This window comes from Temnothorax americanus, unplaced genomic scaffold (assembly GCF_048541705.1).
Source record: "Temnothorax americanus isolate GAGA-0224 unplaced genomic scaffold, ASM4854170v1 Scaffold58, whole genome shotgun sequence".
In the NCBI taxonomy this organism is placed as follows: domain Eukaryota; kingdom Metazoa; phylum Arthropoda; class Insecta; order Hymenoptera; family Formicidae; genus Temnothorax; species Temnothorax americanus.
The window spans coordinates 866,677-993,703 of NW_027509730.1; the positions used below are offsets into that span (position 1 = coordinate 866,677).

At 39.4% G+C, this 127,027-nt stretch overlaps 4 protein-coding genes, 2 long non-coding RNA genes and 1 pseudogene across 6 annotated transcripts; 2 read left to right on the plus strand and 5 right to left on the minus strand.

Moving 5' to 3' along the window:
* Positions 1-9,176: 9,176 nt before the first annotated feature.
* On the minus strand, positions 9,177-15,159 carry LOC143904793 (uncharacterized; annotated as a pseudogene).
* Positions 15,160-19,587: 4,428 nt separating this feature from the next.
* On the minus strand, positions 19,588-19,989 carry LOC143904794 (uncharacterized). The gene has a single exon (XM_077419726.1). The coding sequence runs from the start codon at positions 19,987-19,989 to the stop codon at positions 19,588-19,590; it is 402 nt and encodes a 133-aa protein (XP_077275852.1).
* Positions 19,990-67,463: 47,474 nt separating this feature from the next.
* LOC143904791 (uncharacterized) lies at positions 67,464-106,290 on the plus strand. The gene is made up of 4 exons (XM_077419725.1): positions 67,464-71,793; positions 73,351-73,508; positions 73,591-73,800; positions 106,167-106,290. Exon 1 carries the CDS (start codon positions 69,085-69,087, stop codon positions 70,099-70,101), a length of 1,017 nt encoding a protein of 338 aa, XP_077275851.1. The 5' UTR covers positions 67,464-69,084; the 3' UTR covers positions 70,102-71,793; positions 73,351-73,508; positions 73,591-73,800; positions 106,167-106,290.
* On the plus strand, positions 77,276-82,396 carry LOC143904795 (uncharacterized). Its single transcript, XM_077419727.1, has one exon. The coding sequence runs from the start codon at positions 77,276-77,278 to the stop codon at positions 82,394-82,396; it is 5,121 nt and encodes a 1,706-aa protein (XP_077275853.1).
* Positions 106,291-111,047: 4,757 nt separating the features above from the next.
* On the minus strand, positions 111,048-111,663 carry LOC143904799 (uncharacterized). The gene is made up of 3 exons (XR_013259044.1): positions 111,532-111,663; positions 111,310-111,472; positions 111,048-111,186 (listed from the first exon to the last, which is right to left on the minus strand). It is a non-coding gene; the product is annotated as an uncharacterized LOC143904799 (long non-coding RNA).
* Positions 111,664-112,126: 463 nt separating this feature from the next.
* On the minus strand, positions 112,127-113,070 carry LOC143904800 (uncharacterized). Its single transcript, XR_013259045.1, has 3 exons — positions 112,722-113,070; positions 112,359-112,448; positions 112,127-112,265 (listed from the first exon to the last, which is right to left on the minus strand). It is a non-coding gene; the product is annotated as an uncharacterized LOC143904800 (long non-coding RNA).
* Positions 113,071-118,812: 5,742 nt separating this feature from the next.
* Positions 118,813-120,339, minus strand: LOC143904796 (uncharacterized). Its single transcript, XM_077419728.1, has 2 exons — positions 120,086-120,339; positions 118,813-119,868 (listed from the first exon to the last, which is right to left on the minus strand). Exons 1-2 carry the CDS (start codon positions 120,182-120,184, stop codon positions 119,560-119,562), a joined length of 408 nt encoding a protein of 135 aa, XP_077275854.1. The 5' UTR covers positions 120,185-120,339; the 3' UTR covers positions 118,813-119,559.
* Between the last annotated feature and the right edge of the window lie 6,688 nt (positions 120,340-127,027).

Sequence of the window (127,027 nt, forward strand, 5' to 3'; positions counted from 1 at the left end):
AATTATATTTTTCTCTCTCTTTCTCACCTCACTCTCTTTCATTCTTTTTTCCCTCCCTTTTTTACTATCCAGTAGTTTTACATTAATTCATGTTTATTATGTTAATTATAATTCTTATATTTTTTATATAATGCAACAAACGATACGCGTTAATATCGAAAAATAAAATACAATACGACAAAAATTAGTCAAGATTACTTTTATTATACACATATGTTTACCGTATATATATCACGTACGATAAATAATATAGTAAATATTAATATTTGTTTACTTATTAACATAAATATATTCTAAAATTTTACAGTTAAGCATCTTTTATTATTTTTCTTATGCTCAAAATTTTATTCTCTGTTTTATCTTTCAAAAATTTTTTAAATTATCTTATTTTTATTTACATATATTATTTTTATATATTATTTTAATTTATGTAAAATGTTTAAAAATATTATATAATATATATGCATAAACTAACTTTTTAATTTAATAAAAATATCTATATTTAAATGTTGCATATTTTTAATATGCATTTATATTTATTTTCCATATCTTTCATTAAATTATCGTGTAAGTTACGATATTCGAAAGTATAACGTTAAAATACAAACACGAGTTGAACGATATAACTTATCTTAAGCCTCATAGGCAATGTACGATCAAAGTGCAATCTATTTTGCCGCCATATAATCTGGTTTGAACTTTAATCCGATATCGAATTGTGATAATGTGTCGGAAGGTCGACAGGACAAAATAGTGTGTCTTCTCGCAATGCCTTATTTATAATAAGGCATATCAATTCCAATGCACGATAACATTCCGCATCACGTTAACGAATGTCATCGCCTACATTGTCTTCCTAGAGAATTATTAAAAATCTGAAAAAAACTTTGTTCGTCATAGGTATTACAATTCTTTGTACCAAACCACCAAACACAATGCAACATATAACGTACAGGTTGTAATTTCCTACTCAACAATATAAATGCAATATAACACGTGTGCTATATTCGGGTCACCCGGATTGTCACACAAGATAGGTACTATATTTAACTTAGTGGACAAAGCTATCCTACTGTCTCACCCCATGTACCACACAAAAAATTTGGTAATAATCATCAACATTTTACTGAATAATGGGTATACCCTCTTAAATTAATCTTCAGGAAAGTCAGGCTAAGATTAAAGTATCTGCTTAACAGTAAACTTGGACACACAAATGAAATTGAATCATCAAGTCAACATAGCGACGACACGCTACAGAGTAAAAAATTTATAGTTATCCCGTTTATAAAAAAACATTCTAACAAAGTTGCCCATTTACTTAACAACGATGAACGCATATGATAGGATACAGGGTATTAAATAATCTTGGCAGGTTCGTTAAGGCACAAAAAGACAAAAATCCCGGAAGTTTAAACAATAATGTAATTTACAAAATATCGTGTAAAGATTGCAGTGCTTCTTACGTAGGACAGACAAAGCGAAAACTTAAAACTAGATTAAACAAACACAAAAATAACATAAAAACGGATCCATCGAGGCATTCTGTGCATGATTTCCGAGCACATTACAAAATTCAATCACACTTTCGATTGGGACAATACAGCGATACTCAATTCTGAATCAAATTTTTATAAGAGACTTGTATCAGAAATGCTACACATCAGGGAACAAAAAAACGGTATCAATTTTAATACAGACACAGAATTTCTCGATGACTCATATTTTAGTGTACTTGACGAGCTAGCCAATAATAAGAACTTCAACTAATTTTCGGTTTATGTATACAGTGTTTTGTTTATAACTCTGTTCGTCCCGACAATCTGCGCAGTCATTTGACATCCGTAACACGAGAAAGAGCATTACATCGCAAATTATACGTCCTGATCAGATACATGTAAGTTTTAACGGATTTCATACTTACGACAATTAATTCAGTTACACACGATCTCCTTTCAGACAATCCTTTTTATACTTTGACCACACAACCTGACAAAAACAACACTTCTTATGGACTGGACTTGATTTATTCTCGCCTCCGAACGAGGAATAAATTATGTAATTTCGCTGATTACATTTTATCTCCGGTTTTGACTTCGTAAATGCAACGACAAAAACTCAGTATGTATTCGTTAGGCTCTCAACGGTGATGTGGCTCTATAGGTTTAGAAATTTTATATTTTTGTAACTACGACGAATACCTATACACAATTTATGTTAACCTATAATATTTTATATTACGGCTAAAGAAGACTCAGTGAAGTCGAAACGTTCCGTTCTTTGTACATATATGTTAATTAATTATATGGTTTAACATCTACTAATGCTCGATTATTGGCCTTTTTCTTTTTAATTTTTGTATTTATATTGTTGAGTAGGAAATTACAACTAACCTGTACGTTACATGTTGCATTGTGTTTGCTGAAAAAAAAACTACAGTTAAATTTGTTAAAATTCAAACTGAAACGACAGCCACATACGTATAAAATCGTGTATTATTACATGGTAAAAGATAGATTTATTTTTAAGTAACTTAATGATAAATAAATTTAATAGACTATATAATTTGGCGTATAATTTAAATTTTGATTGTAATTAATCATATTATATTTTTCAAAAACATATCTAATAAATCTCTAATTAAAGTAGCGCAAATTAATAGTTTGGTGATATTTATACACAGATTTTATGTTATTAGTTTCAATGTAATTTAATTAAATCTAATTTAATGTAATTAATAATGTCAATAAATTTTCAAATCCAAACTAAAAATAACATTGTATAAGTGTGTTTTTTGAATACTCAATTTTATTATTTTAATAAAGTTACCAAAAGATTTAAACTTAAGTAATATACTTTACTACATTTTAAAAATAAGTTAGTTAAAATACATATTAGCCCTTGCGATTGATCGTGAAAATGTAAAATAATAGTAAAAACCGATAGAATCGTTCAAACTTTTGTGGTTAAAAGTTGAATGATACTCATAGAATATAACTTTTGCGATGGTGACCCATCAGCTGTATATATAATGTACTCGCAGACATGGAGATTTCTCGAAAAAAACGGAAAACTTAAAAGAAGTTATGCCTGACGTATTGTAATTTACATTCTTTACGCACGTACGCCTCACGGCTCAATGAAAATTCTATGAAGTTTCTTTTTCATTTTACGCAAAAATTCCCAGCTGAATATGTGACGTTAATAAAAGATATTTTTTCTGGCAATATCTTAACTTTAAATTCAACACATTTCGTCGACCAAATAACTCGGTTATCAACGCAACGGTACGATTGCGAAACATATTCTTCAAGCACACACACACAAAAGATTATTCAGTATAAACTACAACATCATAACATGTTTTTGTTTGTTCTTATTATACATTCAATACGCATATTAAAATACATATTAAAATAGAATATATTTCATTAAAAAATAGAATATATATTTTTTAAATAGAATGTTTTTTTAAGGTAATCTATGTATAAAAATATATACGCGTAAACTGAATATATTTCAAAGTTTCCTTAAAAAGTTTTCTTTCTTACAAGCAATTAAATACAAAAAACGCTATATTTGCATTAATTAATATAAAATTAAACCAAATAAAATAATTAATTTTACTACGCGTTATATATAAAATATATAATAATTAAATTACAAACAATTTAAATTATATAACATTTAAATTATAATTTAATTACAAAATTTATGCTATCCCTACAATTGTTATAACTTTCAAATCCTGCTGTCACTTTTTTAAATTTTTAATACTCGTACATTTTTTAATATCAGAACTTTGAACGCGTCTTTTTAAACAGCAATTACTTTTTGATTTAATTTATGTTACTAAAAAATTAATAACTTCTAGCCCAGTCGATAGAACCCGAAAAAGCCGCTAAAATAGAATTAATTCCGGGAAGCGATTTTATTTTTTTGACTGTTGCGGAAGGTCGTGGGTAATCTAAAACCGGATTTTTGGGATTCTAACCCTGGAGCGTTAGCCGCCATTTTGATTAAAAAGGTGATTTTGTAAATATCTCGCTTATTTTCAACTTTAGAGTAAAAGTGGTAATAACCAAACTTATAGAAAATTTAATACTCTACAATTTTGGTCCTTATCATTTTTTACCTAAGATCGATATTTTGGGTCTTAGACTCGAAAGTGGGGGTGAATTTTTTATTTATTTTATTTTTTTAATAAACGCGCCATAAACTTTACCCCCATGGTAGTGTAAAAAAGATGTTTTTTATTATACCAAGTAAATTTAAAAAATAAAAAAAAATGAAAAATTTCACCCCCTACTTTTGAGTCTAAGACCCAAAATATCGATCCTAGATAAAAAATGATAAGGACTAAAATTGTAGAGTATTAAATTTTCTACAAGTTTGGTTATTACGACTTTCACTCTAAAGTTGAAAATAAGCGAGATATTTACAAAATCACCCTTCTAATCAAAATGGCGGCGAACGCTCCAGAGTTAAAATCCCGAAAATCTGGTTTTAGACTACCCGTGACCCTCCGAAACAGTCAAAAAAATAAAATCGCTTCCCGGAATTAATTCCATTTAAAAGTCTTTATCGACTAGGCTATTCCGCAAAGTATCGCATAAAACAATGTTTCATTAAAATAAAATTACATAATTAATTCTTTTGTTTACTTGCAATATATTTTATTAATTTATGCATTTTAATATAAAATAATAAAGTGTTATTATTATATTAACAAATTATTATATGTGCATGTATTTTTTTATGGCGGTATTAATAATATTTTATTTATCAGTAGTTAATATATCAATTTTTAATAGAGAAGTTTGTTTGTTACTCTATTTTCCAGATTTTAAATAATTAAGCAAAAATTAAAATTAATTGTATTATATTCTATTAATTATAATCACGACTGATCATGAACTTTATTTGTCGTTCTAATAAAAAGTTTGCTGACCAAACTATCCATTAATGTTATTCGATTTTGTTACTAAAAAATTTAATTACACATACCATCTTTGTGTACGTAAGTGATTCTAGAAATGTCTCCATTTCTGTTCTAATTAATCAGAACTCGAACTACAAATAGTATCAATCAATGATGAACAGAATGTTTTTCAAGAATAATCGCGGAAAGGAATAAACTGTACTAAACAATTTAAGAATATTCTGCTGGTAAAATTGATCAGAATAGAACTCGAACACGAGCGCAATTCCATCGGACGCAACAACAATGTTTCTCCTTGAAATCATCGCCCGAGGTTTAATCGCTTGACCGCTTGGGAATCGATCTCTTTAAATAAGAACTGTCCTAGAGTTCCCCGACTCCGATAGTGTTCACGACTGATCGTAAATTTTGTGTACATTTATTGACGAAATTTCTTGCATTTCTTTTTCCAGACAAGTATTTTTATGCTCTTATTTAGAGTGTTAATTATGTTAAAATTGATTTACATTTAAAAATTTGTAATTATAGTCTTCTATTAAAAGATTTATTTTATCTATTCAAGATTATCTTATATTTTTTTTATTTATCTATTAAAATATAAGTAAATTTCATTAAAATGTGATCACTATCGTGATCAATGTATATCAGATATTTTAAATACTGAAATCGCCAAAGACTTAAAAACTGGAAAGACAGCGAAAGTAACATATAAAAGCAATATAATTTTTTAATAAAAAATTGGTAACCATTTTCTATTTTTAATTTGCTCTAATAAATTTTTCAATCTATTAAATACGCACATTCTTCAAACCATTTTTCAATAACGTGCGTATTCATATTTTGATGATGAACCTTTTCTTAAACGTCATAAAAATTCACAAAATGTCACAGTACGTGTATAAAAAACAAACACTATGATTCAAATCTACACCAGAATTAATTTTCTCCGCGTTCATTTCCACATCGCATAAACGTCAGAGATCCGACGAAAATTGTCATTGTAACGCAAATCAGAACACACGAAAGCTATCCCCGATCTCTCGATCCACGCAAAATTTCGTTCGAGCAATGAACGTCGCACGTGTCTCGGTACAATCGAAGTCCGACGCTCATCCGACGGAGTCTCACGCTTAAATGACGGCGTGACGCGCCGCCCTAACATCACCCACCCTCGTCGTGCCACCCATCCGCGGTGCACCTGCTTGTCTAACATAAGAATACAAAAACCGCTGGCGAAAACAAGTTCGCAACTATGTCCAATGGAAACAAGTTCATTATAGTTGTTTTCATATCCCTTCTCATCATTGTTATCTATTCCAGCCAATCTACGCAAACTTTTTTTATCACAATATTTTCACTTGAGTGTCAAAATAGTCTGCTTTATAATTTATCGTACCCATACTGTGTTTTTGCTTCATTAGCTACAGTATTCGCTTAAACATACAAACATCAATACTTGGATAAAATATATTGCTTACACTCCCCAAACTGATATATTGCAACGTGTGTTCTATTTTCGTGCGCTCAGACTGTGCAATAGTTTATAATTGAACCCCGCCTTTGCCATTAATTATGTCGTAATGTGATGTTCACGTGTCGTGTATTTCTTTTTTCTTTTTATTATTTTTCTTTTAAACTAGCATTCTTTTTAGCTTTTAACAATATCAATAAAATAATAATTATAATAATATAAAATCCAAAAGCAAACACTGTAACGAACCTAAACTTAAATTGTAGATATAATACATGTAAGTATATAATTTAAAATATAATCTAACATATAATTTAAAGTATAACTACAATAATTTAAAATAGATATAATTTAAATTGTCGATTACATAAAATTTCTTTAATTTGCATTTAAATTATTTGGTATTTATATTGGTATATTAAAACATTGAATCTTAATGTTTTACATTTTTTAGATTAATTTCTAATTTCTATAATTAAAAAAACAATAACAATGTTCTGAAATGCATACATTAGTTTATTTATGTTATTTATTTTAAAAACTATATTGAATATACTGTGACGTCCGTTGATACATTTCCCTTTTTTTTCTCTCTTTCTCTTTTGGACGCCCATGCGTTAATTCTCTCCTGTAGCGTGCGTCTTATTGTTAGTTGCCTCATCGTACACATTAGTTATTAAGAGTATTATTAATAATCGCTTGTCCTATATCGCGGAGATACTAGACCGGTAATAGGAAGAACGTGACTTCGGTAGGCAATGTTTTAATTCATTAGAACGGAATGATAACGGACATAACTCCCGTAGCGTTTGGCGGCCCTACCGCGCGGCGAGCGTTATCGGACCGCCTGATGTTATCTTGCCTATTCAATACCATCCTCTCAACGCGTACAGTACATCTTCGTTCCTTATATTTTCCGCCGTACACAACGCAAAAACGAATTAACTAAATATCGTTAACGACAAACCATTCGAGCCCACCGAACGCATTCGTTTCCTAGTATTGTTACTTATTGTTGCACTACGCGCTTGCCCACGCGCGCGCGTACTCTCGCAGTTCGCTATCTTATGTTTTGCCTTCGCTACGTAGCTGTAGATCGATCAATCCTTATTAGCGTAGATTAACGGGCGTAATTCCGAGCCAGCCGCTTCACGACAATACAGCCATGAAGTAAAGAAGCTACCACACGTATACGACGCTATCGCAGTTCAAGTTTCGGCACGCGCATCGCATATACCCCTTGAATAAGTTTCGTTAACTTCTCATTATTTTCATTCATAACCGGTGTAACGGTAACGATGGCCTCCTGTACGTATGAAGCCATAATAGACCACCACACACACCCGACAACACACACACGATTATCACCCCGTCTCAGGGATAGTTGTAATAAACAATTACACTGACCGTATTATGTAAGCTGGATGCCGCTTGCGATCCGCGTAGATACAACTTAAAGGGACAATAGCTAATAATTTTTTATAGCGGCTTGGCAATAGATTAATAATAATGTTAAGGAATGCATGTCGTTAACAGTTCCGAGAAGGCACACGGAGAGCCAGACGCTCTCACGCTCACCCGAGCCGGTTATCTCGATACGGATGCTGTCATCAGCACCTTCCCAGGGCGAATACGCCTCGCTTCTAACCGCTAAAAATAATTAATTACAAACTCTCTTCGAGTTACAGTAAAAGAATTTTGGAATCAATCACGAATTATTATCAGAAACAATACAGATGTGCACCAGCAACGACAGCGACAGCGCCGACGCTAACCGCTCGCCTTCTCCCGCGCTAGAGACTGCCTAGAAGTCTAGGATCATAAGCTAGATCGAAGTAGAAGCAACCCTGCGTAGTAGTTAAGTTATTTATTCAAATTTATCCGTGACAATATATAGGAAGCAAGGGAAAACTCCCGTACTGAGCGACGCTGGCACTTGATACGCACGGCCCGGGGGCCCTCCTCCTACCCCCGTACCGCGCCGCGCTCAGCAATATAAGTAGGTAAGCTAGGCCGGTTCCACTCCGGGGATCTGAGGGGGGTGAGGGGCGGGGGGAAACCGCGGGGGAGAAGACCGCGGTAGAGGGGGAGGGGGGAACCGCGTTTTTTCATGCGCCGCGGGGTGGGGGAGGGGGAACCGCGTTCTTGGGCGCCGCGGGGGAGGAAGAGGGGGAAACCGCGTTTTTCGGGCGCCGCAGGGAGGGAGAGGGGGAACCGCGTTCTTGGGCGCCGCGGGGGGGGTGGGGGAACCGCGTTTTTCGAGCGCCGCGGGGTGGAAAGTGAGAGGGAACAGCGTTTTTCGGGCGCCGTGTTTTCCGGCGCCGCGGGGCGAGGGGGTCCGTGTTTTTCGGCGCCGCGGGGCGAGGGGGTCCGCGTTTTTCGGTGCCGCGGGGCGAGGGGTCCGCGTTTTCCGGCGCCGCGGGGCGACCGCGTTTTCGCCGCGGAGCGGGGCGAGGGGGTCAGCGTTTCGCTGCGCCGCGGAGTCCGCGTGACGTCACATGCTCCCGCTCGCGTTGTCTCTCCATCGTAGATGTTTCCCCCGTCCCCCGGTCGCGCGCGTCTTTTCGTTCGCGCGGTCTCTCTCTCTCCCGTTCGCGCGTTCTCGCTCACGATTGAGTATCTTTTCGTCGCCAACAATATTTAATCGTTCAGATCTTAATATTTAATTTATAATTATACATTTAAGTAAACAATAAATGAAGACAGCTTAACAAAAGGGAACGGTAAATAAAAAAAAATTATTTTTAACCATATTATATACATTTATTTATCATGTAGCGCATTATATACAATAGTATCCAAAGCGTAGGCTTATAATTCGCAATCAATAATCGAATTTTTATCATAAATTTTACGCAAGATTGTAATTGCGTTACATTTATCGGTGATACAATTTTGACGTAAAGTTGTTACAAACTGTTTGAATTTTTCACTTACGCCGTGAACATTTTGACATAGTTAAAAATACACGTTCTCAACGCAATGTTCTAGTTCGAACAGAAAGAGTACTGTTGACGGTTTCATGTACAAGCTGGTGCCGCATGACGTCAATTTTACAATATCTGCGTCACGTATTTTAACAAGCTCCAGATCGCGAAACGTTAGCGATGATGGTGCCGATGACTGCACGAGTCGCTGTATATCTGCATGTTTTTCGATGAATGTCACCCACGTTGCATGTGGCAGAATTATCCGATTGCCTCGGTTATCACCAATAAGTATATCCACAGAGGACAAAGGTCCCGCGCTGATTCCGACATCCAAAAATTTATACGCTGTTGACGTCAAGGCAAATCTTCTTACCAAAATACGCGGCGTGTAGCGGGGTTTATCAAAACTGAAAAAATACAATTATATGTTCATAAAAGTTTTTTTGCACAAGTATATATGAAAATTAGCGATACTTACTCATTGTGCTGTTTCTCACACGTTTCGTCTTGAATCGGAACGTAGTAGTTCGCACCGTGAGTGTTCATCGTATCTGGAGGCTGTTTATTGCAAACTTACTCGAACCGTATCAAACTCTCGACTGCGCTCTAGAATCTTCGTAGACCATTTATACATACCCAAAACTGCAAATTTTGCAAAAATAGCGCCAAAGTACGGCTGCTGCATGGTGACCACCACCACAATCCACATATTCGTTAAATGTGATATCTTTGTCAAGAACATTCGTGATGAGATCACCTCATCGGGCATCAAATATGATTTTTTTTCAAGAGCATACGTGTCTCACGATGATTTCATCGAACACGTGCAAAACTGCAAAATTTGCAATTTCGCATAATTCAATGGAGCGTTATTGTTTTGAAGAACATGTCGCGACATGTCTCGCGATGATTTCATCGAACACGTGCAAAACTGCAAATTTCGCAAATAGCGTCGATGTACGGCTGCTGAGATGAAATTAGATACGATAAGCAAACGATGCATCATTAGTAGAATATAAAATGACGAATCTGGAGAATACGCTCAATAGTCGAGAACTGGAAGTCGCGAGTGCAACAAATGGCGTTAGCAAGAGGATCATGCAATAACATGGAGCAAGAGTTGTTGAAGCAATCCACCCTGTTAAATTCGAGGGAAGACTTTGCCGCGTGGGAGCAACGATGTGACGAGTTTATTGAATCATTGGAAGAACAAAGCCGAATTAAGCGGCCACGATTATCAATCGATCAGTCATCGATCGGTCTCAAACAATCATTGGTCGCATGTATCGCAAGACTCGAAGGTTTGAAAGACTTGGTACGTCAACGTTTCGTACATGTGGGTGCTGGATGCAGTGCGAGTGAGACAGGACTCAGATATCGCGAGATAGATCCGGCTTTTGAAAGCCGTATATTGACTGGTGCGGTGATAAATTCCAAACACATCGACCTTCGTCAATTTCTTATAAATGCGAGAGAAATTGTACTCAGTCATGTGCGGAACGTCATGCAACGATATGACAATGTAAAAATTAACACAGTGTTTGTTGTTAATATTAGCCGACGATACAGGCAGGATGGTGATGAGAGACGGTAGGTAGGTAGATAGAGCGACAAGTATAATATAACTCGTGCCTTTATTCAAAGAGCGAACGGAACGTCAGAGTCGTTCGAGAGCGTTACAGAGAGTGCGACCGGTGAAGCGGTATGTTCCCCACTTTCCCCAAAAGCACACGCATCTTGACGTGCTGATCAGTTATAGAGCACGTGACAAATACCTGAGTCCAACGAACGCGAAATATGAATTGCTTATTACAACACTCCCACTCAATTCATATTCTATTACAGCTTTCAATTTATTATTCATATACACACACAAAAAAAATAATTTTTATAAACAAAAGAAATTACGCATTTAATTTATATCCTTCATACCGCATTGATTCATGAGATTGACCAATTTTTGTTTACACAACGCTTTTGTGAGCGAATCAGCCAATTGCTGATCTGTTGGTTTATAAATTACATTGATTTCCTGTGATCTCTGTTTATCACATGTATAATAATATTGCGTTTCAATATGCTTTGATCGCCTTGATCCAGTAGGATTTTTGACTAAACTGATAGCAGCCTGGTTATCACAATAAACAGTAGTAGGTAATTTTTGTATACAGCCTAACTCGTTAAGCAATCTTCTTAACCAAGTAACCTCCTTGGTCACGGAGCACAAAGCTATAAATTCAGCCTCAGTGGCAGAAAGTGCGATACTGGACTGTTTTCGCGACAACCACGCTACTGGTGCTCCATTTAACAAACACAACCATCCAGTTGTACTTTTCCTAGTGTTCACATCGCCTGCCCAATCAGAGTCACTGTATGCCACAAGATTGTTATCTTTAAACTGACCGAAAACAATGCCATGATCAATTGTTCCTTTTAAGTACCGAAAGATACGCTTTACTCCATTCCAGTGGCTTTTATCAGGCATTTCTGAAAATTGGCTCAAAACACTTACAATATAGGCTAAATCAGGTCTAGTTGCAACCATTAAAAACATAAGTGAACCAATAGCTTTTCTATATGGAAAGTTATGCTTAATACTATTATTTACATCGATTTTAAGAAACTTAATACTAGGATCAGCTGGGATAGAGAGAGACATACAGTTTTCGTGATTGAACTTACTTAAGATTCTTTTGGTATACGCCGTTTGAAACATTTTCAAAGTTCTCAACTTTCTGTCTCTCTTTATCTGCATTCCAACAAAGAACTCAGCTTCAGAGATTTTAATCTTAAAAACTGCACTTAACTTACTAAGTAAGTCCTTCATTTTCGAGACATTGTTACTACAGATAATTCCATCATCTACATATAATATCACATACAGTCTAACGCCATCGATTATTATATAATATAGACACGCATCCGATTCAGACTGAATTAAACCGTAATCGAGGAGGAACTCATTTATCTTCTTATTCCACTGTCTCGGTGCCTGTTTGAGTCCATAAAGACTTTTCTTCAACATGCAGACTCGATCATCAACTTCAAACCCAAATGGTTGTTCTATAAAGATTGTCTCTTCAAGATCTCCGTAAAGAAAGGCAGTCCTTACGTCAAATTGTATTATTTCTAGATCATCAACAGCAACCATAGACAGAACTGTTCTTACTGTATTGTACTTTACAACTGGTGCAAAAATTTCTTTATAATCTATTCCTTCTTTCTGAGAGAATCCTCTTATGACCAGGCGAGCCTTGTATTTATCTATTTCGCCATTCGCAGTGTATTTTCTCTTGAATATCCAACGATTCGAGATTACAGTCCGGTCTTCAGGCCTTTTAACAAGCTCCCATGTCTCGTTTTCTTCGAGTGAATTCAACTTTTCATGCATAGCCCTTATCCATTCAGCCGCATCCTCAGCTTCTACAGCTTCTTTCAGAGTCTGTGGCTCACAGGTTGTGAACAGAGCTTCGGCAATTTTCAACTCAGCATCTGACGTAGAAGGTATTCTTGGTCCAAGTGGATAGGGATCCCTTGGGATAGGAGCTCTTGGATTTCTCTTCAATGACTCTTTCAGCTCGTCATACTCGGAATCACCTTGTTTCACGTTATCGACATCGTTTTTATCAGTGCCGACAACTACCACATTATCTGAGGGAGGTCGTTCATCAAACACCACATCTCTTCTTACATAGCATTTTCGAAGGGCTGGATCATACACCTTATAGGCTTTATTTCCATCACTATAGCCTATCAGCATCATCTTCGTAGAGTTCATCTCCCACTTACTTCTTTGGTCCTTGGGAATGTGAACGTAGCATGTACTGCCGAAAATTTTCAGGTGACTAACAGAAGGTTTTTCTCCAAACCACATTTCATATGGTGTTTTGCCATTCAGAGTATTTGTTGCAGTTCTATTTTTAACGTACACTGCAGTAGCAGTAGCCTCAGCCCATAAGTATAGCGGTAGTTTTCTTGCATGTAACATGCTTTTAGCTGATTCAACTATGGTTCTATTTTGTCTCTCAATATACCCATTTTGTTCAGGAGCGCGAGGTGTGGTCAGTTCGTGTTTTATCCCTTTAGACAGCAGAAACTTTTTGACATCTTTGTTACAAAATTCCTTACCACAATCAGTTCTAATTTTCATTAAACTTACATTACAATTATCGGCTCTAACATCAGCATAGAATTTTTGCAAAGCTTCCAAAACATGAGATTTTTCTTTAACAAAGTAAACAAAACCGTATTTAGAAAAATCATCCTTTAACAAAAAAAAATAATTTGCTCCGCCAATAGAACTCTGACTCATTTTTCCGCAGAGATCAGCATGAAACAATTCTCCCGGCTTTTTCGCTCTAACAGCCTCATTTTTTGGAAAAGAATTTCTATGCTGTTTGCCTAGAACACATCCTTCGCAAAACGGATCCTTTTTATCTAAATTAAAAACCTTCAAATCATTCACTGAACAGTTTGAAATCATTTGTCTTAGAGTGGCCTAATTTTTCATGCCACTCCATCAGTGAACTGCTAGTACTAACATTTGCTTCACTATATTTACAGGCAGGCCAGAAATTGAGTTTATACAGTTTTTCATCTTCTCTAAAGCCATTTACAATAAACTTATTGCCTTTATAAAATATAACTCTTTTTCCGCCTTCTTCAAAAACTACTCTCATACCTTTTTCCGACGTACGGCCAATCAAAAGTAAATTTTTCTTTATTTCAGGCACGTACCACACATCAGAAATAGTATGTGTATTAAATGTACCATCGGAACGTTTAACCTTAACATCAATGTCACCTACACCTACAGCAGCAACAAGGTTACCATTACCAACGCGAACTTTATGCTCATGGTTTTGAAACGAATTTAATTTCTTAAACCAATCTCGCCTCATACACAAATGTTCCGTTGCAGCCAAATCCGCGTACCACATGTCACGTGCATTTAATTCATTTACAGTTAAACATTCGATATTAAACAGTTCAGCATTGTCGCTTTTATCTGTATGTACTTTTTCACTAACATGAGAGTAATTTTTGTTTTTACCCTTTTTCTCTAAATGCTTTCTTTTTTCAAAACAATCACGAGCCCAATGACCCGGTTTCTTACAGAAATGACAACTTCCACGCTTTGCATCATTCGCAGAACTCATGCCGGACGACATTCTATTTACATTGCTCCGTTTACCGCGCGCAGAATACACTTCTTGTTCGTTGCTCGTGTTTACACCTCGACTACGCATATTTAACAGCGACTCTTCGTTTATCAAATGATCGGTTAACTTATCTAATTTTTGATCGTTACGCGGAACCGCATACCGCGCCGTGCGAACATTATCGTATTTTTCGGATAGACTAGAAATAATTTTCGCAATGACGACCGCCTCTTTTTGCTCCATATCCATGTCCTTTAGACGTTGAGCGAGCGAAACAATCTTCGCGATGTAATCCGCCATCTTTTTATCCGGATCCATCTTCGCGTTTATAAATTGATTTAACAATACCTGAACCGACTGGTCACTCTTCTCTGCATGGATAGTTTTGAGACGCCCCCACATTTCAGCAGCCGTTCTGCAGTCCGTCAGGTAACGGAGTTGATCCAGTTCAAGGCCACGCATGAGGAAGGCCTGTGCTTCTGCATCCTTCTGTTCCCATGCGGCAATGTCCGTGGTGGCTGTCGGCCGCGGCGTCAATCCATCAATATACTTTCGGAGTTTGTTCTCCAGCATGTATATCTCCATTTGACGTTTCCAGAGTTGAAAATTCTGTCCATTGAAGCGGTGAATGTGATACAGCTTGGTCTCAGCCATATTTCAGCACCAGCGTCACGTTCAGCAGCTTACACAGAGTCTTCACTCACAGTTTTCGTTTTCACTACCTCTCACCCTTTTCTTTCTCTTCTCTATAGCCTCCTAAACGCGTCGTCAGGGTCTGGGCCCATAACCTGTTGTTAATATTAGCCGACGATACAGGCAGGATGGGGATGAGAGACGGTAGGTAGGTAGATAGAGCGACAAGTATAATATAACTCGTGCCTTTATTCAATGAGCGAACGGAACGTCAGAGTCGTTCGAGAGCGTTACAGAGAGTGCGACCGGTGAAGCGGTATGTTCCCCACTTTCCCCAAAAGCACACGCATCTTGACGAGCTGATCAGTTATAGAGCACGTGACAAATACCTGAGTCCAACGAACGCGAAATATGAATTGCTTATTACAACAGTGTTTAATGGTGAATTTGTTGCGGGTGACAAACGCGCAAATAAAAGTATCGCAACGAGAAACTATGAACTCTTTCGCGAGTCCGATCTGCATGAGTGGTACAAGAGACACGTCATCGAGCCTACTTTAGCTAAGCTGGAGGAATTCCAGGAACGTGATAGCGGATGGGCGTTGTCGCGTATACTCAATTTAATGGTAAACGTGAACAAATATAATCCATTGCACGCGGGGTGTTTTGTGGAAATACCGCAAGAAATTAAAATAAAGAATGCGGTGATAAACGTGCAATCAAGAGACAATGCATGTTTCGCATGGTCAGTGATGGCTGCTCTGTATCCAGCCAAGAGACATGCAGAACGGGAATCGTCGTACCCTCATTACACGTCGGTGCTAAATCTTACGGACATTAAGTTTCCAATGACGTTGAATCAAATTAAACGGTTTGAAAATTACAACAACATCTCCATCAACGTGTACAGCATCGAGAAAAAAAACAAAAAACTTGCTATCTTGCCAATACGGGTTACTAATCGTAAGATGGACAGACATGTAAATCTCTTGTACGTGCATGTCGACAACGTGGGTCATTTTGCATGGATCAAGAACCTATCCCGTCTCGTAAGCTCGCAAATCAGTAAAAAAGAACACAGGAAACACTTTTGCGATCGGTATGTACCTATAGTTTTTTTAATAATATATAAAATATTTTTGTGTATAAAAATTTATATTTGCGTTTATTTTTACAGATGTTTGCACTACTTCAGCTCCAACGAGAAATTGGTTGCCCACACCGTCGACTGTCGGGAGATGAACGACTGCGCGATCAAGTTACCGAGCGATAACGACAAGTGGTTGGCATTTAAAAATCACAACAGGAAGGAACGAGTTCCGTTTGTCGTATACGCCGACCTGGAATGTACCCTGGAGAAGATGGAAGCGGATCCGGAAACGTCCAGGTACACATATCACCATCATCGCGTGTTTAGCATAGAGTACTACGTGCGTTGCTCGTACGACGAGTCGTTATCTATGTATCGGTTTCGTCGCGATAAGGATTGCGTCGCGTGGTTCGCCGAGGAGCTAAAACGTTTAGTTCACGACGTACAGACCATTTTGTCCACTAATATACCCATGGCAGATTTCACACGAGACGAGTGGGAAAAGTTTAACAGCGCAACGCACTGTCACGTGTGCGAAGAACCGTTCGAGCCAGACGACGTGCGAGTACGCGACCATTGTCACCTGACCGGTCGATACAGAGGTCCCGCGCATTCGAATTGTAACTTAAATTATAAAGATTCGCATTGCATTCCTGTAGTGTTTCATAATTTATCGGGCTATGACGCACATTTTATTATAACTGAAATAGCAACAGCGTACGAAGGACATGTAGAAGATTTACTCCCGATCACAAAAGAAAAATATATTTCGTTTACTAAAAACGTTCAAAGCACCGAAAATAAAGATAAGAAAACGTGCGTCAAATTGCGATTTATTGATTCGTACAAGTTTCTCACCTCTAGTCTCGACAAATTGGCATCTTATCTCAGCAAGGATAAACTGCGAATATTGCAACGCGAATTTTGTGAATTATCCGCAAAAAATTTTGGTTTGCTGACACGAAAAGGCGTATTTCCATATGAATACATTGACTGCGTCGAAAAATTGGAGGACTTGTGTTTACCACCGCGCGACTCATTTTACAGTTCATTGACAGGTGACACCGTATCCGAGAGCGATTACGCGCACGCCGTCGACGTCTGGCAGCGGTTCTCCATTCGAACGCTCGGTGATTACAGCGATTTATATCTCAAGACCGATGTCTTGCTGTTGGCCGACATCTTTGAAAATTTTCGAGATAGTTGCGTCGCGAGTTATGGACTCGATCCGGCGTATTATTATACTCTACTGGGTTTTACGTGGGATGCTATGTTGAAGCATACACACATCAATTTCGAATTGCTCACCGATATTGACATGGTCATGTTTATCGAACGCGGTATACGCGGCGGTTTGAGTCAATGTTCAAACAGATACACACTGGCCAACAACAAGTACATGCAATCGTACAATCCATCGAAACCGTCGTCGTACCTCATGTATTTTGATGTATATAACTTATACGGCTGGGCAATGTGTCAACCATTGCCATACGCAGATTTTAAATGGGTCGACAACGTAACCGATTTTAATGTTATGGATGTCGCGTTGGATTCCTCGATAGGCTACATACTCGAAGTCGACTTGGAGTATCCGCAACATCTTCACGACGCGCACACTGACCTACCGTTCTGTCCGACGCGCGACAAACCACCCGGCAAGGGGCAGGACAAGCTCCTCGCAACATTATACGATAAGAAACGTTATGTAATACATTATCGCTACCTGCAGCAGTGTACTCGTCACGGTCTCCGTATATCAAAAATTCACCGTATACTGAAATTCGCGCAATCTCTATGGCTTCGCGATTATATAGAACTTAATACGAAATTTAGGACATTGGCCAAGAATGATTTCGAAAAAAATTTATACAAATTGATGAACAATGCAGTGTTTGGCAAAACCATGGAGAATGTGCGCAATCACGTTGACGTGCGCCTCGTGACTCATTGGGAGGGTAGATACGGCGCGGAGGCAATGATTGCAAAACTAAATTTTCATAGCCGAAGCGTCTTTTCGGAGAATTTAGTAGCAATAGAAATGCGAAAACTCGAGGTGAAGTTCGACAAACAAATCTATGTGGGTATGTGCATCCTTGATATATCCAAGACATGTTTGTACGAATTTCATCACGAGTACATGTTACCATTGTATCGCGACAAGTGTAAAGTCACGTACACCGATACTGACAGTCTTATTGCTTCCTCATAGAGGAAGCTTTGTTTTCGTGAAATCGTTTACGGATTTTTGTTTACGTATAAAGTTAGATCTAGTCATCCAAATTTAAATTAATTATATATGAAATAGGGGTAGAAGAAACCAAAGAAGAGATCGGTTTTGGAGTTTTTTATGCCAATATGTTCATATTGTTGTAAAAGGTCAAAATATCGCATTAAAAAAATGTCCGTATGTATGTATGTGTGTATGTACAGATTTGATGTCCGTGGTTGCTCTAACTTTCGCAAATATTGAGATCACAAAGCTTCTTCTATGAGGAAGCCAAAACAATAAAATACTAATAATTATACATCGAATAAAATACAGGCTTCGTTATAGAGGAGCTTAGTGAGCGAAGCCTTCTACTTGCACACTTAAAAACTATAAGGAAGCAATATGGAGGTTTCTATTTGGACACTTAAAAACTAAAAGGAAGCAATGTGCAGGTTTCTACTTGCACACCTAAAAACTATGAGAAAACAATGTGCAAATTTCTACTTACACACTTCAAAACTATGAGGAAGCAATGTGCAAGTTTCTACTTGCACACTTTTTTTATCACATCGAGTGCGACAATGTGTATGATATCATGAAGCGTCACATTCATTATAGATTTGACACTAGCGATTATGCGATTGATAATGCGTACGGTATCCCACTCGTCAATAAAAAAGTTCCGGGCTTAATGAAAGACGAAAATAACGGTGCGATAATGACCGAATTCGTCGGGCTTAGAGCAAAGATGTACGCCTTGCGAGTGGACGGTAAGAAAGATACGAAAAAGGCTAAAGGTGTTAAGAGTAACGTCATAGCCAGGTCGATAACGTTCGACGATTACACGCGGTGTCTGCGCGACGAAATTGAAATGACGCGACAGCAAACCTGCATAAGATCCAAAAAACACGAGGTATACACCGTGTCCGAAACGAAAATAGCTCAAAGTCCGTACGACGATAAGCGATACATTATACCCGGTTCTACCGAAACGCTGCCATGGGGACATTATAAAATACCATTGTAAATATATTGTAAATATATTGTAAATACCGCTGTAAATATATTGTAAATACATTTAGATATTTAGGAAAATAAATGACTCATATGTATATACATATGTATATTTTTATACTGTAATAAATTTTTACAATACATTATTTTTGTGTATCCATGAATTGTGTGAATTATCAAATCCTAACCACTTTACATAAACCTCATTCCCTCTTTTGCGCAAAACTTTTTCAACGAGATACACGTCGGGATTAGCAACGCGATGTAACTCGTATTCGTAGAAGCCGCCGGCGACGGGTTTTTCGCAGGAATCTTCCAACAAATACGTCACAGGATTAGTTTTCTGCACTTTGACGATTCTAAACACCTCCGTGGTCCAATTTGGCGTGTATCCTTTTTCGATGATTGTCTTGAATTTACTCACGCGTACCGAATCGCCCACTTTGAATCGCGCTGGAGCAGCAATCTTTACGTGGCTGTACACCGTTGTTAGGAGCTTGTCGGCGATCGCGGGGGTAACATCGATGGGTTGCATGCCGATAGTTCGATGCTTTCGCGCGTTGTAATCCGATACGAGACCTGGCAGCAAGTCGATCCATTTGTAATTTCCATTGCGCGTAAACATTTTCCACATGTTGTTCTTGAGCGTGCGATTGAATCGTTCGACGACCGATGCCTTCATTACGGAATATGTCGAATAGTGATTGACATTATGTTTCTTCAAGAGTTTCTGCACGTTTGTGTTGTAAAATTCTTCCCCCTTATCAGTCTGCAGATTTTTCGGACATCTGCCGCCGTCTCGAATTATTTTTGCAATTGCCGTGGTAACCTCGGGTCCACTCTTGGTCTTGAGCGGTACGGCCTATGCGTGCTTGCTCAGCACGTCGATAACGGTGAGTATGTAGTGGTAGCCTCTGTTAAATCGCGTGTATGGTCGCATCTCGACCACATCCGCCTGCCACAGGTCATCGTATCCGCGTACTATGACGCGTCTTCGAGAAAAATTTCTTCTCGCAGGAGCGTGTAATTCTTCCACCAGCCGCCGTTTCTCAGCTGATTGCTTCTTACCAGTCATGACGATGACGCGCAACTGACGCAGATATCAGATGTACATTCTTATCTATTCGCGATGATTCGCAATTACATCTTGAATCATCTTTTGAAGTTCGTTTAGGGTAATTTGCATATTATTCTGGAATACAGCAATCTTTCTCTCCATTTCATCCTGTCGATCTTCCAAAATTTGCACGCTCTGCTGCACGTAGCGTTTGTTGGCTGCATCGCCATCATCTACGGGCGGCGCTATCCGTCGAATCTTGCGCGATTTTGCATCAAAGTCGGTGGCGACTGGCGACCATGCAAAGAGCGTTATCTCGCACGTAATTTCTGATTAATCCTCTCCATTGATAGTACGGTTCCGCACCGCCTCTTCCGAGCGATATACCAAACTTGTTAATCGGCATTTTGATGTTGATTGAATGACTCGCTGTCGCGCCACTTAATTTATAATAAGTCCAGCCTCGCGAAGTTCCTCGATAATCGACAGGATTTTGTTATCGTGACCGGTGTGACCCGCTAGGCGCGAAGCTTCGAGCAATCGGAGACGATCTACAAGCTCGTTGGAATCGTCCCAATGAACATAGTCGATCTTGTTGTCGTTTAATGTCATGGCACGCGGTATTACAAAAAAGTATTACTAGCTGGTTAGTAATAAATACTTATTTTGTGTATTAATAATACTAAAATTAAGTATTTATTAGTACTTGAATCACTGTGATCCAAGTATTGCACAGTATTTTATTACTGGTCAGTAATTTATGAAAGTAGTATTCAATACAGGACGAGTATTGAATACTTAGTATTAAATTTCTGATAAGAATGCATTTAATACTAAGTGATAAATACTTGTGTAATAAATACTTGTGTTGAATTACTGATGAGTATTTCAATGTTAGTACTGAAGTACTGGACCGAAAATTCCGTGTGTAATAAATCACTGGCCAGTATTTTAATGTTAATACTCAAGTACTGAACGGAATATTCCATATGAAATTAATCATTGACCAGTACTACAATTTGTATAGAAACATTATAATGAGTAATTCCTGATAATATTAAGGAAGAGAGATAAAAGTAATGCACAAATACATTTTATATGAAGATCTGTACTAATTCGTCGTGATAAAAGTGTACAAGTTTTGAAATAATATTGCGGATATCATTCTTATATCCAATTTAAAATTTTATTACTCTTTTTAAACTGAATTTGTTTCTTAAGATGCTTTTTGAAAAATTATATATTTGCGCTGGTTATGACACATGTAGACTATATATAACACTTACATCAAATTAAGAAATAGTCTTCCACGTAAAGCAGTTAGCTCACGATCCAGAGGTCCCGAGTTCGATCCCACCAAGGTAAGTGTGTTATTCAAATACGAGAAAATATTTATAATTATAGACTGCATCTTAAGAAACAAATTTAGTTATAAAATAGTAATAAAATTTCAAAAAAAAATAATTTTTTTTATGCCGGGTAAATATCGGAAATCGAAATATTGGTGAGTAATTCAATACTAAGCACCAGTAGTTCTGTGTAGTATTAATCACTACCTATAATATTTATCACTACCAGTATTTTCCCAGTATTTCCCAAATAAATATTGACAGTATTAAATTACTGAGATTTTAAGTATTTAGTCAGTAATACTTTTCTGTAAGGGTACCTTCTTCGGCTTTTTTACCCGAAATCGACTGTGCAATTATATGGTCGATCTTGTTGCCTGTCATGGCACGCGGTATACCTTTTCCAGCTTTTTTACCTGAAATCAGCGGCCCGATTATATGTGTGTACTTGTATCGCCCATTGCCCTTTATTTGAGCGTGAGCATCATAATTGCGTTTATGAACACTCGTCATCAACAGAATGCTCTTGTACGTTTGCATATCGTCCTCCGTGTAGATATCGTCATCGGGATATTTCTTAAAGATTAATTCGAAAAGACCGCGTGTGCCATTGTATCGTATGCCGTCGATAATTATGTTGTCCGCATGGTTCACATCAAAACGTTTATTACCGAGCATCATTCCATCGTTGGTGAATTTAACACCGTACGCGATGTCCATACCGCTTTCTTCATCGCCGCTCAGAACTGCCCCGATGTACTTTTGGCTCAATGGACCCAATTGATCTCGCAACGTTTCTTGACCCTCAGATGTTTGCAACTGCTGTCGAACAGACATCACGAGTGGGTCATTCGTGGTTTCAAAAACATCTTCGTTTGCGAGCACTGTGTGTTGTACGGAAGACGCAGAGGTTATCGGTGGTTCATTCAATGAACCTTTTGATCGTTTCGGTTTACGCGGTTGTAAAGTTTTTGTTATTTCGCTCAAATTAGATGGCACATTTATCGAGCGTTTCAACGTAAAACCGAAGTTGAAGCCATTACAGAGTCGTTAAACGAGGCGTTTGGTCGTTGTCGTTTGAGCTTCGGCTCTTCGTCTTCCCACGCCGTTTCATTCTCAATCTTTGACACGTCAGATTCTTTGCCAGCAACGGTGTTTTCGGCAATCTGCCTTAAAGGTTCGAATACGGGCTTAAAGTGTCTCTCCAACGCAATATCTTCCTCCATTTTACCAGTTTTTAAGGCGTGATATTTTTTGCGAATCGAATTGCTCGTTTTCGCAATACCTTTCACGATCCTCTCGCGCTCTTTAATTTCCTCGCTGCTGTCCATGTTGCGCTAACGTTGTTCAATCGACGCGTCGACAACAACTAACCACGTTTTGGTATCGCAGAGTCGTTAAATCTTTTTCTGTATCGACCATTCGAAATCGCGCTGTCCTTGTCTATCACCACGAATCTGTACTTTTGTTGCCAACACGTATGACACAATTTACTAAAATCATCGTAAGACATATCTGTGTTTACGTGATCGCTGTATATGTGTTTCAGATTGGTACCATTCTGTTTAAACAGAATCAATAAATTCGCGTTGTCGCGTATAAGATGCTTCGGTATCTTCGTATACGTCTGACAAAAAAAGAAAGAGTCGATGTCCGCGTGCCGGCCCATTGCAAAGTATTCTCTTATCGTATCCTGCTTGTCGCATGCCACGTCATCAAAGATAAAAATAGAATTCGGGAGCGCCTCGCTCGGCGGAATGACGTCACTGTTATTCGAGAACGTAAAGTAGCCAATCTCTTCTATCGGTGTTAGTATATTCTCCAAATATCGATATTTTGGTTGTTGCAACGATTTCGAGTACACATGCACGTTCTCGAAACGTACACCGTGCGGACTTTCCAGCAAGCTTATCAAAACGTTTGTCTTGCCGCAATTCGACGGACCGCAGATGATACCGCGTATAGAAATCGGTAGCATGCCTCCATGTTTGCGTACCTCTTTTGTTAACGGCATCCTATCGTCAAAGTTTGTCACTTTGATTGTCCGCGATTGTCGTACGAACCGCATTTTACCTCCCCTCCACAACGAATGAATAATATTATCAAGAAAGCTGGCCTATTTATAGAGACGCGTAGAGCTGAGCTGCTCAGTCGTTAAAATGTTTTTGCTCGTGTCGGATAACAGCGATATATACGATTTAACCGCCGAGCAGTTAAAGTATATACCAAAGGTCATTCTACTGCGACAGTTTTATAATCACATAGATTATTTGTGGGATATACTTCCCGAACATATCAAGACAGATTCGGAGGTTCAGCAATATCGGCGCTGTTTAATACATTATAATTTGCCGTGTCAGCAAACGCACATCGACGGTCCGCCGCCGTTGATAAAAAACTGCGGCGAATGCCGCCGAAGATAGGTCAAGGTCTGATGCTGAATCGCGCGATAAACGCGCTTCCGATCGAATTACATATCCCCGGCTATCAATTTTGCGGACCGGGAACTCGCTTAGAAACACGATTGGCAAGAGGTGATCGGGGTATTAATCCATTGGACGCGGCGTGTCGCGAGCACGACATAGCTTACTCGCGTAGCAGCGATCTCGCAGAACGACACGTGGCAGACAATATACTCGCCGCGGAAGCGCGAAAATGTATCATCGCGAACGATTCGACTCTCGGAGAGAGAGCTGCGGCTACAGCCGTCTGGGCGGCCATGAAGGCTAAAACGAAACTCGGTATGGGTTTGAAAACGAAGAAAAAGAAGAAGACCAAGCGAATACTTCCGGTAGCGAAACGCGGCGGTATCCTACCGATCTTGCCGTTATTAGGGGTTCTCGGCTCGTTGGTCGGCGGAGCGGCAGGAGTCGCAAAGGCCGTTAATGACAACAAAGCCGCGCGACGTCAGCTGGAAGAAATGCAACGTTTCAAACGCGCCATGGAAAGTCACGGACTTTATCTCGCTCCGTACAAACGCGGACGGGGAGTCTCGAGAAAAAAAACGTCGAAGGGACGCTAAAAATTCCCAAGGGTGTAACTACCAATGTGCAACTGCAACAATTGGCAAAACGTATGCGCATTCCATATTTTAGAGGTGTTTTCATACGCGACTCGTTACCGATCGGCGGCATACGTCGAAACGAGAGCGGTATCGTGAATTTGGATAATACTGATGGACCGGGTACTCACTGGGTGGCGTATGCGAAGAAGGGAGATCGTGCCATATATTTCGACAGTTTTGGCAATCTTCGACCACCGAGAGAATTGGCGCAGTATCTAGAGAACAATGTAATAGAGTACAATCGCACGCCTTATCAGCGATACGATCAGAGCAATTGCGGACAATTGTGTCTGCGTTTTCTACAGTCGGTTGACAATCAATTTAAAGACCGGCGTTACGCTGTTTAATCTCAGTATTCATTCAAACATGTCACTGACATTTACGCTCACCGGCAAGAGCAGCATCCTCGCGGTAAGCTACTTTCCCGCCATGGATTTGAGCGATGGCGATTACGAGCTCGGTCTAACAGATTTTGAAACCTATCACACGATACTGAATGTAAATTCGTCGAACAATAAATTCTACTATGACGACGACGACAAGGAGATTACCATTCCCGAAGGATCGTACGAACTGCGTGATATAGACATGTATCTGAAACGCGCTCTTTTATGGGACCCATCCAATAATGTCTCGACAAACGAAGATGAACCGCACCCATTGATTATTATTCATGCTAATAGCAATACGATGAAGAGCGAGATCAAGTGCGCTTATCGGATAAATTTCACAAAACCGAACAACATTTGATCGCTGCTGGAATTTTCAGCGAATCGCGTGCTGGATGTTCCGCTAAATATCATCAACGTAAACATCATTCGCATAGAGTGTAACGTGACAGCGGGTGCGTACAGCAACGACAAGTACGTGCACACGATACACGAGTTTTCACCGAGCGTGCCACCAGGATATAAGATATCGGAAACGCCGGCACAGATCATTTACCTTCCGATCATTGTACGGAGCATTTCGGACTTGACGCTTCGCGTCGTGGATCAGGACGGTCAATTGATTGATTTTCGCGGAGAAGAGATCACCGTTAGACTGCATGTACGAAGACGACAGCGATAACGTGAGATGCTTGTACTGAACAAAGCTGAGCAGGTGCGACAGACGAGAAACAAAAAGACAATCCGATTGCCAAAGAAGAAACTCACTGCGTCAAACATTGAATTTTTGAAATCATTGGGTTTCGTCGTACGAAATGGCTAATATCTTAAACATTGGAGATGAACCGATCTTTGACGACAGCGTCGTCAAGATTGAGACACACACGTACAATCCATACGCTAACACAACGTTTGGACATAACGATGAGATAAGAATACTCATACAACAACAGGATTTATACACGTTGAAGGACGATTGGTAATAAAGAGAAGGAATGACGAGTCTGTGACAACGCTTGCGAATAATTGCGTGGCGTTCATGTTCGATGAGATTCGATACGAGCTCAACGGTGTGGAGATTGATCGCAACAGAAACGTTGGCATAACCAGTACCATCAAGAACTACGTATCGCTATCGTATAATGATTCTCAACTCATGCGGAATGCTGGCTGGGACGTTACATCGAGCATACCGGAAGGATACTTTAACTTTTGCGTACCGCTCAAGTTGTTGCTGGGCTTTTGCGAGGATTACAAACGCGTCGTTGTTAATGCTCGTCACGAATTAATTTTGATACGTGCGCGTAGCGATAACAATTGCATTGTAAGAAATCCTGCGACGGAGCCGGAAATCGAATTGTTTAAAATACAGTGGCGAATGCCTCACGTTACGTTAAACGAGGTCAATAAGTTATCTATGCTACGGGCCTTGAAAAGCGGGCAATATCTTAGTGTCAGTTTCCGTTCGTGGGATCTGTACGAGTATCCCATGTTGCAGAGCACGACCAAGCATTCGTGGGCCGTCAAAACAGCGACTCAGCTGGAGAAGCCGCGGTACGTTATCTTTGCGCTGCAGACCGGCCGCAAGAATATCATGTCTCAAAATGTTAGCGTATTCGATGCCTGTAATTTGACCAACGTGAAACTTTATCTAAACTCCGAATTTTATCCGTACGACGACATGAATCTGGATTTTACTAAAAATCGATACGCCGTTCTTTTCGATATGTATGCGCGTTTTCGTAAAACTTATTACGGATACGATTCCTTCGATACGCTTTGCAGCTTATATACATTCCTGATGGAAGGACCTTTTGTTGTCATTGATTGCTCGCGACAAAACGAATCTGTCAAGAGCGCCACCGTAAATGTGCGAATAGAATTTGATTGTAAAGAAAATGTACCTGCAAATACTACCACATATTGTCTCATCTTGCATGATCGTGTAATCGAATACTGTCCGTTGTCGAACGTAGTGCGCAAACTCATGTAAATTGCAATATAAGCATATATTGCAATATACGCAGATATTACAATATAAGAGACACTGATGTACCGCGATAAGATACAGATTGCTCCGCCGTTTCGTTATGATCGTACCGACGTTTGTCGATCTGCAGGGATTCACCGTCGGGATGAAATTTGTCGTAAAGGAGGTGGCGGTTCTGAGAAACGGGACAGTTTTGGCACATTACATTTTTACATGTCCCATGCCATGGAGTCTCCTCGCGAAATCCGACAGATCATGCGCTTCCTGGTTGATTGCGAATTACCATGGACTATGATGAAAGGACGGAAACGTGTGCTACAGCATGGCGAAACATCTAATTACATCGGCCGTACTTGGAGAGGGCGACGAGACGTCGATTCTTGTGTACGTCAAGGGATGCCAGAAACGAGAATGGCTGGTGGATCTGCTAGAGAATAAAGCGAGAAAACATCTAAAAATTGAGACTTTGGATGCAGATTACGAAGATATCGAATCTTTAAATAATCTAGATGTTACTAATACTGTAAGATGCGGAAAACATGTTAAGAATTGCGCATTACAAAATGTATTAAAAATATTTAACTGGTGGTCGCAACACCTGAAAGAACTATGATTTTTTTTAAATAAACTATATATGTATATATAAACGTTTTATTTCCTTTTTCCACCTACTTTGTAGTATAATATAGATGTTTTAGCTGTTCAAGAGCTGTTTTTAATTGTTTAAAAAAAGTTTGATAGCGGTTCAATAGCAGTTATACAGATCGCAGTTATACAGATAGCTGTTTTAGTTGTTTGATAGCTGTTTAAAAGCTGTTATTAGTTGTTTAAAAGAAGTTTGATAGCGGTTCAATAGCAGTTATACAGATCGCAGTTATACAAATCGCTGTTATACAGATAGCTGTTATAAAGATAGTTGTTTTAATTGTTTGATAGCTGTTTAAAAGTTGTTTTTAGTTGTTTAAAAGAAGTTTGATAGCGGTTCAATAGCAGTTATACAGATCGCAGTTATACAGATCGCTGTTATACAGATCGCTGTTATACAGATAGCTGTTTTAGCTGTTTGATAGCTGTTCAAGAGCTGTTTGATAGCTGTTTTTAGCTGTTCAAGAGCTGTTATTAGCTGTTTTTTAGTTGTTTTTAGTTGTTTGATGGTTGTTTTTAGCTGTTTTTAGCTCTTTCATAGCGGTTCAAGAGCTGTTTTAGTTGTTTGATAGCTGTTTAAGAGCTGTTTCATAGCTGTTTAAGAGCGGTTCAATACCTGTTTGATAGCTGTTTGATCGCGGTTCAATAGCAGTTTTACAGATTAAATCACCGAAAGTCAATGGCGCGATATCGTTTTTGAAAACATACGTGTCTCGCGGTGACATCATTGCACACGTGCAAAACTGCACATTGCAGATTTTTTGGAAGGCGCAATTGTATGGATGCTGAGATGAAATTAGATATGATAAACAAACGATGTGACAATTGTGAGATGTAGAAGGATGAATTTGAAGGTACGCTCAGTAGTCGAGGACTGGAAGTGACAGTCGGTTGGTGTTCTTGATCGTGCGGTTTATACAACAATTGGTTTGCCATCTTAAAATTGTGAAAATTAGCGAACCGCATATGAGAAACTGTAGCAGATTGTATAAGAAGAGAGTCGACGTAGTGCGATATCTATTCCGTCGCGAGATCGGAATCGCCGATCTCCGATCGCATCAAAATTTTCTCGATCTCCAAATAAATTGGTTTATCCTCGTAAGAGAAACTTTCTCTTTTTATCAAGATGGAAATATATGTGCCTGAAAAAATGGAAGTGTCTGGAGAAATATTTTAAGTGTATATTGTCTAAAATTAAGAAACCTATACTGCTAAGAGATTAACAATAGATGTAACAATAAGTGTAACAATAAAAAAACAATCAATGTTGTGTCACACACACAGTGCGGAAGATGACTCAAGAGCCGGGGGTTTCAGGTTGAAATCAAGCGGTAGTAAAAATTTTACTATTTGTAGTTTTTGGGGAGAGAGACTGCGCAAACGAAAAGACGCGCGCGAACGGGGGCCGGCAGCGAGCGAGAACGCGCGAGGGAGAGATAACGCGAACGGGAGCGAGAAAGACCGCGCGAACGAGAAGACGCGCAACCGGGGGACGGGGGAGAGATAACGCGAGCGGGAGCGTGCCGTGTAACGTCACGCAGACTCCGCGGCGCGGCGAAAACGCAGTCGCCCCGCGGCGCCGGAAAACGCGGACCTCCTCGCCCCGCGGCGCCGAAAAACGCGAACCCCCTCGTCCCGCGGCGCCGGAAAACGCGGACCTCTTCGCCCCGCGGCGCCGGAAAACGCGGTCGCTCAGCGGCGCTGGAAAACGCGGTTTCCCCCTCCTTCTCCCCGCGGTTCCCCTCCGCCTGCGGTTTCCTCCCCGCCCGCGGTTCTCCCCCGCCTTCGATTCCACCTTGCCCGCGGTTCCCCCCGCCCGCGGTTTCCCCCCGCCCGCGGTTTCCCCCGCACGTGGTTCCCCCCCGCCGGCGGTTCCCCCCGTCCTTCACCCACCTTCAGATCCCCGGAGCAGAACAAACGTAGCTTACCTACTAATAAGTGTAACAATAAAAAGACAATCAATGTTGTGTCACACACACAATGCGGAAGGTGATTTAAGAGCCGGGGGTTTCAGGTTGAAATAATGCGGTGGTAAGCAATTTTTCTATTTGTAGTTTGTGCATAATTTCTGAACGAGAACGCGAACGGGGGAGAGAGACCGCGCGAACGAGAAGACGCGCGTGAACGGGGGCCGGGAGCGAGCGAGAACGCGCGAGGGAGAGATAACGCAAACGGGAGCGAGGGAGACCGCGCGAACAAGAAGACGCGCGCGAACGGGGGCCGGGAGCGAGCGCACGAGGGAGAGATAACGCGAGCGGGAGCATGCCGTGTGACGTCACGCGGACTCCGCGGCGCGGCGAAACGCAGACTCCCTCGCCCCGCTCCGCGGCAAAAACGCGGTCGCCCCGCGGCGCCAGAAAACGTGGACCCTCTCCCCTCCCCGCGGCGCCCAAGAACGCGGTTTCCCCTTCCCCTTTCCCGCGGTTCCCCCTCCCCCCCGCCCGCGGTTCCTTCCGCCCGCGGTTCCCCCCCGCCCGCGGTTCCCCCCCCCCGCCCGCGGTTTCCCCCGCCCTTTACCCCCCCTCAGATCCCCGGAGCAGAACAAACGTAGCTTACCTACTGCTAAAGGGAGTAAAAGAATAAACAAATCAGGTAAGTTTCAGACACGTGTTACAGGTGTCCATCTGTAATTATCCAAAATATTGATACCTGAAGATATCGGTACATATACAGTAGCGAACAACATTCAGTAAGACTCGCAAATAAAAATAAATAAAGCATTTTACAGTTAATGACTTATTAACGTTAATCATGCTATATTGCGATTACGTTTCATGTTGAAATTGAAAAATATATACAAGGTGTACAACTAAAAAAGCTACAGATTATTATTTTTAAAAAACTAAGCAAAATATATTAAATTGTTGTTTTCTTTAGAAATAATAGTCCGTAACACTTTTAGCTTCATACCTTGTATATACTGTTTATAAGATTATAAGATATATAATTTGTAAGATTAAGATGCGTAACACTACAAAAAAGCGTGATATCCGTACAAAAGTACCTTTTTAAAAAAAAGGTAAAAAAAAGCGCCAAGTACACGTATAGTAGTGTATATGTTGTTACCTAAAAAAAAAAGAAAGTGGTAGTATTATACCTCGCAAAAACCTAAGTAACAAGTGGTAGACGTAATCTTTATATCTCGAAAAATCTCGAAAAAATCTAAGCAGTACTATTTTTATTTCCGAAAAATTATAACCCAAGTGATACACATCACAAAATTATGTTACCTTACCAAAAAGAAGAGTCGCGCTTCAAGTGATCTATTACAATTACAAAAAAGAAATATCTCTTTAAATTACAGCGCCAATTACACAGAGAGAACATATATATATATTGCCTAAAAAAATAATTGTTGCACTACTTTGAAAAATCTTTACATTGTGTCAATTAGAAAAGAATGTATGATAACAATTTTATAAGATTAAAAAGTTTTATTTAAATTTAACAAAGGAATACAAGATATTTAAATACAAAGTTTACATGTGTATTTTTTAGTGGCCACAAAGAATTACAAAGGTAACAGTACAAAATAAAAATATTTTATTAAAATACATAAATTTTTCTTGTAAAAAAAATATATATGAAGCAGGGGTAGAATTTCCTGACGAGTGCTATAAAGTGTATAGTTTTTCGTTGCCGATTTTTTTGAGAACCGGTATCTTTTTGGAAATTGGTTACAAATAATTTCCAATTTTTTAGGAAATAATTGAGTGAATCTCAAAGAATTGTATACGACGTAATTGAACTTTAGTAGATAAGAAAGTAGTATTTTTCAATTTACAGCATTTTAGAGATTGATTGATTGATTGATTAGTTTAATATGCCCGAACATCGGCTATAGGGCAAAATACAGAAAATCGAAAAACATAAAATGCAAATCTTAAAGAATTATATATGAAGTAAGGGTAGAATTTTACGGGGATCGCCATGATGTGTATAGTTTTTGTTATCGATCTTTCTGGAAACCGGTTTTTTTATGTTTCCAATTTTTCGGGAAATAATTGATTGAATCTCAAAAAATTGTATATAAAACAGGGGTAAAATTTCCCGGGGAGTGCTATAAACTGTATAGTTTTTCGTTGCCGATTTTTTTGGGAACCGGTATCTTTTTGGAAATTGGTTACAAAATATTTCCAATTTTTTAGGAAATAATTGAGTGAATCTCAAAGAATTGTATACGACGGAATTGAACTTTAGTAGATAAGAAAGTAGTATTTTTCAATTTACAGCATTTTAGAGATTGATTGATTGATTGATTAGTTTAATATGCCCGAACATCGGCTATAGGGCAAAATACAGAAAATCGAAAAACATAAAATGCAATATAATATTAGAAGCTGCAGCCGGTAGATAATAGAAAGAAAAGCTGGCAATCATATTGCAATTCCACTGTATAACTATATAACTTAAACATAACTAAATGCTAACAATATACATATAAAAACTAAAAAAAAACGCATAGACAAAAGCATAATGTCTATGCTAACTTGTGTACAACTTAAAACTAGATGAAAGTACGCAATACATTACAAGATAATAAATTGTGCAACGTAACAAACTAGAATTATTTGACTAGATAGTATAAACATAGCACAAGCGATTCATGCAGAGAGCTAAAAGTAAAAGTATCAGACAAATTCAGATGCAAGTAAAAACGAACGGAGCAGGTTCTTGAAGGATGCAAGAGACGATGCTGAAGTAATGTTATGGGGAAGAGAATGCCAAAACCGTATTGCTGACAAGCGGAAGGAGTGCATGTACGTCGTAGTTCTGCAAGACGGGATGTGAAACACTTGTAATGAAACTGCCAGGCGCTCAGATCGCCTTAGCGATGGATCAGTAAGCACGAAAAGCTCACTTAGGTAAAATAGAGAATTCAAGAAAAGGATACGATACGTCAGACAACCAAGAAAAAACAACCGTCTATTCTCGACAGAGAGCCATCCCAGTCTACGCCTGTACGGCGTGATATGTTCGTCGCGTTTAAGGTCAAAAATAAAGCGAATGCAGCAGTTCACTAATCTCTGCAGTTTAGTATTCAGCTCATTGCTCAGGCTGTGATAGACGAGACAACAGTAGTCGATGTGAGCGATTATCAGGGTAGTGACTAATTTGGCTTTTAATTCAGTTGAAAGAGAGTTCCTATTAAATTTTAGTTTATGCAGCGCGTAATGAACCTTTTGCGAAACATGCAAAATATGCTTTTTCCATGACAAAATCGACGTGAAAATAACGCCTAAATTCTTGACCTCACTCACAAAAGGAAGAGGTACTTGGTTTACAATAATAGGCGGTAAAAGATTAAAATCTATGTTTCTAACGTGAGCTTGACTGCCAAAGATAAGGACCTTTGATTTGGCGGGATTCAGTTTGAGTCCGTTAGACTGAGCGTAGTTAAAAATTGCATTAGCATCTTTAGAGATTAATTCCAATCCTTCACGAATATTGGCAGGTGAGCACTTGAGATAAATTTGAATGTCATCAGCAAACAACATATGAAGTGCATAGAGCAAGACACTACCAATATCATTGATAAAGAGCAAGAACAAAAGCGGGCCTAGGACGGAACCCTGAGGGACGCCAGACGACATAGACAGCCACTCAGAAAAGTTACCAGCATCATCTACCACTGCCTGAGAACGGCCAATTAAATAAGAAAATATCCAAGTAAGAACGGCATCAGAAAAACCAATCTCTCTGAGTTTAATGAGCAAGCGAAGATGTGAGACGGTATCAAACGCCTTGCTGAAATAAAAAAGGATCATGATTGTAATAAGCCCATTGTCAATCCCTTCTTTAATATCGTCACACACCCGTAATAGTGCTGACTGAGTGTTGTAACCAGGTCGATATGCAGACTGCCTGGGGTTAATGAGATCGCGGGTCTATCAGGTAGTCCGTGATTTGCGAAGCAACAATCCTTTCAAGTAATTTTGACAGCTCAGATAGATTGGCAATCGGTCTCGTATCAAATGGGGACAGAGGTGTACGAATCTTAGAGAGAGGGCAAATGAGCGCTCGCTTCCACTGAGACGGAAAAGAAGAAGATTCAAGCGACATATTGAATAAAGCAGTAATACACGACAAAATAATGGGCCATGCGATACGCAAAATAAAAAGCGGTATACCGTCCGAGCCTGACGCATAGGAATGGAGTGGTTCAATGAAAATGAGTCTGAGGATAGTACAAGGTGATATGGTAGAGAAAACAAATTCTGGACGTAGAGAAGGGCGAGTAACCGGAGCGATGGCAGAAGCAAAATCAGCATACAAACAAGGCAACTGAGCATTAGAAACCGACACATAAAAAGAATTTAGTTGATCAAGTGTAAAGTAATGTAGAGGAGAAACTGAGGCTAATTTTACGAGACCCAGTCGAGCGAGTTCCTTCCATAGTTTTGCCGGGTCATTTATGTTTTTAATAGAATTAAGTTGAAACTCATTTTTGGCAAGTTTAATATCAGTGTTAAGCTGATTGCGATAGAGTCTATAGGTAGCATAGCCAAGTAAGCTCTTGGAACGTTTTGCCTGCTTGTATAACCGATTTCGAATACGGATCCAAGCCTTAAGCTCATCAGTGAACCATCGTAAGGGAGGCTTCCTAATGGTAAATGTACGCTCAGGAGCAAATACATCAAGAGTTCCAAGTAAGGTTTCGGATAGTTCAGTACAAAGCCCATCAACTCCGGAGACTCGAGTCGGGTCGTCAAGACCGACACAACTACAATTCGTACCAGTCCGAATACGCACCAGCACCTCAGGACTCTCCATGCAGGATTGAAGACAATCCCGGAACGCATCGCGATACTCCGATAACTACGTCTCAAGATAGTTTGTTCAAAATCTAAGTTCGTGCCGAGTGAGAGCAACAATTCTATAAGATCGTGACCTGCTATAAACGGACATTCGGATTTAGTGAACGCTAGGATTTTTTCACTGTCATCCACTGCAAGAATATCCAGCCAGGAGTCTGCAGTAGCTGTATGATACGTTGCATTCGAGTGTAGAATATGCATAGATAAACTTGACATAAGTTCTCGCAAGTGGGTTTTTCGAAGTTGTTTGACAAGAGATTGCAATTTAAATCACCGCCTATGACAATATTTTTATACAAATAAGAGACTCTTGTAAGGGAATGAGAAAAGTCATGAAAAAGAGTTCCCTTAGGTCTCCTATAAACAGACGCGAACAACACCGTTTCATCATTCGGCAACCGAATCTCAACTAAGATATACTCAGGATCATTAATATCAACTCCCTCCGAGGCCGCAATGAGCTTAACCTTGAGTGACTTATGTATATAACAGGCAACACCGCCTCCCATTCACCCAGCACGATCATGACGAATCAAAAAATAGTCATTTAAGGCAACGAGCTCGTCCGAAATACCCTCATGAAGCCATGTCTCAGATACTGAAATGACATGACACGGACTGGAACTAAAGTGAAGTCTAACAGGCTCAATGTGACCGCGAAGAGAATTAGCATTAAACTGGGCAACGCAGAATTTAGATACATTATGATTAACGCTTTTTTGAGGACGAGGCAGGCATGGTCAGTCAAGCTTAGCGAGATCGGCATGAGAATTGATATGAACAACGGGGCTACCATCCGAGTGTCGCACGCAAATCCGACCATCCCTGACCCATACATATCTACAAGACCGCTCCTTAGTAACTCGCTTTGTTTGCTGCAACAATTCATAAATCTCTTTAGAGAGCAATTTATTAACATTAATTGTACTATCGGAGTTGTTTCCACAAACCTCCCTTTGCCTAAGAACGCCTTTTGCGCGTTTTTTCGAAATGATAACATCGCGAACAGCACTAGAGGTAACTGTAATAATAAAAGAGCTACTAACAGCAGCAGTCATAGGCTGATCCGGAGCGGATACTGAGAGAGGCTTGCGAACAGTTCTAACATTAAGTACATGCGGTAGAACAACGGAAGCATCAAGAGCCGTGAGCACATGCCGAACAACTTCGGACGGAGTCACAGAAAGCACCCCCGGCAGTCCCGACACCATAAGCTCATTCGCTACGCTGGTTTGCTGGACCGACCGAGCAGAGTGTAGATTTAGTAATTCATTTTTAAGAGCAGCGTTCTCCTGTTCTATGCAAGCAATACGCTGAGAATTGCCAGCAACCATCTCAGAAATTGCATTCAGTTGATCAAGTTTACCCGTGATTTCATCATTAGTCCTCTGCTGACTCTCAATGAAGGTAGAAAGCCTTGAATCAGACTTTTTTAACTGCTCGATCAATCCACGCAAAAGCTCATTAGTATTCGCTTGAGCACCGCTCTGAGTTCCGGAGAGCGAGACATTATCAACAGCAGCAGGTGACGAAGTAGGCGGAAAATTAAATGATTGTGCACCATGTCCCTCCCTTTGCGTGATAGGCATAGCAAGTCGAGATTTACAACAAGCGCTCGCAGATTTAGTCACTACCAACTTACTACACCTAGCACACGTACGCTGCAGGGTAATCACAGCAACTCACTCACTGTACGAGAGTCAGATAGTTACACACAACGTACAGCAGATATCACTAGGCAGTTATAAGTGTAGATTGAGGCGCGGAAAAGAGCAGATCAGATCAGCAGGACTGCACCAGCACAGCTGAGGTTGGCACATGAGATCCAGCCAGTGAGCGGACGGTAAGATTGTAACACACTCGTACCAACAAAAAGCAGACGAATAGAGATCTGATACGCATGCGCAACAGCCAGCGCATGCGTATCAGATCCACACCTTCCAACTGACACGATGAACTCAGCAATCCAAAAGATAGGTTAGAAAAACCGGAGAACTTGTCACGCAGAATATAAGCACAAAGGTGACAAGTAGGCAGGAAATTGAATGATAATTCTCGAAATCAAGCAAAAGCTCATATATGCCTGCAACAAAAATTGCCCGAAGGCAGTCTGCGGCAGAGGTATGCTGCATCCAAGTGAGAACGACAAAGGCACGCACACGTACTCATCGAAAGAGAGAGAGAGAGAGAGAGAGAGAGAGAAAGAGAGAGAGAGAGAGAGAGAGAGAGAGATTGATTGATTGATTGATTGATTGATTTTATGCCACAGTCAATGACTTTAGGCAAGTAATGCATTACAAAGGTAGAACAATCGAAAAAAAAAAAAAAAAATTGTAAATAAGAACAGAAGTAATACATCTACATGAAAGAAACAGTATAAAATAGTATAATATAAAAGCGACAGATGTGCATTAAGCAGCAACCAGCAGTGGAACTGCAACCTAAGCGAAGGAATCGGTAGAGTGAAGAAAAGGGTTGAAGCACACCGCCAATAGTACGCAAAAGATGCACAGAGCAATGGAAAAAGTCTCAGATTCAACTCGCAAGAAACGCAAAAACAATTAATAAACACTAAAAGTTACTTAAACTAATCGACGCATAAGCGATAGGTTGACACTCTCAATCAGATCATGCATAAAGCAGAGACTAATAAGGCTCTAGCTCAAGAGCTCAAGAGTTACGCTCAAGCGAGAAAAGATAGTCGTATAGCTTACCCTTAAAAACGGCGACAGACGTTACTGAAAGATCATAAGGAACCGAGTTCCAAAAGTAGATGCCCACGAGATAAAAAGACTTGCGATAGGTTTCAGTTCTGTGATTTGGAACATGAAAAGAGTGCGGTAGCGCCAGTCGTGACAATCGCCTGACTGAGGGGTCATGATCAACGAAGATTTCAGAGAGGTAACCAGGAGATAAGTCATGGGACACCTTAAACATTTTGATACCAAGAAAGTAAAGACGGCGGTATTTGACCGATAACCACCCCAATCGATGCCGGTAAGGTGTGATGCGTTCGTCACGCCTTAAATTTAAAATGAAACGAATAGCACAATTTAAGAGTCTCTGAAGCCTGGTATTTAGCTCCTCGGTCACGTCGTTGTATGCAAGAGAGCAGTAGTCCAACAAAGGCAAAATCAAGGTGGTCACAAGTTTAACACGTAGATTAATTGATAGTGAATTCTTGTGAAATTTCAGTTTGTGCAGTGTAAAGTGTACCCTTCTTGAAATGTGTGAAACGTGACCCTCCCAAGAAAGGTCGGAGCGCATGATGACCCCGAAGTTTCGAGTTTCTGTAACAAATAGGATGGAGGTACCGCTAACTAAAACGAAAGGTAGGTCATTTAAATTTAAGTGTCTAACGTAACTCCTGCTGCCAAAAATCAAGACTTTTGATTTCTTAAGATTGAGAGTCAATCCGTTGGTTGCAGCAAATTGTAAGATGACACCCACGTCATGCGCGACGAGGTGTAAAGCAACGCTCAGTTGACTAAGGGGACTTCTGCGATAGATCTGCGTATCATCGGCAAATATAATGCGCTCAGTATATCTCAGGAAGGCACCAATGTCGTTAATAAATAAGGAGAAAAGGAGAGGACCTAGGACGGATCTTTGTGGAACACCTGAAGTGACAGACAGCCAGTCAGAGAACACGCCCTCCAAGTCAACGACAGCCTGACATCGACCAGTTAAATACGAAAAAATTAACTAGAGTGCCGAATCAGAAAACCCTAGTTGTTTGAGTTTGGTCAACAGTAGAAAATGACTGACCGTGTCAAAGGCTTTGCTGAAGTCGAAGAAGACGAGAATCAACACCTCACCCACGTCGACGCCATACTTAATGTCATGGAGCAACCGCAGCAAAGCGGACTGGGTGGAATAGCCTTTCCGGTAACCGGATTGCCGATCATCGAGAATATTATGAGTAGCTATAAAGTCCGAAATCTGGCGGTGTAAAATTTTTTTGAACAACTTAGAGAGTTCGCACAGATTAGCAATAGGCCTCGTGTCCGAAGGAGAAGCGGGAGATTTAACTTTGGAGAGCGGTCGAAGTATGGCTCGTTTCCACAAAGACGGGAAGTGACTGAACGTCAGACAACAATTAAAAAATGTCGTAAGGAGATTGCCAATCCGGGGCAAGGCTAAAGCTATGGCGTATAGAGGTAATTGATCATAACCCGAGGCAAGGAAAACAGAAGAAGCGGAGACAAAGGAGCTAAGGTCCTCAAAGGTGATCTGAGAAAAACTGAAAAATGGTGCGTCAGGTACTATGGAAGAGATGATGTCAAAAAATTGAGAAAGTGTACAAGAAAGAAAGCAGTTGGAGATGGAGGCATAATGGGCATTTAAAATATCATGAGACAAAAAATTAAGCGGAGAAAATAGAGGAGACTCAATGAGCCCAAGACTGGCAAGCTCACGCCATAACTTGGATGGATCAGAAATAGCAGTCAATCTCTCCATGTGATAGCGCTCCCTGGCCCTTCTCAAGTCGTCTGTGAGATCATTTCTATATTGCCTATAGATATGAAAATCGAGAATGTCTCGCGATCTTTGGGCAGTATTATAGAGACGGTTGCAAAGTTGAATTCTGCAAGCAAGTTGGTCAGTAAGCCAAGGCGCAGCTGGGCGAGTAACACAAAAAGTGCGGATGGGCGCATACTGATTAAGACAAGACGTGAAGTCGTCAGTCAAGGTATTTAAGATGTCATCCAAGTCAGGCCCATTAAGACTCTTACGGCTGAAGTCCTCGGCGAAAGATAAGGACAACGTAGAGGCGAGAGTCTCGACGAATCCTGCCCCATCAAAATCCCTGTAGCTGCGTCAAATTAAAGTACAATTCGAAGCAGATGGAACCACAAACGTGTACTTCAGCTCAATCAGGTCGTGACCGTTAATGAAAGGCGCATCTGATTTACGAAACGATAGGACTTTATCAAGGCTATTGACTATAAAAACGTCCAACCACGAGTCAGAAGAGCGAGTGTGAAAGGTCGATTGCGAATCGACAATGCAGAGCGATAACTGTGAGACCATGTCTTTAAGGTGATCAGAATCGTAAGATGAAGCGAGAAGATTACAGTTAAGATCACCGGAAATGATAATATTTTTATAGTTATGCATGAATGTAGTGAGAGCATCAACATATTTACAGAAGTTTTTTCCCTTAGGTCTACGGTACATTGACGTGAACAAGAGAAGCTCACAATCGTCGCCCCAAATGTCCAGAACAAGAAATTCAGGCTCATTCGATAAGACGAGAGGAGACGACGCGAGAACACGCGCTCGCAGCGAGCTACACCCCCTCCCTCCCTGCCATCCCTATCAGCACGCAACAAATAATATCCAGGAATGCGAACTAGATCATCGAAGATGTGAGAGTGAAGCCAGGTTTCAGTAATCGAGATAATATGAAAGAAGTTCAGTGCAATGAAGGCCTGGATTGACTCCAAGTGGGCAGGAAAGGAGCAGGCATTAAAACAAGCAATGTTGAGGCGACCACGCGAAGCAAGAGGATCCACATCTGCCGCAACAGATCACTGAAGCTCCGCAAGATCGGCCCCAGAATCAATAGAAATAGGGGGTTAACCTTGAGCCTTACGGACAAAGATGCGACCATCTCTGGTCCAGACATGCTTATAAGAGAATTGCTTAGCCCTGGCTCGCGCCCGACGCAACAAGTTGTACGTTTGTGCTGGAAGCAGTTTATTTATGTAAATGCTACCAAAAAAGCCCCCCAAGAACACATCGCCCATCGCAAGCCGGCGCTTACCACGAGCGGCCCGGATGATGTGGTCGCGGATCTCGCGCGACTTAAGCGCTACAATTAAGGATCGCGTCCAATTAGCAGGACGGTTCTATTCAAGGGCCAGACACGATCCCGACGCATCACCCAGCGACACAGACACTCCACGCCCAGCCACGTCACGCGTCTCCAAAACATCCGAGATCAAGCGAGGCACCCCAAGCGCATGAAAAACACCGGTTACTAATTTGTCGGCCGTTAAGGCTAGAGAGTGAAGAATGCCCGAGACGATAATGTCGGATGTTCGGGGGACACGCGACGCAGCAGTCAGGGCGGCGTCAACACCCTGAGAGCCAAGGAGCACAGAGCTCCGAGCCTCCACGCAGCGATCCTATCACCGTGACCCGCGACGAGTTTGATGACGTCAGGAAGCTGGTTAAACTTATCCGCAAAATCAGCATTTACCGCCTCCTGACGAGTTATAAATGCGGAGATTTTCTTGTCCGACTTCTCGAACGCGGCGTCAAGCCTGTCAGCAAACCTCTTGTCCAACTCATCCATCCTGGCTAAAATAGATCGAAGCATCGCATCGGTGGTAAGAGATTGGGCGCCAGGGGGAGGAACTCCATCCGCAAGCGGCGACGAGACAGCATTCTTGCAATCGCCGACACGAGGCGCATGAGAGTCGATGGGCAGCGGCGGCATGGTCGGTAATCGAGCCAAGCAGCACGCACTGGCTGATTTCGTATTAAGATACGCCTTGACGCAACCAGGGTGAAATTCCCTGGTGCATTCACTGCAAGAGACAAACTGCCCAGCAATTGACTTCGAGCATCTGTTGCATGTTCGTTCGCGCTGCATGGCACACAACACGATGATATCTCACAGTTGGCAATAAGAAGCGACCAATCAGGCGAGGGCAAGGCAGTCCACGCCAACAAGGATCGCGGCGGAGACATACAACACGCTATACTGCGAGTTCACAGTCGGTATCATGAAGCAACCAATCAGGCGCGGGCAAGGCCACAGATTAATAGACAGATAGCCAAAGGTCCGGGTTGAGACGAGACCAGCATTTCTCACTGGTTTCAGCGCCGTACCGTGTAGCGGCCAATGCAGTAACTACGTTCTTAAGATAAAGCGGGTCATTTTCGGACAAAGTCGCTAATAGTCGATAAGTCGCGTCGTTATTTTCTGTTATTATCGTTGTGCAGATATAATATATGATAAAAAAATTGCGCAACGACAATATAATGATAACGAATTGTTGTTAATATAGTTATAGAATCAGAGCGCACACTGATCTCTAAGCCGAGAACTCCGCATGACGTGTTAGAGAAGTTATATTATTGTAATCAAAATTTTGTTAGGACTTTCAGCCCTTAAAAGAAAGTTGTTATGTCAATTGTAGTTAAAAAGATATTGATGATTAACATAGAGTCTATTGCATCAAAGTTGCGACATAGACCATTAATTAAGAAACTATGAAATTTTTTTTGTTATTCAAACTTAAGAGTTTTTCAGGTTGCTAAATATTAATCTGATGTTAAATTCAGTTGATAAATTCAAAATGTCGGAGCCATATAGCGGCCGGATGTCAAAAGTATCATTGATAAAATCGATCTCGAATTGTGTAAGATACGGATGTAAAAATTCCATCATTTTTATTTTTAATATCCGCTATTTTTAATTAACTTTGCCATCTGATTAATATTGCGGTTATTTAAAAAAAACCTTTAATTTTGAATGTATAATTAAAAAATAATTTACAAATTCTGAATAGTATACGTATATAGTTGCAACTTTTTGACGCAATAGATTCAGTGTTAATCTCGGTGTTAATAATAATCGTGCATCAATTATATGTTTTTAATCATAAATGACATAAGAAATTTCTTTTAAGAACAAATAAAGGATATATATTTTAATTCGCAATGCTTCTTTATAATATTCAATTTCAATTCAATTCAATCTTTATTTCTCTCCCCTCCCGCGGTTGGAAAGGCGTTTTTTTCAGGAAAACGTTCCCAAAAACCTTTACAATTATAATTATACACATTCAGTCATTATCTGATACCTTTTACATGGCGTTTTACAGGGACGTGCCCAACCCTTTACATATTTTAATTCTATTCGAAACCTGACCTTTGGGCGACCTTACACCGCACTACTATTACCCCCCCCCCCACTCTTCTAGTGTCTTCCCTTCGTCCCCTCCTCCTGGTCCGCTTCATGCGATGCTCCTTTAATAAACTTATTTAATTAATTATATTTATTATTTATACCGTGTAGAAAAGTTTTGTTTGTATAGCAATTAAAATTTTAAATAAACTTTTATGTAATTTCTCTGGTAATTTCAGAAAATTAATATTTTTATCAAGTTAAACTGCCAAATACGGTCAACTTGAACTTGTTCACCAATATATATAGTAACGATTTTTTGTATGAATTTTAAAAGTATATCCTTTTGCTTCGTCAACTACACGCGCCGTACTTTCAATCTTGAAACGCAGTCTGAAACTGAAACGTACAATCACATAATTAAATTGCTAATCAATTTAACAATACCGATATTATACCCATCTCCACACACACTGCAAAGAATGTTACAAAAATATTTTTAATTTATCTATATATATATATATATATATATATATATATATATATATAAAATAGAATGTCTGTATGTGTATGTCTGTTCTTTATACACTCTTAAACTATTCGACCGAATTTTTACCAAAAGTATATAAAATGGGTAGAATTTTCCGAGGAGTGCTATAGAGTGTATAGTTTTTCGTTACCGATCTTTTTGGGAATCGGTATCCGAACTGATAAAGGAATTTTTTTCGATTAAGGATATTGAAACACAAATAAAGTCGTTTGAAGAAAAACGACTCCCGGGCGAAGCCCGAGTAACCAGTTAGTAGTTTATAAAATTATTGATTATAATTTTTATTTTTATTTAAATTTTAATTAATACCTAATATTTTTAATTTTAGTTTATAAAATTAATTTTTATTTTATTATTAATTTCTTAAATTTTAATTTATTAATTTAATCAAGAAATATATTATATTTTTCACATATCGACTGATATCTTTTGAGAGGTCGTATCTTACACAATTCGAGATCGATTTTACACAATTTCCGGTTTTTCTGCTTAAACGCTCAGTCAGGCAACCTCGAAGCTAAGTGTCTACATCCTATCTTGAAATAGATTATCAAAAATAAATTATAGTCGAAATTTTCTCGTATTTTCTCGTATTTGTAGATACGACTTTGCACTTCAAAATTATAATCAAATGAACAAGATACGACATATTTATTTTTAAATGACAATAATAAATGATATTTAAAAATAAATATGTCGTATCTTGTTCATTTGATTACAATTTTGAAGTGCGTCGTATCTATAAAAATTGCGTTTTTGCGTTTGTTTCCCACGAATAATATCAAATTAAACAATAAAGCTGTATTTTAATTCCAAATCACTATATTTTTGAACAGTAAAGCAAACTATCTTGTTTGTTGCTTATCAACAAAACAAAAATTTACGAATCCTGTACAGTGATAGTTTTTGAGATACGATCTTCCAAAAGATATCAGTCGATATACGATAGAAACAATAAAAAATATGAACAAAAAAAGATTTTGTCATCGTTGAAATGGAATTCGAACTTGTGAAGATCTATAAACGACAAAACATTTATGTTATTGAGTTATTGATTATTTTTATTGCCTAATCTATTATTGTAAGTATATGCAAAAGTTAAGTAAAAAAGCAAAACAAATGTAATGCGTTAAACATATTTTAATGTATGTTGTTTTTTAGTATTATATATTAAGTATTTAGTATTATATTTTTAGTATTATATTAATTCACCCCCACTTTTGAGTTTAAGACCCAAAATATCGATCCTAGGTAAAAAATGATAAGGACCAAAATTGTAGAGTATTAAATTTTCTATAAGTTTGGTTATTATCACTTTTACTCTAAAGTTGAAAATAAGCGAGATATTTACAAAATCACCCTTCTAATCAAAATGGCGGCTAACGCTCCAGGGTTAGAATCCCAAAAATCCGGTTTTAAATTACCCATGACCCTCCAAAACAGTCAAAAAAATAAAATCTCTTCCCGGAATTAATTCCATTTTAGCGGCTTTTTCGGGCTCTATCGACTGGGTTATTAATTAGAGCACCTGAGTTGCACGACGCAAATCCGAGGAACCGACTTCAAGCAGCTGCAGCGCCGCCATTTTGATTCGACATAACAAAAATTTTATAATATACCTTAAATCATGAATATTATGATGTACTTTGTTCTGATTTAATAAATCTTTCTATCTGTTTAAAAAAAATTCGGAAACAAACGGCCATTTACTTGACCCTCCCCCCTTAAGTGCTCTAAAATAACGATAAAATATTGACAGATTATAACACTTATTTAAATATACCACTATATATTGAACACAGTACCGTTGCGGTCGACACAAACACTTAAAAAACTTGCTGCATGAATGTATTCGTTACTAAAATGATCGAAAACATATATATTATCAAAATATTCCCAAATCTGAGTTTATTGCTAACAGTAAAAAACAATTACGATAATTAACATAGACCAGCCATTGGCGCTGAATATTATAAGTTCCGTCACTTGATCGTCTACGAATTAGTTGCTTGCCTGATTATAGTATTAAAATAATTCTCAGACATTGTATTTTAAAAGAATATCTCGATTTGAATTTAGTGCTAGCTGCATAGCGTTGAAATTAATTAATTAATCAATGGAGTGCGCGCACAGCGCTCTGTAATTTGTTACAAAATCGTCAAAAAATTAAATGCTCGCGTGATTATGGTGCCGAAATAATCCTGAGAGATTGTACTTTAAGAAAATATTATGATTCGAAGCGCGCCGCGCTCCATAGATAAATTATTTAATTTCAACGCTATGCAGCTAGCACTAAATTCAAATCGTGATATTTTCTTTAAGTACAATGTCTCGGGATAATTTTGAGAGCATAATCACGCAAGCACCTAATTCTTTGACGATTCTGCAAAGAATTATAGAACGCTGCGCGCGCGCTTCATAAGTTAATAAATTAATTTCAACGCTATGCAGCTAGCACTAAATTCAAATCGTGATATTTTCTTAAAGTACAATGCCTCAGGATTATTTTGGGACCAAAAACACGCAAGCAGCTAATTCGTTGACGATGCAGTAACGAACTTTAGAGCGCGGCGCGCGCGCTTTGCGGATAAACTAATTAATTCCAACGCTATGCATCGTCAAAGAATTAGGTGCTCGCGTGATTATGATCCCAAAATAATCCTGAGACAATGTACTTTAAGAAAATATCACGATCCGAATTTAGTGCTAGCTGCATAGCGTTGAAATTAATTTATTTATTTATTAATTTTTTGACACGCGCAATGATTAAGGCCGTTCGCTTCAGAGCCTTCTAGCACGATTTTTCTCGTCAATAAACAAATAATTATTTTTTAAGTTTTAATTGTTAACAACTATCTAATTAAATTTATAGTTTGATCACGCATACATTTCGACTATTTGTTAATCGGTTTTTTGAGCTTTCAACTTGATGTGGCTTCTTAATAACTCCATGTAATTTGTATACACTATAATGATTAATATTAAGAAAGTAAAAACGACCGCTATGATTTAAATCAATAGAGAGGATAAATTCCATAATAAAAATGCTATAATTATTAATTAATGTTAATCTTAAGATGTGAAACTTCCTTTTAATTTATTTCATTTCTCGACGGATTTTTTATGTAACGGGATTATTATGATGTATTACAGTTAATTTGAGGGATTTATTTGATTGATTGAAAAAGTCTCTGTAAAGCACGAAACGTCCCAGTTATTTTGACGGAATATTAAACTGTAATATTTAGAATCCTGTTGTTCGGTTATTGGCTTTTATTTTATCTAAGACATACGAGCTTTATATACTTATATATTTTTTAATTTATTATACATATTAAAATTATTGCAATATTAAAATAACACATTTTTTACATTATCTCATGACGAAAGAGACCACCATTTTCTCGCGGTTTCCGTTGAGCAACAATATGTACGTAATGTAAAAGTGAAATACACAGAACTGTGATTGCAAAAAATTGTCCTTTAATTTTACTATATGTATTTTACAAGACATTTACTACGTTTACGCGAGCGTTATTTCTGTAGTAACTTTTACGATATATCACTCGTTTACGCGGAATAAATTATCGTAAGTTACTACAAAATCCCGTTTACGCGAAGGAATTATCGTAAGTTAGTACAGAAGTAACGCTCGCGTAAACGTAGTAATAGTAACTTGTGCCAATGTCAAATAAATAATGAAATAAAATTGCTTGAAGTTTCCGTGTGCGTAATCTATCGAGCCGGTAGAAGCAATTTTCTAATAGTAAACGTGAACGAGCGAGTAAGACGATCGGCTAGAATGCTGAAGGTCTCAAGTTCGAGTCCTGGTTTTTTTCTAACTCTTTTTGCATTTTTATTTTTTTAGGCAAATGAGTTGTTATGTAATATACATATAAACTAGAAAAATTATTTGACAATCATTAAAATTATTTGCATATTTTCTAAGAACTTTAAGAAAGTTAACGATTTGTTCATAAAAAAATAAGAAATTATTTTCAAATTACAAAATAAGTTTTTTTTAATTATTATATAATAACAATAGTATTGTTCATTACTTCTCGGTCTCGGCTTCATTATATATATATATATATATATATATATATATATATATATAATTATATATATATATAATCAATAAGAATAAGTATCACAAGTAACTAATAAGTACGACAAGACCTATATATGCGCGCGCGCGAGCGCGAACGCCGAGCAAAGAAGCCTAGCACGATTCTCGCCGGCTCGCGCGGCTGACCGAGCATCGAGCATCTGACATCACTGCACTGAAATCTGACATCTCTGCAAATTTAGTCCGGATTCGCACCAGGGGCAAAGTCTGTAGGTAAAATCGGGTATATTTAGTCCGGACTCGCACCAGGGGCAAAGTTTGTAATGTGATTTAGCCCGGACTCAAACCTAGGGGCAAAGTCTGTCGGTAAGGGGCAAAGTGTGTTGGTAATCAAGGCACGGAAGTGCTGGTCTCGACTTTTGAGGGGCCATTGGCTATCTGTCTATTAATCTGTGGCAAGGCAGTCCACGCTAGCCAGGGCAGGCACACACCGCACAGACGCACCAAATAGAAAGCAGACAGGCAACCCAAAAGCTGTGAGGTGCAGAAAGAGCAGACAAGGAAGCAGGCACATGCGCAACGGGCGGACGCCCCGGCTCGGGCAAGACCAAGATTCCACGACGATACCAGAAGTGAGGTTAGGATGACCAAAAAGATTTGACCCAAAAATGCTAGGAACTGGGAGGCAATCTCATAGAAAATGAGGCTTACACGCGTGAAGCTACGAAAGACTTGCAAGAATCGGCAAAAAAATAGCCCGAAGGCAATTAACGGCAGCAGAAATGTTAGCTTGAAATAGGAGCGAGAAAACCTGACCACCACCAATACTCACACTCAAAGAGAGAGAGAGAGAGAAAGAGAGAGAGAGAGAGAGAGGGAGAGAGAGAGGGAGAGGGAGAAGGAGAGGGAAAGGGAGAAGGAGAAGGAGAGGGAGAGGGAGAGGGAGAAAGATAATTTTATTATGCCCAAGCAATGGCTAAAGGGCAAAGATAAGAATACAATCAATAATTATAAAGACAAGCACAATATAGCAGTACAAGATGTTACAAGATAGAAGTACAGTACTGTAATTACAAAGCATAATGCAAAGATACACATGATGTAGATAAGAGCGAAATATTAAAGACAGAAGTTTATGTGAGTTTGATAGAAGTACAGTACTGTAATTACAAAGCATGTGCATGCTCTCTCTCGTAAAGCGAGCAACCAATGATCCAGTATACAAACAATTGATAGGATGTTGAGTATGACGCAATGAAATATAACCAATTTCAATAATATATACTATAAAATTAAGAACTAACGCAACTTAATAAGTATAATAAAAATAGAATATGATAGAAAGCGAGTAATACTAAGCGAACTGAACAGTATATAGAACTAAGAACTAAAGCGCATCACAATCTACAAACTAATAACAAGGTACTAACGCAAGACAAGAAAGCTTAAAAACTTAAAAGCTACTTATAATTACCGCAACTAAGACTAACGCAACTTAAACTTAATCGCAACGCAGCTAAGGCTAACGCAACTAAGACTGACGCAACTCACAACCAGCCGAATAGCACCTCACAGGCAAAACAAAGGACAAGCACGGAAAGAAGAAAAAGGAATAAACCAGTCACTCAGATTCAGACGCATATAAGTAGGCACTAAGAAGACTCTTGAAGGCAGGAAAGGAAGATGCTGATTTTATAGTGCCAGGAAGAGAGTGCCAGAAATATATCGACGAAAGCAGAAAATAATTTCTGTAGGCAGTAGTTCTATGAGCCGGAATGTGGAAAGTTTGAGCAGCCAATGAAGCTAGTCGGAAAGAGAGAGAGAGAGAGTTTTATTAGCCTTCTCGGCTATTTTTTACATAAAATATCGTTAAATTAATTCCTCTACATGAGGTACAATATATTCTCTTAACCTACGTTTGAAAGGTTCAATTCTTTCGCATTGCTTAATTTTTATCGGCAGGGCGTTATACATGTTCAAACCTTCATAAAATATACTTTTTTGTGCGCTTCTCGTCCTGCGATATTGAATTCTAATATTCTCAGTCTGCCTCGTTTGCCGTCACTCATATCTTCTATTATTTCTATCCTATTACTTAAATGTTTTGGCATTATGCCTCTTACTATCTTAAAATTCAAAAGACATACATTGTACATTAGCCTCTGCCTTACATTCATAAACTTAAGGGTTTGCAGCATCAATTCTACCTTTGTATATCGCGAGCATTGCAGTATGACTCTCATGGCACGGTTCTGTGCCACTTGCAGTGAGAGAGAGAGAGAGAGAGAGAGAGAGAGAGAGAGAGAGAGAAATTTTTACATTATTGCACAATTAATAATTTTCTATTATATTGCTGTAGATAGAGTAGGAAAGACTTATAATTGTTTAATTTCCTAGATTCCTAGATATTCATAATGAACACATATCGTAATGAAGACAAAGAAAGGCAACAATGCAAAAACTAATTTGCCTTTGAAATAATAAGATATTTAAATTGTAATTCCCATTCTCACAGTCAATTAAACAGATATTACAGCGAGTTGTACATTTAGGATTGATTCTTATACTTTTAGAATAAAGAACACGAGAAACAGAATAAAAAACATTTCTTAAATTGCTTTACTAATAACTGATAAAGATAAGAGATATATCGACCACATTTTATACGTTCTAAAATAATTCTACGTAAGAACTTATTTGAAACAAAAACAAATCTTCATGTTTTTGTAAATATATTTACTTTATATCTATTATTTACTGATCTTTTTTTTTTTAAATTTCTAGTTATTAGAAACAAATTATTATAATATTTTTTTATAATAATTATAGTAATTCATATAATATTTTTTTAAAATCAGAAATAATTATTTATTTTTTTTACTTAAAACTGAATTACTAGACATATTAATACATAAATGATCGCATTTTTTAATATTACTTTTACATAGACATTAATGATCAAATTAAAATCGTTGAATTCTATCGAAACCAATTGCAATACAAGAATTACTTCGTTTATATCTATTTATAAAGATTCTATTTATAAAGGTTATTTAATTTTGAGATCGTTTATTTAAAATTGAACATTTGTAAATATTGGATGCACTAGCAAGTTTTGTCTCGATACCTGCAATCATCGTTGAAGAATCCACGTGCTCACAACGCCATGCGTTTTTTGCCGTTCCCTCATTCGAAATATCGGCAATATGTAATTCTTATCTCTTACCCTCTCTCGCTTCTCTTCTCTCCCTCACGTAATCCGGCTTACGTAATGACGGTAATGTAACCAAATGTATGTAACGCTTGCATAAGATAGCCCCTACTCTACCTACACACCAAGCGGCGACGCGGAGCCGCGGCATAATCTATTGTTTGGTAATAGTTATGGTTCGTTGTGTAACGGACTAGTTAACGGAGGCGATCGATAAGTAGCGCGGTATTGCGTTGTACAATGTAGCCGACGCTGCAGGGGAAGGCACCAAGGAGGGAAGCAAATTTAGAAAGCAGTTCGCTGATTTGTTTTCGGCGCCGACATAGTTGGATCGCTTTCGAGGAAGCATAAGTTTTCTGATCCTTTTGATAAAAAAAATAAAAAAAATGAAAGAAGAGCACGTAATATAAACCTAATAGATATGTATTAAAACCTAATGGTATTTATTAACTTCTAAACTCTAATTTGATATTTTAATGATTTTAACTTCATTGATAGCAGTACGAATTAAAGAATTATGTGAATTTGAAGAAATGCTGAAGATAATACAAATTAAAATTAGATATACAATAAAAGATACAAATTAATGCGGATTAATATTCATATTTATTGTAGATTAATTTAAGATTAGTTGCAATAAATTATTAAAATTAAACTCAAATAAAGAGGTTCGCTCAGAATCAAATTCAAAATATAATATTGAGTTAACGAGCCATTGGAGGGGAACCTAATGTATTAAAGTTGCAACTAAATTTTAAATACTATATTAGTATAATAAGAACTGTGTAACCTACACAATACATGAAAACGTCATGTATGATTAATTATTTAAATGTTAGGTAACAGATAAAAGTAGTGTATTTACTTCTAAAATGGTAATAAAATATAATCCATACGATCTTGATTCAGATTATTCTCAGTCAGTAATATATAAAATTTACAAAAATCGGAGTGCAAAGTCGTACCATTAATAGTACAAAGCCGTGTGTCTTATGCTGTAGACTCGTGTCACAAAGCGCCTGATTGCGATGCTGTTTTCGCAGACATGCTATGAATGTCATTTTTGTGAAGAACCAATTTAAAAGTGTATTGAATTAATAAAAAAAAACCGTATCAAATGTTAAACATTTAGGAACTAACTGCCAGATTTTAACATTTGCATGATTCAGTTAAATTTAAATATAACTACAATGTAAGTGTAAAGATTATTTAATTATTTTTAGGTTGCAGTATTTTGCACTTGTTATTGATGTATAATTTTTCTTTGCGTGTTATTAGTTTTTAGTTAAAACACGCAATGATGATTTCGTGAGAGATTTCAATGAGTCTCATTGTCAGAAAGAGCCAATTGTTGGAAGATTGAATTAATGAGTTGTAGTTGTTAGATCCTTATTTTGCCCCGCGAGATCTACAGTTTGTTACGACGTAATCAATTTGTGACCCATATGCAACAATAATTAAATCAGTTTTTTTTTTATTTGAATGAGAATCACGTAATGCTCGCGCAATAAGCGTTGCAGGGACACGATGTAACTTTTCATAACCGTTGAAACGGCATATATATCGTGTGACTATTTTGAAACCGTTTGTAAATAAATAGAGATATACATATTTCACACCGTTAGTTGCCTTTCACCCTTAAATAAACGCGCAAGAATATTACGTGGCATTTAAGATTAGATGCAATTACGAGAAAAAGAAACAAAAAAACTAATTGTAAGCAGCAGATTACTATCTATAATTACATAGGAAAGTTACATAAAAATCATTTTTAATAATTTTATTAGTGACTTTACTATGACATTTCTCTTTGTTGCAAAATTTGTTTGACAACGAAAGATAGTTAATCTACATGATAGCTTTTTAATAACGATATAGATACGTTTTTCGACGCAAGATATTTGATCACAAACTTAGTGCGGTCAGGCTACTCTGACATCTTCAAAGATCGATTTGAAAATTTGGTTTAAAAATTCGCAGTATTTTTCGCAGAGTTACAGCTTCTTAATAGACATATTAAAACAAATATATTCGAGCGATCGGGTAATTGAGGAATACGAACAACAAAGGATCCCTTGACTTTTGTTCTTCTTCATCAATTTTCTTTTTCCTTCTTTTTTCAAATTGTGAACAGAGAATATCAAATAGGCCTTATATATAATTGTATTTCAATCTTATTGTTAGTCGGTGTCTTATCAGTAGTCATTGAAGATCAAGCTTCTGCACTCAAGCATTTTATACTCGCTTGAGTTTAATACAAATTTAAGTAAAGTAAGAAAAATTTACTCTGAAAAAAATCGAAAAAAATTTTCTTGTCCTAAAAAAAAATTATCCGTAATGGGGTTAACCATCGGACAAAATACGTAGAACGTATGGTGAAAAAGGGTATCTTATGTCTTGTCGAAAATTGACTTTCGATTCAATGACAAAAGAGGAAGTTCCAATGCATAGTGCAAACATTGCCGAATAAAGGTATGTCCACACATAATATGTATATATAAATATGTATGGTTCAAAATGTAAACGCGTTTTTCTTGAAATCATGTTTTGAACTAATTTGCATAATAACTCAACAACTAAATAGTTCAACAGCAAATGTTCGATTCATTTCTATGGTAAATCAAAATACTCATAATCAATGCCTCTATATGCTCTCTTATAGAAATTTTTTTATAAGGACCCCGCACATACTTTATGGAAATTGGCTTTCAGTGAAATTGACTGAATCTTTGGAAATAGATAGTTTATGTGATCCTGATTGAAAGTTATAATTGCCAAGATTCACAATAATCGACCGTTTAAGCATTATAAGCGTTCAAAAGTCAAAATAAGGTGTTATTTCAGTACTATTGTGGGACAGTGGATTACAATATATTATTCTGCAGAATCACAACTTATTCTTTTTATTAATACAAAAATATGTGTTTATGAGAAAAAATATGTACATGTATGTATACAGAGTGTCCTATTTTAACTTTTGCACCGTAATATCCCGGAAACTGATAATTTTATTGAAAAATGTTTTAAATAAAAGTTGTAAGGTTTGGAGAGAGCCATCAGATGAGCTGACTAAATTTTAAATCTGGCGCCCACTTTGGACCCAATAAGACCCAACTTGATTTTTTTAATGGAAATCCCAATTTTATATTGTATCATCTTTTTGTACTAATTAATTTGAACAACTTTTGTTTGAAACATTTTTCTATTTGTCTAATATTTTTTTTAGATATTTTCAAGGAAAATTTGATAACTTTTTTAGTTTACGATATCTCATTAATTGTTTGCCGGAAGCAAAAATGGTACAGAATTTTTTAACTTAATTTTGTCTCAAGAATATGCTATTGCAATAGTACTGTTTGTTGTGGTGACACCACGGACGCTGTGTTTCAACCTTGTCGGAAGGTTCGATCGTCAAGGCAAAGGTCACTTTTGAAATTAACGACTTCGTTGGTTAGTTCAACAGAGAATTTATTTCTAATTAGGCGGAGGCGAGCGATACTGGACGCTGATTTGAGGCGTGCGAGTCGTCGTCGGCGAGTGGAGGCGCGCCCTGCACCGTTAAAGACGGATTCGTGTGGCACTGAAGCGAGCACGGGCGTTCGTGACTCAACACTAACGGGCGCGTCGTGGTTCCTGGAGCTCTTCTGAACGGGCTCGCGCGTAGAAAATAGGCACGTCCGTTTAATTTGCGCAACGCGGCTGCAACTCCGGATGCAGACCGTTTTTTTCACACAGGGGTAGGCGGTAGACTGTCTCAACGATTACGATTATCAACTCGTTCAGATTGCGTACGAATAGGAAGACGTTGACCGGCACGAATTCGAACCGTTTCGTGTGGTAGCTAATTGCCGACTCGACTCGAGAGCGACGCACATGTCGATCGTCGGTGATCGCGCAAACTTGACAGTTTCGGTGGGAGGGGAATTCGCACGTGTAACGACGGGCCATGCGACCCAATAGCGAGAGGGCTTATCGCGACGCGACGGTGCTCGCTGATTCCGGAACAAGTACCTACTTCAATTTTTTTTTAATATTTGTGTATATCTACATAAGAGCTTTAAAAAAATGCATACACAAATATTTAAAAAAAATTGGTACTATTGCAATAGCTATTCTTCAAATGAAATAAAGTCAGAAAGTCCTATACTATTTTTCTCTCCGACAAACAATTATCAAGATATAGTAAGCTAAATATTGAAAAAATGATCAAGTTTTCCTTGAAAATATCTCAAAAAGTATTAAGCAAATAAAAAAATGTTTTAGACAAAAGTTATTCAAATTAATTAGTAGAAAAAAAGTAGGTACAATAAAAAATTGGTTTTTTCATTTAAGAAAATAAAGTTGGATTTTATTGGATGCAAAGTGGGCGCCAGACCCAAAATTTAGTCAGCTGATGGTCCTCTCCAAACCCCAAAATTTTTGTCTGAAACGTTTTTCAATAAAATCATCGGTTCCCAAGATATTAAGATGCAAATGTTAAAATTGGACATCTTGTCAGAAACGCGGGAAAGCAGGGCATCTTAACCAAACCAAAATCAGATTGCCTTAATTAAGTGAAGAATTACCAACTTTCGACATAAAAAATGTCTTAAAAATCAAATAGCGTTTGAAGTCTTAAGTACAGGTTGAAAATTACGTAGTTTAAACCTACAAAATGCCTTCAAAGTTTAATGACTTTAAAGTTATACATTAGGTTGTAAATGACTAAATTTTGATCAAAGGTATGCCTTCAAAGTCGATTCAACTTATAAGTCAAAATTAGACCCCCATTTGAAGGAAATGTGACCTGGTTGTATTACCTAATTTCAATTTCGTAGGCGATATGACTTAATTGGTCAAGATTACCTAATTTTTACCATATATAAGTCCTGTGTGTTTGACTTGACTAATAGGGAATATTTTAGGCGCGAAATAAACCTCGCGGCCGTACTACGAGTTAACTACAAAGTTGAGATTACCACGGAAAATGACCTATAAGGGAAATTAGTCCGAGTTTAGGTCGAAATGCCCAGCAAAATTGCCCTGAGAGTTAGTTATTGGTCTTGGACCTTAAATTATTGAAAGTTACCATAACCTATCTATAATTATTGTACGTATCGATTCCTGTTTGCTGATAAATAATTTTGTAAGACCTTTTGATAAATGAATAATTTGATGTTAACGCCCGACACACACTAATATCTTCCTACTGTATTTTTCTCATTGTACAAGGCTTGCGATCGTTATGCTAGGAAACGCAAACACACGGGAATTAATTCGGCGCTCGTCACCCGGGGGGATGAGATTTTTCAAGAAGTTACAAAGTACAGAAGAAACTCTCTATATTGTAATAAATAAAATAATCGAGACGATTCGCGCGAGCAACAGCGAATTTGCGAGAAAGAGTCGTTACAGAACAAAACACGTTCGCACTCGACCGCGTCACACAATGAACTCATGATCAATGTTTACGTTCGCGGCACAGCCGACCGGCATTTCTCGATATATCGATCCACAGATCTCGAAGCACGCCGTGTCTCGAAGTTGATCTTTGAAGTCAATTTAACTTATAAATAGGGAAATCAGACTTATTAGTCAAAATGCCTTATTGATCGACAAGACGATTTTAAAGTCAACGACTTTGAAGTAAAAATGCCCTAATTAAGGAAATCTGCCCTCAAAATTTAGTATTTGGTTTTTACAGTAGAGAAATTCGACTTACAGGTCGAAATTCAGACAAAAACGTTAAATCAGCCATTATTATGAGAACCAGTATGTCTGCCATGATACATCAAAACGCTTTCTAAAATTATAGGCATTATAAAATAAATTATATTATATCTTTCAGAGTAACTAAGAATTGAAAAAAAATCTATTTTGCGATACTTTTCACGTTAGGTGCAAGATTAAAATATTTTTATTGTGCTAAATGCAAAAAATATTATTGCTAAATAATTAACGATTAATTAATAATTGCTTAAATTATTTATTTTCGACATCGCGTTGCTTTTAACGAAGTAAAATAAAATTCTGTACAGAAAATTTTCTTTCGCACTTATATTTCTGTTACATGTCACACGATATTCAGTTTCAAAACCGACGTAGTGGTGGACTCTATTAATATTTTACTCTGAGTTTCCATGGCTGGTTTGAACCATATGCTATGACTGTAGCATAGACCCGTCTTGGTAGAACTAATATGGAATATATATTTTTTCGTGATGTGCAGCGCTGCCATCTACTAGATGTCTCAAAGACAAAAGTTAGGTCGAAGAGAGGGCACAAATTGGTCAAAATTACTAAAATATTACCGATATTCGACCTTCTGATAGGTCCATTTCACCGAATCAGACTATGACTTATAAGGCGAAATGCCTTGCATTACCTAATTTCAACCGTAAAATTACTTCAACTTTATTTTCCACTTACCTTCTTTCGACGTCGATTCGACGTAAGTTGGGCTTGGTCGAACAGACTTTTGAACCTATCAGAAGGTCGAATAAACGTAATTTCGCCCTATTTTGCTGCTTGGGGTATACATACATGTACATATTTTTTTTACATAAATACATATTTTTGTATTAATAAAAAAAATAAGTTGCCTGATTATTCAGAATAATACATTGTAATCTACTGTTCCACAATAGTACAAAATAACTCCTTATTTTGACTTTTAAACACTCATATAGCGCTTAAATGGTCGATTATTGTAAATTTAGTCTATTTTAACTTTAAATCAGCATCACATATACCATTTATTTTCAAAGTTTCAGAAAATTTTACTGAAAGCCAATTTCCATAAGGTATGTGTGTGCGGGGTCTTTTGCAAAATTAATATAAACAAGTGTCTCAAATATAAATTTCTTTGTATAAAAATTTTAAAATTTGATTTCAGATAAGAACCAATGCGGTCCATTTGAAACAATTTATAAGAGAATTATAATTGCTACAAATTAATAAATAATATTTATAAAATAGAAATTGATTTTGTAGTTCAACGTTACGATCTATTCAATGTATTTAATCAAATTTATATTGCTTTTATTATTTTGTTGAGAAAAATTTCGAAAAAGTAACTTAATTTTCAAATCCAAAATATAACATTTTAAAGTCTAGCTTCTTAAAGTCACATAAAATTCTATAATTTTTTTATTAGATATTTTCGCTAAAGTTAAAGCGGAACTATGGCATGCCGTTTTACTTTTTAATAGCATAAATAAAATTATACTCAATATAAAAATTTCAAAAAATAATTGTCTTCAGAAAAATTGCGATTTTTAATAATGAATTAAAATTATGTCTAGACATAATAAAAATTGACGAATTAAAATTATGTCTAGACATAATAAAAATGAATTAAAATTATGTCATAATTTTAATTCATCCAATTTTTATTATGTCTAGACAAAATAAAAATGGGTTGAATTAAAATTATGCGTACACATAATTTTAATTCATTTTTATTATGTCTAGACACACCTAGTAGTGTGTCACATTGTTTTGAGCCTTTCGACTCACGAGACTCCTAGAGATATCATTGCCACCTTTGACTAGAGAGGATACGGCCTTAGAGGCGTTCAGGCATAATCCCACGGATGGTAGCTTCGCACCACCGGCCGCTCGACCGAGTGCGTGAACCAAATGTCCGAACCTGCGGTTCCTCTCGTACTGAGCAGGATTACTATCGCAATGACTGGTCATCAGTAGGGTAAAACTAACCTGTCTCACGACGGTCTAATGAATTAAAATTATGTCTAGACATAATAAAAATTGGATGAATTAAAATTATCTGCACACAAAAATAAAAACAAATTTTTATTATGTCTAGACATAATTTTAATTCATCTAATTTTAATTATGTCTAAACATAATAAAAATTACGTTATGACATAATTTTAATGCATCGAATGAAAATGATGTTTAAACACATATTTCTTTTAAATTCTGAATTAAAATTATGTCTAGACATAATAAAAATTATATGAATTAAAATTATGTCTAGACATAATAAAAATTGGATGAATTAAAATTATGTCTGACATAAAAATAAATCCGCATTTTTATTATGTGTACACGTAATTTTAATTCATACAATTTTTATTATGTCTACACATAATTTTAATTCAGCTAATTTTTATTATAATTCCGCATTTTTATTATGTGTACACATAATTTTAATTCATACAATTTTTATTATGTGTACACATAATTTTAAATCATACAATTTTTATTATGTCTAGACATAATAAAAATGAATTAAAATTATGTGTACGCATAATAAAAATTGTATGAATTAAAATTATGTGTACACAACGTGGGACACCTAGACATCGAATTCAACTTATTATTACACCTGGACACCGAAAACTATGGACCGCACTATCTAAACCTCGTCATCGGCAACCAGGGACACCTAGACATCGAATTCAACGTATGATTATACCTGGACACCGAAAACTACGGAGCGCTCTATGTGGACCTCGTCATCGGCAACCTGGGACACGTGGACATCGAATTCAAGGTATTAATACACCTAGACACCGAAAACTACGGAGCGCGCTATGTGGACCTCGTCATCGGCAACCTGGGACACGTAGACATCAAGTTCAACGTACAAGTACACCTGGATACCGAAAACTATGAAGCGCACTATCTGGACCTCGTCATCGACAACCTGGGTTACCTAGACATCAAATTCAAGCTTGATTCATAAGAATCGACTTAAAAATTCCCTAGCGGCAGAATTAAAATTATATCAAGACATAATAAAAATTGGCTGAATTAAAATTATGTGTACACATAATTTTAATTTATTTTTATTATGTCTAAACATATAATAAAAATGGGATGAATTAAAATTATGTGTACACATAATAAAAATTAGATGAATTAAAATTATGTGTACACATAAAAGTAATTCCGCATTTTTATTATGTGTACACATAATTTTAATTCATTTTTATTATGTCTAGACATAATAAAAATTGTATGATTTAAAATTATGTGTAAACATAATAAAAATGCGGATTTATTTTTATGTCAAACATAATTTTAATTCATCCAATTTTTATTATGTCTAGACATAATTTTAATTCATATAATTTTTATTATGTCTAGACATAATTTTAATTCAAAATTTAAAAGAAATATGTGTTTAAACATCATTTTCATTCGATGCATTAAAATTATGTCATAACATAATTTTAATTCTCAATTTTAATTATGTCTAAACATAATAAAAATTAGATGAATTAAAACTATGTCTAGACATAATAAAAATTTGTTTTTATTTTTGTGTACAGATAATTTTAATTCATCCAATTTTTATTATGTCTAAACATAGTAAAAATGGGATGAATTAAAATTATGTGTACACATAATAAAAATTGGATGAATTAAAATTATGTGTACACATAAAAATAATTCCGCATTTTTATTATGTGTACACATAATTTTAATTCATTTTTATTATGTCTAAACATAATAAAAATTGGCTGAATTAAAATTATGTGTACACATAATTTTAATTCATTTTTATTATGTCTAGATGTTCGGAAAGGGTGGCGTGGCCGCGAGGGATCACACCGAGAATCGCTCGCGCCAATTGCGAGCGCGCTCTCGCCTGCGTGACGCGTCACGCTGACGGGCTCCGCTCCGCAAATCGCGCGGCTTGGGGGTCGGCTAGCAACCGCGCGAAGCAAACGGATGGAGCGGTCGAATACAATCAAACAACATGTCCTCCGACTTTCTAGAAGATTCGCCACCGCCTTTGTCTTAGACAGAATTGTTGTCGATCACGGGCGGAATCTTCTGGAAAGTCGGAGACTATAAATAACGCACGCACGGCCGGGCCCACACGCATATCGCACGTAGCTTTCGCTGTGTAAATGTATCACGCTTTAACTCCGATTTTCGCGGAACGTCGAACTCGCGCACTTCTGCTTTGTACACTGCACTTGTGAAAAATACACGTCCATTCTTGCAATTGCTTTCTAACTCGCTTTCGTGCTTCTTCCTGCCTTTCCCAAAACGACAAAATTCGGCAAGTGCTAATTCGCACACTAAACATAACAAAAATTGGCTGAATTAAAATTATGTGTACACATAATAAAAATTAGATGAATTAAAATTATGTGTACACATAAAAATAATTCCGCATTTTTATTATGTGTACACATAATTTTAATTCATTTTTATTATGTCTAGACATAATAAAAATTGGCTGAATTAAAATTATGTGTACACATAATAAAAATTAGATGAATTAAAATTATGTGTACACATAAAAATAATTCCGCATTTTTATTATGTGTACACATAATTTTAATTTATTTGTATTATGTCTAGACATATATATATAATAAAAATTGTATGAATTAAAATTATGTGTACACATAATAAAAATGCGGAATTATAATAAAAATTGGCTGAATTAAAATTATGTGTACACATAATAAAAATTAGATGAATTAAAATTATGTGTACACATAAAAATAATTCCGCATTTTTATTATGTGTACACATAATTTTAATTCATTTTTATTATGTCTAGACATAATAAAAATTGGCTGAATTAAAATTATGTGTACACATAATAAAAATTAGATGAATTAAAATTATGTGTACACATAAAAATAATTCCGCATTTTTATTATGTGTACACATAATTTTAATTTATTTGTATTATGTCTAGACATATATATATAATAAAAATTGTATGAATTAAAATTATGTGTACACATAATAAAAATGCGGAATTATAATAAAAATTGGCTGAATTAAAATTATGTGTAGACATAATAAAAATTGTATGAATTAAAATTATGTGTACACATAATAAAAATGCGGATTTATTTTTATGTCAGACATAATTTTAATTCATCCAATTTTTATTATGTCTAGACATAATTTTAATTCATACAGTTTTTATTATGTCTAGACATAATTTTAATTCATACAATTTTTATTCTTTCTAATAAAAATTGGATGAATTAAAATTATGTGGGTATAATTAAAATTCAAAATTTGATCATCTAAACATTTATGTATTTAGATAAAATTTTTATTCGTTGAATTAAAATTATGCCTTGACATAATTTTAATTCATTATAGCAGGACATAATTTTTAATCCTACAATTATTATTATGTCAAAACATAATTAAAATTCAGAATTAAAATTATGCCTTGACATAATTTTAATTCTGAATTTTAATTATGTTTTGACATAATAATAATTGTAGGATTAAAAATTATGTCCTGCTATAATGAAAATTTGGTTTTATTTTTATACACGTTGTGCGTTGTATTTGAGCATAATTTTAATTTAGTAAATTAAATAATGTCAGGATGCGTAATACAAATTCTAAATTATTTTTATATTTGGACAGAATTTTTATTCAGTAAATTATTGTGTCGAAACATAAATTTAGTTTACCGCATTATTGACTCAACATGATAATATTTTAAAGAATTACTATTTATCTAAACTTTCTTAAGCTTTAAATAAGAAAAGTGGGTAATACGGAAATAGTCTTTTATAAAAATAAGGTGAATAAATTTTTTCTTTTACTAAGAATGGTTTTATAAAGTGATTTACTTTCATAATGCAACGCAAAAATAAAATGCTTCTAAATTTAATCAACTAATGTCATAATAAAAATTGACACGCTTAAATTGTGGCAGCATGTAAATTACAAAATTTAAAAATGCGATTTATTCTGTACATTTTAAATTATTCACGCCTTCAATGTGTTCCTACAAAATTGCATTCAATTTTTCAAAATTTTGCAGAGTGAAAGATTATATTATGTTAAGACATAATAAAAATGCATTATAATTATGTCTACACATAATAATAATGCTACATTTCTTTATAAAACGCTGTGAAACGCCGTTTTATTTTTCAGCAGCATAAATAATATTTTACTCGATATAAACGTTTCAAAAAATAATTGTCTGAGAAAAATTGCAATTCTTATTCATGTCTAGACATGAATTATTATGTCTAGACATAATTTTAATTCATCCCATTTTTATTATGTCTAGACAATAAAAATGAATTAAAATTATGTGTACACATAATTTTACTATGTGTACACATTTTTATTATGTCTAGACATAATTTTAATTCATTAATAAGAATCGCGATTTTTCTTAAAACAATTATTATTCTATCTTTTGTATTGAATGGAATATTTATTATGTTATTAAAAAGTAAAACGGCTCGCCTTATCAATTTTTATTATGTTATGACATAATTTTAATTGGATGAATTAAAATTATGTCTAGACATAATAATTGCGCATGTGCAAACGGGCGTGTTCGTGCGTGCAGCCCGACAAGACGAACATTCGAGAACGATCAGTCGTTCAATACGCATCTTTTGTAAAATTGTAAGATTGAGCCTTCCGCCATTACGAAGTTTCGAGAAACGAGACGTATTTTGGTTGCGTTTAATTGTGCGCAAGGAAGTCTGCCTATCTTCCTCTCTGAGAACGGACTACTACATTTTAACACGTCAACGAGGACGTTGTAGGAAGGCGCCACAGATAATTTCCTGGCTCAATCGCCATTATTGCAAAAAAGGACGATCCGGCCACATGGTGAAAAGCGGAACGCCTTTTATGGGCTTAGTCACTGAGATTATATATCTAAAGATAATTGACTGGAAAAACGGAAAGCCTCAACGAAAAGGTAATTTCCTATGCTTTCTGGCATTCATTGATTGTAGAAACATATCTAACATACTGTTTAGCATCGGATGGTGAACTAATGTTCCTCGTACAATGACGATCTTTGATTGCAGAGTGGTTGAACGGACAATGTGAGGAATACTTCCTTCACTTTTGCAAAAAGCGGATTGTAAATACAAGCAGTATTGTGCCTAAACTGAGCTCAGTGTAATTAACATTATCTTAAATCTTGATATTGTGGTTGCAACCATCTTACCGTAAGTCAAAGATTTTACTTCGCGTAAATTCGAAACGTCGCCATTAATAATATCGATCAAGGTCAGTACGATTTTAATTAACGTGGTATTAATTTATATCTTACAGATTACCATTAACTGCTATTTGATTTGATGACAAATACCTTACGTTTTAACAAACAATTACTTGCGTTTAATATTCAATTACTTGCGTTTAATATTCAATTACTCACGTTTAATATTCAATTACTGGCGTTTCATATTCAATTACTTGCGTTTAATATTCAATTCCTTGCGTATTATTTTCAATTACCTTGCGTTTTATATTCACTTACATTGCGAGTTATATTTAGTTATATTGCGGATTATTCTATTATATTGATGGAATGCATGAGTCAATAGGATATTCAAGCGTTACTTGGTTAGCGATATATACATACATATAGTGGACTGTAAAGTGTTTCTTTCGATTATTCGTTTGCATAATAACAGTTCCTTTAGAATTATATGACTGTTTGTAATAAAGTTTTTTGTGCCAAACAATTCTTTACTGATTACAATCAGATTGACTCATGAATTCATATGAATTGTTCTTTTTCTTGTGATCATATTTGCTTGTGTGATTAATTATGTATTTTATGTGAATATTTATGTCCTTTATGTGAACATTCCTTTTTTGAGACGGACTGATTATGTATTAATCTTGATTACGTCAAGATACAATTGTGGTGATGCCATAAAAAATAAATATATATGTGAGCCAACCGTATGGCTTATACCAAAAAAGAGCGATCTCAATTCCGACTCAGGAAAGAATTATTTTCTTAATGATTATTATTCTTTTGAATTATAAATTGCACAAGCTATTTTTTGTTCGATATATAACAGAGATATTCACGTTTGGAATGTTATTTTGATCAAACTGGGATACGAATGTTGTCAAGAATACACAATCTCTTTTCGTCAACTCTACGGTTAATGTGTCGTTTCTTATTTTACCATTCCTGAGTCCAAGCTTCTGCGCGAGCTTGTGCTTCAAACATTGGTCCTTCGAGCCAGATATGTAATTCCGGATTTGTAGTTTTGGATTAGTAATTCCGGATATTCAGTTCCGGATGTTAACGGCATTTGTAATTTTGAATTCGTCTTTACGAATTTGTAATTCTGAGTTAAAATATTAATGTAGCAATTAGTTTGTGATTTTTATCTACGGTTACTTACTTAGTACGTCCGGATAAGGAAATGATACCTCAAGTTACGAGAAAAGTTTAAGAATAGATACACGTGAAAAGCATTCCGCCTGAATCATATCAAGATTGATATCCATAGATACTTATAAACGGTAAAATGGATTCGATACTCTATCGTATCAATCAACAACTCACGTCGAATCACTTCATAGCAAACTCCTATGATCATTTCATCGGTGAAGATTCCACGGAAATTACTAAAATAAGAATAGAAAGGTACTTGTCAACCCTAGCTGCTCTTTGGACTAGGTTCAATAGACAACATGACAAACTGTTAATGACAATCTCTAGACTTGCAATAGAAGAAAGGTTGCCAGCTCTATCTCATTCGTATTTTTCTGAACAAATGCAATCGGAAACACATGTGTGTTACTTAGCTGTTGTTGAACAGATCAAGGCTATTCTCGTTGCAGAACGACCGGTTGTAGTAAGCTCTTTGTTGACTCAATCTTTAGATCGACCTATTGTAGCAAGCTTTTCGTTGATTTAACCTCTAGAACAACCAGTGGCAGCAAGTTCGTCGTCAACTCAAGCTCCAACTACGGAGATTTCTATGACAAACGATTCTCAAGGTCAACATGCTAGGCTTCCTTATATCAGGATTCCAAATTTTAACTGAGATCCATCGAAGTGGCTTAGTTATAAAGATTTATTTTTATCTTTGGTTTTAAACAAGAAGCATTTAACAGACTTTGAGAAATTTCAATATTTAAAAACAAGTTTAACCGACACCGCAGCTCACTTAATTGAGAATATAACACTCACTTCTGAAAATTTAACAAGGGCATGGAATTCATTATTGTCATTTTATGATAATCCAAGACTTCAAGTTAACACGGAATTGCAAGCGATCTTTAACTTAAAAGCTATGACAAAAGAATCTGCTAACGAGCTAGAACATCTGTAAACTAGTTTTATTCAACATTATAGAACTTTACAAACATTACAACGCCCTGTGGAAACGTGGGATGATCTGATCGTTTTCATGACAACACAAAAGTTAGATTCGGAGTCGGTTAAAGCTTGGGAAAATAAACTAGGTTCGTCAAAGGTTCCTTCATCGTGGCAAGATCTTAACGAATTTTTGATTACTCGTCTCTTTATCCTTAAAGCTTATGAAAAGTCTCGAGGAGGAAAAAGTGGATGAAAGCCTCAAACAGCTACGGCCAAAGCTCATTACCAAGGAAAATCAGGTGACATTTCCTCGTTTAACGCCTCGAATTGTCCTATTTGTAAGGGGAAACATTATATTGCAAAATGTCCTAAGTATGTTGATGAGACTGTTGCTCAGAAACTGGCACTCGTAAAACATAAATTATGCTATAATTGTTTAGGGAAGCATAGAGTAGCAAACTGTAGGGTGACCAAACGTTGTAGGACGTGTAGTCGGAAGCACCACATAACAATACACAGGGTGGATACTTCTTCGTCAGGAAAAGATGCAAAATTAGAAACGAAAACACAGTCCAGCCCTGCTGTAACAGGACAGAACACAGTTTAAAGTCTTACATTCAAATGTTGAAAAAACTCTGACTGCATTTTGTGTATTGTTGCCAACTGCGCAAGTGTTGATAACTTCAGAGAAAGAGGAAGTTAGGAAGACTCGAGCTCTGCTTGATCAAAGATCAGAAATTTCAGTAATTTCCGAGCGTGTTGTGCAACAACTTAAGCTACCTTGTACTCGTGCTGCACTCTTGCTAACAGGAATAGGTGAACAGAAATCTAATACCACTAATCGTAAGGGGCTTACCTCGTTTAAATTGAATTCGCATTTCGGATCTGAGTTAAATTTAACTGTTTCTGCTTACATTCTTCCTAAACTTACTACTTTGATTCCTTTGGTTAAATTACAACCCGGTTTGTGGTCTCATTTGGAGGGAATTCGACTAGCCGATCCCGATTTCTTAAAGCCCGGTGCAATTGATTTGATAATAGGCGCTGACATTTATGGTTCTTTGCTGGAAAGTAAATTAATAAAAAGTGCTGTTGGAACGCCAGTGGCGCAAACTACCAAGTTGGGCTGGGTAGTTTCGGGGCCAACTACGATTGAAACTTCCTTAGTAAATAGACAAAGCTATCACGTGTCGGTTAGCCAAGAACTTTACGATTTAGTTTATAAATTCTGGGAATTAGAGGAAGTTCCTTCTTCGAAAACTCTAATACTTTTTAAAGAAGAACAGGATTGCGAGGATTACTTCCTTTCTACTTATAAAAGAGACGAAACTGGGAGATATATTATTAGACTTCCTTTCAAATCTGTACACGTTTTGAATAAGTCGTAATCAACACGAGGTTCAAGAAAGAGACACGGCAGTTCGAATGTCCACGAAGTATTTTAAACGTCCTATTTATTTTGTAATATAAATGAGCAAATGCCACAATGGCTGTTAAACAATACGTAAATGTGGTGAAAATCATTTAAACATATACATGTAGTAAATATGGCAGAGAAATATAAACCATAAAATTATAAATGAAATCGGTATAGTTGTTAATAGTCACTTCACAGAGAAGCATGTAATGTCGATCAAGGTCTTTCTGAATACTAATTAGTTAATTGAAACATTCGAGAATACAAGTGAATTAAACTAGATGTTCTATTTTATATTCGTTCCAATAAGTATGACCTTAACACTTTATAAAGCAATCTTAAAGAAAAAAAAATGACTATTAATAAGACATCTGTCACAATGTAAATATAATCAACATAAATCCAAATGATTATTTAAAACATATCAAACATGGAATAATGCATACTTAATCGTTCTTCAGTCAAATTACTTTATAATTCATAAATAAAGAGAAACTTATTTAATAAGTATTCAAACAATAGATGTAATTCAGAACTTCCTATATCACCTTGTAATTATCACAATTATTCTGATCTATTAATCCAAATTTCTTGTAATGAGTAAAATTTACTCAGTAGCATTAAACCATTTGGCAATATAAACACAAGTAAATTCAAATTCATGTATCAGTCTCAAAAATTAAGTTATCGGAAATACGAAATATAAACTAATATCTAATTCACGAGAATTAAATACGAGATACGTTATGTTTATGTAAACTTTGTAATACAGAAAATATATCCAGAATCGTAACGCAAGTAATTCGAAACTAAGTATGTGTAAGAGATATTTACAATGTTTTATTATTAGCAATTCGACCGATTGTCGTAATAAGGAGCGAATACATTTTATGAGAGACGAATTATCCGTATAATTATTCATACACGACAACATAGAAGACGTGTAAGAAAAGGTAAAAGTTACGCGTGGTTGCAACCAATATTAGCGACGTTTTACTTTGAGCATTCAAAGGAAATAATCCCGGTAGTTAAAGCACAGGATTATATCGTGGGATGATGCCCAGCAATCAACAGCGAGGCGACTGTATATTTCAGCATCCCATGTAAAAAAGAAATCTCCTGAATGTTCTGCAATCAGAGAGCGCATATATCTACAAAAGTAGTACCCTTAGTTGCTCCATGATTGTTGCCCAGAACATCAAGAGTTACCTTATAGCCATTCCTTTCACATGCGTGAAATAGTTCTCCCGCTTTTGGGAATAGTGAAAGCCCAGCAAGCGATCACGAATCAAACCTCTTTCCGTATCAAGACATGTAATGGGCGAATCCCCGAAAATGGCGACGTCCGTCCTTCTCATAAACTTCGTCCTTCCTTCTATCTCCGTGGTCGTCCTTTTCAATAATTCTAGCCTCGTAATGAAATCATCACACTTTCGTACACCCACTGTAGATATCGGCGGCAGGTCTCAGAATTTCGGATAGCTATAATATACAGCAGACAACTCAGGATAGCTCGGACACGTCTGACCACGATGGACGAATGATGTCGAATGCTCTTTTTTCTTTCTCGTCTCTTGTTCTCGCACGCACGTACTTCCGAGAAGAATTCGGAAATCGCTTATTGCTAGGTCGCTATGCGGCTGCGCCGCTTCGCGCGCTACGTTCACACGCTTGTTACTAAATCGTATCGAATCGGTTGACGCTTCACAATTGTCATAGATGGCATCACGCTTCATGGGCGAGGGACCTTAACGCGGCAATTCAAACAAAATCAAATCTGGCTAAACTTGGTAATTCAAAAAATAAGGCTTTGCGATTAATCAAGAGTTTATCTGGCAGGTTCAAAATTAATTCTAATTATTTTAATCTTTATTCGGACTTTATGGTAGAGTACCGAAACTTGGGTCATATGCAGATAGTTCCTTCGTCTCAATCGGAGCCCTCTCAAGCGTACTATCTCCCTCATCATGGCGTATTACGAGAGCAGAGTCTGACCACTAAGTTAAGGGTTGTGTTTAACGGGTCGAGCCCAACAACTACGGGCGTGTCGCTTAACGACTTATTACATACCGGTGCTAAGTTACAAATTGATTTGTTCAACTTACTCCTCTGATTCCGCCTCTTTCTTTATGTTTTCATAGCTGACATTGAAAAAATGTTTAGACAAATAAAGGTAGACCCGTCGGATTGGGATTATCAGAGGATCTTTTGGTTAGATTCATTGTCACAAATCACTCCTTTTGTACTCACAACTGTTACTTATGGTCAGGTATGCTCACCCTTCTTAGCTATACGTGCTCTTGTGCAGTTGATAAAGGATGAGGGACATCGAAATCCGTTAGCTATTCCAATAATGGAGAAAAGTCGATACGTAGACAAATTTCATGGCGGCGCGGATTCGATTCAGAAAACTCAAAATAAAGTTGCTCATTTGAATCAGCTCTATATGGCGGGCGGTTTCTTGTTAAAGAAATGGATGAGCAATCACCTTGATGTTTTGGAACACATACCACCCGATAGAAAGATTACGTCTCATTCTATCTCATTTAATGAAGGTGAGACTGTTTACGTACTTGGACTGTCTTGGAACGCTTTAACGGATTCGTTTAAATTTACGTTCGAGCTCCCTACATCGAGAACTATTACTAAACGGACTGTTATGTCTACGATTGCTAAATTTTTTGATCCAATGAGTTTTTTGTCGCCTGTTACTATTGTCGGCAAGATATTTGTGGAAGAGTTATGGTCAATCAAGTTGGAATGGGATGACCCATTGCCGGAAAAATTAATAAAAAAATGGAGGGATTTTGTAAATAATTTACACAATACGCCAAAATTCGAATTTCCAAAATGGATAGGTTGGACAGCTAGTTCACTTATTAAAATCTACGGGTACTGCGATGCATCGCAACAGGCCATGGCTGCAATTGTTTTTGCCAGAGTAACTTCGAGCAAAGGTAAAGTCATTGTCTGCTTTATAGCTTCCAAAACAAAGGTTGCGTCTTTAAAAAAGCTTACTATTCCTCGTCTAGAACTGACAGCTGCCGTTCTGCTAGTTAAACTTGTTTCGCATATAATCAAGGTGATGGACCTGGGTAATATCATCCCTGTTTTTCTGAGAACAGATTCCGAAATTACTCTTATTTGGATCAAAGGTCATCCTTCAAAATGAAGGGAATTTGTACAAAATCGGGTTAATTTTATTCAGACCGCGTTACCTCAAGCTGTATGGAAGTTTATACTCGGGAAGGAAAATCCGGCAGACTTAGCGACAAGAGGTCTAACACCTCAACAATTGTTAGACTCAAGAGCCTGGTGGATAGGTCCCTATTGGTTAACTCAACCTCCATCAACATGGCCGGATGAATCATATTCACTCTCTTATGAGGAAAATTTAGAGGAAAGACTTATTAAGGTCATGACTACTATTGAATCAAAATCACCAAAAATCTAGGATTTGATTGATAAATATTCTGATTTGACTAAACTTATACGGATAACTGCTCGTTGTAAAAGGGTTGTAAAAAGATTTCGAGAAGTAAGGGAATCTTTTTTTTCAATCATCCATTAACAGTGACCGAATTGACAGACTCTAGGTTGTTTTGGATCAAGATTGTTCAGCAAGCTTACTTTTCTCATGAGCTTGGGATTTTGTCGTCGGGTAGAGATGTGCCTAGATCAAATGCACTTCTTAAACTTACACCACAACTCGATTCAATTGGACTATTAAAAGTAGGAAGTCGTCTTGAACGATCATTTCTATCCGAAAATGCTAAGCATCCTTACATTCTACCAAAAAATTTTATTCTTTCTTCTTTGGTTATTGTTGACGCTCATGCTCGTACATTCCATGGAGGAGTTCAGGATACACTTTCGTTTATTAGGAACAATTATTGGATAATCGGAGGTCGACTCGTCGTTCGATCATTCATACTCAAATGTGTAGTTTGTACTCAGTTTTGCCAGGAAAGAGCCCATCAAATCATGGGTCAGTTACGCATTGAAAGAATAACATCTTCTCGATCTTTCGAGCATTTGGGAGCGGACTATGCAGGTCCGTTTACTATGAAAACTTGGAAGGGTAGGAATGCTAAGACCTACAAGACTTACATAGCTTTGTTCGTTTATTACTCGACTTCGGCTTAGAATTGGTTACAGACTACACAACTGAAGCTTTCTTAGCTGCGTACAAACGTTTCATTTTTCGTCGAGGAATTTGTTCAACGTTATCTAGTGATTGCCGTACTAATTTTAAAGGTGCAGATGCCGAGCTTTGTAAGCTTTTTTTATCCAGTTCCAAGAAATCAGAAGAGTTAACTAAGCTTCTTGCTAGGGACGGAACGCAGTGGAGGTTTAATCCACTGGCAGCTCCTCTCATTTCAGAGGAAAGTGGGAGGCTGGCGTTAAATCGGTTAAAACGCATTTGAACAAGGTTGTCGGTGATCAACTGCTTACCTACGAAGAGATGAATACTTTATTAATTCAAATAGAAGCTGTGTTGAATTCTCGACCCCTTTGTCCTCAGTCTGAGGATCCAACCGATATTTCTGCTCTAACCCCTGGTCATTTTCTTATAGGTCAGGATCTGACTACTATTCCTGAACCATCCTTAGAGGGCGTTAAAGTCTCTTACCTTTCTCGGTGGCAACTACTTAGAAAAATGCTAGAAGACTTTTGGAAACAATGGTCACGCGACTGTTTGCAGAGATACCTTGCGGTATACAAGTGAAACAATGCTGTTCCATCTGTAAAAAAAGGTTTATTGGTTTTAGTAGTTGATGAGAAGTATCCTCCAACGAAGTGGCCTTTAGGTCGGGTTGTTAAGACTCATCCTGGTCAAGACGGTCATACTAGAGTTGTTACGGTACGTACGCAGATCTTTGAATTACAAAGACCTGTCACTAAATTTTGTCCTCTTCCTATCAATATAGATACTTTATATAGTTGATTCGTTATCTACGATTAACAAAAGCGGGCGGAATGTTAGAAACGGGTAATAAGAGACAAAAAGAAATTGTGTTGTGTGCGGCATCTAGTCGGTTAATCGCGGTATTTGGCACTTTTTTTTACCTTTTTTTAAAAAAGTAATTTTGTACTGATATCACCTATTTTGTAGTGTTAAGCAAGGATCAGCAAAACATTTTTATTTTTTATTTTTTAATTATTCACAAAATTAGCAATAACAACAAATACATAAAAATTAATATTTAAGTAAAAGTAAATTATAAATTTCTTATAAAAATTGAAGAAACACTAAATTTATCTTTAAAAATAGGCAAAATTCGAGCAGCTGTAACTTTGTTAAAAATGAATAAAATTTAAATTTTAAACTTAAAACCTCTACTTTCAAAAAGTTATTATTATTTGTCCAATTTTTATTATGTCTAGACATAATTTTAATTCAGCGAAGTAGATAAACTAGGCCGGTTCTAATCCGGAAATCTGAGGGGGGGTGAGGGGCTGGGGGAACCGCGGGCGGGGGGGGAACCGTGGGCGGGCGGCGGCGAGGGGGGGGGGACCGCGGGTGGGGGAGGGGACCGCGTTTTTTGTGTGCCGCGAGGAAGAGAGGGAGGGGGGAACCACGTTTTTCGGGCGCCGCGTTTTTTGTGCGACGCGGGGGGAGGGGGAGGGGGAAACCGCGTTTTTCGGGCGCCGTGTTTTCCGGCGCCGCGGGGCGAGGGGGTCCGCGTTTTCCGGCGCCGCGGGGCGACGGGTCCGCGTTTTCCGGCGCCGCGGGGCGACCGCGTTTTCGCCGCGGAGCGGGGCGAGGGGGGTCCGCGTTTTGCCGCGCCGCGGAGTCCGCGTGACGTCACACGGCACGCTCCCGCTCGCGTTATCTTTCCCTCGCGCGCTCGCTCCCGGCCCCCGTTCGCGCGCGTCTTCTCGTATGTGCGGTCTCTCTCGCTCCCGGTCGCGTTATCCCTCCCTCGTGCGTTCGCTCCCGGCACCCGTTCGCGCGCGTTTTCTTGTTCGCGCGGTCTCTCTCGCTCCCGTTCGCGTTATCTTTCCCTCGCGCGTTCTCGCTCGCTCCCGGCCCCCGTTTGCGCGCGTCTTCTCGTTCGCGCGGTCTCTCTCTCTCTCTCTCGTTCGCGTTCTCGTACAGAAATTATGCATAAATTATTAAATAAAGACAGCGTAACAAAAGGGAACGGTAAATGAAAAGGAAAAACTTTTTTAACCATATTATAAGCATTTATTCATTATGTAGCGCATTATACACAATAGTATCCAAAGCGTAGGCTAATAATTCACAATCAATAATCGAATTTTTATCGTAAAATTCACGCAAGATTGTAACTGCGTTACATTTATCGGTGATACAATTTTGACGTAAAATTGTTACAAATTGTTTGAATTTTTCATTTACACCGTGAACATTTTGACATAGTTGAAAATACACATTCTCGACGCAATGTTCTAGTTCGAACAGAAAGAGTACAGTTGACGGTTTCATGTACAAGCTGGTGCCTTGTACGTGCATGGCGACAACGTGGGACATTTTGCATGGATCAAGAACCTATCCCGCCTCGTGAACTCGCAAATCAACAAGCACCATGGTCGGAAATATTTTTGCGATCGGTAAGTACCTATAGTTCTTTTAATAATATATAGAATAATTTGTGTATAAAAAAATTTATAATATTTGCGTTTATTTTTGCAGATGTTTGCACTACTTCAGCTCCAACGAGAAATTGGCTGCCCTCACCGTCGACTGTCGGGAGATAAATAACTGCGCAATCAAGTTACCGAGCGATAACGACAAGTGGTTGGACTTTAAAAATCACAATAGGAAGGAACGAGTTCCGTTTGTCGTATACGCCGACCTGGAATGTACTCTGGAGAAGATGGAAGCGGATCCGGAAACGTCCAGGTACACATATCAACATCATCGCGTGTTTATCATAGGGTACTACGTGCGTTGTACGTACGACGAGTCGTTATCTATGTATCGGTTTCGTCGCGATAAAGATTGCGTCGCGTGGTTCGCCGAGGAGCTAAGACGTTTAGCTCACGACGTAAAGACCATTTTGTCCACTAATATACCCATGGCAAATTTCACGCGAGAAGAGTAAGAAGAGTTTAACAGCGCAACGCACTGTCACGTGTGCGAAGAACCGTTCGAGCCAGACGACGTGCGAGTACGCGACTATTGTCACCTGACCGGTCGATACAGATGTCCCGCGCATTCAAATTGTAACCTAAATTATAAAGATTCGCATTACATTCCCATAGTGTTTCATAATTTATCATGATATGATGCACATTTTATTCACACATGTGTGTGTGCCCTGCTTTAAAGAAAATCACAACTTCTATAAAGCAGGGCAACACACGTGTGTGTGTGTGTGTGTGTGTGCCCTGCTTTAACGAAAATCACAACTTCTATAAAGCAGAACATACACATATGTGTGTGTGCTATGCTTTAACAAAAATCACAATTTCTTGTTTTTTGGTTAGCTTGACGCGTTTTAAACAATTATGGAAAATAAGTATACGCAATTTTATGTGGTTAACCTCGGTTCGCGTGATAAGTGTATGCGTGAACTATTTTTGGGCTACCGCACCTCCCCCGAAAGCAGGGGGGGTGTGCGTAAACCTCGGTTTGCGTGAAAAGTGTATGCGTCAACTATTTCGACATATATATTAGTCATTTATGCCTTCCAATACTCAAAATAGCTGCTATATTTTCGAAACATTTTTTGTTAATAACTTTTTAACGAATAACGAGCGCGGGCTAAATTCTTCTGAAGGTCACTCAGGAGGGTGACCTTGACAACATACTAAAATATCAAGGTCATCCAAGGTGGTCCCCTCCAGCTATACAACTACCATATAAATATAAAAAAAACATGCTAATTAATGTTCAAGTTTACATACTAAAACATTAAACAATTATCTAATAATATAAACAAAGTAAACAATATTCTATTTAAATCACAAATAAACGCCGGAATAATCAATTAAAACCATAACAAGATAAATTTATATTTATAGAAGAGAATGTAAAGAATTATTAACGGAGGTATTCTGATTTAAAAAATCTTTAAAATATATATTTTTCAGGAACTTTTTATAGGAAAACGAAGAAAGTGAATAACGTTAAACTTTGCATGTTCTCTTCACCTTATTTTAAAAATTTATTTATTTTTTAAGTAACAAAAATGCTCTTTTTTTCTGTTATATCTTGATCACCATAAATGACAGACAGTGTAAATAATTCTAGCTGTTCTAGGTATCTGAAACGCAAAAAACTAAAATTTTTTTATTTAAAAGAAGTATATGTGGCTATCGTCTCTGAACTAGAACTAAACCAATATTTCCGTTCTAGGTTCTAGGCGGTCTTTTTATCAAAAATATATTATTAATCAATATTAAATGAATTATTTACCTCGCCATTTACGATCTGAGCTTAGATTTTATAGTAACCTAATAATACATTTTATATACTATATTTACATATTTTTCTCCAACTTTAATCAACTACGCGCTGACTAACTTGTCAGACTTAAAACACAGCTTCTATTGGATTAATAAAATCTCCTCACACCCCTCTAATTAAATCGATTTAAATAATAGTAAAGAATTTACTACTCCAACAGGAACTGTGTTGTAAGTCTGACAAGTTAGTCGGCGCGCAATTTATTAAAAATTGGAAAAAATATACGTGTAATACACAAAAAATATTATTAGGCTATTAAGATCCAAGCTCGGATAGTACACCGCTTATTTAATATTGATTGATTGTATAACGGTCATAAAACGGTCTTATTTCTCTTATATTATTAGAAATATTATAACTTTTATCAAAATTTTGTTAATATTTTATTTAAAAAAAAAACTAATAAACGTATAATATATGTTTATTATTCTTGTTCAGACAATAGCCACACTTATTTTGAATAAGACAATTTTTGGTTTTTGGGATTCTGCTACCTATAGAACAGCTAGAATCATTTACTCTGTCTGTCATTTACATCTTTTAGTGATCAGGATATAACATAGAAAAGAGAGAAGAGCATTTTTCTTACTTAAAAAATAAAAATATATTCTTAAAATAAGCTTAAAAAACATGCAAATTCCCCTATAAAATATTCCTATATATGAAGAATACTTATTTTTAAGACCTTTTAAACCAAAATACGCCCCTAATTTATTATTTGTTATTGCACGGGGGGTTATTGCATTGGTCCTTCGAGCCGGATCTCGCGCGCTAAAGCAATAACGCCGACCTTTCGCTCGTGGATAGCATTTCTTAGTAGTTTTGTTCGCGATTGCATTACAATTAATTAGTCGCGTATTCTACACCCGCCGCGATATCTCTCGGCCGCAACATTGCTTCGCGACCAGAATACGCGCGGGAAACTTGTCGTTTGATCGCTTTGTGGTTAATTGCTTTTGTCATTCGTTATTGAATATTGTCGTTAACCGAAATATTCAACATTGGAATATTCTCGGTTAAGCCATACGTTTTCGCTGCGCCGTCGACGGCCTTGACGCTCGGTCACGGGCCGGCAGCGTATATACACATTTTTTCTACATAAGCTCGCGTTGATAATAACACGCGATACTTGTTCGTTGTTACCGGGTGTGTTTTCGATACAATTCGAAAATACATGCGTACATATACACTTTCTCGATCGTTGGAACGCTTGCGAATATTTGCCATCTATCGACAACACTGTTTGGCGGCACTGGTCCCCGGGATAAAATATATCAGCACTCATATGATATTTCAATTAGTCATTGGAGATTGTGATTGGAATTGAGCCAAATAAATTAATGCTTGTGGCGTGGGTTGCTCATGTGGTATACCGCTCATGTCGTATGATCATATCGTATATTCCGCTTATGTAGTAAGACCGCGCGCAACGCGTATTACTGAGGCTCGATCAGATAAGTGCCTGACTGCAATTTCTTCGTCGTAGCCGGGTACCTGTGCCAATTTAATTGATAATTTTGATTTTGATGATTATTGATTACTGATTGTTGATTTATTATTGGTCTAACTATTATATTATTTTGTATCCTTTGCAACCATCTTCCTCGTTAATTATCCTACTTGATCCCCCTCTACCGCCAGTGCTCGCACCCTATTATTTTGCATCAACCTACCGTCGTTTTGAAATTGTACGAATCGTTATTATAGCCTCTCGAAAATATCCGTCGTGCTTTCGAACAGAAATTCGAGCCGAGCCGACTCGTCATCACAACAAGGAGATAGTTGTTTTGTTTTGCGAACATTTCGGAACTTGACGACCGTTAGCTTCCGGCATTGTTGATATTCTCACATCGAAGTGAGCTGCTATCGTCATCTTGGTTGACCTAGTGATTGTATTCCGGGCATCATGAGTCGAGGGAATGTAACCAAACGCGAGTTATGCGTGAAACGTATGCGGGAGAATCATGAGCTGTCGATGCTCGCCGCGGACAATGTAAGTCAGAGACCGAACTTCCTCGTGCGATATCCCATCGTGACCAGATTGGTCGAGGACTTTGAGGCAACCCACCTCAAGATAATACAAAACGCCTCAAATGAAGAGTTCGAAACGGAGGATTCGATTCGCCGGGACTTTGACGAGATGCGCTTCGCGGTAATCGGGCGTTACGAGAGATTTGTGGGCGCCGACCGAGTAGCCGCTCCGGTCCCGCAGGCCCCGGCCCAGACGTCATCGGTCAAATTGCCCAAGATCTCACTTCCGCAATTTTCGGGAGATCTCACGCTTTGGCCCTCGTTCATCGCGTTATACAACATCTCTATTCACGAGAACCGGAACGTCCCTACCATAGAGAAGTATCAATATCTGATATCCTGCTTGAAAGGAGAAGCGCTGAACGTCGTCAAGAACATCCCTCTCTCCGCCGATAACTACGCGATAGCTTATGACGCCTTGATTTCGCGATATCAAAACAAACGAGACTTGGCGGATTATCACGTGGACTTGATGCTGAAAGCTCAGCCGTTGAAGTCGGAGTCGGCCGTCCCCCTGCGCACGCTGTTGAGCACCTTCACCGAGAACACGCGAGCATTGAATCTATTAGGATTTCCTACAGACGCTTGGGATTATCTCCTTCTCAAATTCTTGCTGGAGAAGCTCCCTCGTTCGCTCCGCGAGAAGTTCGAATCTGAACACCGGGCGGAGGAAATACCGAAATTCACGCAACTCACAAAGTTCCTCTCTGATCACTGCCGGGTTTTCGCGTCAGTATCGGGCTCACAAAATACGTCGCAAAAGTCTCAGTCGACTTCGTCAAAGAATTCCGCGTCGGCTTCGTCGCTCGCAACTCGAACCGCCGAGTGTCCGGTATGTAAAGAACAACACCTCGTTGCAAAATGTTCTCGATTCTTGAAATTATCCCCTCGGGAAAGGCATTCAACGGCTAAAACTTCGAACTTGTGCTATAACTGCCTCCGCGCGGGCCACAGCGTTAATGACTGTCCATCGTCGTGGACGTGTCGGTCGTGTAAGGCCAAACATCACACGCTCCTGCATTTTGAGCAGAACTCGGGCTCGGCGAATGCACCCACAGACGCCGAACCACCCTCCGAATCGGGGACAACGTCATCGCAGGGAAGCGAACCCCTCGTTAGCATGGCTAGTGTCGCGCGGTCGAACCCGATCGTATTGTTGTCGACGGTACAAGCCGAAGCGCTCGACGCACACGAAAATCCCTTCCCCGTTCGTATTCTGTTAGATAGCGCGAGCCAGCTAAACTTTATCTCAGAAAGTTGCATGCAGAGGGGTGGTTTCGGACGAACCAAGTGCCATACGGTAGTTCTCGCGGTAAATGATACAAAGGCGGCTGCAACTCGAGGCCGCACCTCACTCGTAATACAAGCACAGGGCAGGGAAAGCACGCGCACCCCAGTAGAGGCTACGATTCTTCCGCGCATCTCCGCCCCGTTACCTAGCAGTCAGGTCGAGCGAAGAGCGTGGAAACATTTAAACGGATTGCGGCTAGCTGATCCGCGGTATCACCGACCCGGTCCCATCGACATCCTGATCGGCGCAGAAATCTTCGCGTCGTTACTTCGGGATGGCCGTCGCGTGGGAAAGAAGGGCGAACCAGACTTCAATTCCGTCTTCGGCTGGGTTCTCGTCGGGTCGGTATCAACGCAGGCGCCGGGATCCACACATTCGTTTATGACTCTCGATTCGTTGGACGCATCTCTTAGTCGATTTTGGCAACTAGACGAGATTCCATCGGTCCCACCGTATTCGCAGGAGGATAAACGTTGCGAGGAATTATTCGCTCAGACCACGCGTCGGGACGCGTCCGGTCGTTTTGTTGTATTGTACCCTTTCAAAAGGGATAAACCTTGTTTTGTCGGCACGCGTCAGGTAGCCCTAAATGGATTTTGCGCACTTGAGCGTCGCTTTAAATTAGATGCAGAGTTTAAATTGAGCTATAACAAATTCATGCAGGATTATTTGAATAACGGTTATATGAAACTGATTGAACGGCCGTTCCCGGTGGACGGACCTGTATTCTATTTGCCCCATCATGGGGTAGTTAAATCGGATAGCACTACCACAAAATTGCGGGTCGTATTTGACGCCTCGGCAAAGGATTTGAACGGCGTTTCGTTCAACGACGTATTGCGATCCGGGCCTAAGTTACAGACGGATATAGTCGTGATATTGTTGAGGTTCCGGGTAGGCCGCGTGGCGCTCACTGCGGACGTCAAACAAATGTTCCTTCGGATCTTGGTCGAGCGCGGTCAATGTGACTACCAGAGAATAGTCTGGCGTTTCTCGGAGAATGATCCGATATTAGACTACTTGATGTTGACTGTCACTTTTGGATTGACGTGTTCTCCGTTCCTGGCAATCGCCTGCTTGTTGAAATTGGCAACGGAAGGCAAAGTGAGCTACCCTCTGGCCGCGGCGGTCTTGGAGGAGAGCGTCTATGTCGACGACGTGGTGGCGAGCGCCGAATCTGAGGGGGAAGCCCGTGAGCTTCAGCGGCAGCTACAAGCTTTGCTTAAAACCGCGGGTTTCGAGCTCAGGAAATGGGCCAGCAGCCATCCGTCAGTCTTAGCAGATCTCGATCCAGAGCTTTGCAGTCAATCATTGCTATCGTTTGAATCCTCGAAAGATCAGTTTCTCAAAGTTCTCGGACTTCGTTGGTATCCTCAAACGGACAACTTTGGCTTTCAGGTCCACTCGTTGGACAAAGATTGTACCAAACGCACCATTCTCTCGGAACTGGCTCGTATTTTCGACCCGTTAGGCTTTCTGACTCCCCTTACGTTTGCAGCTAAAAGACTGATACAGCAACTCTGGGTGCTCAAATTAGAGTGGGACGACGGGCATCCTTCGGAAATATGTTCTCGATGGGGGCGATACAAATCAGAACTCCCCGCACTAGCTTCCATTCGCATACCTCGTACTATCGCCATGGCCAACGTAATCCGACGGGAGATACACGGATTTTGTGACGCGAGCGAACAGGGCTACGGAGCCGTTGTATATATTAGAATCGTCGCCGAGGACGGGGTACTGATTCGAATGCTCAGCGCCAAGTCAAAGGTGGCCCCGCTTAAAGCCATCACCTTGCCGAGACTCGAGCTTTGCGCAGCCGTTTTACTGTCGGACTTAGCGGAGTATATCGGGAACATCCTCCGGCCTAAGATTACTATCGACGGCACGTACGCGTGGTCTGATTCCGAGGTCGCGCTCGCCTGGATACGTTCGGCTCCCCACCGTTGGAAGACGTTTGTGCGTAATCGTGTGGCCCGCATCCAGTCCAATACAGATATCTCTTGCTGGAGGCATGTCGACACCAAGTCTAACCCCGCCGATTGTTGCTCAAGAGGCTTGTTTCCTCAAGAATTAGTGGATCATCAGCTTTGGTGGACTGGCCCTGCGTGGCTCGCCGAATTCGAACCCACTCCAGAAACGATATTGGAAAATGACGATTTTCCGGAGGAAGAAAAATCTTATGCTTTTGTTGTTGTAGATCCTGCTGATGTCGTAAACTCTGCTTCTGTTGTTGATTCGCTTCTCGATCGTTTTTCGGCATTGGATAAACTTGTTAGAATATTCTCTTATTGCCTTCGTTTTGTTAATCGACTCAAGTCGAATTCACCTCACAGAACTCTTGTTGTAGACCAAGTCGAATTCCATTCGACCCTGCTATACCTCGTTAAAGTTGTTCAATCTTGTCGCTTTGCAGAGGATCTCAATAGATTGAAACGCAATCAGAATTGCTCCAAACCTCTGCGACAACTCGCCCCTTTCGTGGACGCGCGCGGAGTCCTCAGGGTGGGCGGTAGACTCACGCACTCCGCAATATCTCATGAGGCCAAGCATCCCGCGTTGTTGCCCGGTAGGCACCGGCTCACGGAATTGATAGTAGAGCGCACCCACCGCCTACACTTGCATCCGGGGCGTCGAGCGTTGCATTACCTACTACTGCAGCATTTTTGGATTCTGGGGGCCTATCAGGCCATCAAACGTTGTTTGTCGCGTTGTTACCAATGTTTTCGGGCGAACCCGCGTACTTTGCAACCGCCCATGGCGGACCTACCGCTCGACCGGGTACGTCAGGCCAAACCCTTCTCAATCGCCGGGGTCGACTACGCGGGCCCCTTCTTCGTATATAATCGTCGTTCTCGCGGGGCAACGCCGTTCAAGGCGTACGTGTGTATTTTCGTTTGCTTTACCACAAAGGCGGTTCATTTGGAACTTGCTTTTTCCTTATCTACAGACTCGTTTTTGTCGGCTCTGAGGCGTTTCATCGCTAGGCGCGGTCGCTGCTCGCGGATCTACAGCGACTGCGGCACCAATTTCGTGGGGGCTCAGCGCGAGCTCGTCAGCTGCATGGAGGCGGCCTCAGGGCGAGAACAAATCCAGTGGTCCTTTAACCCCCCTTCCGCGCCACACTTTGGTGGCCTCTGGGAAGCGGGGGTTAAGGCAACAAAGACCCACTTAAAACGCGTGGTGGGAGCGCAGATCCTCACGGTGGAGGAATTCAGTACCCTCCTAGCACAGGTAGAATCCATCCTGAATTCCCGACTTTTGTGCCCCACCAGCTCGGATCCCCACGACCTCGGGGTGCTCTCCCCGGGGCACTTTATCACATTAGAGCCGCTCGTAGCGGTTCCCTATCCCGACCTAGACCCGGTGCCGATAGGTAGACTCGATCGATGGCAGCTGGTGCAGCACATGCACCAACAATTCTGGAAACGGTGGCATGAAGAATATCTACACACCCTCCAGCAACGACCAAAGTGGTTAAAGCCGGCTGACGCGATATCAAAGGGCACGATGGTCCTTCTAAAAACCGAAAACGCCCCTCCTCTAGCGTGGAGACGAGGGCGCGTCGAGGAATTGCATCCGGGTCGTGACGGGGTCGCCCGGGTCGCTACGGTGAGGACGGCGGATGGCCTCCTTAGTCGCCCTCTGGTGAAGCTGTGCCCTCTGCCGATGGACGGCTCACCGGAGGGACTTGCTCAAACATAGAAAATACGGTGTATTTTGGTGGGCGGTAATGTTTGGCGCACCGCCGTGTATCATAGTGTAAATAGTAGTTAATTATAAGATTGATTTCGTGTTGTCGTTTCACATTGATTAATTATACTGGGTTAAATTATCGCGCCTATTAGCGAAACGTCGGTGGATCGCGATTAGTACACTTGTCGATATCCGCGCGACTCACCCGACTCGTGCTGCCCGCCCACGGGTGGCATCCCCAATTATGAGAAGAATTCGGTACTCGCTCGCGCCGTACTTCGCAGGTGCGCGAGCCGGAGAACGCCGAAGAGAGGCACTCACCAGTCGAACGTCGTGAAGCTCACACGTTACCGTTTTTGCATGTGCAAACTCGGAGTGCTCGGTCGCCTATCGCAGACCACGAAGGCCTAATCGCTTGATATCCTGCCTATCTGTAACTGCTTACTATCCTGCCTATCTGTGCCTGCTTGCTATACCTGCCTGTCCGTGCCCGCTTGCTATACCGGACGGTTGCATGCTTTCGCCTTGCACGCCAGAGATCTCGCCAACGGGAGGACGACGTCGACACCCAGGAGGCGCCGGGCAACGACACGGTGAGTCGCCTCGCATTTTTGATATTCGCTTGCTTGCTTCGCTTTATTTGCTTTCGCGAGAGCACGGGCCCTCTGGTCTTTCGAGAAATTTTGTTGACCAATCGCAAATCCGGGGAGCGCCTCATACCCCCCCTTTTTGGAGAAATTAATCGACATTCTCTTTTTCTTCAATGGCTCTACAGCTCAAGATTGAGTCACGGCCTCTTGAAGTTTGGCCTTTATCAAATCCGAGGCCTCCCTTCGGGTTTCTTAGAGATGCACTCTCGGTGGGTTGCCCTTAACCCATCCGAGAGGTGGCGATCAAATAAAAACCGACGATTTTTGGTCAAATTTGAACTCGGATCTTCGGCTCGGTATGAGGCGCTCCCCGGATTTGCGATTGGTCAACAAAATTTCTCGAAGGACCAGAGGGCCCGTGCCCTCGCGAAAGCGAATAAAGCGAAGCAAGCAAGCGAATATCAAAAATGCGAAGCGACTCACCGTGTAGTTGCCCGGCGCCTCTTGGGTGTCGACGTCGTCCTCCCGTTGGCGAGATCTCTGGCGTGCAAGGCGAAAGCATGCAACAGTCCGGTATAGCAAGCGGGCACGGACAGGCAGGTATAGCAAGCAGGCACAGATAGGCAGGATAGCAAGCAGTCACAGATAGGCAGGATATCAAGCGATTAGGCCTTCGTGGTCTGCAATAGGCGACCGAGCACTCCGAGTTTGCACATGCAAAAACGGTAACGTGTGAGCTTCACGACGTTCGACTGGTGAGTGCCTCTCTTCGGCGTTCTCCGGCTCGCGCACCTGCGAAGTACGGCGCGAGCGAGTACCGAATTTTTCTCATAATTGGGGATGCCACCCGTGGGAGGGCAGCACGAGTCGGGTGAATCGCGCGAATATCGACAAGTGTACTAATCGCGATCCACCGACGTTTCGCTAATAGGCGCGATAATTTAACCCGGTATAATTAATCAATACAAGGACCGTACCATTAACAATATGAAACGACAACACGAAATCAATCTAATAATTAACTACTATTTACACTATGATACACGGCGGTGCGCCAAACAGTTATTAATAGTGTTGCGCCCGTGCCGAGACACCCGTTGCGCGCTGAACTTCGTCCACGTGAACTTCGCTCGAATAGCTTCAAGTCGAAGCGCGGTCCTTAACGACGGAATTATTGATTTATTGATTACACATTGACTGGGGGATTTCGCTCTGGGTTTCCGATTCGTTCGGACGTGTCCACCCGAGCTCTTTGTTAAACGAGTTCCTATTAAACGAGTTCCTATTAAACGAGTTCCTTTCTAACATAAAAAGAGTCTTTATTCCTGGAAACGGGATTACGCGCCGCGTTCGCGAGTGAGTGTGTGAGTGAGCAGCGGACGCACGGATAAGCGTAACATTTTGGGGGCTCGTCCGGGATCGGACGAGCGAAGACGAACGAGCGAATAAGGAACTCTAGACGAGCGCAGTATTCCGACCAGGATGGCGACCATGCACTCCCCGCCGAGGACCCGTTCGCAGGCCGCGGCGTCGGCAGGAGCGGAGACGGGTGCCTCGTCCCATTCGCAGGATGCAGGGGCGACGGAGGCGGGGACGGGCGCTTTTGAAGCCGTCCACTTAGAGTTGCAAAGTCTGCGCGAGGAGCGGCGGCTGGAGCAGCAAGAGCAACAGCTTTTCCGCAGTGAGATGGAGGCTCGCTTGAAGGAGCGCGATGCTGCAATGGCACGTCTCCAGGAGCAACTCGCCGTTTACCAGCTAAGTCCCTCCAATAATGTTTCTCGCGGCGTAATGTTGAGTGAGGCGTCGTGTGAGATAGGCGCGGGTGAGGGCGCGTGTGCGGGGCGCGCCGCGTGCGGAAATTTGGTCGCGCCGCTGCGGGCGATGGGCGCGAGCGTGGGCTCGTGTGCGGGGCGCATCGCGTGTGAAGGTTCGAGTGAAGCGCCGCGCGGTTTGAAGTTGAAGCCGGATACGTTTGATGGGACGGCGCCGCTTCGCGAATTCTTAGCGCAATTTCTTTTAATCGCGCGCGCGAATTTGTGGACCGAGGCGGAAAAGGCGGTCGTGTTGGCTTCGTGTCTGCGCGGGAAGGCGCGGTCACTTCTCGAATCGTGCGCCGATGGAATCGAATCTCTCACTTACGCGGAGCTCACTGAAAAGCTCGAGCTGCGTTTCGGAGAGGGGCACCTCTCGCAAAATTATTACTCCCTTTTTACGAATAGAAAACAAAGATTCGGGGAGGAATACGCAGCGCTGGGCTCTGATCTTGAAAGGCTCTCGCGCCTGGCCTATCCCAAATGCACTTATGCCGTGCGAGATAAGATTGCTTGTTCACAGTTCGTTTCTGCTTTGTTTGATGGATTTGTCAAGAGAACTTTACAATTGGAAGGGATCACTTCATTAAAGATCGCGGTGGAAAGGGCAAAGGCGGTTAAGGCTATTCAGGGCGAAAGCTTTGGGGAAAGAAATAGAGGGGGAAAGTTTTTCAATAAAAATGGGGGGACTAGTGAAACAGCAAATCCTACTTTAGGTGAACAGAAAGAGAAAGAGAACGTGAAAGAAGGAGAAAAGAGAAAATTTGTTAAGAGTAAGCCGAAGGAATGTTGGCTTTGCGGGAGGCAAGGGCATTTCCGTAACGAGTGTCCGGAAAAAAAGGAAAACGTGTTTTAGTTGATCTCGGCGGGGAGAGGTCAGCTTGCATGGATAAATCCCCGACGAAACGGTGTTTTCTTGTTAATAGAGTGCATAAGATTTTTCAAGATTATTGTTATACTGGTTTTCTTAATAATAAAGAATGCATTTTCAAAATAGATACGGGTTCCGATGTTTCTTTAATAAATAGGAAATTCGTTCGTGAAGGGGAACGGAGATTTCCGGTATTCGGTCGAAGATTCAAGTATCCCACGGGGGAAGACGTTACGGTTGACTTCGAAATTCTCGCCAAGGTTGAACTCGGTAAAAACTCATTCGAGCTTCCGATATTAGTGTCGGACATTGCGGATGATTGTCTTCTGGGGGTGGATTTTCTTCGGAAGACAGATTTCGGTCGAGTTTGCGATTCTTTTTTCGGCGCACCTTCTGTTATTCGAAGGATTGCCCAAACGAAAGATTCTAAGGAGTTCTCTCCCCTTTTGGAGGAGCTCCTTTCTAAAAATTCTAAGAATCTTTCCGATAATCAGCAAAATGTTTTTGTTGAATTCATTCGTGAATATCGGGATGTATTTTCTGAAAAGATTGTTGCGGGAAATTGTGATGTAGTTAGTCATGTAATTAACGTTGTAGATTCTCTCCCTATTAAACAGGTACCACGCAGAATCCCTTTTAACATGAGAAAGGAAGTTAATGAGATTATTGAGGAAATGAAGGAACAAGGAGTGATCGAAGCGTCACAAAGCCCCTGGATTTCTCCTGCAGTATTAGTAAAAAAAAAGGATGGATCGATTAGATTCTGCGTGGATTATAGAAAATTGAATGATGTTACTATGAAAGACTCCTTTCCTTTACCACGAATTGACGATATCCTCGACCAATTAGCAGGTAACACTTGGTTTTCTACACTCGATCTTAAAAGCGGATATTGGCAGGTGAAAATACATCCCGAGGATAGGGAAAAGACTGCCTTTTCTATCGGTAATGGTCTTTGGCAATTTACTGTGATGCCATTCGGATTATGTAACGCCCCCGCGACTTTTCAACGTCTTATGGAAAAAGTTCTTCATGGTTTATTATTTAAGATTTGTTTAGTTTATCTGGACGATGTAATTATTTTCGGGAAGAATTTTAACGAAATGGTTGAGAATCTGAAAAAGGTTTTTCTTCGTTTACGTAATGCTAATTTAAAAATCAATCCAAAAAAATGTGTCCTTTTTGAAAGAAATGTAAAATATTTAGGTCATGTAATTTCTTCCGAGGGCGTTGCAACAGATCCTGAAAAAATCTCTGCAGTGAGAGACTGGCCTGTCCCTCACACTAAGAAGCAATTGAGGAGTTTTCTCGGGTTCTGCTCCTATTATAGAAGATTTATTAGAGGATTTTCTTCAATAGCCAAGCCTTTATTTATTCTTACGAAAAATAAAGTTAAATTTGTTTGGGAAGAAAATTGTCAAAAGGCTTATGAAGAATTAAAACTTGCATTATTATCTTCCCCAATTCTATCTTTTCCTGATGGGGAAGGAGAATTTATTGTCGACACTGATGCTTCTGGTGTTGGGATTGGCGCGGTCCTTTCTCAGGAACAGGAGGGAAAAGAAAGAGTAATCGCTTATTACAGTCGTATTTTAAATAAGGCGGAAAGAAATTATTGTGTGACTCGCCGCGAACTTTTGGCGATTGTCGACTCTCTTAAATCTTTTCGCCATTACCTTTTGGGGCGAAAATTTTTAATTCGCACGGATCATGTCTCTTTGAAGTGGTTAATGTCCTTCAAAGATTTGGAAGGACAATTGGCTCGTTGGTTGAAGAGGCTCCAACAATTTGAATTTTCTGTGGTTCATCGTAAAGGCTTTTCTCACAAGAATGCCGATGGTTTATCAAGGCGACTGTGTGAGATGGAAGATTGTCAGTATTGTGCAAGGGTGGAAAAGAAATCTTCTCAGGGACAAGAAGAGACTGTTGCTCGAATCTCCTTAGACACTGAAAGTCTGGAACTCTGGCGAAAGGAGCAGAGATTGGATCCGGACATTTCTTTAATTTTACAGGCGAAGAAGGTAGGTGTTCGTCCTCTTCGTTCTGAAGTAGTATCAGGAGATATTTCTTCTCACATTTATTGGGCATATTGGGATGCTCTTGTTGTTAAAGATAATATTCTTTATAAGAAGTGGGAAGCCCCTAATCTAAATTCTGTCTTCTTTCAGCTGGTAGTTCCCCGAAGTCAGGTTGCCAGGATTTTAGAGGAAGCTCACGATTCTTCTTCGGGAGGGCATTTTGGAATAAATAAGACCCTAAGTAAAATCCGTCGACGTTTTTATTGGGCTACCTGTAAGCGCGATGTAGAAGACTGGTGCAGATCTTGTCGTGTCTGTGTAGCCAGGAGGGGTCCCTCAGGCAAAGGGAGATCTCCTCTTCAAATTTATAATGTGGGCATCCCTTTTCAGAGGGTACAGATGGATATACTTGGTCCCCTCCCGAGAACTTCCACCGGAAACAAATATTTACTTGTGATCGTTGATTGTTTCACTAAATGGGTAGAAGCATTTCCGATCAGGAATATTAGGACAAGGACTATCGCCGAGGTCTTCGTTAACGAGGTTATTTCCAGACACGGAGTTCCCTCAGAAATCCACACTGACCAAGGACGAAATTTTGAGTCTAAGTTATTTCGGGAATTAATGAACCTTCTGGGAATTAAAAAGACAAGGACTACTCCTTTACATCCCCAGTCGGATGGCCAAGTCGAACGTCAACATCAGACAATAACAAATTTCTTGGCAAAATTTGTCTCTGAAAATCAGAAAGATTGGGATAGGTGGATTCCCATGTTCCTACTGGCATATAGATCATCTAAGCATGAGGCCACGGGTTTCACTCCAGCAGAATTATATTTCGCTAGAGACTTAAAACTTCCTCTAGATTTATTACGAGGTAATTCTCCAGATGTTCAGGAGCAGGAATCTTCCGGGTATTACGTCCAAGACTTGAGGAGAAGGTTAGGAAAAATTCATTTTGAGGCAAGAGAGAGAATGTCGTTGAGATCTTCGAAGATTAAAACCTGGTATGACGGGAGAGCAAGATCATTTCTTTTCCAAGAGGGGCAGAAAGTTTGGCTGTTTAATCCTCAAAGGAGAAGAGGGAGGGCTCCTAAGTTGCAGAACAATTGGGAGGGCCCGTATTCTATAGTTAAGAAATTAAGTGACGTAGTATTCTGTATTCACAGGTCTCCTCGGAATAGGAAGAAAATTGTGCATGCCGATAGGTTAGCTCCTTTTGAAGAGAGACATTTGGGTTAGGTTGTGGTGCGAGAAGTCTAGCGGAGCCCGAGGGTAGTGGGAACTCTTTTATTTATGTTTACAATGTTTACGTGTTTTAATAACTTTTTTTTTATGCTTTTGTGTATTTTGTGAAAATTGCTGCGTTTAATGTTTGCTTTCGCAGAAAGAGAGGAAGAGCGAAAAAACTTTCGACCCGAAAGAAGGCAACGTGATCGCCTGAAGTCTTCTAAAGAAGTCTGCCTCGCCCACGGTTTTCGACCCGTGGTTTTCCGTGGGACTTAGGGCAAATGCCGAGGTGGGGACTGGGGGAGTCTTGCGAGACGCAGGGTCCACGGAGAGTTATTCCCCCTCCCAGTCCGAAGACGTTCAAGAGGAACGGATCAGCGCTGGAAACAAGGGGTCCGCACCGAGCCGGAATGTAGTGGAGTCCTGCGGAGTCAAAGAGGAAGTGGTCGAAGGAGACGTAGTCTGGTTACCCGTAGCAGCAGCTCGGGGTAGGACAAGAATCCGTCTCGGGGAAGACCTGGACTTCCTGAGGAAGAGGACCCGGTGGGGAACCGTCCGCTTCAGCTGCCCTTCCGGATTGTCGGGACGACAATCTGGAAGAGGGAGGGCAGTGTTGCGCCCGTGCCGAGACACCCGTTGCGCGCTGAACTTCGTCCACGTGAACTTCGCTCGAATAGCTTCAAGTCGAAGCGCGGTCCTTAACGACGGAATTATTGATTTATTGATTACACATTGACTGGGGGATTTCGCTCTGGGTTTCCGATTCGTTCGGACGTGTCCACCCGAGCTCTTTGTTAAACGAGTTCCTATTAAACGAGTTCCTATTAAACGAGTTCCTTTCTAACATAAAAAGAGTCTTTATTCCTGGAAACGGGATTACGCGCCGCGTTCGCGAGTGAGTGTGTGAGTGAGCAGCGGACGCACGGATAAGCGTAACAATATATTGTTATTAATTATATACATGTAAGTATTATAAAGCATATGGTATAAAATAATTTCAATATTCAAATTATTGTAATAATAATAAGAAATCAATTATCTACATTTTCTTCTGTGTGTGTATGTGTGATGTTATCGACAATAGTTTTTTTGCACGTTTACATTTTTTTGCAGATTTTTTACACGCTTAATTTTCACAAGTTGATGTCGATGTTGTACTCGGCCATCGCTAGGCCATCCGCGCTGCGCCGTGATCGCGAATCCACCAGCGGTGCATACCACAACCCGTCACCACCGTTCGGCCATCTTGCCTGCCACTGAACCAGAGGCCAGGTCCTCTCGCGCTGGTCCCGATGCCAAATACAGACAAGATTTTTGTTTATCTGTTATAAGCGGTTATAAGCGTTATTTTAAATGCAAGATTTTAATAATCAAACGTTTTTAATAATCAAACATTTTCAAACTGCAAGCAAGGGACAAGCAATATCATCTGCAGCATGTAGTCTTAAAATACTACGATTTTTTCTAGCAGCACTAACCACTAGCGTATAATTTGTCCGCCGACATTACGAATTTCTTCTGCTGCAACACATAAAATGTTGAACAGTTTTCTCGAATGGTTTAATTATGTCTGTATGTCCTTGCATTATTAATTCGTTAAGGTATTGCTCACATTCTCATTCTAAAATAATAATCTTATTAAAAAATAAAAAGAAGTATTTGTCATCTGTGTGTGGACTGCTGACATGCTTTTTCCACATTTACCATCGTTTTTACATATGACGCGCAAACTTTTCTTGACTTTTGGATTGTTGGCACAATGCCAGGACTAAATGGTTTGCACACAATGTAATTCTAACACTTGATAAGGACCGAAAGTGACGGTCGAAACGTCGTGAGATAAAGAATTTTTATATTGCCAGTCAGTGTCGATTATTACTATTCCTTTTTATTTTATTCACTGGCGAAAAAAAGGTTTCCTTATTCGTTATTAAAAAATGTTTATTCTTCTTTAAAGAAAATATTGTCTCAAATGTTCTTCTTTCAAAAAATTTTGACAGACTTGGAAGAAAGAGTTTATATATAGAGACGGAAACTTATCTTAATTTTTAAAATATATTTTAAATTTCTTTGATGCATTTATATATATATATATATATATATATATATATAATGCGCGTGTGAGTATGAAAATGCAATTTGTCTTTCTAAATATGATAAATATTATTTTTTAAAAGACGATAATAGTCAACAGCAAGACGTTTGTGTGTGATAACAAATTTACAACGTAAAAATACATCACAAATATATATAATTATATGTAAAATATGTCTGTTTAATTTTTTAATAATATTCACGATGCTTAGAAAGATAAATTGAATTTTCATATTCACACGCGTGTGGCCGGGGGCGTATTAAAAAAAGAGGTGTGGCTTTGGAGGGTTAATGATGCAAGGGCATGCAGCGTTGTTACAATTGTTCAAGAAAACTGTTCAACATTTTATGTGTTGCTGCAGAAGAAATTCGTAATGTCGGCGGACAAATTATACGCTAGTGGCTAGTGCTGCTAGAAAAGATCGTAGTATTTTAAGGATACATACTGTAGATGATATTGCTTGACCCTCGCTTGCAGTTTAAAAATAATTATTAAAAACATTTGGTTATTAAAATCTTACATTCAAAACAACGCTTATAACAGATAAACAAAAATCTTGTCTGTATTATTTGACATCACACTTGTGAAAATTAAGCGTGTAAAAAATCTGCAAAAGAATTGTAAACGTGCAAAGAAACTATTGTCAATAACATCACACATACACACACAGAAGAAAATGTAAATAATTGATTTCTTTATTTACAATAATTTGAATATTGAAATTATTTTGTACCATATGCTTTCTCACACTTATATGTATGTGATTAATAATAAAATATATAAATGACAAATAATAAATTACAAGAGCTCATTCTGGTTTGAAAGATCTTAAGGAAGTTCTCCGGAAAATCGATTTTTTCTAGATTTTCTTGAAATTGTGAATATACATTAATTTATAGGTGTGCTTTATGTGTAATATAAATTTTAGTACCTCTTGCGGTATTAAAAATCGAGATACTGAGGTTCAAAATTCTAACTTTTAACACGGAATTCTTATTTCGAGGTATTGTGAAACAGAAATTTTAATAAATTGTGAAAAAAGTTTTTTCTAAATGTTTTTGAAAGACTAGTATATGATGCTTTATAAAAATAGAAATTAATAATATGCGATAAGTTTCAATACCCTTGCGGTACTCGTTTTCGAGAAATACTTGTGTAAAGTACGCGATTTGAAGTTAACTTTTTATTTTTTAGTTGTTATATGTAATATTTAGTAAATTAACTTTAGTAAAATAATTTTTTTTTTTAAGCATGAATACAAGTTGAGTATGACTGGAGCCGGAGAAGGTCTTTAAAAATAGGTATTTATCAAGAATTTTTTATAGGGGAACGAAGAAAGCGAATAACGTTAAACTTTGCATGTTCTTTTAATTTTATTTTAAAAATATATTTTTATTTTTTAAGTAAGAAAAATATTTTTTTTTGTTACTTTTATGTTATATCTTGATCACTAAAATACGTAAGTATATGAAAGACGAAATAAATGATTCTAGCTGTTCTAGGTATCAGAAACGTAAAAACCAAAAATTTTTTCTTATTTAAAATAAGTGATATGGCTATCGTCTGAACTAGAATAAACATTTTTTTTTAAATAAAAAATACTAATAAAATTTTAAAAAAAGATAATATTTTTAATAAAAAAAGCCGCTTAGAATGGAAATATTGATGATTTAATTCTAGTTCAGACGATAGCCACACTTTTCCTGCAGAATAAGAAAATTTTAGCTTTTTGCGTTTCAGATACCTAAAACAGCTAGAATTATTTACACCGTCTGTCATTTATAGTGACCAGGATATAACAGAAAAAAGAGCATTTTAAATTAGAATATCTCCGTTAATAATTCTTTACATTCTCTTCCTGAGGTGTGTGTGAAGCTATCATCTCATTTTGCAGAAAATAACAAATTATTGAGAGAGTTCTGGCTTCTTTTTCAATAATTCTAGAGTTCCTGATAGTTTAAACAAATAGTTCTGGCCATTAAAGCCAAAAAACGCGTCAGTACAAACTGAGACGCTAGGTTCACGCAGCGTCTCACTTTGTCCTACGCAAGTTCCACCACTGTATCTCATCAGATTTTGCAAGATCTATAGTTCTATAACAGTTCTATAAAGAGTTCTGCCATATAAAAGCAAAAAAATTAATTATAAGGTACTAAAAAAAAATTACAATATGCAACGAGTATACCGAGTTAAGACGCCAGTTGAAATCTCGGAGTTCTGGTTTATGTAAAATATTTTTCGAGTAATTTTGAGCATATTGAAACATTTTCTAAAGAGTTCCGAGCGTTAGAATCTTTGTTATATTTAAAAAAATTAATATTAACCGAAAAGTAATCATGACAGAAGAAGATGAGACGCTGTGCGAAATCTCTGAGTTTTGGCTTATATAAAATATTTTTCGTATAATAGTTTTGAGCATACTAAAGCATTTTCTAAAGAGTAACCGCCACTAGCTACGTTGTATATATATGTTTATTAACTTTAGCAAACACTGGCTACGTTGTATAATTTTTAAATAAATTAACTCTCAGTTACCTTACCTGGGTCTGAGAGCCCTGCACATTGTTAAAACGTGCAGGGTTTTTAAGACATTCATAAAACCCTTGTATCTTTTTTTAGTCAGTACTACATCAATTTAAAAAAAAGCAAAATTTTTTGTTTTTTTAGAAAAACACGTCTTCCTTTTTTTTTAAATAACATTTACATTTTTTAACTTGGAATAATCTAACTTGCACAGTCTTGTAAATCTTTAAAAAACGCACCGATTAAAAAAAAACACTTCAAATTGATGCATTTCTCTTGAAGATACAAGCTGAAGAAAATGGCAGGGGTCTCTCAGACCTTGGTAAGATAATATCGGGGTGTAAAAACGTAAGGTAACTGAGGGTTAATACCGCTCGAAAATCAAGAATTTATCGAAAATAAGGTGAGACGCTGGCCGTATTTCGACAGTTCTGTGAGTTCTGTTATAATTCTCGTGTAGTTATGAACGTATTTTAACGTTGTCCCATTTTATTCTGGCAATAAGCATTATATATTCATTTTTTAAATAATTCTTATTGCTCGAGAAAAACCATATTCTCGACAAATTCCTGACTTTCGTGCGTTATTAATTTATTTAAAAATTATACTACATTGCCAATGCCCGGAACTCTTTAGAAATTGTTATAGTATGCTTAGAACTGTACGAAAAATATTTTATATAAGCCAGAACTCCAAGATTTTTTACAGTGTCTCACCCATATACCTGTAAATGCGTCTTTCTTGAGCGATAAAAATTATTTAAAATATGAATAAATAATGCTTATCGTCAGAACTTTTTAGAAAACGTTAGAACACGTTCAGAACTTTACGAGAATTATAATAGAACTCACTGTTATATATGTATATATATATATATATATATATACACCCATGTGTATTGTTTATTTAAGAAAGTGTTTTTATTTTTATCCAATTATCCTTCTGTTGTTGCTCGTAATTTGGCCGCTTGAACATGCATAGGTAAAATAAATTTAATAAGAGTGCAAGAAACATTATAAATTACCATTTTTTCTCAATATAGTTAATAATATAATTATTGGGGTATGCATTTAAATATTAAATTTAAAATTTATTATGCTAAAGTAAAGGTTTTTAATGTAAGATTTTTTTAGATAAAAAAGCATAGAACTGTGATTTCTATACATTACATTTACAAATTATTTTAGTTTTTATGTTTATAAATATTTATTTAATTAATTTTATTTTTGCAATTTTTATATATTTATAAATTTCAAATATATATTGTCACGACTTTTTCACTCCCGGACCGCTCCGGGACGTGTGCCGGATCAAAAGGAGTAAGGAGAGCGGGATGACGGGCCTCTCCGACGATTCCCTCGCACTTCCGACACTTCGCGAAACGAATTTACCGTTGGGCGCCAGACGCGTCAACGCGCGTCCGCGAAATCGCGAAAGAAAACCAACACGAGGCGCAAAGCGAGACGTGCGGATGTGCGAGGAATCGGCTAGCTCGACCTAAGGGCTGGGGCGGGGGTGATGGAGGGCGGCGCGATATTCGGCGGGGTGACACGCCATAAATAAGGCCACGAACTCAAGCGACAAATCAAAGTAACATTTATTCGATAGGAATTCGCGCGTGAAACAATAAAATAAAGGCCGATTCGGCTTCGGTCAGTCAGACAAATCATATAATCAGTCGCGCGAGCGTCAGAAATGAAACAAAAAAAATAATGATGGAGCGGACACCAGAATAAACGAAGTACTGCGCTATCGTATAGTAACGCGCAGAAGGCGCTGCGATTATCTCCGAGAGATACAGTATGACCAAACTTACAAGTAATATAGAACATCGACGGTAAACACGAAATAATCACAGAAATAGAAAATAAGGTCTCGCAGGAAAGATCGCAAAAGGACGATACCTCACGCGCGGATTGCGTGAACGCAACGCCGGAAGTCGCGCGAGAATTTTGTCGCCAATTAGCTAAGCCTAACGCAAGTAGGAATCGTGGCATAAGCCACGTCTCAACGTAATGAGGACCGAACGCAACACAGTAACGCGAGATCAATTTCGACGCAATCGCAAGGAGACGCGGAATACTATAACAAAAGCGAAAATACGGACTTAACCTAACGCGAGAAATGACCAAAGATAGCGCCAGTTATTCGGGCGAATACAATACACTGTCTGCAGTGATTTCCGAACGCGAAAACTGAGACGCCGAGGTACTTGGCGTAGCGCGAAAAATTTGAAGGAACGCGAGGAAGTGTGCGGGATTACCGCGAGCAATAATAACACGCAATCACCAAACAACGCATCCGGACATAACTATCCTTACACGCACGATTCTCTAAAGCAATTAGCCTCTCACAGACGGCAGATTAAAGCGAATGATGTGCCGACACGGGCTACATCCCAACCTAAGTAATATTTGGTAATCCGATACGCCGTGAACACGGAAGGCGCAAGACACAATCACGAGCGCGGACATGATACGAAACGGACTCGCAGTAACGGATTTCGCCACGAATCTATCGCGGTCTCCAGAGGCTCGCAATCGCGTCTTTATCTCAATTCCGCGGCCACGATACCATCCCGAGGCCCTTCGCTCTCGCTGTCGATCGCCATTCGATACGCGGTCTCAAGGGACCGTACGCGTCGCGATGTTACAACGTTTTTCCGGACGAGAGCGTGCACCGGAGGGCGGCGTCGTGGCTTTACATCCCGGTATTAATTACTGCGGGCAATCTCACCGATGTGATGTTTCCTCGTAGGGCTCCTCGCCGTCACCTCGTACGGAGGATCGTCGCAACGTAACAGATTTTCCCGACTCGGGGCGGCTATCGCATATTTTAAGAAGAACGTTCGAACTCGCCGACGGACGACCAGAGAGTGTCTCGCTAGATTTGCTCGATAACGGAATTGATGCGGCACCCCCTTCCTGAGGGGCGCGTTGACCAATCGGGGGCGAGCTTGCAAGCTCGCGCGGTATCGTAACGCAGGATCGTCGCAAGGGGATTCTTTGGGGGCGCGCAACGGTCCCTCGGCGGCGTAGCGATTCCTCCAATTTGTCCCTGGGCAGCGGACTAGACTTAGTTCTGGCCGGTGTGCCTCCGATTTGACCCCGGGGCGGTGGCCAGCCACCCCGCAGGCCGGTATTGCGTGGAGGTAATTTGCTGAGGCCGGGTTTTCCCCGGTACCTGGGGCCCCGCTATTGACGGCCTTGTCCATCGCAGCCTCATTCGCCGCACGCCTGCCGCGTTGCTCTCGCCGCCCGTGATCCATGTAGCTTCCGCTCTTGCCACCCCTCCTCGGTCCTTGGTCCTTCCGGACCTCTCTCCCCAAGCAGCATTTTGACGTCCGCCCGACGTTAAGATAAACACACTTAACGTTGGTATCCAACGTTTTTGCTACGTCGTTTCAACCCTCTTTTGCACTAATTTGGGGAATCAAATTTAGGTTGTACCAACGTTGGAATCCGACTTATATAAGTTAAATTGAGGTTACATTTTTTCCACCAGTTTTAACGTTGGTATGTAAACTTTGATTTTGTACACTCTGCTAGACCTGAGGTTATTTTTTCACAACGTACATTTTAGGTGTAGTTTTCGTGCTTCCATTCAAACCATATGACGGCATTGGTGTAATAAATGTATCATAATACGTACTTATCAATTTGGCACAAATAAAATGGCTTTATAGGACAAATATAGTTTGCGCAGTCTTTGATACTATTGTAATTTTGCCATAAATACACGAACCCAGCACTGAAAATGTATAACAAAACCCATTTTATTGATAAATGTGGAAATGATAGGTCAAAATTAGACGAATCCTTTCTAAAATATTCCAATTTACTAAATATTCTAATAAATAACTAAAATTTTTTAAAGTGTAGATTTTAATTTTTTTTCATCAAAATTACTTTTAAAATAAATATGTTGTCAAAACTTTAACAACAGATATTATATAAATGCTTTAAATTGTTAATAAAGTGCGTTAAAAAATTTAAATCTAAATATACTGGAAAATGGCGGATTATTTGCCTTCCTCTTTGAGGAATGAAAATGGCGAAGTCAACGTTCCACACTATATCAAACTTTACGTAGTAAAAGGTGCGATAAATTCTACTAAAATTTGTCTTTTCGTATAAAATAATTAACTTTTTCCGACTTTTCCAAACTAAGTAGTATACCACTGTAGGCAAAATTGTACCTATATTGACTAAAAGTCTTAACAAGGTCGCCAAACTGACTTAACATGTCGATAAAGTATTAATTAGTTGAAAATTCTATACTAGATTTGCGAATGAGTCGTATATCTTAACCAAATCCGACCTATGCAATACCATCTATATGGTGATCTAGAGCATGGTTACGGCAGCCGTGCAGCCGAGCGAACGCGCTCTCGAGCTGTGAACCGCGCGGCGCGCGCGCGTTGTTTCCCGACGACGCGACGATAACCGCGTGAGATGAAATGGACCGGTTCGGCCGTGGATCGTCAACATTCGTCGCATAGTCCTCATAGCTCACGCACGACGCCGCGAATTGCCGTCGACGATGCCCGCTTGACGCAGCAGTAATCTGCTCAACATTTTTTTAGGCAGAATTTGTTACCATTTCTCGCGATTTCTTAACGTCAGTCAGAAATGACCACATGCGACGTTTCACAACGTTAGCGTTTTACAACGTTTGATAACAAAACGTTGGTTTACGTTGGGAATTACGTATTGAAGTCGCTCAAAAAGTGTAGTGCAGAGTATAACGTCAGGCGAACGTTAAATATCTTAACGTCGGGTAATAGGACTTAAACTGTTTCGAATTTGACGTTGGGAAAGTGATAAAAAAAGCACGTCGTAATTTTAACGTTTAGACAACGTCCAAAAAACGTTAGTAATTATAAGTTACATTTTATAACTTTCTTGAACCGCTTACAACGTTGTGATTAGTAGAAAAGTAGTCCTTAGTCGGAAAGTTAACCGAAAAATGCTGCTTGGGTCGTTATCGGTACTCCCTCGAAGACTCGCCGTGCGGTGTGGGTGAGGCGCCGCGCGCATTATAATTACACATGAAAATAAAAGAATAGTCAAAACGCGGAAACGATATCGATTTTTGGCCTCTGGAGATCTCGTCGTCGCCTCTCTGGCTCGTCCCTGGGCGCAAATTCCCGTGCTTTGTGACGGCGGCGGGGCGCTGCCACGAAGCGGCGGGCCGCAACGTATATATATATATATATATATATTTAGTTATAAATATAAAAGTTAAAATTTGTAAATATACAAGCAAATGTAACGTATAGCGGGTATAGCGTATCGTCGATTTGTCAACTCGAGACTCGGCACTCGGCGAGACACGAGACGCGATACTCGAAATGCGTGGCATCGTGGTATAGCCGGCCCGTGCAAAGCGGCAATGTCACAGCTCAAGAGAGACAGCAGATCGTATGTCTGCCCTTCTCTCCCTGCTCGAAGCTTGCCGAGTGCCTAGCGTACACGGACAAAGGAGGGGCTTGCGCGACCAGCATATCCCCTCCATCTGAGTAGTTCGGACACGAACCATAGCATGGATACGAACCCATGTATCGTTACCCGAGTCCTCTCTGATCGCTACCAAGGGTAACGCCGTAGTTGACGTCCATTTTCTCAGAGGGCAGATTAGGACAGACGTTCCCCGAAGCCGGATGGCCGCTCTCAGGTTTCTCTCTGGTCCTAGGAAGTTTCCTGTTGGCGTGACCGTGTGCTTATATACTTTGACTCTTTGACACTGAAGGCATGCTTGAGCCCATTTTCGACAGTCGTTTTGTATGTTTGGCCATATATATTTTTGTTTGACCAATCTTGCTGTAGCCTTTATCCCTGGTTGTGATAAGCCATGCAGGATCTGAAAAACCTGCCATCTATATGGCTCTGTCACGTAGGGGCGTGCGACTAGTGTCGAAGTGTCACAGTATAATTCCGTTGTTGAGCCAGGTATTTGTGTCTTCGTTAATTTCAGTGATGACTGGATGCTGCCATCTAATATCTGCTTAAACTCCGGGTCTTCTTGCTGCGATTTTGCCAATCCTTCGAAGTCCGGTGCTTTTTCAATCGCTTCGATGCGTGATAGAGAGTCTACAACTACGTTGTCTTTTCTAGCCATGTGTTGAATGTCCGTTGAGAACTGCCCAATGAAGTCCAGATGCCTTCCTTGTCGAGAAGAGCTGCGTAACAGATCTTGTTGAAAAACGTATATTAAGGGCTTTTCTGCGCTGGATTAAGCTTCTTGCTCATGAATGCTAATGGCTGCCATCTGTTGTCTGTTTCTTGCTGGACCACTGCCCCGAGTGCTGTGTCTGAAGCGTTTGTAATCAATGTGAGCCTGGCTTCAGTTATGGGATGTGCTAAGAGCGTAGCTTTCGAGAGGCTATCTTTGCATCTCTGAAAAGCTTGCTCGAGCTGCTGAGTCCACTCGATTGGAATTTTTCCTTTTGCTTTAAAACCTCGTAAGACATCATGTAATGTGGCTTGGTCTTTTACTGCTCCTGGTATGAACCTCCGGTAAAAGTTCAACATTCCCAGGAATTGTCTAAGCTGCTTGATATTTTCTGGCTTTTTGAAGTCTCGTATCGCCTGGACTTTTTCAGGCAACGGGCGAGTGCCTTCTGTCGATACGAGGTATCCGAGAAACTTCACTTGTGAAGCTCCCAAAACGCATTTGGCCGGTTTCAATTGGACGCCATACGCTTCAAGACGACGAAATATTTCTTCTAAATGTTTTAGATGTTCTTCTTCTGTTGCGGAGGCGATTATGATATCGTCTATGTATGCGTAGCAGTAGTCCAAGCCACGCAAGACCTCATTTATAAATCTCTGGAAGGTCTGCGCTGCGTTCCGTAGTCCAAAAGGCATATATAGATATTCGAATAGCCCGAATGGCGTGATAATCGCCGTTTTGGGGATGTCGTCTAAATGTACCGGAATCTGGTTGTAGGCTCTGACTAGATCCAAAGTTGAAAAAAATTTCTTTCCGCTTAGGGAATGGCTGAAATCTTCTATGTGAGATATTAGATATCGGTCAGGCTCAGTCCGAGTGTTCACCTTTCAATAATTCCCACAGGATCTCCAGGAGTTCCCTTTTTTAGGGGCCATGTGTAGCGGTAAGGCCCAAGAGCTTTTAGACGGTCGAATAATTTCTTCTTTAAGAAGTAAATTAAACTCTGCTTTGGCTGCTTTTAATTTGTTGGGTGCCAACCTTTGTGCTCAACATGCTTCTGGAGGTCCTGGTGTGGTCTTGATGTAATGCATCGTTGAATGTGGCTGCTTTTGTCGATGAGTTCCCGTGGTCCTGGTGATACCGGGAAATCGAGCCAGCAATTGATGAAAAGGGGTGTCTCCCATGACAGCTTTAACTGACGGTAATGTGTCTCTATTGGCCGTCCCGTTTGCCTTTAGTCCTGTTTTTGCATCAACCAGCTGTCCCTCTTTTACATCCGGGAGCAGATGAAAATGGGCCAGGAAGTCGGATCCAATTATCGGCGTAGTTACGTCTGCGATGACAAATCGCCAAGAAAATGCACGGCGGAGACCGAGATCAGGCTGCATCGTGAGATCTCCGTACGTTTTAATGTTGGATCCATTAGCCGCAAATAACTCTTTTGAGTCAGTCCAGCGTCGTGTTCGTACCAACGAGCGAGGATAAACGCTGACATCGGAGCCGGTATATCCGCCGGTATATCGGAGCCGGATGAGATATCGAAGCTTCGTGCTGCGGTCAGTGACAAATAAGCGGCATGGGTTCGGGCAAAGGCCGTTTGCCTTCTTGAAGTTGCACGGCTGTGTGCATTTCCGAGCTTTTTCCTTGAATCGTCGGTGAAAGTAGCAAACGTCTGCTTCCTTTTCTTCTTTCTGACCTTTTCTGGAACGACTCCTGGAACGATTGCGCTGGTTGTTTCTGTTTCCAGGAAGAGACAGCCGGTTTTCTAATCTTCCAGTTTTTTATTTAACTCAACGATTTGATTTTTTACTGAAGAATTTGTTGCCGACTGCATACTGGCAACTGTCATAGCTCTGCAGGTGACTTCGTGAATTCTGTCAGCCTGCTCGGCTACGTCCTCTAAGTTGTCAGCGTTCCGAGTGGCCAGAATAGCTTGGAATTGGGATGATAATCTGCCCATCCATAATGTTCGTAGGAGCTGCTCCGGAATGGCCGAGCTGGCCAAGGCCTGTAGGTGCCGGAAAAACTGTGAAGGCCTTCGATCGCCCATTTCTTTGTGTTCTAAAAGCTGGCGGATTTGCTGTTCCTGAGAGATCGATAGGCGTTTGTATTAATACCCTCTTGATACTCTCATATTTATTTTCTTCAGGCGGCTTCGTTATCAGATCCTTTTGGCCTGCTTAGTCTCTACATGTGACAGGACGTAAGCATATTTTGTGCTGTTCTGCGTTATGCTTCCCAATGTAAATTGGCCTTGTTGTGCGAACCATAATTCAGGTTTGTCTGTCCAGAAAGGAGGTACTTTAACGGCCACTTTGTTGATTTGCGCGCGTTCTTCAGTAGATGTGCCCCCTGCGGGTCCTCCTTGCGTGTCTGTCATCGTTAATTCGTTTTTGTGTAATTAGAGCAAGAGCGAGATATAGCGAGATCACGTCGGGGTCACCAATTTGTGGGGTAGGATATAGGTGAAGGTGCGTCGATTCCCACAATAATCAATCGTTTAGTTAGGTTGTGACCGGAACAACGAATGATAATATAAAATATTGAATTATAGCCACTTACTACTTGGGCTGAAATAACGGTCGCCACTGTATTTTGGGTTCAAATACAGAAACCTAGAATGTAAGCGTTGCCCCTTTCTTCCTCTCAGCAAGGTAACTGCCGTTTCTGCGTCGCTGACGTGTTCAAGGCCGTCGGCCACGCCCTTGTTAAGCGATGTCGCAATATACGGATATATGGATAGGAAGTTCACTCGGGTTGTTGAATCACACTCACGGATTATTATTAACAATAACAATTTAATATATTACTGGTTTACAGCTCACGAAACGATCGCGGACTCGTTCTCAGCGGTACCGGCGATACTGAGCTTCGTACAACACAATGTCGTTAGCGTGTTGCCATGGGACGTACCCGTTATCGCGCAAACACGAATTATTTATTGTAATTATCACGCTGCTGTCGCTAGCGGACAACGGGACTAGCCACCCGGATCGAATGTTTAATGCAAAACCGAACGCGTGTCGGCGCTTCAAAACCGATAGAAGACTGTCCGTTGTATAAGATGTTGTTTAATACTCGCACTTTTCGTAGGCGGTTACGGGATAAGACCCTCGAAATCAAATTTTAATGCGCGCAACCGATACACGTGTTGACGCTTCGAGGTACTGCGAAGGACTGATGTCCAGGAGGAACGGGTCGCCTCTCCCCACTTTGGGGCTCGAGCCTGCACTGTGGCTCTCTTTTGGGCGCGAATACCATGTGTTTTGCGCGCTTAATCGCGTTCGTCCAAGAGTGTTGCTGGTTGAAAAGCGACACGATCCATCATGTGTCATCGGCCAATGGCAACTCACTGAGCCGGTTTAACAGGCTCAGCTCATTCGTAACGCTGAATTCCGATTGGACGGCGGACATGGGCTCTCGTTGCGTGCTTCGCCGTGCGTCAACCAATGCCAGCCGTCACAACAGCACATAGTACGTATTCGCGGGCAAGTCGCTCGGAACGTTTTCCGAGCGACCAATCAAAGGTTGTTTTGACGATCCGTCGCTTCGGCAGGTAAGTATCACGTACTAGAATAAAATCTTTATTAATTCTCCTTTTCTTTCAAGTACCGGCACTTCGTAGGATCGTCTCGCCCATTCATTGGACGGTGAATCGTCATCGGTAAGTATTCCGACGGTAAGTATAATTTGCATATTACATATAATAGAACTTATAAATTCTACGTGTTTCGACAGGAAAAAACATAAAGGTAAGTATGAAATGTATAAAGGTGAACATAAAATATGAATCGACGCGTTACAATGCGAATCTCGCCATTTCGAGTCGTGCTCGCTTCTCATTGGTCGGATCGCTGCGTTCGTTCGTACGAGTCGCTGAATGCGCTCTCATTGGCTGAAGGCTTTGCATAAACGTAAAGTAAATTGAAACATGTAAAAATAATATAAAATTAGCCAGGACTTGCTCCTATTGGCTATCGCTGTCCGTAGACTATGCGAAATGGGTAAATTAAGTGAAATCATTAATATTTTGTATGAAATAGCCAGGGCTGCTCCCCATTAGCTGTCGTTACTCGACATTTTGTCAAAACTGTAATAAGCTGCTTAATTGAATATATAAAGTTTTAAACGGACGCTATTGGTCCTCGCTCGCAATGCATGCGTATTCTAACAAAAATCGCTTATCGTTTATCGGGAATCAATCGTGGATCGATCTCGACGCTTAATAGTAAAATATACAGGGTGTATAGGATGAATATCATGCTGACGGTGTGTACGTCTGGAAAATTTAATATCAAAGGAATGAAAATAGTTAAAGTTACTACTAGGTATTTTTTGAGCCTCATCATGCAAAACGTTAATGTCTTTTAGGTATAATAGTATGCCTTTGCTCTCGCAACGTTCGAATAGACTAATATCAATATGCATGCGATAGATATCGCGAATAAAATTAAAATAAAGGTTAATATTAGGATTCGAAACTTATCTGAATCCATTTTACGAATACTGGCCTGTGATTGGCTCTTTTACTGACTCTACTATTTAATATCGCTCAAACTTGTATTTCATTACTCAGGAAGTCTGGGATTGGTAGGAAATGTTTTTGTATCAATTGTGTTTTGTAATTTGTGTTTTTTAATAACTCGCTGCCTTAATTCTATCGTTGCATGCGGTTTGTATCTCGAAGGGTTTTAAAAAAAATAAAAAAAAAATAAAAAATATATGAATCTTTCTGTCCTAACTTGGGGACTTTCATTACTATTTGTGCTCCTTACTAATAAAAGAAAATAAAAAGTTCATTGGACGCGCACGAGTCTTAGTTCTCCTTGTCTTGGATTGGAACCTCCTCTGTGCTTCCTGTCGGTCCCGATTCGTCGGTCGCCTCCTTTCGCAACTCGCTCTGACCAGCGGGCTGTAGCTCCAGCACGAACTGTCCAGCGGGCTGTGTTTGAATTCGTGCCTTGCCGTATCCAGCGGGCTGTAATCCTTCCGCAAGGATGATTGCTTCCACCACTGCCTCCGGAATCGACTGGAGAATCTGCTCGCTCGATACTGACTCGAAACTGCAGTCCCCCGCAATGTCCGTCTCCTGATTGGCTGCTTGCTTATTTGTTTCGACCGGCTCCGTCATGACTTTGGTACGCTCAGCCTCCTCCTGCTCGTCTATTGGTTGACGATCGACTGTGGCAGAAAGGATCAATTTTTGGGTAACCGAGGCTTCAGCCTTCGGTCCCAAGGTATAATCTCGCTAGGTTTATTCATGCTCTTGGTATATACAAAATAAATATCTCCTCGATGTGTTTGGTTAGATGGTCGTGTGTGTCAGTGTAGGTTATTATGGTATAGTGTAATATTCTCATGGGGATGTGTTAAAATGTCAGGGACGTTCGTTGCGGAGAGATGCTTCAGCGGGATAATCAGATTACGTCCGGGAGTCCCTGGCTCGCCTCTCGGAGCGGACGGAACGGGACTAAAGCGGGACCGAGGAAGTCGAGGTCGTGGAGGAATCTTGAAGAGAAGTTCCATTTGCGTTGCCACAGAATTTAGTTGTAGGTGTCGAATGCACGGTATTCATGGTGGAAAATTGATAAGTTGTAATTTCCACGGAAAGAAAGTCTTCACCTTATAGATTGGAAATGGCGTCTAGATCTCAAAAACAGGAACGGTACCCGGGGTGAACTTCCAACTCGTCTTAGTCTCAGGAACTGGGATGGTGATTGGAAAAAGCTTCCACGGTGGAGTCTTTTCCTCAGAGGCCGGTTTAAGACTCGTGGATTTATCCTCAGGAACTGGAGTCGGAGTTAGGATCGGAGTTGAAGTAGACAGTGTCTCAGGCTTCTCCGATTTCGAGGATGGGTCAGTATGACCCCAGTTGGCAATCGGTGTAAACTTCCACTTCAGCTTGGTCTTCGGGATGTACTTCCACGGAGAAGGAGTTTCCACCTTGGAGATCCGGAGAGGAACCTTGGATTTACCCTCAGGAGCAGGAGTCAGAGTCGGAGCCGGAACCGGAGCTGGAGCCAGGATTGAAGTTGGAGAAGGCAGCGCCTTGGTCTCCACCGGATTTGGTGTTGCCCGACAGGCTGGGTCAATACGACCCTGATAACCTTTCCGCGGTAGTGTGTCGGTTGACTCTTACCGAAGAGAGTTAAAGCCCTGCAAGGCAGGTATGAACGAAGGCCCGTAATAAGCACGTTCCGTGAACGAGAACGAAGGCCCAAAATGAGCACGCTCCGTACAAAAGAGGGTTATGTCAAGGGCCCAATGAGCACACCTTAACTGGCAAACCCGAAAATTGCTGGAGAAGTTGTAGCCGGACGGAGGAGTAGATTAACCACACGTCTCGGAATTCTTTGTTATCACGGTCGCCACTCGATTTTTACCTCGGTCTATCGAAAAAGATACTTGACATGCGGACAAACCTTTCGCTGACTTCTCTGATTCCCCTCTCTACGACTCTGTTTCAGCTTCCATCTGTCTCCGGATCGACCCTCTGGACTATCGGACCGCTGTGCGCTGAAGGGACCCTTTGCCGCTTCGCTGGATCTCCGTCACTCTGGAGGACTGCGTTGATGGAGGATTTCGGGCGGCCGACAGGTAAGTAGGTTCGGTATGGATAAGTCTTTTCAGGTTTTTTGCCGCCGGATCGTTTCAATAAATGAGACACGTATTTTTACAAATTATAGGTAGAACATAATTTATTTCTTCTTTTCATTTACATGGACATGGAATACTTTACACGGATATAATTTGCGTCGTGCTCAACTTTTTGCTGAGTTCGCTCGATACGCGTCGCGATGATAAAAACGTACGAAATTGTCGAATTTGCGGGATTACGCTAACCGCTGAGCGGTATCGTTCTCGCTCTCGCTTGCCGTTCGCGAGTTCTGTTTCAACGGCTAAGTATTCGCCGCGCGCTCCGGTATCTACCGAAAGCCAAGACTCTACGCGAGAAGTTAGGAAGACGAGTTGGCACGATGCGACCGTTCGCATCGAGAGCCGAGAGACGAATCTCCGATAGCTGGGCTCGGCTGCCCTGCCTCGCTGTCCCTGGGGCTATCCCCACTACGCGCCCTGGCCATTCTTCTAGGCTTTTTGCACGCAGCTGTGTCAACAGCTTCATCGTACTCGCTCGCACATCTGGCAGACACCTGTTGTTATTCGCACAAGTTTCCGCATTCCGATTGCTCGCTTTTGAATAGCCACACTGTTCTCGGCCAAACATCTGACGCACACCTGTGGCTACTTGCTTGCGTTTTTGCATTCCGATCGTCTTCGCACTTTGCTCATTCGGAAAAGCGTATTTACTCCTCGCGTTATTCAAGAGCGACGTACGCTTCGTCGTACTCTCTAGATGATTCTAGATGCTTTCGCGAAATGAGTTCTATGCTCACATAGACAATAATGCCGTTTCCGCGTATCCGCGCTCGCATCCACCCGACGCTCGGTGCAGCGATCATTCGGCGCCTCCGCTTGGCGTTTTACTCACGGCAAGCGGTTTCCGCTTTCGCGCACCGATTCTGCGTTGCCGCGCTCCGACTCGGCTGAAACTTGGTAGGACGAGTTTCTGCTGCTTTTACAACGCGTATGCTTAACGGTAAGCAGTTTCCGCCTGGGTACACCAAGTTTGCTTCGCCGCACTTTGACACGCTCGAAACTCGGTAGGACGAGTCTCAGGAGACTCTGCAACACGCCTGCTTAGCGCCAAGTGGTTTCCGCGTCGGTACGCCGAGTTTGCTTCGCTGCACTCCGATATGCTCGAAACTCGGTGGGACGAGTCTGGGAAGACTCCGCAACACGCTTGCTCAGCGGTAAGCGGTTTCCGCTTCGGTATGGTCGTGGCCAAAAGGGTTGTCCGACTTTTTTTATAAGTTTTGGAACGCACTCTGTCATGTGAGAGTTGATGGTCCCTGCTCACGGCCATAACCTAAAGTTTTGAAGTGACACATTATCGGAGCAGACGGACAGTCTATACAAGGTGTCAGAAAAGTTTAGACTACCAGAAAGAGTAAGCACGTGTATTTGTCGTAAGGAACAAAACCCGTCCTAAAGAGGAAAAAGGAGAAGAGGAATATGAGCAGATAATAGTAAGTAAAATGACCAGTGACCAATATTAGAAAAGAAATGTAAGATATGTTAATAATATACTCATAAGAAAGTATAAATAGATGTTTTGAATAAATTTATTGAAGTAAAATTTGTTTAAATTAATAAATAGAAAATGACGAAATCACATTAAATTTCAATGTAAATTAATAAAAGTCTTGTTAGCATTAATTAAATTAAATTAAATGTAATGTAATCCTGTCATGTTCTATCTGTTATGTCAAACAGTATATTTTATTACAATTGGAAAAATAATATGCATGAATATTACAGAGAAAACAGTGGTTCGAGACGTGGAAGAAAACTTTTAGTCAACGATGGACGCAGGTATGATGATAATAATTAATGTTTAAAACAACATTTTTACACAACACTAATAAAGAATTTGTCAGCATAATTAAAAATTGAGAGATTAAATTAAGTTAAAATAACTTTAATTAAATTGTCATATGTCTGCTTGCAGGTAAAAGGAGAGGCAGCGTTGAACAGAGGTGGAAGAAGTATACTTAATGGGATCTGTGAGAAAGTTGGAGCTTGCTGTGAAGAAATGTAAGAATCTTCATAAAACTGAAAATCTGCACTTGGAGATGAGAGAAAAAATGAGGGATTCGAAGAACTTGCCGAAGGAGAAGGAACTGATAAAATTTCTCTTACATTGAGAAATTGTAGTGTATTATATTGCAAAATCGTTAACAAATTAAATGAATTTCTGTTTTAAACCTTTAGGAAAATGAAAAAACTACGTCCAACAGGTGAAGACATCACATAAATATGACAAAATAACAAAGCCAGCCTGCGTTCACAAATTGTGGAAGAATATATACGACTAGCATGCCCCGCCGGGCTTCGCCCCGGAGAACATGTGTATTAAAACACGCAAATAGTCTCTCTCTCTCTCTCTCTCTCTCTCTCTCTCTCTCTCTCTCTCTCTCTCTCTCTTTCTCTCTCTCTCTCTCGGTGAGTACTGACAGTCGCTTATTATCTTGCTCTTATCGAGGTGAATTTTTCTGCTGCCGCGTGCTGCCTTCGGGCCGTCTTGTTGCAGATTCTGGCAAACTTTTGGCTGCTCTTCACGCATGCTTATTTTCCTTCTTAGAGGCGATTTCATTGCTCTGAGTATTTTCAAGGAAAATCATTGTGTGATCTAACCTCAATTGCGGGGTCTTGGAATTGCCTGAGCGTGGTGTTGCTTCCTGCTGCGCATGCGCCTGGCCTGTCGATCTGTTCTTGCACCTTTCAATCAGCGTGCCGTTCGCGGGCATGCGCCTGCCTAGTGTGGACTGCTCCTGCCTCCTCTTCTGATTGGTTGTCGTGTGGTGCCAACCGCGATCTTCTGAACCAGCATATTTTCGCATCGTGTGGTGTGATCGTCTGGTGCGTGCATGCTCTTCGGGTAGTCTTATACTTGCGTGAGCGACAGTGGGGAGATGCAGTGTGCTAGGTGCAATAAACAAATAGCGACTAACTCCGTTGAATGTGAATGTAAGAGAGCGTTTCACCCGGGTTGCGTTAAACCGTATGCAGTTACCAGATACGCTGACTCCTGTTGCAAGTCGCTACTCAACATTCTGCCTCTTACGCCCGGCATCGGGCATGCTGAGCGAGCACTTGATTTTGACACCATGTCAACCTCTGCAAGTGGCGATGCACAGTCTCTGTTACAGTCTCAGCCGGTTTCGCAGTCTCAAGGTGACACAACAAATAGCCTTTTATTTTTACTGACCGAGCAGCTGAGGGAGTCAAATGCACAATTTTCTGCCTTCGTCGAGGAGCAACAGCGTACGAATAGTGTGCTGAGTGCAAAATTTTTTGCCTTCGTTGAGGAGCAACAGCGTACGAATAGCGTGCTGAGTGACAAGCTTGACAAACTGAATTGCATTGCGAGTGGTGTTGAGCGCAATAGTCAACGTATTGTTGAATTGGAGCAGCGTTGCGATGCTCTCACTAATGAGATCCGTGTGCTTAAGGAGGATCGTGCGCTTTCTCCTCCTGCACGGAATGTCTATACCGCGAATGAAATTATTATATCGGGAGTTCCCGCCGAGATGTCTGTAGCTCCGTCTGAATGTGCAAACAGGTTATTTAACAGTTTAGAAATTCCTGAATTATCCTGCCACATTCTGGACGTTCGACCTGTTGTACGTAAACCTCTGCCGGTTGGGACTGCTGACTTTCGCCCCTCACCGACTCGTACATCGCAGACTGGCTCCCTAATTGTTACTCTGGCTTCGAAGGCTGTTTGCGATGTGGTTATGGCGAGGAAGCGAACTCGGCAGTCGCTCACGCAGAGGGAGGTCTGCGGCAACGACTACAGTCGGAGCGTGCATGTCAATGAGCTACTCCCCAAAAATATTATAGGTATGTCTGGGTAAGGGCGGGTCGCATTCTTGTTAGGCAATCTGATGGCAAGCCTGCTATTTTTATTGACTCGGTTGCAGATCTTAGCAAACTTGTTTGACATGCGGGCTCCGACCTTTCAACTTCTGCCGTTCGCGATGGCGGGTGTTCTCAGTTTGCCTGTTTTCGAGTTGCTCAATTTAATGCCAACTCTCTGGCGGTCACATGGATTATATCAAAATGTTTTTTGCCACTCGCTTCTTCCATATTATATCCATTTCTGAAACGTGGCTGAATGAGAGCATTTCCGACGTCACTGTGGCGTTAAACGATTTCTTCCTAATTCGTAATGATACAGTAGGACGTATGGGCGGTGGGGTTGCGTGCTATGTGCATAAATCTCTTCGTGTCAAAATTCTGGCCACCTCCAGCAATATCTGTTTTAACTCGCCTGAATATATTCTGTTTGAAGCACGTGTACCCGATGGTGAATCCGTTCTTTTAGCAACTATTTATAGAAGACCTAAAGGTCTTTTCTTGCACGATTTTGTTGAGTCCTTAAACCAATTCTCTCACCTTTATAAGAATATTATTGTTGGTGGTGACTTGAATTGTAATCTTATGTCTGCGAGTTTTGAGGCGAGTTACCTGCGTGATCTCATGTCTGGTCTGGCTTTGCATATTATTGATTCTGGGCCTACCCATCACACGGCGACTTCTGATTCTTGGCTTGATGTGTTCGTGATTGATGATGTCGAAAAAATTAAGTCCTTCTCTAAATCTCAGTGTCCTTTCATTGCCGGTCATGATCTCCTTGTGCTGTCTGTGTCTCTTAATTCCAAACTCTGCCAATCATCTACTATTTCTCGACGGAATTATAGGGGCATTTATGGTTCTAAGTTTTGTGATTACCTTCGTTCCATTGCTGACTCTGTACGTGCCAAATTGGACTCGTTACCCTGTCATGCCGGCGTGGACAGTTTGTGCGAAGTGCTGTCTGTCAGCTTATTGGGTGCACTTGACGTCTTTGCCCCTATTCGTGTCCTTGAAATTAAGAAGCCTCCTGTAAAATGGCTTACCTCGGAACTGATGGCAAAGTTACGTATTCGTGATCAGTTGTATAAGCGTGCCAAACGTGCTAATAGTCTCCTAGGTTATGTCACTTACAGACTTTTCCGTAACAAGCTCAATGCTGATATCAGGCGAGCTAAGAGCGAATATTACTTTAATTCCCTTATGTGCGTCAATAATCCTGCTAAACTCTGGAAAGAGCTTGCTCGGCTTGGACTCGCCAAATCCACTTTTGCTTCTCCTTTGCAATTCTTCTCGCCTGACAAGTTAAACACATACTATGTATCTGTTACGAACGCTCAGCCGATCTGTACTTACTCTAACTTTATTTCAGCCATTGCTTCAATCAGTGGTCCCTCTGATCGCCCTGAATTCGTCTTCTCTACCATCTCGTCGAATTCAGTATCCAAGGTTTTATCCGAAAAACCTCTTCACTCGTTTGCATCGGGTGTAGACGGAATTTCCTTGTTCATTCTACGTCTTACATTGCCTTTCATCCTGCCTTTAATAACATCCATGATGAATCGATCTCTAGACACTTTTGTGTTTCCGTCTGAATGGAAAAAAGCCTACATTCGTCCACTCTCAAAAATTCGAACACCTCTATCACCGTCTGACACGAGACCGATTGCAAACCTGTCTGAACTTTCTAAATTATGTGAGAAGATTGTAGCTTCTCAAATTCTTGATTACTTACATGATCATGACATCTTAAATCCCAGACAATCTGCATATCGTGTGGGCTATAACACACAGTCAGCACTGCTACGTGTGAGTAATGATATTAAACAGGGCATTGATGATGGATTAATCACCATCATGATACTCTTCGACTTCAGTAAAGCGTTTGATACAGTTCCCCATTTGCTGTTGCTCATCAAGCTTAAAGAACTTGGTTATGTAGATTCTCAGATGCTGTCCTCAATTGGATTTTTTCGTACTTAACAGGTCGTTCTCAAGCGGTTATTGATGACACTGGTAATCTTTCGGAATGGCTGTTTACCTCATCAGGAGTCCCACAGGGCTCTGTACTTGGTCCTCTCTTGTTTTTACTTTTCATCAATGATATATATAAAATATTACGTTATGTGATGCATATGATCTTTGCTGATGACATTCAAATTTATTATTCATGCTGTGCTTACTTTCCAACATCTTACGTGCATTGGAATTAATTTCGTTGGATGCTAATGCTATTTTTGACTATGCTACGTCTAACGGTCTCATGCTTAACCCTGCAAAATCCAAGGTTATTATATTTGGCAGTCAAGCGCACATAAGTAGTATTGATATCAGTCGTCTTCCACCCATTGTTGTAAACAGCACGCCTTTATTATTCGTTTGTGAGGTAAGAAATTTAGGTGTTATTTTTACATCTAATCTATCATGGACGAGACACATCTCGCTTATCTCACAGAAAGTTCATCATGCGTTGAACAAATTGAAGTTCAACAAGAACTCTCTTTCCAAACAGCTTAGAATCAAACTTGTTACAACATTAATTTTACCTCACATTGATTACTGCTGTCTCGTATATCATGGCCTGACCAAAAAATTAATCATCAAATTGCAAAGACTAGTTAACTGTTGTATTCGATATATTTTCGATATTAGGCGTGATGACCATATCACACCGTATAGACGACAACTGGGATGGCTTTCTGTTGAGAATAGACGGCATTATTTTCTCGGTTGCCAGATGTATCGTATTCTACACATGCGTTCGCCCACCTATTTGTCTGAGCTTTTCACCTTTCCTGATCCATCACTCAAGCGATCTAATCGTCTTGCTAAATTATCTGTTCAAACTTTCCATATTCCTGCTCACAGAACAGTGGCTTACAGAAATTCATTCCATCTTTCCTCTGTTTATTTTTGGCACTCACTTCCTAATACAGTCACATCGGCAGCATCTATAGCATCTTTTAAAAGTCTTCTTCGCGAGTTTTTGCTTTTGTCAGAGTCTGAGTGATCGTTCTCCTCCCTTTCTATTGTGTTCAAGCGGTACTATTTTGTTAGTTTTAAGTTTCGTTAGAATTATTATAATATGTTAATCTTACGTTATATTTTGTTGAGAGCTTATAATTATGTTTATAACTACATTTATACACTTTTGCCCCTTAGCCATTGCTCGGGCATAATAAATCTATCAATCAATCAATCAATCAATCTCTCTCTCTCTCTCTCTCTCTCTCTCTCTCTCTCTGAAATTCAACATCAGATTATGAAGAGGGTGAATCCTGCGATTCTAGCATTATCGGAAACTAGATTGACTGTAGAAATTGAGGATAGTGAGGTCAATGTACCGGGGTATAGTATAGTTAGATGTGATGTTGAAAATAGAAACACAGGAGGAGTACTGTTATATGTTAGAGATGATATTAAATTTAAAATAGTTGATAAAAAAAAGATAGTGTCAAATTGTTGGTGCGTGGTGATAGAAATAAGAGAGAATTTATATAAAAGTATGATAGCAGTAGTGTATCATTCGCCGAGTGCGTCAAATGGCGATTTTGTGAGATTTTTGGAAGATACGGTTGAAGATCTAATAATAAAGTATGACTGTATAGTGATAGGGGACTTTAATATAGATATAATGGTAGATTCATTTTACACAAAGAAATTATTAACGGTAATGCAAAACCTAGGGATGAGGCAATACGTTGATTGTCCAACGAGAGTTACAAAAGATAGTCGTACAATGATAGATTTAATTTTTTCGAATAAAGAAATAAAGGTACGAGTGAATGAAACCGAAAATAACGGACCATGCATGGCTAAAAGTAAAATCTAATATGAATAAAAAGAGAAATAAATATAAAGAATTCAAAGGCAGGGACTATAGTAAATTTAATGTAGATGAATTTCTTAAAATAATGGAAGAAAGAACTGAGCAAGGTCAAGGGCTAGATATAAGTATAAGGGCGGAGCGATTTGTTAATAGTATAGTAAGTGTAATGGATACTGTAGCACCTAAAAAAAAGTTTAAGATTTCAAAAATATGGGAAGGGAAAATGTGGTATTCAGATGAAATTAGAATGGCAACAGATAGAAGGGATGAGGCTCACAGTAAAGCAATAAGCTCAGGCAAAGAACAGGACTGGGGATTTTTCAAGAATGAAAGAAATGCAGTAGTTAAACTTATTAGGGTAAAAAAGAAAGAATATTATGAGAATATGATAAATAATAATAGGAGTGATCCTACAAAAATGTGGAAAACTTTGAAAGAATTAATTAAAGGTGAGCAAAGGGGTTCAGAGAACATCGATAATGTAGATTTTGAAATATTAGAAGACATAGAAGAATGCAATATAGCTGATAAATTTAATATTTATTATGTAAAAAGTATTAGCAACATTGTGCAATCTATTAGTAATAAGGGGATAGAAGACACAGGTAGGAGACCTATTTATGTAATCGAGAATAAGGGAATTATGGAAAATTTTGAGCCAATTAGTGCAAGTGATCTGGAACAAATTGTTAGGGAACTACCACGAAAGAACGGAACAGAGGAAGGGATAAATAATGATATACTGAAAATGGTGCTACCTGTGATAAAAGATGAGTTTGTAGGGGTAATAAATGATTCGCTTAGGACAGGTAAATTTCCAGAAGGATGGAAAACATCCACGATAATACCGATACCAAAGGTAAACAAACCAAAAAAAGCGAGCGAGTATAGACCGATCAATATGTTACCGATATATGAAAAAGTATTAGAGTTAGTTGTAAAAAAACAGTTGGAAAAATTTCTAGAAGACAATGAAATAATAACCGAATACCAATCGGGATTTAGGAAACAGCAGTCGTGTGAGACAGCAATTCAAAGTTTTATCGAGGAATGGAAGTTGATAATTGAGGAGAAAAAAATGGTGGGGGTGTCATTCCTGGATCTTAGGAGAGCGTTTGAGACAATAGATAGGGTAAGATTAGTGGAAAAATTATATCAGTATGGAATAAAAGAAGTGGTACTGGAATGGATAATATCGTATTTAAGTAATAGAAAGCAACAAGTTAGATTCAATGATATATGTTTTAAAATAATTGAGACGACAGTATATGGCGTGCCACAGGGATCAGTATTAGGACCTCTATTGTTTATTTTATATATAAATGATATAGTTAAAGTCTGTCCGGAGGGTAGTATATTTCGATTATTTGCAGATGACACGACCGCAAGTGTAACAGGAGAAAGTTGTGAGGAATTAGAAATAAAACTAAATATGGTGCTCGGTATACTTGAAGAATGGATGAATGTGAATATGTTAAAAATGAATGCAGATAAGACCAAATATATGATAGTTAGAACTATAAGAAAAAAAATAAAAACAGACATAATAGTAAAAAGTTTGGATGGAACAATAATTGAGCGTGTCGAGACAGCGAAACATCTGGGTGTAATGATCGATAGTAAACTCCGTTGGGAAAATCACTGTGATTATATGTTAAAGAAAATAGGGAAAAAAGTGAGTTTTCTGAATAGAATAGGAAATGATATATCGGCGTACACTCGATGTACTGTGTATGAGTCTATCATAGCGCCTCACTTTGAATATTGCGCAACGATGTTAATAGGCATGGGTGAGACGCAACTGAATCGACTGCAAGTGGCACAAAACCGTGCCATGAGAGTCATACTGCAATGCTCGCGATACACAAAGGTAGAATTGATGCTGCAAACCCTTAAGTTTATGAATGTAAAACAGAGGCTAATGTACAATGTATGTATTTTTATTTTTAAGATGTAAGAGGCATAATGCCAAAACAATTAAGTAATAGGATAGAAATAGTAGGAGATGTGAGTGGACGGCAAACGAGGCAGGCTGAGAATATTAGAATTCAATATCGCAGGACGAGAAGCGCACAGAAAAGTATATTTTATGAAGGTTTGAACATGTATAACGCCCTGCCGATAAAAATTAAGCAATGTGAAAGAATTGAACCTTTCAAACGTAGGTTAAGAGAATATATTGTACCTCATGTAGAGGAATTAATTTAAAGATATTTTATGTAAAAAATAGCCGAGAAGGCTAATAAAGCTCAATCAATCAATCAATCTCTCTCTCTCTCTCTCTCTCTCTCTCTCTCTCTCTCGCTCCCTCCCTCCCTTCCTTCCTCACTCCCTCCTTCTCTCCATATGCATTACTCTCATACGCGTAGCTTTTGCCATTTTTTAATTTTCAATATTACAAACTTATATTTCGGAAATAAAGCATTTTTGCATATAATATGCCATACCTCAATTTTGTGTCAATACATTATCATTACCCAAAATGTACCACGTGGAGGTTGCCTGGTCGGATTTACACCTCTTGTGTATGTGTGTTTGGGTTAGTGTTTGTATGTGTGTGTGTGTGTGTGTATAAAGAATAAATATACCGGGTCAAAAATAACACCACAAGAAGATTCGATCAATTATTTTCCGAAAGCAACTTTCGATATTGATCAATTAATTAATATTTAACATGTGAATTTAACAACTTATTTAGTCTCAAAAATTCTACCTCTGTTTTATGCATAATTCTTTACTATTATAATAAAAATACAGTTCGTAGCCTTTTTTATTTGCTATGATCTCGGTAACAAAAAATTATACACTTTATAGTTCTCCCTGGGAAATTCTACCCCTATTTTATATACTTTTAGTAAAAATTCGGTCAATTATTTCTCGAAAAATTAGAAAAATAAGAAAAACCGATTTCCAGAAAATCGGTAACAAAAAACTATACACTCTACCTCTACACTCCCCGGGAAATTCTACCTCTATTTCATATACTTTTAATAAAAATTCGGTCAAATGGTTTTTAATTCAAAAAACTTCTGATACCGGTTTCCAAAAAAATTGATATTAAAAGTATATAAAATTTAATAAAAATTCGGTCAAATGGTTTTTAATTTCAAAAACTTCAGTACCGGCTTTCAAAGAAATTGGTAACAAAAAATTATACACTTTATGGCACTCCCCGAAAAATTCAACCCCTGTTTTATATACAATTCTTTGAAATTCCGTCAATTATTTACCGAAAAATTGAAGAAATTAGAAAAACCGGTTTCCAGAAGATCGGTAACGAAAAACTATACACCCTATAGCACTCCCCGGGAAATTCTACCCATATTTCATATACGTTTGGTAAAAATTCGGTCCATTGGTTTCCGAGATCATAGCGAACAAAAAAATGCAAACCCTGTTGCTTTATAATAATAGTATAGATAGTATAGATTAAGAGGACGATAAGTACAGGCATATATCCACGCGGTAAAAATTTTTTATATAAAAACAAAAACATATATAAATATATATAATTAAATATATTTATATATGTTTTTTTTACATGTTTTTTTATGTTAATTATACATACATAACAACTGTTACATTTATACATATATGTTATATATGGGCAATTTTTTTCTCATTACCTCAAACTTCACCTATTATAAAAAATGCAATGCGAAAATGATCTTTTTAATCATTTTTAGATTTTTTTTATATTTTCTTTTGTAATATATATTATAGAAGAGAGACAGAAACATGTATGGACATGTTTGATATATTTAATTATAAATAAATATATACATATGTATATAAATTTTTTTACCTGGCATTAAAAAACATACGTATACAATTATCCATTAGAATAATGTACAATAACAGATTTGTCCAATATATTTGCAGAATTACTTGAATAAATTATACTAATAGGTTGTGGTGATGCAATATCAACGAAGTATTGAAGATAAAAACCGGCGATCGCTCAACGTTGGAGAAAGGAAGTGGGATACAATTTCCGATTTCGAATTCAGTATGCAATTTAAAGATCATTTATTATTGAAAGTATACATATTAAGTAAAAGTATCTGTGCGGTTATTTATTCAAATAATGTGCATTTACATATTTATCCAATACTTTACTTGCAGATAAATAACTTTGACAAAGGATGAATTACGTTGGGACACAGGATGGATATATATTGGTTCATCCCAAGAAATTCTGATATATGTGAGTGTATAAGGTATCTACTTAATTGTTACGCCGATTGCACGATGTGTTATTTCTTTATACACCGCAAGAGTATAAGTGACTTCCCCCAATAGGAAAAGATTTATAAGATGATATGACGAAATCTGAATGAAATTGGAAATGCTGCAATTATATGTCTCGATATTAATTTGCAACAATACTAGTAGAAGTTGAGACCTTTGTGCAAATATTGATAAATATTTGCACAATTTATTTATAAATAGTATTTCAGCAAGACAGCAGCGTTATGAAGAACCATCTTAGCGCAATAATTGTTCAATTGAATGACAATATTTACGTAATTTTCCTATCGGGGATCCTTCAAAGGAGCAATGGATGGCTTTCGCCTTGTTCACTATGCGCAGCATTCATTCAGCATTCACTTTCCTCATTCACACACACACACACACACACACACACACACACACGCACACGCACACGCACACGCACACGCACACGCACACGCACACGCACACGCACACGCACACGCACACGCACACGCACACGCACACGCACACGCACACGCACACGCACACGCACACGCACACGCACACGCACACGCACACGCACACGCACACGCACACACACACACACACACACACACACACACACACACTTTTAATTATATTGCAATAACAATTATATTTACAAATCATATAACTGTTACTGTAATATAATTAATTCAATCACTCATCGAGAATTGTCCACTTTGCAGACATGCAACATTTATACATCACCATGCATTCATAGAGAGTAATGGAGGCGTCACTCAATATCGCGTGACGCTTCCATTACTGTCAATTACGCAATTCATTCTTCGGGGCATTGACCGCACTAAATTTTCAAAAAATTGTGGTTTTGCGCGGAGACCCTCCCATTTTTCTACAACATATTGTGCAAGAGCCTCTCGTGTTCGTGGAATTCGAGGGTCCCACTCTTGCACCATAATGCCTCAAACATGTTCGATAACATTCAAATCAGGGGATTTGGCTGGCCAGTTCAACGTCCTGAGGTTGGGTTGTTCAGCCAGCCAATCCTGGACAAGTCTGCCAGGAAAAGTCTCCGCGACGTATGGCATCATCACATCAGATAATATGTGGAGGTATTCTTCGCCGTTCATGTGTGGTGTTGTGCGAACAAGCGGCCCAGGGCCTTGCGAAGTCATACATCCCCAAAAACTTAATGTGATGCGTCCACTTCGTGCGCGAAAACGAACATTTTCCTCCGCATACCTCGTTCCTCTCGTTCTTTACAATGTCACTCTACCAGACTCGTCAGTCGAAAATACCTTCTCATCTGAAAAGATAGTATGCATCCATTCTTCCTCTTATCCTAAGTGTTCCATTGCGAAACCCAGCCGTTGCTCCTTGTGCCGATGAGAGAAAACTTCTCTTTGTGCGGGAATCCGGTGATGATAACCGGCATTGTGCAAACGGCGCCGCACAGTACGATCTGAGCACGTTAGATCGACATTTAATCGGATTTGTCGCGACGAGTGGAAGCCAGATTGTTGAATAACATTCAATATTTCCTGGTCTTCCTCAGCATTTGTTCCTCTCAATCGTCCAGGTATCGGAGACGGGTTGACATGTCCCAATGTGTCGTATCTTCTTGCAATACGACGAACTGAACTTTCCTGTAATAAAAGCGTTGAATAATAAATGTTCCTGAAGATGCTATGTATGCATTCAGAACGAACTCTGTATACATTTTTTTATTTTATATATTTTTTAATTACAAAAAAAGATACGCGCACGCTTGTGTGCAATTTTTGAATCGATGACTTTAGGCATGAATAAAGTGTCTAAACAACGTTTATTTGGTGATTTATTTTTAACTCGAGCAATACTTACACTTATATTCAAATGGGCTGATATGTCTGTCGGACCCATGCCACCATTCCTCAACGCTATTATCTGTCCTCTCTTAAATTGGCTTATGGGACCAGGCATTTTGTTCTTCAATTAAATTTACTTTTTATTATATATTTTCTTATTATACGATGCGCTTCTCTACGCCGTCACAATCGATTCAGACGCCACATCAGAAGAAATAAAGGAACATCGAGAACTTTAGAAGAAATAATAAATAATTGTATAACGAATTCTCGATGCATCACCACAACCTATTAGTATAATTTATCCAAGTAATTCTGCAAATATTAGACAAATCTGTTATTGCACATTATTCCAATGGATAATTGTATACGTATGTTTTTTAATGCTAGGTAAAAAAATTTATATATATATATATATCTATTTATATAATTAAATATATCAAATATGTCCATACATGTTTTTGTCTCTCTTCTATAATATATATTACAGAAAGAAAGAAAAATCTAAAAATGATTAAAAAGATCATTTTCGCATTGCATTTTTTATAATAGGTGAAGTTTGAGGTAATGAGAAAAAAATTGCCCATATATAATTTTATATGTATAAATGTAACAGTTGTTATGTATGTATAATTAACATAAAAAACATATAAATATATATAATTATATATATTTATATATGTTTTTGTTTTTATATAAAAAATTTTTACCGCGTAGATATATGCCTATACTTATCGTCCTTTTAATCGTATATATTCTTCCACAATTTGTGAACGCAGGCTGGCTTTGTTATTTCGTCATATTTAGGTGATGTCTTCACCTGTTGGGCGTAGTTTTTTCATTTTCCAAAAGGTTTAAAACAGAAATTGATTTAGTTTGTTAACGATTTTGCAATATAATACACTACAATTTCTTAATGTAAAAGAAATTTTATCAGTTCAGCAGCTTACCTTGTTGTTGAATTTGTTGATTTTTCATACCTCTTAATTGTTTAATATTGCGTATTTCCTTCTCCTTCGGCAAGTTCTTAGAATCCCTCATTTTTTCTCTCATCTCCAAGTGCAGATTTTCAGTTTTATGAAGATTCTTACATTTCTTCACAGCAAGCTCCAATTTTCTCACAGATCCCATTAAGTATACTTCTTTCACCTCTGTTCAACGCTGCCTCTCTTTTTACCTGCAAGCAGACATATGACAATTTAATTAAAGTTATTTTAATTTAATTTAATCTCTCAATTCTTAATTATGCTGACAAATTCTTTATTAGTGTTGTGTAAAAATGTTGTTTTAAACATTAATTATTATCATCATACCTGCGTCCATCGTTGACTAAAAGTTTTCTTCCACGTCTCAAACCACTGTTTTCTCTGTAATATTCACGCATATTATTTTTTCAATTGTAATAAAATATACTGTTTGACATAACAGATAGAACATGACAGGATTACATTACATTCAATTTAATTTAATTAATGCTAACAAGACTTTTATTAATTTACATTGAAATCTAATGTGATTTTGTCATATTCTATTTATTAGTTTAAACAAATTTTACTTCAATAAATTTTTTCAAAACATCTATTTATACTTTCTTATGGGTATATTATTAACATATCTTACATTTCTTTTCTAATATTGGTCACTGGTCATTTTACTTACTATTATCTGCTCATATTCCTCTTTTCCTTTTTCCTCTTTATGACGGGCTTTGTTCCTTACGTCAAATACACGTGCTTACTTTTTCTGGTATTCTAAACTTTTCTGACACCTTGTATAGACTGTCCGTCTGCTCCGATAATGTGTCACTTCGAAACTTTAGGTTATGGCCGTGAGCAGGGACCATCAACTCTCACATGACAGAGTGCGTTCCAAAACTTGTAAAAAAAAAGTCGGACAACCTTTTTGGCCACGACCATACACCGAGTTTGCCTCGCCGCGACTCGATACGCTCGAAACTCGGTAGGATGAGTCTAAAGAGACTCTATAACACGCGTGCTTCGCGTTAAGCGGTTTCCGCTTCTGTTCCCCGAGTTTGCTTTGCCGCACCCCGATATGCTCAAAACTCGGTGTCGCTGTTCTCGCGTGCTCTCTTACATCATCGCCCGGCTCGCTTGCGCACGTATGCCTTCGCGCCGCGAACTCCGTTTCCGGTTACCGGACTTGCTCGAAGTTAAGCGACACGCTTCGCCCGCGATCACCCGTCATACTCACGAACGGGTTTCCCATTTGGCCGATTGGTTTGCCCATCCGTTGTCCTCGCGCTGTCGCGCGAGCGTGTTCCGCTTAAGTTATTTGTTTGATTGACCGCGTCACCCCGTTGCCGCGGTTTTGCGATCTCGCGTTTCGTTTGCTTTACATATGAAAGGAAAGGAACTCATATCTGAATAAATCAATGAACCTTGATGCGTACTTTATTTATTTTGCCGCATCGTAATTGAGATGAAACTAAATCTACTTAAATTCTAAGTCACTACGCGGGTGCCTTTATTCCGCTCGCCGCGTCTCGCGTGCTTACACGTTTTTGCTCCCGCTCGTTCGTTTTAATCGGCCCGTTGTCCTCGCGCTTCTTCCCCGCTGTTGTCGCCTTGCGCTCCTCTTGTCGCGCCTCCTTGACCTCGCCGCTGCCGCTGCATCGCTGCATTTGGACGACGGGTGTCCTCAGGGCTGTCGGACGTACCGGGCCCTTTCGGTGTTCGCTTCCGGTCATCTCTCTCGCTGGTGCCGTGGTCCCCGGCCTTGGCGCCTCAGCTGTTGGCTCGGTGGCCGCTTAGCTGGTCGATGGGTGGTGCAGCCCAGCAAACGGCTGCAAAGTCCCGCCGAGCAGTCCTTTATATAGCAGTAGAAATAACACCCTGTACATACTGTTTATAAAATGCGTAATACTACAAAAAGCGTGATATCTGTACAAAATTACCTTTTTTAAAAAAAGGTAAAAAAAGGCGCCAAGTATACGCATAGTAGTGTATATATTGTTACCTCGAAATAAAACAGTGATAGTATTATACCTTAAAAAAATCTAAGTAACAAGTGGTAGACGTAATCTTTTGTATTTCGAATAATCTCTGTTTGTTGTACAGCTGATACAGCCTTAACAAAAGGCTCGTCCACCAAGGCGGAATGACTTTCACACACGTTTAAATTGCAACTCAATTTATTTTATTGAAAGCGGGCGGTTCGGCGCGTTACAAGCTCGAACACGTCGGTGGCCGCCGTTTACAAAAGACGCGTATAGCGCGGGATTCGGCGGCGAACTAAGGCCGAGCGCGGTAAGAGCGTATTGACAAATTTAGGCAATCATACCGGATGTGCGTGAGCGATACGGCGACCGATTGGATCGGTGTTTTGAGAAGATGCTCAGTGCGCGTGATCTCAGCAATGTAGCTATCGTGGTACAAGGGGGAGGATTGTTGACGAGACTGGCGAATATTGTTCCTAACACGGCGATCCCGAACAATCTCGAAAAAACTTAAGCAGTAGTATCTTTACCTAGAAAAAACCGAAGTAACATGTGGTAGGCGTAATTTTTGTATGTCGAAAAATCTCGAAAAAACCTAAGCAGTAGGTAGTATTTTTATTTCCAAAAAATGATAACTCAAGTGATACACATCACAAAATTACGTTACTTTATCAAAGATGAGTCGCGCTTTAAGTGATCTATTACAATTACAAAAAAATGATATTTCTTTTTAAATTACAGCGCCAATTACAGAGAGAACATACACTGAGAAAGAAAGTTGTCAATCCCAAGAAATATTTAGTCCAAATACGTTTAACTAAACATTTTAGTTAGTTAACTAAACATTAGTTGAATTAATTAATTCTTGATTAAGGAGGTTGAAGCAGTTTAGTCAACTCTAGATTTTAGTTTGTAAAATATATATATGATAGTATAGGATCTACCGCATGTGTGAGAATTATTTTAGATTTATTGACCATCCAGAAGCTGAGATATTAATTTCCAAAAATGCGTCGTTTTACATGGGGTTATATGGAGAAAGCGTTGACGGCGATGATTGATCCCAATTTTCTTTAATATCTAGTCTATATAAACGCTCAAAAAACGAGCCTACGCGTACAGTAAATTAATGCGAACATTTAGAACGCAAGAAAACACGTATTTACCATCTAATAACAAATATATTACAAGTTAAAGCGATCTAAATTAGACTGAAACAGCAGTTGATAGTTCACGAGTAGGTAGATGTGGCAACGCAGCGTCGCCCGCGTTTTGGCTGTACCCGAATCCTGTCGGTATGTGCACATTTTTGTGGTTCTCTTCCGTGCTATGTCCACGATTTATTTTTGATTCTCTTTGGAAATAAAACCAAAAAATCATGAATCTAACGAAAGAAAACCAAAAAATTGTGAACATAACATAAAAGAGAACCCAAAAATCGTTGACATTACCACAAAATAGTAGACACAGCACGGAAGAGAACGAAAAACGTGCACATTGTAATAATATTTGAATTCCGCCGGCAATTCTACGTGCAGTGGTTCACGAGATGGCGTTAGGTGCGTTGCCTTAACCTATGTTTCTTGTAGTTGTCATTAACTGAGTGGCCCATCTGTGATGTTATGCCTGTGCTTAAGTAGATTCGAGATACTTCTATACGATTATTTACGTCAGAAATTGTACTGTATTTGACAAATAAAGAACTCAAGTATAACCTGGTAACGAACATATTACATGGTGTCAGAAGTAAAAGAATAAGACAAATGGCATCGAATATGGATTTGCGCTTGCCTCAGTCGCTTGATTGTGCTAACCTAGCAAAAGAATGGCCCAGATGGAAGCAAACATTCTTGATATATCTGATTGCAAACAACAAAATAGGCGAGAGTGAACAAAACAAAATTGCCACCTTTTTATGGTTGATTGGTCCACAAGGTGTGGAGATTTTTAACACATTATTCCCAAACAATGGAAGCTATAAAGGCATGTTCGGCCCAGCATCGGAACCTGTGAGAGTGCCGGAAAATCAAGCCGCTGCCGGCGCTATCGCTGGTCAACTGGGGATAACCGTCGCTGACCAGCGGACATTGCAAAATGTCATTAAAGCATTTGATGAGTATTGCTTGCCACGGAAAAATGTCGCAATAGAGGCGTTTAAGTTTAATATGATTATACAAAAGGAAAAGTAGTCATTTGGTGCCTTTGAAACGGAACTTCGTACTCAGCTACAATACTGTGAATACGAGTGCGCTAACTGTCGTACATCGTACGCTGATCGTATGCTGCGTGATCGTATCATTATTGGCGTGCAAGACAAGAAGTTACAATTGAAGTTGTTGGATGGCAAGGATGAGCCTTTACCAAGAATTATAGAAACCTGCAAAGTTTTCGAGGCTGCTACCGCCAACAAACAACTGCTGGACCGTAACCAAAGGAATTCAGCAGAAGTCAAATCCGCTGTTAAACAACCCAATGGAGAGTCATCAGACGTCGCTGCAATCAAACGTACTAACAATTGCTGGAACTGTGGTCAACTGTACAATGGAAAACATCGTCGTTACTGCCCAGCAATCGGCGCTAACTGCAATAGGTGTGGAAAAATAAGACCTTTCCAAAAGTTTTGCAGGGGAGAAAAAAAGGAAACCCGCTCGGAGCAGCCTGCTGTCGCCAAGCCGGCAAAATCATCGGATCACAAGTCATCAGAAAACTCTGTTAAAAGCGTCAATTGGGGCGAGCTAGGTAATGCTAACTTAACTTTAGTAGATCAGGAAGGCGATGCATCTAGTGTAAGTACCTTAATCAAGACTAAACATTGTAATTATAGAGTAAATTCTAATTCTGGTGCTGGTAGAAACAGATGGATGAAAGCGTTACTTATACAGGACCAGAGCGTTTAATTTAAGCTGGATACAGGATTGGATGTCAATTGCATTCCAATTGGTCTCATTAAAAGTTAAACATTCCGATTGACTCATCTGGGAGTTTTACTGTCACTGACTATAATTCAAATGCCATAAAAGTTTATGGCGAGGCCTCAATCGCATGTATCGATCTTGATCGTAAATCAAGTCATGTCGCGTCGTTTCTAGTTGTCGATAATAAGTGCGAACCGCTACTGGGGCTGGAGTCTTGTATCTCGTTTAATTTAATTCAACGACTCAACGCTGTTAATGCATTATACAACCTTCTTTCTGATGTCGAAACATTTGTACAAGAAAATAAAAACATCTTTGAGGGTCTAGGCAGATTCCCAGGCACCTGCTCGATCATCCTCAAGGATGGCGCTACACCTTCATTGAGTAGTATAACTAGGGGAGTTCCAAGCCGGGAGCTCCGAGGGGGGGTGAGGGAGGGGGGGTATCGGATTACGCGGGGGGTGAGGGGGTGAGGGAGGGGGTATCGGGATTCCCCGGGGGGGTAAAGGGGAGGGGGGGTATCAGGTTACACAGGGGTATTAGGTTACACAGGGGTATCGGGTTACACAAGGATATCGGGTTTCGAGGGGGGGTGAGGGGTGGAGGGAGGGGCGGGGTATCGGGTTACACAAGGATATCGGGTTACACAAAAATATCGGATTTCTTGCGGGGGCGGGGGGAAGGGGGGAGTTAACCTTGGCATACCACCGGGATGACTCACCGGGATGACTCACCGGGATGACTCACCCGCGCCGCTGGTCCGCGCCGCTGGTCCGCGCGGGGGGGAGAGGGGGTCCGCGTTCGCGTTCGCGGTCGCGCCGCGGGTCCGCGTGGGGGTTCGCGGGGATCCGCGGGGGCCGCGTGGAGGTCTGCGGTTGCGCCGCGGGGTCCGTCGGGTCGCGGGGGGCCTCGTTCGCAACGACGCCGCTAGGCGGCGTACAATGGGTAAGACTAACTCGATAGCGCACTGCGTAGGAGCGTGTATTTTTGTCGATGACGCATCGAACCTGTCGGGATATGTTTGTCGTAAACAACATTTTTCTAGGAAAAAAGGGGGTGTTATCTCGTAGACTAAACAATTCGCGCT

Coding starts and splice junctions, on each gene's coding strand:
- LOC143904794 (XM_077419726.1), bottom strand. CDS start 19,989: ATGCAACCCATCGATGTTACCCCCGCGATCGCCGACAAGCTCCTAACA.
- LOC143904791 (XM_077419725.1), top strand. CDS start 69,085: ATGTTTAGACAAATAAAGGTAGACCCGTCGGATTGGGATTATCAGAGG.
- LOC143904795 (XM_077419727.1), top strand. CDS start 77,276: ATGAGTCGAGGGAATGTAACCAAACGCGAGTTATGCGTGAAACGTATG.
- LOC143904796 (XM_077419728.1), bottom strand. CDS start 120,184: ATGCCTGGTCCCATAAGCCAATTTAAGAGAGGACAGATAATAGCGTTG. Junction 119,869..120,085: donor CAGCCCATTTGAATATAAGT/GTAAGTATTGCT, acceptor CTTTTATTACAG/GAAAGTTCAGTTCGTCGTAT.